The sequence below is a fragment of the Anopheles coustani genome, chromosome 2, assembly GCF_943734705.1.
Source record: "Anopheles coustani chromosome 2, idAnoCousDA_361_x.2, whole genome shotgun sequence".
NCBI classification, from domain to species: Eukaryota; Metazoa; Arthropoda; class Insecta; order Diptera; family Culicidae; genus Anopheles; species Anopheles coustani.
In genome coordinates, this window is record NC_071289.1 from 4,076,464 (window position 1) to 4,210,109 (window position 133,646).

A 133,646-nucleotide genomic window follows, 5' to 3' on the forward strand; every position below is an offset into this window, starting at 1 on the left:
CGTCCACCAGAACAGCTGGACAAGCTTCATGGTGGCAGCAAAACTAACAGTTCTATCACGTACCAGACTCCACCACTTGATGCTATATCGACGGATGCTGGCACGAGACTGTACGAGGCAAGCGCCACGCACACCGCAACCGAATGGATAAGGATAATCAATAAAAGCTGAGACAGTCCGGCGCCATCCGTTGTACGGCGAGACAATTGCATGCGCAAAAGATGTGCAGTCTTGTCTGTTCTCGCTGGATGCCAGACAAGCGTTGTGTATGTGGTCGTTTTGCTAAGATAAACTAAAATTTCATTGGGAAATTTCAACGAAATACCCTCAGCAACACAATTAATTGATTTCATCTTGTGTTGATGCTGTGTAGCCGATATTTCCTTACACAACTGTTATTTATTTATGTGGTAATGTGTTGCAACATTCATCACAAAAATGTGAATGATTGAACTCCCACTTTGAGAGAATGAGCACATTAGTAAAGAACAGTGATGTCAAATGCACTTCAACGATGTCACTGGTGCAAGCTCATGAACCAATTATCGCTAGATTCCATGAAAGCCTTACATGTTGGTGCAAACAGGTTTCCCGAGCATACTATTATTAAACCTGTAACGACATGTAGATGTAGATTTCGCTCACCTTACCTGACACGATCGTGGACCAGATCATCGAGCATCGAGCACAGCTGCCCTTTCGTTCTCAAAGTAGGTTTATCGAAACGGACCGGTAGACCGCAGAACCACTATAAACCGTCCCGTTTGGGTGCAATCGTCCTTAACCCAGTGTTTGCGTGTGTTGGGTGGAAAACCATAACCTACGATCCTAGTTGTGCGTCGCCAAGCACGATCACTTTTACGCACACTTTCCGGATTCCGATTCCGGACTGTCGTGTCTGGTCAACGGCCTGATTCTATCCACCCATGTCGCATGGGGCAGCTTGACCCTCAAGAAGGCAAATACCATACGTGTAGCTGGAAAAGCCCGCTTTACCAGCACGAACACGGTTGCGTCATGGCGAAGGTCGACTGGGAGACCCTCAAACCCTGCTACACCACAAAACGGACAAGCCCCGGCTCTCTAGGCGTGGAAATCAAAACAATCATCACCTCTCGCGGGGGCCTCTCGTATCTCGTATATCTATCCATCGGCAAAGAGGAGGGCCTACCTAGAGCCTGCTAGCCTCGAGTCAGGCCAACCAATTTAGGGGGGCGAAAATGAGCTGGACGCAGTTGCGCGTAACCGCGGCTCGAGAAATGGCGATCGAGAAAAAGGTTTCGTGACCGGTTTTCTGACGCCGAAAGGCACGCCGCCATTGCAAAAGGCCCCGCCAGCTTAGTGGCAGCTGTAGCCTCTTTCCGTTGCGGGCCACTCGGTAGGACCAGTGCAATTCTAGCGACCGTGCCGTGAAGAGCTCCGTAATATCGCTGAACCGCAACCGATGCGACTCTCGTGGAGCTTTCTGAGGCTGTGCCTGGCCACCGGCTTGGTGGTTGGCTTGGGCTGCCTACTGGAACAGGCCACCGGGGAGGATGCGGAGGACGTAGCCCGATCGCTCGGTGTCACCGATGTGCACGATTGGGACATACGATCACTGTACCGGGTACGGTTTCAGCACATCACCAAGCGTCCCCCGCCCGGACTGCGGCATGCGGAGCGGAAGTCCAACCTAGCTACCCGATGGGCCGCCCTGAAGGAGCGGATAGCGGACTTTTTCCCTTCGCGACACACCAATCCCCGTACCGTCGTAACGTTTGATAAGATCGCCACCGATTTCGTGAACGTTGGCATCGTGAAGCTGGCCAAGGCGCTGGATCCCCCAAAGCCTCTTCCGAAGCGGACATCGAGAAGGCCGAAGAAGGGAAAACTTTCCACTCCCGAGCCACCGAACGAGGTATCGGCCGATTCGGACTCGACCGACATTCCGCGGTCCTCCGAACCCACGCCATCGGATGTTCGTCCAAAGCGGAGGGTGACCCTTTTGGTGGACCTTCCAGACTTTGATGTGGAGGAGCTCGAAGTTACCCGTATCGCCCATCAACCAGAAGCATCCACAAAGTCCTCCGTTTCGGCGAGAACTCCAACGACGGTACATCCATTACTTCCTGAGGCGCTCATGCAGCTCTGCACAGATGGTCCCTGTGTTGGCAGCAGCGCCAACGTTGCGCAAGGCAATTCTTGGCAGCTCCTGATAACCGCGTCCAGCCTGATGTTTCTGCTATCGGTTCGGCGAATGTGATCGGTGCCTCTGCCATGACCTCCAAACAGTAATTGGCAATTTAAGTGATAAGACTCTGTGTTGTTATGGTTTGCTCCTGCTTGGACGTGCAGGCGATTTTGCACGCGAATTACCCCCCGAAAATCCGGGACCAACAGAGGACGTGCTCGCTAATTTATATCAACTGTCCACGATCGCTCGCCGGCAATCATTTCGTGACCAGCTGTGCAAGTGTAAAGTTAAAGGTTCTGTGCTGCATTAAAATGCGCCTCCTCGCGGTGCTCTACCTGGTGTTCCTCGTCCAGGCGACACTGGCCCACGAAGGAGCGGCCAAAGGTCGCGATGAGGAACCCTCCGGAGATGGTGGACCAGCGTTAACTCGTCGTAAGCGTGGCTGGGGCTGGAGCAGTAGTCCCTCGAACCGGGCAACGAAGAAACCGATCGGCTGGAGTTTGACCGAAACTCCAAAGAAGCCCAAGCGAAGGCCGTTGGTTCAAGCGCCTCCACCACCACCACCAGGACCGTCGGCCCCCGTCTATTATGCGCCGGTGAGTGGCCCCGTCTACAGCGTGCCAGCTCCAACGTTCACCTTCCAGATGGCACGTCCAACGAAAAGTCTCACCAGGGAGTTGGTCAAGGGTGCACTGGTCCTCGGCACGGGTGCAGCGCTTCATGCCATCTATTCGAAACCGGTTAAAAAGAAGACGGAGGCCGAGAAAGCGGCCGAGCGCGCCATGCGGGAACAGCGTCGTCATCGGCGCAAGAACAGGTCCACCACGGTCGCTCCGGCAACGAACGAAACCACCACCGCCGTCCCGCTCGCCCAGCCCGAACTGATCCCGGTGATGGTCCAGGATGCCAACAAACTGTTCCAGGTCGTCTACGTACCGCGCGACAAGATCCCCCCCGGTGGCATTCCCATTGCGACCACACCATCGTTCCCTACCGGGCCGGGTTCCGGCGTTCCGCAGGTAGCGTTACCGTTTGGTGGCGCTCCAATCCCGACCGCGGCCTTTCCGGGCGCTCCGGCTCTTAACACAACGGCACCTTCAACATAATCCTCTCCACCTCTGCGTGGCGTAAAGACTTCGTCGGCGTTGACTGCTGGGACATAACCTCATTTTACGCAAGCCCTATCTTCCACACCATTTAAAAGCGCGCAGGTTCAAATTAATTGGATACACACTTTCCCGCTAAACGCTCTGCCTCGTTTGACAGCCGGGCCCTTGCTCCACACGGTTTCGGTTTTCGGCACGCGAACGAACGTCTTTTCCTTCGTGCCAGGTGTGAAAGTCGTCAAACTGAGGCTTGGCCATGCATGCCAGTGTGCGTTGGGCAAAGAGCACGGGTTATGGTCGGGGAGGGGAGCTGTCTGTTATTAGTGCAACCTTGAAACGATTGCTTCGCCGGCGTAAACTCACCCCTCTAATCGTTGCCAAATGTGCTTATTTTCATAAGAAAAAGAATTGGTGGAGTCGGCGGTTACTACTCGCCAGGAATTTTGTTTACATCCGATATACACTAGGGATTAGCGGTCTCCAGCGCACCTGTAGATATTCGGGGGCTCCGATTTCGGTGACTCCTAGAGCTTGTCTCAACAATGAGCGTCCTTTCTAATCTGTGAGACTGTTTCGCATTTGCTTATTGTCGAATTTTAGGTCATTTAAAACTGCGTACTTTGATTCCATTCAAGCATAGGTCTTTATGTAGCAAGTCCTCCAGCTTAGACTTACGACAGTCTTTACAGCCAATAAATAATCTTCGTCCTAAGGCATCTTGTGTTTCATTTCATAATGGCTTTCTGCCTTTCGACGCTATTTCCTATCGCTTGTTCAGAAACTCTGTGAGATCAATCGAAGCGTGGCCAGCCACGTGATGGAAAATTATTTCAATTACTTGACTGACGGAATTGTAACCACATTTGTCATCCTAATCAAAGTTCGATTAGCCGTTGCGTGTTTGACGAATCACGATCGACAGATCCCTGCGTTGTCCGGTTCTGGGAAGAAAGAGACACCTTCCCACGTGTCGTCTTGCGCTTGCTCATGTAAATCCAATCTTTGCGGAGTACACTGATGATGACCCCGGAGGTCACCGCCAGCTCGTCGATTGATAACGGTGACCATCTAGGACGACCCTCAGGACCGAAAAGTCAATGAATTATAATTCAGTACCCAACGTTCACTGCCAGTGCGAGGAAGTGCCCGAGACTGTTTTCTTCCTCACTTCGACCGCTGTAATTATCTCACTCTGTAGCCCGAGCTTCTTGGCCGTCGTCGTCGCTCCGCTCTTCGGTTCCTTTACTTCCCGCGTCAACGAAGATGCGCCTAACCGTGTTAATTTGCCTCTATCTGACGTTTCTGGAGGCGTCGGTCGGCAGTTTAATCTATCCCGAAAGAGCTCTCACCCAGCTGCTGATGGGACAGGGCCGGGTGGTGACGGTGAACGAACTGATTGCTGCGGGGGAATCGATCGGGTTGCCGTCGTCCTCCGGAATCGCGAAACGGACGGCGGAATTTGACGTGCCTGGAAATGCTGACATCGAGGTGGAAACGGCTCAATTGCGGAAAGTGAAGAGGAAGCTGGCCACCAAGAAACCGGTGAAGAGGTTGGTCAATAATCGCGCTTCGTCGCGAGCGAAGCAAGCCAACTCTCCCACGTAAAATTGAAGTGAAGACGATACGACGCAAACTGGAATGCTGATACCTGAAATTTACCTTTTGAGTTAATACTTAGTTGTAAGCTTTAGTGTAAAAAAGAAATCAAATTCAAATTTAATAAACTTATAATCCATTCGTTTTCGAACAATATTACAATGCAAACAAATCAAATATTTCCCAATGTATTACATACCGAAACAAGTGCGTAATTAGTTACCAATTCATTCTAGACGTTTTCCTTTTTGCCCAGTGAAGGCTATAAAAGTAAAAAATTGGCGATAATCAGCTCCTTGCTTCATTATCGCCTTAATGTTTAAATATGCCTGAATGTGTCTATTTTTATATGGAACAAATTGTTAGTGATAAGTCAAGCGGCAATTATCATAAACTTGTTGATGCTGCAATTACTATGAGTCTCAGTTGTTGATGATAGACGCGTTCGAAACTCTAACCGGAAATAGTATTGTGTTTCGGATGCGAAACAATAATGCTGTCAAAAACGAAAGGCTTTGTTGTTCAATCAACATTCAAAAACAACTTAGTTTATTTCTTTTCGATTAAAACACAAATAACTTACATTCATACATTGCCCTGTTTTCGCTGCGCAAACCGTGAAAAAGAGGAAAAATCCAACGATAAAACTTAATTCGTCCTACAACAACACCACATATATAGTTTACCATACGCCATTAAACGTTTTTTTCTGGATGCTGGATGGGGATACTTATGCTTATTATTAGCAGGAACAACAATCTTTAATCGGAAAACAATACGCGAACGCTTAAACGAAGGTAGGAATGAGCGGGGAATGCATTTTGCGTGTGGATGGGTACACTTCCTGTCTTTAAAGTTTCACTAAAATACTTTCACACGTGTTTGACTCGCCGTTAACAATATAAGCTTCACACTGTATGTATAGTCGGTTTAACATTTCGGCAATCCAAAGCAAGGTTTGCTCAACAGACCGTTTTTCTAAATCGTCATTTATCAAATGCTGTAAAATACCTTTCCATTGGTTTTGATTTTCTTATGCTATCGAACGCTACATTACGATAAGATGTATCTTCTAATATCCGTAAATTATCCGCTGCCGCGCGAATTTGTTTTGTTTTGTTCACCACGACCCGTGATTATCTGCAGTTATTTGGTATGGGGTTTAATGTGTTCGTTCTAGTCCTGCACGCGCAAACACGCCAGATATACGCATTAATATTCTCGCGCTGTTTTCTGATGCTGCCGAGTTTGTTTTCCTGAAGGCACTGATTTTGTTTTGTTTATACAATCTTCTCTTATCCAGCGTGCTCTCTATTTGGTTCCTTTATTCTTGTTATGCATTGTAATTTAAACCTAGTCGTAGTATTAAGATGCAGTGCAATTGTGTGTTTGTTGGAAATCTTTTTATATATGCCATATTTGCATAACAAATCTTAAATCTTAGAACTTATAGCTTCACTAATGGGGTTCTCGGAAATCGTCTTAAACAGCAAACGTGTGATATTTAAAATTAATAATTTTCCAGAAATCGAGCTAAAATCATGTATCCTCTCTTTTGCAGACCGCATTTGCCCTTCGAGTGTTATGGAAATCATGCCAACTTACGAAAGTTTCAATGCAGGTGTCCTAAAGTTCAGGTGGGTGTAAATTATCTGTATACATTCCTTATAGATCCGGCTTCAAGTTTAGCAATTCGTTAAAATGGTTATTCGTTCAGCATTATTTTTCTTGATCACAAACTCAATCGACAACTTCCAAAAACATCAATGCCACAAAACACACACACACGCCAACGAAGATCGATGCACATGACTAGATCAGAAAATGTATGTTCCACTTTTTCGTAACACTGAACCTTTCCCGTACCATTCTCTTGTACTTGTAGTTGCAAAATGTTTGAACGTTTTACAGAATCGTACAAAAATTAAAATGTTCCAATTCAGGCGTGGTTTTTCTTCGAGCATTGAAATTGTCTGGGAAATGCAGTTGGAAGCTTCAGCTTTGGGTGAGAAAGCTTTGCATAACAAGAAGCTTCATCGCAACCGCTAACTTGAGGATGAAAAGCTCGCCAAACTCAAAAGCTCTCACTATGCGTAACACAGGTAACGCTTTCTGGCATAGTTTGATTTTTCGTAGCGTTACTTCGCGTAAGTACATGTAGGAAAATGAATCCTAGTGCATTGAATCTTAAATTTTAACACACATTAAGTTACTTCGCCGGTAGTAAGACACACGCACGTGGCTGCTTAAAACATCAAAGAGAAACAGAGTGTAGGGCGCAAGCTTCCCTAATCTCGTACACTTTGGAATGTTCCGTAAAATTGAAAATGAATCACCAAGGATTGTATAATGTTTCTAGCCTTATCGTTTTTAGTCGGCGTCAAGCTCATGCAACACACAAGACTACACAAACTCCAGTGAGAAGCGAATATTAACCTATTTTGCTTTGTTAGCTTCACGCGGCGAGTCGCAATAGACGCTACACTTGGTGTAAAGTCAGCCGCACGGGTTGGTTCTTCCAGCGACCTTGGGCAGCTCACTTCTGCTGACGGCGATAGCTTTCCGCGAGTTTTTCCACGTATTCGTTCCGTTCCAAGCGCACGTACGGCACCGGTGACAAGAGTGACGCGACCCTCGTTGAAGCCTTCGACACGGACGGTGGTGAGCGGGGGGAACGAAGGGGAGAACAGCAGCAACTCCGACGCCGCATTAGCGCAGACCGTCTCCGTTCCAGACCTTGCGAACGTCGGTCGGCTTCAGTAGAGATCGAGCTCACAAACGTCGGTTCGGTACTGATCGATGTGCGGCGCAGCGGAGGTTGCCTGTGGACGTCAGCACCTGGTTGTTCGATATAATCCTCGCCGGAAGAATCCTTTCGATGGCGACCGTTGTGTTCACCCATTAGAGGCTCGTCCATCGATTGGTCAAAGATCTTGTACGAAGGAATAAACAGCTTCCGTGGAATCTCACGCTTGTTGTCGACGTTCACGATGACGTTGGGGCGGGCTTGACTGTTGGCGGCAACCACCACCGCCCTGGGCACCACGGATGAGGACGACGGGCTGGAGGGCTTCCGGTACATTTGTTCGATGTTGAGCAGGCTCTCCTCGAAGGAAAGCTTCTTCTTGCGCTTGGCAATCGGTGGTGACACAATCACCGAACGCGGTCGCTCCGAGGCCGTGCGGTGTTCCACGAAACTACTACTAGGGCTTCGATTGCGATTACTACTGGTGCTGGCGGGACTGCTACTAGGAGAGCTCGTATTACTGGGGCTGCTTTCCTTACCGGTACTGCTGGTTCCACCGTCGTCGGTTCGATCCGGACTCTGGTCCACACACATCGGTGTTGGTTTGGCAATATCGGATTGAGATTCATCATACACTTCCGAGTTCCTCATCGTTTCCCGTGACGTAGTCATCTCCAATTCTAACTCCTCCGGTACAATTTGTACCTTATTGTTGTTCGTTTCAAACTGAACCGAACTTGTATGGGAGAGTTCTTCCGAAGCACTCTCGGGGGCCTGAGCAAGCTCCATCGTGTTCTCTTCCTCCACATCGCTTCCAGTTGAAGACGCACTGGAGGACGATGACGAACTGGACGATGAAGACGTTCCGTGAGAGGAGCTACTCGAGCTACTGCTGGAGCTTGAGCTACTGGAGCTACTAACGGAACAGTTTGTATCCTCGTCCTGTTGCACCGGAGATGGCTTAACCGTAGCTGCCAGTAAGTTCCGTTTGGTTATCAGCTGGCTCCACGAGACGGTACACCGTTGGAGTATTCCATGTTGGAGCTGTATGTAACGCTGGTAGATGAGGTACTTGCGAAGCAACCGCAACCGAAGTTTCATCTGATCGGACGGGCGAGAAATGTATTTCGAACGGAGCGAACTGATGACTCCATTTTCAACAGCCATCTTTTCACTATCCACCAAAGGGATCACTTCTTCATACTGTACACACTCAACATCCTCTGCAAACGCGAACAGTTCCGACTCGTCCGTTTGCAGTCCCTTGTCCTGCTCCAACGCCACCGGAACATCGGCTTCGTCCTCCGAAGAACTGGTGTGCATCATTTTCTCAATCTCCGCCTCCACCCGGGTGAATATATCGCTCTCACTGTCCGACAGCATCGAGCGTACACCCACCAACGGTTCCTCTGGGGCAAGGTTGGCCAAAAAGATCTCATGATCTTCGCACTCTTCGCCGGAGTCTGTTCGCATCACTACCAGATCCTCCTCCTGTAGCTGTATGCTCTCACGCAGCAGATCCGCGATGGATCCACGATCCTCCTCCACGATAAACACCCGACCACCGTCCTCCTCTCCCTCTTCCATCACCACTTCATCGGGCGTTTCGTCATCCTCGATGATGCACACCTCGTTTTCGGTGACATCGATGAAGATGTTCGTCTCGCTGAGAACCGCCTTGCACAGATCCTGTAACCTCGGTGGGTTCATTTCTTCGATGATGTAGAGGTGCTTGTTGACGCAAATGAGCTTTTCACAAATATCTTTCAACGAGGATGGTTGAAGGAATAATTCCGACGATAGTGCTCGCTCGTAGCAAAGATCCTTCAACGATGGAACGGTGTTAACAACGGTGTTTGTGGAAACTACGGGCTCCTCGAGTTCCATGTCTTGGGACGGCATCGGGGATTCTTCTTCCGTATCGGGATGATCGATTTCTTGCTGAAGCTCCACTTCATCGAACGACTGTTTCTCCTGCTTCTCTTGTGACTCCCTGGGTGTGGCTTCCACGCTCTCCTGCAGCACTTCCGGGCGCCTAAACCATTCCTCCTTGGCCCAGCGACGGAACGGCTTCGAGTTGATGGTGTCCAGCAGAAGTCGCTTCAGACTCTTCGGGTTCCGCTTGGATGTTTGTACTTTGAATTTCGATATATCACAATTGATAAATTCCTCGATGCTGGACCGGCGAGCTATTTTGGGAAACCGTGGCATGTCGTAATCGTAAAAGCGGCGCTTTCGATACTTTGGGAAACAGCGAGGCACTTTGAAGGCTTCCTCGTCTGCAGGTGGTGGTGGTGGTGGTGCGGGTTGTGGTTGGGGCGATGATGGTGGTGTCAACTCTTTCTCCAACTCTTTTTCTTCCGTCATTTCCATCGGTTCAATGGTTCGTTCTCCCGAAACAACTGGTTCTTCTGCCACTGGAATCTTATTATCCGATTCCTTCTCGGATGCCTGCTTGGAGAGATCTTGTGGCATTTCTTCTGGAGACATTTCACTGACAACCTCCGTAGGTGGACTTTCTACTGGCAATTCGCTAGCTGCCACGTTCGGTTGAATCACTTTTTCCTCTGCTTCGGATCGACCTTCTACAATGGTATCCTTGCTGTCATCCGGTTCCTCTTCTTTCGACTGCTTAATGACTGACGGCTTCTGCTCGTCCAATTCCAATTCCAACGGCTCTGGCTCTTCGTCTATCCGCTTCTCCTCTTTTATCTTTTCCTTTTCCTCATAAACTACCTCCGATTCCAGCTCCGTTTGGTAGTACTTCTCCCGGTTGGATTCGATCTCCTCGAGGAACTTCAGCGAGTCTGCACTATCGTTGATCGGAACTACGTTCTTCGGCAGCTCGTTAATTACGCTCAGATGTTTGTACTTGTTTAGTTCCGACTGTGGCACATCGTACGTTTCGAGAATGTACAGCTTCTCGCCATCTTTTCCCGTTTCTTCCGATTTTGCCGGTTTCTCGATGTCCGCCAGTATGTCCGGTAGGTTACCGGCACTCTGCGTATTTGCGACGATCACCCCCGTGTGAACTGGGGGTTGTACTTGCGGTGGCACGTCCGGTGTAGCTAGGGTGTCCATCGCGGCACTAACAATCTCACCGGTAGACTCCTGATGTACTACAGGGGCTGATGGTACAGGTGACGCCACAACGGGTTCACCCACTGTTTGTTGGTTCATGTACTTGCACGACTCGTAGTTCTGATGGTTCGTTTGATTGTTGTTCGCTTCCTTTGAGGCTTTAGCCGATCCCACCGCACCTTCCTCTTCCTCCATCTCGCTCCAACTGGTCAGATAGTCGCGTAAGCTTTTATCCTTCAGGTTTTCGTCCAATGCAAAACTCCTAGGACCTAGTCCGAGATCTTCCATCGTCGTGTAACCACCGTACGCCGTAACAGCTTCCGGATGGTGATGCTGATGGTGGGCAAGGTGACGAAGATGATGTTGGTCAGCAGCGACCATGGGCTGATGTCCGTTGCTGTACCCGTTGTTACCGGCCGGGACCAGTGGACCGAGGATCGGCTTCGAGTGCATGTAGCGATTCTTCAGGTACATCTGCTGACAGTCGTAGTTCAGTGCATGATTCGTATCGTATATCGGTGCTCCAACGCCCGCAGTTGGAGTGGCCGTACCCTTGGGGATCTTCACACTGTTGATCTGCTCCTCGAGATCCACCAACGGATGATTGATGTCAATCACCGGATTTGGTGTGTCATAGTAACAGCTTGACGATGGTTTGGCTACTTGCTGCTGGTGCTGTTGTGGTTGCTGTTGTCCCAAACCCGTGGCACCGGTCCCGAGTGGGTTAACCTTCTGGGATGGAACCATCTGCTGCGCCGAATATTTCACACCGTAGTGACCCATCGTTGCACCCGGTGGGACTTGCGTATAATGACCCTGCGTGGCTCCACTTGGAGTCATGTTTGGTGTATAGAAATCGTTCATGTTTTTACTGAAAGTTATCTTTGGATTCGGGTACCCTATGCCTGTCTGCATCTGGTGATGGTAGCTCCCGGGTGCGGATGGAGCAGCGTACGGAGGCACATTACCCGTTGTCTGCTGTTGGTGGTGCGGATCCGTTGGGTATGGATGCGGGAGCGGCACACGACCTCCCATTGCGCGCTGATGGTAAGGATCGTCATATGTCGTCGCAGAGCCATTTGAGCTTCCATATCCGTAACTTCCGACGACACCCTTATGGTGCGGATGAGGTACCGCATGATGGTGGCCAGGGTGTGGATGGTAGCTGGAACTCTGTTGTCCAGCGTACGCCATGCGGTTCGGTGGGACATAAGGATTTGGCGCTGCATGATGAGGATGATGGTTGGCCAGCTGCTTCACAAAGCTATTGCCATAGTAGTCCATTCCTGGCGTCATCATGCCTTTGCCAGGGCCCATCTGTGTGTAGTAGGTACCGTGTGTTCCCGCTGAACCGCCGGTTGAAGCTGTCGATCCCGTGGATGGCATATAGACTCCTCCGGTGGTGTAACTGTTGACGTAACGTTGAGATCGTTCGTTGTACATGAGATCAGGATGGGAAGCCATCGTTGACGGCCGGGATCCACTGGCCATGTGGGGTGGTTGTCCCCCACCGCTCGGGTACTTGTTGCGTACGATGTGACTGTACGGATCGTACCCGGGGTGAGTTCCACCAGAACTCGGAGGTTGTGACTGTGGTTGAATCGGAGAGGCTTGAACTCCATCGGGATGGTATAAGCCGTACCCAGCTCCAGAACTACCGGTAGGATAGTGCGCCGTCATACCGGCTGGTTGACCCTGCTGTGCTGGACCATACTCCGACGCATACCGATACCCTCCAGCTACCCGTCCTCCAACTCCGGTCGCTCCTGGCGTTGCATGATGATACTTGTTTGGGTTCTTCGCCTCAAAGTTCCCAATGACGGACGCTTCGTGGTGATGCTGGGTGTTCGTATAGTCCGTCCATCCTCCGCTACTTCCACCCGATCCGGCACTACTACTCGCCCCGCTCATTCCGGTATTATACTTCCCTAGCTCCTTGTACCCAGCTCCACCTCCTCCGCCGGCGGTCATTTTCGTCTGATACTGAGGTGGCCCGTGGTACGGATACGGAGGCGCCATAATGTTGTGATTGTTATTGCTAATGTTTATGATCGTTGGAGCGCTGACACCTTGCACCCCACCAGCACCACCACCACTCCCGCCGTTTGGGGCGATCGAGGCACCCGTGCCGTACTGCGTCGCCGTTACTCCACCGCCAAGAAAGTCGACCGTCCCGCCAGCACCATTCGAGATCGCTGCGATCGCCGGAGGAGCTCCCTGACCGCCGCTTATGTTGTTCACGATGTTCGTGTTGATGTTGTTGATGTTGTAGGTGATACTGTCACCGGTATTGGTTTCGAACTTGCGCGAACTGTTGGTGATGCTGGAGCTGTAGCTGCTGCTACTACTACTGCTGGTGGTGTTGCTGGTAGTGTTGCTGCTCCCGTTGTTGCTGCTCTGACCTCCGCTGGCCGGATCACCGAACAGTCCAACTGCGTGCGGGTCCGTAAACAGGGTGCTTCCACCGTTTATCGTCGAGTGTAATGATTCGAGGTGATGTTGTTGGTGTTGCGTTTGAGTTGTCGCTTGTTCCGACTGTTGTTGCTGCTGCTGCTGGACAACATGACTCTGGTGAATAATTCCTGGCGACTGCTGGTGCACGATCGTCTGCTGGCCGTACGATCCCACCACAACCGACTGTTGTGACTGCGATGAACCGGAGCTACTGTGCTGCGTATGATGCGCACTCAGCTGCTGATGCTGCTGCTGCTGCTGCTGGGGATGGGGATGGTGATACTGGTGGTACTGATGCCGGGTGGGCGTCCCTAAGGGTGGCCCCGGCGGCGGAGGGGGCTGCGGAGGGATCTGGGGTGGGTTGTGAAGGTGATATTTCACATTCGTGCTCGGCAGAGCGCTGGCGCCCGGGAAACTGTTTGAAATGTCCGTAAACAGCCCACCATGATGTTCCATTGTCGAAAGCGGCAGCTAGCGATTCATCTGAAGTAGTCGATTCTGCAGAAGATGTAGAGAAGAAAATCTCCATCAGATTTGAATTTACAGGAAAAGGAAAAGTCTGTCTTTTTTATAAAACACGATTCATTGTCAGGACGATTGCTTTCACTTTTCTTCACTTCGTCTACTACTTCGTCGTCACACGGGAAACCCCAATCGATAAAGTGTCGCTGACGTTCGCCCCTAATGGATGGCCATTTTGTGGCTAGCCATTACTATCAGCCTCGCTTTCCCGTTGTTTTGAGCGTGTCATTCCATCAACCGGTAGCCCATTTCCCCCCACTGGCTGGGTGGAAAAAAAATGTACAGAAAACAATTCTTGATAGCCCTTTCACTGCTCCACATATGCTCTATCGGAGGTACCGGTTATGCAGTCGGACAATAGGGAACCGGAAACCACCTACCGACATTCAGGCCCATCACTGTACGTTCCCCGTGCGGGGCGCGTACATTATTCATCGTAATTGATTTGACATATATTTGAATAATTACTCGACCTCGGGCCACCAACGAAAGGAAACTCAATGGAAAACTGGGTATTAGGGTGGGCTGCGTGCTCTGCGGTCGAGAGTTGTTGGTTGGGTGTTGGGGGAAAAGCGCTTACACACTCATTAGAATGGAACGTTTTAGACAATAGTGCTTTATGGCGCACGGCAAAACACAGATGCATTATCGCGGAAAGGAGATTGTTTCGATCGTTTTTCGAAAGAGTGAGTGATTATGGTGGTTTAAACGATGGATTTTAATCAATAAACCTCATAGGAAAATAAATACATTGTATGAAAAATGGGTTCATATCCCGAGATATTGTCAGTGCTTCTCAAAGTTGCATTTTATTTTTCCAATAGAAATTCTCATCAGTTCTTTCTTTCTTCTACGATTTGGAAGAAATTCAATTTATCGAAAATTATTTCGTACACAATAAAGTTTGAGAATAGCTGAATCTAGATCAATGTCAACGCTGTGTGTGTGAAAGAAAAGCGCAAGAAGCTGGTCGCATTTTAATGACCAGTAAACAGGTGCTTGGAATGTTTATGAGGCGTAGAAAATGAGGCAGTTCAAAACAAACACTCTCCTCACCTCCTCTCGAAAAACGGTCCCCGGTGGTTGCGGGGAAAATGGTAGGAAAAATCATACACTACAGCATACACACAAAGGGAATCACTTCGTTGTTGCGTGCTTGCTGCAAATGCTTTGCATATGACCAACCGGATGAACCTCTTTGACGGTACGGAGAGAGGGATGTGGAAACGTATGGGGAGATGGGTGGGATTTTCCGACCACTGCATGCCGCGTGCCGTATCGGTAAGATCGATCGCGGAAATGGCATATTAACATACATTTTCCACGGTTCCAGCAGACGGTGGAACATTGGGGTTGGAACTACGTAACCATCGAACATGACGGATTGTCGGTGAAAATTCTACCTTCTTCTAGCGCCGGCTTTACGTTACACACAGCACACCAAATGCATGGAAAGGCTTTTTTTTCGGTCTTCGAACACGAGGCAACGGGCAACGTTCTGGCGGCAGCGGAAGTGCTAATTTCCGATTTCGCTGAGAAATGTTCCGACATGGCCGCGCATCGCGTTCTACAGCGCGGGTGGAGGAAAAACGAGGGCAAGCCACGAGGGGGTGGATAGAAACGATGCAAGTAGGAGTAACTAAAACCGGCACACCATATCGACGAACGCGTTTGATGGCGGGCCAGCTGGAAATGTCATGCAAAAGTGATGACTTTCCCCTCGGCCGTTCGGCTGGTGGAAAACCCGATGCGGTGGAAAGTGGTGGTCCCGCATTGCTCGCGCAAGGGAAGGGAGGGAAGCCTTTCAAGCATGTGGCAGACATAAAAAAAGAAACCACACTCTCACACACGCACACAAAACGTACTAAAAGAATACCGCATGACAGAAGCTTCGGGACATTCTTCAGGAAAACAATGCGCACGTTAAAAAAAAGCAGATACCTATGCAGGGAAATTTTTAAAATATTCTTTGTTGGGAGTGGAGAAAAAGGAAAACAGATTTTTCGAAAACCTACAACCAGCCGAGGGGTTGGAACGTTGGAAGATTTTATGAAGCAGAGAAGGGCTTCAAGCAATCCTTTAATGGTTCATTTTCCAACTTCAACATTCAAGCGCACGTTTTCCCGTTGTTGGCCCAGGACCGAGACGGGACGCACATTCGATCAGTGACCTATATGTTAATGAAATTTATAAGGCCTCGATTTTTGGAACTCGGAAAAACTGGAACACCCATTCCCGCAAAACGTTTGTCGTTAAACGACAATGAAAACCCGGTGGCGAACGCTTGCCTTCCAGGTTTGTGTAGAAACGTACGAAGAGATTAAAAAGCTATTCCCACCGGCCCCAAATGAGGGGATACGGCAGTGCCGCACACATAAACTGCTACGAAATACTGCCACAGAACATCCGAAACCTTGGTCCTGCGAGGGCTGCGGAGGGAAAAACACAGTTTCGAAAGAGAAAATTCGATCAATCGGTATTGGTCGGAAGCACGACGCACCCCGAAAGGGAAAAGGATACGAGACGAAGGGTGGCGAAGAAAAAGACTTCCGTAGCTGTCTACCCCTCCACCCACCGACCAACCCACCCATTCGCTTCCCTGATGGCGGCAGGAAATCAATAATTTCTTTGAATTTAATAAATTGTACTGACAGCCGGCCCAGGTAACGGCGTTGGGCACGAAGGCGAGGCCGCACCATTGTACATCGCGGTCCCAAGGAGGGAACCGGAACACCGGTTGGTAGTCTGATGGGGTCTGATGCCCCCCCACGCGCGCCCTTTCTCCTTGTTTCTATCCTTCAAATGTCCTCCACACGGGACTGCTTGCAGCCCGAGTGCTAGTGAGCATGGATTATTCAGTGTTTTTCACCCTTACCAGCCACGCAACGAGTGATCCATTTGTCCGAGCAATAGTGAAAGGATAATAACCTCCCTTCGCTATCCTGGAAAAATACGGGATGACAGGGCAATACCTGGCGAAAATAGTTTATGGCTTGTTGGGCATTTGAAGAACCAGTCAAACCTAAACGAACAAATTGACAAGCGAACCAGAAAAATGTGTCTTGAAAAATAGACATGAATATCCAAAACTTTACGTCAAATGTGGATAGTTTCAAAACTTCGTTCTGCCCCATTTTTCCCTATCTCGGTCCTAGTAAAGCTCGTGCTGGAACGATGTTGTTTGTCACAATGCCGTGTGTTCAAACGATGCAACGGAGGGTTGGTTTCTATTGTAATTTTGTTTTTCACTTACGTTTTCCAACGTTGGAAAGCGACGTGGGAGGAGTGAAACAGATTGGAAGATGAATTTCTATTCCCTCTCAAAGGACGACCAGGGAATACCAAGCGCTGACTCTATGGAATTTCCGTACAAAGAAATAAGGGATTGGATAGAGGATTTTTTTTCTACTGATATACAAGACCAACGTTTTCTGTCTTGGTATTTTTTATATGGCTACCATTGAGTAATCTTGCGTTTTTCCACAAATGAAACAGGACTAAAAACATTTCAATGGTACAATAATAGGTACTTCAACAAAATTGTAACTCATCAAGTTCCACAATGATTTTTTTTCATGCTCTCCTGTAGTAATCTTTTTACAGTTGAACTTCATGCCAGTGGTGTTTATTCAATTGATCGTATATCAATCGGTGCAAACATTTACTTGATCTACATTCGTAGTAAATTTCCCATATGTGCGGCAGTTACAGTAATGTCGACCACATCAAGCACACCGTGAAGCAATGATGATAATGATTCTTACAAACATTGTGTCGAAAGGAGAAAAAGAACTGGGATTACAAGCACAGCACCGCAGTTTGGTGATCTAGTTTGTTTTTGTTTGCTGTGTCTCCGAGTACGGGAAAACGGAGTTGTTAATCTGCATTCGTTTGTGTACGGAGCAGAAAAAAGGAAACGGAAGCATAGAACATAAATGTGGTGGAAAAAGTAGCTAGTCATAGAGGCGAAGCGCCTCGGTACGGTACTTCTCTTCCCGCAAGTTAACCGTGACGATCGTGGCTAATTGTTAAGACACGCACTCACCGATTTACCAGTCGCTTCAAAGGCCAATGTTTACGCTATGTGACGCTTTTCGAGCCTCGTTCGTGCACAAACTGTCTTTGCCGGATGAGGAAGATGACGATCTGGTTGTTGGCAGCCTTAGAAACCACCAACAGAAGGAGCACATTTGGATACTACTGGATGCACGCCGGATTCTACTTAGCGGAGGTTTGATAATTAACCTAGAACTGGTTCCGTTATATTGAGAGCGAATGAATGTGTGTTATGTGGAGCATTGAATTTGAGTGGATTTTTTAAATTTGCGCGCGCTTTTAAAGATGACTATACAATAAATAATTACTTCAATTGCTCTACAGGCTTTTTCAAGGAAAAATAAACATAATAAAAATGAGCACAACATTAAATTGAAATCATTCGAAAAAAAGAGTTCATTTGTAACCTTCCAACAAAGGTCGCTGGGAAAACATAGGTCGTTGACGGAAACATGGCTCCATTTGTCAACCCTCGAGTTTCGTTGTGTGGGTTATCATCATCATTAAATTGATACGTTCGCTTGAGCAATCAACTATGCGTTGCCGGTCTGGACAATAACTCTCGATTTGTTCGACAAAGTCAACCCACCAGACAAGAATGAAGTTACATTGCTCTGAAGAAATCATATCGTGTAGCAGAGCTAGAAAGGGCAGAAGAAAAAGATTAAACAAAATGGGGCCACCTGCTTGAAACATGAAACTTGTCGTGAACCCTGTGGCAACACTTCCGCCAATCAAAACAATACTGAGCCAACATTTTGACAAGTGCCGATGTTAAGGGGCGGTTAGAAAAACTTTCACTGTATTACTCCATCGAACCAGAAAGTGGGGTGAAATTGTGACACTTTTGTAACAATTTTCCCAAGCTCCCTCATTTTGCCGCGTGCGCAAACTGATTAAATATTAAACGCTATCCATCGATTGTGTGTGTGTGTGTATGTCACACACCGGGTTGCGAAGTGATGGTTTGCCGTTTGACAGTTAGTTCCGTTCGCTCACGTGGCGAAAAACGAAAGAAAACAATCATTTAATTACCGTTACCTTGTGGGGCGTTGGGGGCGAGGGTGACCTTCCCGAAACCCACCCACCATCCTAGGGACGCCATCCTAGGACACCACACTAGGACTCGGTCACAGGTCAACTCCATCGGGAAATTTGTGTCCGGTTGATATCCGGTTGTAAATAAATGCCTTCACCGGCCGCAGAGGCTTGGCGTATGTATTGCGGGAGGGGGGAAGAGTAAACAATGGAACACTAGAAGGGAAGGCCATAGAAATGATCATTTTTTCTCATCGCCTGAAGTCACAATTTTTCAAGTACATATTTGACGTGTGCCGTTCTGTAATGTAATGTGTGCATTTGTTTTCGCTTCCCGTGACTTTTTCTTTTTTCGCAAAGGGGCGTTGCTGTAACACGTGTTTGTGTGTGATTGTGTGTAAGTTAAAATGCACCATGACTCTCCGTGGTGACCGATTGCAACCATGTTGCACCAAAGGTTTTCCATCTCGCGCTCAGTGCTGCTGGTGATAAAAGTTTCCAGATAACATTTTGGTTTCTGGTTTTCCTCTCTAGGAAATGGGAGTGGTAAGAGGGTGGGGCGAGTGGCAATTATTATTGGATGGGACACTTTTCACATAACTCATTTCGCACATCCTTTATCGCCCCATCCACGCACACTTCCGACGATTAAGGTGACAATGTTATTGGCTGGAAAATTGTTGCCTCCGCCTCCCGCATAAAACAAACGAAAAGACCCCCATTTCCCACCTCAAAATGAAAGGGCAGCGAAGGTGGGAAACGGGTAAAGGTACGCCAGTAAATAATTCATTTCTGCTGCCCCCGTCTTCTCGGAACGCACGGTCGTGCGATTCGGTTTTTCCGCGCTAATTGATTAAGCCGTTTAATTAATGAAAACCGATTGCTTTAAGTGACGGCCTGCGGAACAACCGAGGTGATATACGAGACTCTTTCCCTTATTTTCTCTCTTTCTCTCTCTCTCCTTCCCCCACTCAGGCGGGTGTGTGGGGTGGTCAAACTATATTTCCTACTGACACCATCAACGACGGCCTCTGGATGATTGGTGGAGTGTTGTTGCGTAAAACACCACCGCATGCCTAACGGCATCCAAACGGAAAGCGGCGTCCGACGACGACGAGGAACGGCTATTAATTTTCATTAGAGGTCGTCATCCTCCACCGCCAGGAGGCTCCCCGTTCCTTTCTTTTCCATCGATTACGTTTCGTCTGTTCCGCACCTGCAGGACGATTGAATTTTTGGTACCGGTGTAATCGATAAGGGTCGCTTTTTCCAGGACGCTACAACCCTACGTTCCGAAAAGAATCAAAACAATTTTATCCCCTTGTACAACTCCCAGGTGCGGGGTGGAACATAATCTTTGTATCGGTCGGTGAGTAGATTGAAATTTATTGGACAGAATACTTTCCTACGGTATGCGGACTACGATTTCCCACCGGAAGTCAATCCGAAAAACACATGTTCGAAAGTCGCACCGGAAAATGTTATCGAACGCATATGTTACGCCACATATTCCCTGGCGGCCAAATGTGGGTGACTTTCTGTAATACTTTCCCATTTTTATTAACATCCTTCCCTTTCTCCTCCAATCCTGGGACGCAAAAGACAAACGATTTCGGTAGAAACCGGCCAGGTGGAAGAAGCTGGAACACGCAAACTCCGTCGCGGGGGGGGGGGGGGGGGGGGGGGGTGGGGGGGGTTTCGGGTTTGTTAGCTGCATTGCGGGAACGTCTCTACTACCCCCGTTGAACATTTCCACCAGCCATCGAAAACAATAAATCCAATTGAATAATTTTCAAATTAATAATTCAATTGCCATCATCATCGCGATCGCCATCACCATCATCATCATCGTCATCGTCATTGGTAGCCGCTGGCCGTCCATTTTCGTCCAATGTTTTGCGGATCGCTGCCGGGGAGGACTTCTTTTCCCCATCGGGAATGAAATTGCTTTCATATTTTATTAGTTTTATTGTGCCGAGAGCTCCAGGAGGAGGCGACTTCCGACCGGGGTTGGACATATGAATGCAGTTTGGCCACCGGAATGTGGTGATTTGATGTTGGTGTGACAAGTCGTTGGAAAGTGTCATTGCTAAGAATCTTGCTTTAAGATTTTTGCTTCCTTTTTTTCCAGAAAAATTTGAATTTCTGGAACCGAAAATCCTCCGAATCGGAGAGAACCGAGTCGACATCGAGTTGAATTTTAAATTGGAGGATGGATGACGCATATCCGGAGTACAATTTCGATAAAGAAGATCCGCTGGTTTGATCCGGTCCTACGAGTCCTACGATCGGCTGCTTGGCTAATCGAACGTCGATGTGGCCACTAACCGTCGGTTGGTCGGTATTGATAAATCCAACGATCAACGATCGATGACCTTATTTCCCAACCAAACGACCGGACGGCTACCCTTAGGTCCCTTTCCCCTCTCCCGGTTAAGCTCCTCGTGCTTCATCAATATTCCTTACTTGCTTACGAATGCACGTGCGGTTCAGGGGTCACGGAAGGCAAAAGGAAAAACAAACGAAGACGGCGCGGTCGCTTCGCTTTCTTCCCTTCCCTTTTTTTCGTTCTAGAACCCCAGAAGGGAGTCAATTATTATGTAAAAGCGGAATTAATGTATAAGTCCCCCGACTGGAGACGCCGGCGCGCAACCGCGACGCCACGAACGCATAACGACCGACGACAATTGTGTGGCGATGATGGTCGCCTAGTTCGGTGCGTGTGTTTGTGTGACGGAATTCGGTCCCGAATGGCGTACCTTTTGCCCGAACCGCGGAAGCGTTTATCGTGCGGCTTCAATTTGCCAACAAATGTACCGCCGTCGCGACCTTTTTGTTCGGCCGAAGTTGCCTTCAAATCGACGTGTAAGGGAAAAAAGGGCCAGTTTCCAGGAAGTTAGTTCTAGATTGGGTGGGTAAGTGGGTGTGTGTGTTTTTTTCAAAGTCCTCCGACTTCCGTGATTGTCTTGGAGACCTGTGGATATCCCGGAGTAGTTCCCGAAGTGCGGTACAGCGCGAGTTTGAACCAACATGAATGATGGCCCATAGCGGTTGCGCTTCTGTGCGCGCAAAACTGTCTACGTGTTTGTCTCATGCCGCTTGGTGGGGCCACTAGTCCACTTACCTGCCGCGCACGAACACGAACTCGCCGTGGCCGTGTGGTAAATACTGGCGCATATCTCACTCCGCGGACTCGTGCCCTGCCCGCGGGGTACACAGGCCAGCAGGTTGAGGGAAAAATAATAACAAACAACGTCATCGCCATCATCATCATAATCATTACGCTTCCCCGGACAGCGCGCGCAACGGCCTGCCGCCGCGTAGCAGGTTCTAAACTGTGCTGGTGGATCTTCTATTACGGCCACTCGAGCCACGGCTACCATCCCCATCTATCCCTTCCTCTCACCCCGTAGAGCCCACTTGCCGCAGTGGCTATTTGTTCCAGCACCAGGCCGCAGCAGACGACAGTTTTTGCCATTAGAACACAACCCCGGCCAGAATCTTCCCTCCACAGTGGGCTGTGGATAAATTTGCACGGAGCCATTTTGGATTCAGCCATGTTTTTGAGGAGCGTGCGTGCGAGAGAGGCACCCTAGGCTGAGAAGGAGCTGCGAAGGGATTAGGGTCGTTAAAGATGACAGTTTTTGCTGTGGACAACTCACACTCTACTTCTGTGGATGGACAAATGTGCTTGTGATTTAAAGTTTTCCATCCCCGCGATGCAGCGACGCAAGAGGAAAGGAAAAGTCAGTCACTCACGGTAGTGAAAACTAATTTCCGACCCCCCCGGAACTGTCAACGTCGTGATCTTCGGCAACAAGGTGGTGGTGGTGATGGTGGTAAAGTGACAAACTAAATGGTAAATGGAAAGACAGATTACGTGTGGCCGTCGGATCACTCTCTGACGGTGACGTTTCTATCCGATTTCTCCAAAACAACAACAACGTCGACGATGACGAGAATTTGCACAGAAGGAGAAAAAAGGTTTAGCTCCTCGGTGTGGTCGACACATACTCTGCTGTCCCCTTTTCCAACCATTAGCTGACCATTCGTGACGAATGCCGGCGAGACGACGGTGCCGCGGAAGCCATAAATTAACGGCCTAGTGAGACGAGCTACAAACAGAGAAAGAGGAGACAAGTAGGCTTTGAAGATGGTACCTAAGATGGCGTACGTGGGTCGGCTACCCCTTGAGAGGTCGGGGTTCAATCGGGTATCGAGTGTGTCGGGTCCGGGTACCAACTTCCGTGTCAAAACGTATTCCCCTAGATTTTGAGGTTTCCCTAAGGACCTGGAAGTTTCGATTGCCTTGCACAGGGTAGAATGAACATCGTGCTAAATACTGCAAGAGGACGTGTTTTTATGAAGAAACAGTGTTTTTCTGTTGAACTGACACTTAAATGCCAGTTTTAGACTGCCTTTTATCGTTTAAATTCTTTCATCTAATTGTCATCATTATGCGCGTGTTCCATCAGATAGCATGATTGTGCGATCGTGGATAACCACACAGGGGACACAGAATTTATCTGGAAACCTTGCACGCATTCGCCGCGCCACGAACCACCGTAGCCTTCCCGCTATCCCTTACACCGGACCCCCGGGCCCTTTTCTGTGTCATCATTAGAGAGTGATGTGTCATTAGCGACCGCACCAACCATGCATGTAATGGACTAGGGCCTGCGGACGATTGCGTGATAATGGGCATGATTTGCTGCCGCGATACATCATTCACTTCCGGAGCCCTGAGTTGGATCCACAGTGGACCGGTGTGAGGCCACCGATGGCTTTTTCGGTAGAGATTAGCCTACTCCCCATGGGGCGCGTCATGCACATTAACATTGCTTAATTTGTTTCCCGTCGAGCAGGTGTTGTGGTTGGATTATCATAGTAGCCATGACTTCATGTGGGCAAGAAATGGAAGAGATCATATTCATGCGCCTATGCTAATCAGTAATGGGGCAAAAATTGCGCAACGCAACGTGGGAGGTTCATTCACGGATGCTTCAGGAACTATCAAGTAGCTCCAGATTGTATTTGTGACTCACCACAAGCAGTGATGATCAAAACAAGACTACCGTTAGGAATCTTTCGCTGTATCTCTCTCTCTCTCGTCGAGGACTTCTGTTAATTGACTGTGGAAATACACCAGAAGCAGCTTCCCGTGTCCTACATTTTCCCCTTTGCTGCAGGTCTTGGTCAAAAGGCTCGAGCAGGCGAGGATGTCTTCTCGTAACCCGTGTCAATGACCAACGAGTGAGGATCTAGAAAGTTCTGCCTCACGGCGAAACGAGTCAGCAACTCACTCAGCAAGGGTACTGACGGGCCAATTATCGTCCCGATGGTAATTGAGCCTGGAAGGGGAGAAGATTCTCGGGGCCATTGAATGATCTGGAGCAATGTTGCCCAGAACCTAGGAGGGCATGGATTTGCTCGCACCTGCAACCATTTCACCGCAATGTCCACTTGAGCGCCGTCATGCCAGTACCTTACCGGCACTTTAATCCTGGAAGATTCCACCCGCCCCCAGGATGTTGCCCCGACGGAATCGGTGGCGGATAGCAAAAAAAAAGTCATTACGCTCGGGTAAACATCAGGCTTCATCATCATCTTCATATCTGCACCGAAGGCATATGACGAGGGGGAAATTATTTTCTAGCCGACTGTAGTTGAAATGATTTTTTACTCTTTTCCTCATTCAAATGTCGGCCTGCCGGGCAACATCCAGTTTTTCCTTGATTTCCTCTGACCCGACATTAAACCTTACGCCGGTTGACCTTCGAGCAGAAGATTTTCCGGATGGTCTCCCACGAACGAGTATTTTGTCTTATGTCTGTCCAAAGCATCCCCGAGGAGTGCTGAAAAAATGGTGGGAATATCGCATAAGGCGGGAAAAGCTTTTCCATGGGCGGATATAATGTAACGCTCGTCTTCTCTGTATGTGTGCCTTTTGGCCCAATGATGGACCATTCCAGAGGTGGAAGGTGAAAGGTCGGGGCAATAAGAAGGCAGATTATCATCTGCAGTGACACGAGGCCAAGCAGAGAGAGAGACATGTTTTTCCAGAAGCAACAGCGAAGGCTACTTCATTTCGGCTTTGCTTTAATGGCCACGCTTTCGGGAGCTTGTCTTGGCTTGTTGCTTATCTGGTGTTTTCCTCTCGCGTTCGCATGGCTCACAGCGTGGGTAAATAAATCATTTTCAATTAATTTTACAAACGGCGATAATTAACACCAAAAGACAACGGAAGAGGAAGGCAAAGGCGGTACCCGGTTAATGGTCCGTTGAGTGTTAATCTGCAATTTACAGGTTTGTTGCGTCGGTGTCCAGGCGTAGGGCAGAGTTATTTTATGTATTTAATATTTTGTTCCGGCGCAAGAGAAATGGTGTCATGTTTATTTGAGGCGTTATTAGCACCTCGCGAGATGTATGACAAGTAGACATCAAGGCAAAGTTCGGGGTGGGATCTAAAGCTTGAATTATCAGACAGACCTCACACTGTGTATGCGTTATCCAATCGAACATAGATAAATTTAATAATGAAAATTGTCCTCCCACAGAAAGTATCGATTCCGTTTGGTTTCAAGGAATAGAAAACGGAAGTTCTTTTTTTCCTTTTTTGTTTGTCAGTACCGAGGACGAGTTGACTTCAACTGAGCGGTTCGAGTCGGGGTAAAAATAGGCATCCATTTTAGGCGTCACGACACATCATCAGGTGTCACATTTCACAAGGGTACAGCTCATCGATGAATGAAGACAGAGGATATTCGACTTTTCGGCATTTCTATCGGTTCCAAAAAATAAGAAAAAAAAGGTTATATTTGAATGTTCCCGGTTCGAATAAAGTTACGTATTTCTCTGCTTCTATTTGGGGTGATGATCTATTTTTCTAAGGAAGCACTTTTCTAGGTTTCCGATTGTCACGCTTCGGAGGATCTGTTGAATGCTTCGCATCAGAAAAGCCTTCGTTATCTTGGAAATGAACAAATGAAGGGATAATTGGACAGAAGGAGTCGAGAGGAAATGAATTAAATTAAATGTTCTAGGTATACATTTTCATCCCAATTCGTGTGGCTTCTCGGTTGGGTCGAAAATGCGTTTGCCCTGGGAGTAGCAGAAGAGCAATTTGTTTATCCTTAGGACTGGTAGACTCTTGTTCAGAGCAATTCATATTCAGGATATTAAGAGAATTCTTCTCAGGATTGTTCAAGCTCGAACTGTTTAAGCAACCGAATGCCCGATTCATTCGGTGTGATTGAACCTCAGCGGGAAGATGTGGGTGATTTTATTTCACCACGTCCAATCACGGTTCCATTTCCTGACACTTAAAGTCAAACAGACAAGACCCACGATGTGGCCCAACGTTGTGGCAGTAACAAGTGGCGCCTATCTATCGCCAGTTTCTTCACTCGCATCGGGCTATTTCCTATACCCCAAGGGAGATACCCGTGTGTATCGGGTGTGTAGCCATTGGAACGACTCCATACCAACTGGTGCTCGACGTGGGGAGCAGCCCTCCCGTTGCCCGCACCGAGTACCATAGCGTACCGTCTACGACCAGCTCGTTTCGCGGTGCAGTTGGCAAGAAGAGTTATCGCGACTTTGGCTGACATTTACATCGGCTTTGCGAGCAGACGGCTGTACTATTTTGCGCTGTAATGTAGATGTGTACACCGTTGTACCGCTAAGGTTTTTGCAAGTAACCCGCACATATACGAACTCGGCATCCTCACCGCTAAAGGGTTGTAGAGGAAATAAGACTCTAATTCAGATCCCATTAAATGCAGGTGATAACCGGCTTCAAACACACTTTTGCGGCTTTGAAAACCACCAGAAAATCATCATTTCATGTGGCACACCATGTGGATTTGTATGTGCTAGGAAAATGATCTAAAGGAAGAAATAAATCTTCGACAATAAATGTTAAACGTTCTGAAAAGCTGACATGAGTTGGTTTAAACTAGTGATGAGTCTTACGATTCTTTTCACGGATCGACCCGGAATCGAGTCCGTCCCTAGAAGAATCGATTCCGACCCGTAGGTGCAACGAGTTCGGGTCGATCCGAACCAACGGGTCGAACTCGCATATGGACAGCTGCACCTACTGGTCGACCCGGAGTCGTTGCACCTACGGGTCGACCCGAACTCGTTGCACCTACGGGTCGACCCGAACCAACGGGTCGAACTCGCATATGGGCAGCTGCACCTACCGGTCGACCCGGAGTCGTTGCACCTACGGGTCGACCCGAACTCGTTGCACCCACGGGTCGACCCGGAGTCGTTGGAATCGAGAGTTCGACCCGGAGCGCTCCGGGTCGGTTACGGATCGCTCCGACCCGATAGGTTCGGGCCGACCCGCTCATCACTAGTTTAAACACCTCACTGGTCTACGAATATTTAATTACCAACGAATGCCCAAAGTATGGCAATTTTCCCACCTGCTCTTGAAATTGATTTTTTTCATTTTTCCTGTTTCTAATACAACGGACAACCCATAACGAAGCCAACTGCGATGTCAAGTTACACACGCAACAGCAAACCTGTTTGCAACATTCGCGCATGTAAGCGGGCATCATGTTTGTGCTTCTCTGGTATCTCTTTCGCGTGCAGTTTCATAAATTGTTCGTAGATTAGAAGCGACCTTGTTTGTTTCTAGTTGTGTTTTATTTTCAATGTTTATCACAATCCCCGGATGTGGCCAGCAACAACAAGATGAGCTCCGCCAATGCCGCTGAGCGCTAATGGTGGCGTCGAAGCGTGTATAAGCTCGAAAAATTGCTTCCAAATTGTGGCAAAACATGACATAAATTCGCTTTCCGGACACGCTAACCTTGCGGACCATGTGTGTAACACAGGAAGAGAAAAAGAATGACATGAATCACGAGTATGAAGATACATTGTTTGATGAAAAATCACACCTAGAACGCGTCACGCAGCTTCCGCTTGGTCAATGATCCGTTCGTGGAGGATGTGAAATTAACTTGTTACGCCTGTTATATCCATTCCAGATAGGCAACAACCTGTGGCACACTACCAAAATTGGTGTCTGAAAACGTATCACAGTAGACGTTCTGAAATAGAACTTGTAAAAACTGGAACAAACAGTTACCTAGACCCACTTCGCTCGATTACACTTGAAAACGGACCAGTTCCGATCGGTATCTTATCAAAACCCGGGCACGATGTTATATGTTCCTTTTCGGAGTACGTACCGCCAAATATTGTCCCCGCGGTCAGCAGCCTGGTATGTCACCGGGGTGTGAGTGACGAGTGACACCAGTGCCGAGCGAGCGAACGTGAAAAAGGGTCAACTAAGAAAAGTGCTTATCTTATCGCGACGGAGAAAATCTACAAGCCACACAGTGTGTGTTCGGTCGGTATCGGTGGACGAGGCGAAGGTCTTTTTGTTTATGATTTTCTCGCCCACTGTTGATAACACTTGTTGCCAAACCTGTGAAGGGTTTTCGTAGAACTGTTTGCTCACCAAGGGCGGCAGTTGGTTGATCTTGTCCGGTTTTCGGTTAGAAATGTATCTTGGGATAGGTTTGTAATCAGAGAATAATTTCCAATCAACAGCGTTTAGCTTATTCTGGGAATTTCAGGAGAACCACATGCAATAAATAAAAAGGAGTTAGAGGCAACTCACGCGCTGCAACTTTGTTGCCTACCGTAGCAGAATGGATGTGCAATAATCCATGCTATTTTTAAAAGATGCCACATATTTTTAACATAATCCGTGCTGGAAAAAAAACATAAGGAAATCGCAGAAATGCGAACAAGTGAATATAAAATTTAATAAATTCTCCTTAACACCTGACTGGATGGTTTAATACCCTTCGATTGGGGGGGACCTTCACGAAGAAAGGATCGTCGTGGCAGATAAATTAAGCAAAGCCGTAAATCAAGCCCTCCCGCGACCAACGCATCGGATTCAAACCGCTAACGAACCGGAAAGAAGGAACGGCTAAAGAACCCTGGAATGAAGCGACGAATAATTCCTCCCTGCGAGATGGTTATTCCAAGAGCAGAAACTTGCTTTTCCTTTTTGTCGCGAAAGCAGTTGATTGCAAGAAAAAAAACCCTGTGACCTTACAAGTGGTCAGAGGGTTTGTACCGAAACACGAATCCTTGACCTGTCGTGTCCGTCGCGGGATCTGAGTGGCAGCTTCGTTTAATGCATTTGGTTAGGAACGAGTTTTAAAAACAAGACTCATTAGTTTGCAGACAGCGCCTGCAATAAAACCTTCAAAACGAATCGCTTCACTTGCCAAATGGATAACGGGTATAAAACGTCCTGCAACAGATGTTCAGGGTTGGGTATTTTTTCCATCCTTACTGACTTTTAAGCTACGAGCCTAAGCTTTGATGAGCCATATTATGCCTGGAACACCCATGAACGTGGGCACTCAAATAGCTCAAAAATGTTTAACATTTTTCAAACAGACCTGTGTCTGGTTGTTTTCGTTTTTTTTTCTGATATAGCAACCGGCTAAATTCTTCGCGTTTCGGTCTTTACGGGGAATCCCACAAACAGCAGCTTTTAGCCACACGCAGCAGGAGACAAAGTGTTTAACTACCCCGCGGAGGCCTAAACAAAAAATCCAGAAGAGTAAACAAAACTTACAATCTTGCATCATTCCATTCGGGCACTTTAACCGTTGGCAACCAACCACTTTTTTCCGTTCGCCAACATACAGGCTGACGTTTGCATAAAGCATAACTCGGAGGTAAAGAAATGTCTTACACATTTTCATTTCTGTTTTGTTATAGGTCTTCATTTCGGATCTCGCCGATAAGTGTTTGTTTTATTCAGAGAGATTTTTTGTTAGAACAATGTTGTTAGATAGATAGATTGTCGTGAACGAATGAAAGGGAAACATTTCTGCAAGTAATGTCGTCTCAAATTATGAAACAGACAAGTTTCACATATTTTTCGAATCACCCTATAATTACTATTTGTGTGACATTTCCTACCGATACCTAATTATTAAGGAAGTACAACATGATTTGTTGAGCTGATGGCCACCGTACAACGTGCAATGAAATGGCACAAAGTGGTAAATATTGATTTGTACCAGTAGTACTTTTCCATCAGTCAGAAGTTGTTCCAATTTTCGTTTTATGAGGAAATGATGGTGGAATGAAGTAATTATTCAAGTCAAAAATGGATCGTGTATTATACTGAAATTAAAAATGAATTTTTAGAAAATTGCCTAATAATCTTTATTATTGTTCAATTACATCGATTTGAATTTACGTACGTGTCGTAAAGGACTCATTTTAAATAACATTAGCCCAACATTATTATCGCACCATCCTTGACGAAAGATAATAGATTAAAAATCTAATGCTGCAACGATAATGGATGATGGATTTTAAATTGCTAACTCCAAAAGCGAATTTTAAACGGCCTGTAATAGTTTGTGCAAATTATCGCTAATCAACTCTCTACCATCAAGTAATCTCCTACAAAACGTTCAGTTTCGGTAGCTCGATCTTAAGCTAAGTATCGGTATTTTGGTTTAAATTACATTTGCTCCATTACCCAAACCTTCCATCGATCGCTCTTCCACCAACTCGCTTTTATATCTTTTGTAAAGTGGAACAAAGAACAGATCGTTTCGTATGCATTGAAACAGAAAGTCTCTGCTTTATCAGAAGAATTTATCTGTTTTCTTAAGAAATAAAGCGTATGTCTCCGTCGCCACAGGTCGGTCTGCATCCGTCTCTCAGTGGGAGCGTCGTTTCGAAATCTCTTAGTTGGACGACTTTATTTTATACGCAATCTGAACAGCGCGACACTTGAATCAACATGGGCAGGCACTTCTCGATACGAAGGTGGAAAATAGCGGTTAATAAACAAGAGGATAACATGTGATCGTCATATTATAAGACTCGACTTGACGAATGAACCAATTCATAGCCAATTCAGTCCATTCATTAAAGAAATAATTCCGGGTTACCTTGATATGGTTGAATTTACGGAATTCCTTTACAAATTTAACAAAAAACAATGATTTGCTGTAAACAGTGTGACAGGTCGATCAGAAAGTAGCTCCAAGGTATTTTTTCTATTTTTTTTTGCACCTTATCTTGGAGCAAGACCGTCGGACGATCGAATGCACTCTTGTTATCAGATAACTTGTGAGGCGGAAATGTCACAAGGGAGACATGAAGGAAATCTACTCCACTCTGACAGTCTGTCGTGTTCTACTAGCCCTCTTGAAATTTCATTAACCCGCGTTTTACTTTTCGAAATTTCTTGTCCCTTTTTTCTTTGAGAATGTTTTTAATGTTGTTTTGAGTTTGAAATAATATTTCTCATCGTTGAGTAACATTTAAAATGTGGCAAAAAATTGTTTGCGTTCCGTTCTTCGAAACCAAGTTTAATTTCCTTATCGTCGTTGAACGCTAGCAAATGGGCTGTGCCTATTAAAATAACAACTTATTTCCCTTGAGCCACTTGCCATAGGTTTTTGTGCGGTTTAGAAAATTATCGTCAAGCATAATTTCCTCCGATTGTTTTATTCGCTGGTGGGAGAATGTGTGGGTGGAGGGAGAGTGAAGGTGACGGATAAACGCAAGTAGAGCATATCGCCTCCGGGGGGCAGGTGGAATCACGACGGGTGGTCAGTTTGTCATGGTGATACGATCGTCACCGGGCGAAAGAAGCAACAGGTTGCCAGCGTGGAATATGGGAAAAATACGGACTTTCCTTCCGGTGGCTATTGAAGCATACATATCGTTGAGAGTGTTTTTGAAACCAACTGTTACAAGCAGAAGGTTAAGGTAAAGTAAGGAAATGGCCGTTTTTCACTTCGATAATTGAGTCATCGAAATTTAAATAAAAAAGAAAACGCATTTCAAATCAAACATGAACTCAACCATGGTAAAACAAAACAAACCATACGATAACAGCAAGACGTGGTGAATCGACACATTTAGATGATTATTTGCCAATACAAAAACGTATGACTTATTTTAACTTTTTTTCTATCGGAAATGCACACGTTTGCTGGGCGAGAAGAAAGCCTGAAAACCCGAAACAATCGCACCCGGTAGGCCTCCCCAAAAACCAACCGGTAAAAGGTATTAAGTAACCAACGTGGCGCAACGTTGCGCTGCCAAACCATCCGCAACCGACGCCGCCACGCACGCCAAATGATAAAAGTGAGTTTTTCACTTTCCTTCACCGTTGCGGACGTCTAAGGAGATAGGCCAAATCCGGCGCGTCTCGCGTGAAACCAGCAGTTTCTCCGGGCCTTAGCAATGGAATGCAAAAGTGCCAAGCGTATGAAAATGGTGGCAAAACAAGCGCAAAACAGAAGGAAAAAAAAACCCTAACCTACAACGGAACATGGCGGAACACACGGGCCCCCCGTACCCTCGACCTAATGAAACGTGCAAAGCGCGCGTTGTGTGTTTGTTTTGCCGTTTCACTCACACACAATATACGCCACAAGTTGGCCTCCTCTGGCGGCTGGGTAGGTTGAATTCATTAAAAAGGTTGCGCGCAGGCAGGATGGAAAACAAAGTTGATGGAAACCCAGCCGAAAACGCAACCCGAACAGAAGAAAAATATAAACCATACCAAACGCATTCTGCCACCTATTGTGGTGCGGGGGGTGGTGGAGGGGATGTGTTATGGGGGTTGATATGCATTTGACATGGGCGCGTGGTGAACGAATGATAGTTGGCGACGTTGACATCGTCTTGGCGACATTTTAATCCGACCGGCAAGGCAGCAGAAGCTGTCGTTCTGGAGTTACGCTTGGCGGTGCAAAAATCCGTGTCATATTCTCCGATGTAACCAGCGTTACCCTTGAGTGGCGCTCTCTAACGGGTAGGGGAGGGGAGTGGAAAACTTCGACTACTCTGGTATCGGGAAGTGGGCTGCGTTCGCGATCGAATGCGGGTTGCGGTTGATCGCGCGCGACATTGAGGTTATGATTCAGTTGGGTGCTTCGTGGGGAAAGAGAGGCCCGAACACTGTCGCCCTATGATGGGGAGGTGAGGAAGAAATTAGAACCTAGAAAAAAAAACACGAAAACAAAAAACAAACACTCCCCCAAGAAAGCGGAACGCAGGAATTGCGACGTGAGTCGGGAAAAGTGTAATGTACTCATGGAAAAAATGGCGAAAGCGGCCCTAACTGAACCAAAGTAGGCAAAGGAAAAAACCGCATCGTTGGCATGGGAGTCGAGAAAAAGTGTCTCCATGGTGTGGAAAAAGTATGACATGAAATCGAAACCGAATCCCGTGCCGAGGAAATGAAAACGCAACGAAATGGATAATGGTGGTTCGGTTTCGGGGTGTAAAAAAAAACAGGGTACGAAGAGTAAAGCAATGGAGACATTACATATAAGCTAGACGTTGCGGTGTGTCTCTGATTACTTTTTGTGTTTCCCTTTATTTTTTCTTTGCATGGAAAACACTGGGATTGGGTTGATTTTCACTTTCCCTGCTGAAATCAAATTCGTTTCTAATACACTCTTGTGTGGTTGACGAGCGCAAAACTGCCACTGGAGCGAAAAGAAAAGAGGAATATTCACATTTTATCCTCGCCAATCAACCAGAACGAAAGGCGAACAATGGAGCCCTTTCTTTTGGGTGGAGATTTTCTTTTTTCGGCTGTCACCAGTGTCGGTTCTAAGTGGGCATTATTCAACCATGAACTGTCATAGCAAGATACTACGCCGTTGGTCATATAACTTATGAAGATCATGCCGTTGGTCATACAACACAAGACACAGAGATCGCGGTAAAGCCACGATGTAAATATTACGATAAGTCAAGAGTTATATTTCATATGACGGGTAATTTGAGGAAGGAAGGATCACGAAATAGAATAGAACTCCACGCAGAAATGACCGGGCAATAGTTATCACAAGCCTTCAATCTCGATGATGAAATGCGGTCTAGCGTTCGCGAGATTGTGTAAACGAGTTCGAGGGTACTCCAGCTTCCGATCGTAGACAACTCTCAGTTCTCCTAAGCATCCCCTTCGCTCGTAAGGGTTTACTTAACCAAGCCCTCGGGTGCTATTTGCATAAGCAAACAGAGAGAGAGAGGGATGGACGCAAACAATTAATCGTGGCTCGTGGAAACGAACCCACGGCCAACAATGACTATCAACGGGAAGAATGAAGACGAATTCTGATAGACTCGGACTTCGATGCATGTCGTTGGTAAATTATACAGATTAAGGAGGAATCGAATCGAATTAACATGGTTCCGCTAAGCATAAGAACAGGTCTTGGGTTGGGAGTGCTCCAGTTTATGGTTAGAAACCGTATATAATTTATGGAATATAGACACGCTACTTTGGAGAGGGACGCTGCCGTGCACGAGTGATAGAAAAGAAGCGCTAATGCAGAAACTAACAACATCGTGTTTGCAATGCTGTAATTAACCGCTGGTCAGCGGACATTCTTGACTAGTGTCAACCTGTGCCGTGGTAATTAATCGGCCTACGACCCAGGTCTCCTCCTTATTACAACAACCGTGCCAAGTCTGTCCCGGGACAAGTTCGCGAACCACATTATTGAACCAGATGTCTGATCGATCGAATCAAGTAATCCAACTACAGCGTATTGATGTCGTATCGATCCTCCTCTTCAGCCAATGGCGGGTCTTATGGCAAACACACGTTAGAATTGCAATGGCTTCCCCGCAGCCCTGGCACACACACTGATTGTTGGTAGGTGAGGTAATGGCTACACTCCAAATGTCACTGCGGGGTTTGGAGCAAAACAGTCAATTAATAAAACATATAAATGTACTTCATTCGCACCACGACTAGTGTCGTGATTATTGGGTCGAATCCCAAAGGGTGGTCGATTTTTGACAACGGGGGGGCCGGGAAATCAGAGAAATATTGATAGGCAATGCTTGCTACTTACATCTTTCAAGCAGATTTTCTCTTGAACAGAAACTTCGATGATGTAGCCATCAATTTGGTTGGATTCGTTTACTCTCTACTTCAAAGACTAAAAGTATTTAATACTAAGAGAAGAAATCAAAAAGAATTTTTTTCCGCTTTTCTTTACGAGAGGAACAATTGAATGTTAAAACAACCAATGCGTTACATCTCATGCAACAAAACGTAATAATTTCTTCCAACATACACCAGCGTGACTAGATGCCGACAAGAAACCGACAACGCGAGCCATCATCAATTTGTTGATCATCAACGCAACCACCATCATCATCGTTGTCGGCGTTTTTGCGCTGTGTTCGCGTTGGCACGTGAGCGGTTAATCTATGCCGTACCCCGACGATTGACCATCCCCATCACTTCCTCGCTCCTATGCTTCTCGACGAGGAGGAGGTGGGTATAAAAAAAGGCCAATCAAAACGACATAAAAATCTTTCTCACACACAGCTTAGCGCAAACCGTGGAGTAATTGATTAATCACTTCGTTAAGTAACGATTTACTGCACTCTGCGGCGTGGGGAGCAAATTCTTTCAGCAGTTACTGGCGCAGTTCCAACACGAGAAGCTGATGTTTTATGGCACGTTTTGTCGAGGGACTTCATTGGTGAAATTTTACTATCTTTTGTTGCATTGTGCACAACTTTGCCTCGGAATGGACCTTGAAAAGATATCGTTTGCCCCTGGACCACCCTCACACGATCATCCCCATGTTTGTATAGATATATATATGTGTGTGTCCCCGAGGTTGTCAAGATCTTGGCCGTCAAGAAAAGATGCCGTTTGTGTCACACAATGTTTTTCCAGTTTTACTCTCTCGGTTTTCTCGTCGTTCGCTCGGCGTTTCAATGTCACGCCGACGTCGTCGGAGGCGTTAAGCAACGCGATGTGCATGTTTGCATGCTGTGACGTACTCGGTAGCATTAATTGAAGTCTTGTGTACATACACACATATTGCAGCGACCTCGTCAGGGAGTCTCGGTGAAGATCGTCGGGTTGTGCTGCGGGTGGAAGGGGCGTAAGTAACGACAATTGCTATGTTGCAGCTATTTTATTTGTGTACTTTATGCTGTACGATCGTGTACGGCTTTTCTTTGGTGGGAGGGGGGAGCGAGGCCACCCAACGAGGTGGGGGTCTCTATGCTCCGCTGGTGCACGTACGAGTGTAAGTATGCATGCCGTATTCGTGCTGGGACGTACCACCGTTTGACGGTTTCCGAGATTCATAATTGCTTTACGGATTGTTGGGTTTTGCTTTGGTTGTTTTGTACATTTCATTCATCACTTTGAGTGGCTCGTCTTTTTTTCCGTTCAGTTTCCCTAGCTTCTGTTTCGCTGCTGTGAAAGTTCTGCCCATAATTGTCATGTTCTGTTAACTATCTATGCTGGGACATCTGGTTTTCCCATTCCAACAAAACGACGCGCTCATTCGTTCTCGCTTTTTAGGCATCACTTTGCATGAAATTTAGAGCAGCTTCACTGTGTCGTGTCCGAAGCGAGAAATTCAATTGCCACAATTTGGGCACAACCACCACACCAAAACACTCACCAGGACAGAGCATAATATTAGCTGTAGCCCGAAGAAGGTAGACGACTCTGTTTTCGTCTTTTCTATTCAGAGCACAATTTGTGTCCTCCAGTTTCAATTTACCTTCGCCTTTCGGTCGCGCCAACGTCACTGTCAATCGCTCGTCCATGGTAACGACCGTGGCGCTGTTTTTCTCGGGGCGATTTTTGTTTAACGGAACGGAAGAGGATCCATATCAAAGAACACGTGGTTGACGTAACTGGGTCGCAGGGAAACCAAACCCAGAAAGGGGGTGGATGGCATCCATTCTTTCCCGGCAAATCGTTAAATGGCAAAGGATGCGCCTTCGATGCGGACACACGATTCCTAAGCGTGGTTCACTTTTGTGAAGATTTTGGGGGATAAATAGTGTAACGAATAAAGCAGATGTTGAATGTGTTCGTGGGTACAGAAGTAGTTATTCTTGCAATGGCGATAGATGTTTCTAAATAGTCGCATTACGGGAGTGTTTTCCGTATTTGATCAAATGGCACACCAAAAACCAGCAGGCAACTTACTACCTTTTGTTTGTGGATCGCTTTAAAACAAGTTCATCCAACTTTGATTTTCTGATTCGTGCACATCAATCGCACAGTGGGCCATAGAGGAGAGTTTAACTTTTGTGTGTGAATTAAACAAAAATTTGTCAAAGCGAAATCAATGGAAAGTTTGGTGGTTAAATTAACTAACAAGTCACTTTCTTTTTTTCTTTCAGTGTGAATAAAAAGATTCGACAGCATGACACACACCTTGGCCGTTGACCATCGTGGCAACAAACTTTGCTAACCAAACCCGAGCCCCAACCAACGACCAACGTGATAACAATAATGTGCCAAACTTCATCCGGCTCATGCTCATCATCAACAACAATTTGTCAACGTGTCAAAGTGTTCGCCACGCCCGGACGCAAGTGGTCTCGCGCGTTCGGATTAAGCCGGCCGATGGTGTGTGTGTTTTGGGATGGTTTTGCGGAAGACTTTGCATATCGCGTTCGGCGTACCTTTGCTTCTCCCTCGGGATGCTTCCTCCGTTGTGTGTCGAACCCCGTCGGAGCCGTAATTCACCGTCGATCGGTCGATTTGCTGCTGATCCGCCAGCACCAAAACTGGCTCTCGCTGAAACACACACACTTTGACCGCGTATTGATGCACCTCGGTTTGATGCGACCTAATGCATTTAAAGTAGCATCGACGGCACGCCGTTGTCGACCATTAGCATCATCATCATCATTGGTGGCGTCGTCGTCGTCATCATCACTATTGTGTGGCCCACTTCCGATCTTCTGGCCCCCCCTCCCCGTTTCACCAGCCGTGGCCACCGCCGCCAGCAACACCTGACACACTGCCGATGGGCACCACACCAGGGCGCATCGTATGCATGAACACTGAAAAACTAGCACACACTCTGCTTGCCGCCGCTTGATGGCTTCACACGCAAATATACAACACGGCGCACTCGGGACGGACGGACGTGCTCGGGAGGAGGGTCGGCGAGGGATGGTAACAATTTTCCTATTACACTCGGCTGCTACTGGGCTTTGGCTTTGGCTTCTGGCCCCGCTTTTGCACAAAGCACAATGTAGTGGCCGTTTCGGTATTGCGGCTCTCCTCGTGTGTGTTTTCACTGTTGTTTGTAACGCTCGCGTTTGTTTGTTTGTAGTTTAGTTCACGACGCGCGATCCAGCAGGGGTTGCGCCGCGGGGTTGTTCTAATCGCCTCGAATCGATTTAGACAAAAAACCAAAAAAACACACACACGCGGCTTTGGGGGGAGGCTTTCCCGTCAATATGTGGCCATCTCACTCTCACTTTCTTCGCTTCTCTTCTCTCTCTCCGTAGTGCACGAAAGGTTTTCTCCCAACACACAAGCGCACTGCCACGCCACCAACCACCACCACCACCCCCCTGAGGAAACACTTTGCACCCGATAAGTATCGCGTTTTTCGCTACCATATGTTATCGCGGAACCTACCGTAAGGTTCAGCCGAAGGGGGTGGCTTATCACTTATCTTGCACTGCACTTGATGGCGAACCGCTGGATGCACACACATACACGCACGTCGCAGAAAATCTTCCACAGGAGGTGCGTTGTGTTGGCAATCGTGATCCTTCGTTTTTTTCGCGTCGAACGTTAAAAGGTTATTATTCTCTCGTAAGGATGTTCGCCTAATTTTCTTTTAATTTAAGTTTTCGGTGTTCAACGGCTATCTTTTCTTGGCCACGGAAATAACGCCACCGACGCGGCAAACAAATGACGACGATCCGTATGACACTGGCTGCGCGCTGGAACTGTGTGTTATCCCAAGACGGGGCGGGCAGTTGACACGCACGCACGACGGAAAAACCACAACAGAGCGCCCCGAAGCGCAACAGGGTGGGAGAGGGCAGAAAACAACGTGCCTAAGTAGAAGAAGGAACCGACGGAACCGAACCGAAGCATACACACGCCCACGCACAAAAAAACCCGAAAAAACAACAACCACGTACCGACGCTCTTACACCGACGAATCCACCACAACGTCTTCGTTGCGTGAAAAGTGAAAACAAATCACCAACACGAGCGCACGAGGAGGACGAAGCTTCGGGAAAAACAGGACGAACCGCTTCGGGAAAAAGGCTCTCTCTCAAGGCTTCCACTGTCTGTGTTTATCCTGGTTTCTTTTTCGCAAACATCAAACGGGGAAAAACTTCCTTCCAAGGCACACGCGGCAAGGCTTTAAATTTACTGCACACCGCTATATCGGTCGTGTATTACCAAGAGCACGTGCTTCCGGGAGCATGCATATTTTTTTTTAGAGGAAAACCCGGTGGACCGGTTTTGGCATGCAAAGCTGGATGCTGGCTTTATCCTGTCATGGATTTCCGGACGCGCAACTTCGGGCAACACTTCATCTTCTCTGCTCAATGTCAGATTACAGTTCATTGATATCCTTAGCGGGCGGTTTCGGTGGTTTTCATTTTATCTTTCCATTCCCACTTGAGCACGTTTTGGGACGAGGGTTGCTACTCACTGATTGTACTGAAAGCTGTCGAAAATCCCAGCAAGAATTTTCTTGTTGAACCGTGAAAATGCCGACGCACAAAATGTTGCCTGATATCTCTGCACAACCAAGCAAATTATCACTTTGAAAATTTATTAGAACGAACGAATGAACGTGTCTGTAGATTAGATAATTCGCGAACGGCCACTACTATATTTCCGCACATCACCACCGGCTTGTTCGACGGCAAACATAAACGAAGCCTTAAGGATGGTCAAAACATGCCCAACGGGTCCATGCGTTGCTCACCGGCCGGCACAAGTGGTTGCTCGCGGTTTGGCGCGCACTTAAAAACGGAAACGGAAAACAGACGAGACACCGGAGCGCGACCTGCACACGTCCGCACACTACAACGCCATTTTCGAAACTCACGCGCTGCCATCGCGAGTTGGAAAACATAACCCGCGCGCGCCCGAGCTTCGTGGAGAGTGACGTCATCTTCGTGGAGTTGAGAGAGAAATTCAATTCGGAAGCACGAAAGAGAGCTTCTCACGCGTTCTAACTCTGTCCCGGAGGGTAAAATAGTACATAACAGGCTTTTACCAGCAAATCCATGCTTCCATCAACTTTTACATTCTCTGATCGCCTGTAAAAAGTTTTCTTGTTCTGTTTCATGTAATGTATCTTCAAATTATTTACTAAATTACGAGTGACGGTACAAACCGAAACATAACATGGACACATAAAGCATAAAGGCAAATCAAAGCGAACGAAATATACCGTGAATGATTGACATGAACACATTGTTGAATTGACCTACAAAAGACTGTAGTCATATTTACAATCTTTTATGTACAAATCTCCGGGTGTCTCGTGTGTTGTAGCTGCATTTTGGCGCGCTTCCATCAACTACGACTTGCCTGTCTTTAGGTACTTGCACACTTTCACGATTACCAGTTGAAAAAAGTATCCGTCATTGTTGTTTTTCTAAAACGAGGACATCGTCCTTCGCAACGTGTTTATGCTGCGTCGCATAGCACCGAGGTTTGATTGTTTAACTCTCTTTTCAGACACTCTTTTCTCACATTCACCTACTCTTTAGGCTTTCGCAATTTACCTGTTTCAATATATAAACCTATCTGTGTCAGTGTTGCTATCTGTACAACCTGTATAAATTTAATACCAGTAGAATCTCTTGGATATTTTTTCATCAAATTTAATTGAATTTAAATTTAATTTAAAAAACAAAACATCAAAGCACAAAGCTCTAAAGCGTACAACATCTTTACCTTGTAAGCTTTCAAGACAGGGCATCCGCAACGGAAAGCTTTAAAGCTAACAATATGTAAAGCTTTCGTACGCTTTTAAACAAGTTCGTATAGACAACATTTTCAGGTAGGTTAGAATTATTGCTTTTACAACAATTTTGAACAAAAAATCAAGAAGTTGTATAAATCATGAAAAGCGGCACCCACTTTTGTGGTAATTCACTGGCAGAGGTGGAAAAGGATTATATTTTATTTGATGCCTACTACCGTTTTACCAAACTCGAAGACCGGATTGACCACCACTAATTCATAATTTAAATTGTTTGAAATTCTTCGCCGAAATCTGTTTGATTAAGACATATTGGGTAATCGGTGCGGTGAAGTCACTGATCGGATCACCAACGCTGAACCAATCTTATCTCCGGTTTTCGGAACGAAGCCTTGAAACAAGCTATTCTGCACGCCTTACATGGCACGGCTGACCGATAACATTCGTTACAATAGCATAAGCCGATACCATAGTCCCATATAGATAACCAAACTCAATTACAGTCCGCCCGCTTAATGATTTATCGTGCCAGCGGGGTGGCAAACGTTCGATAGGTGTTTTTATTTCGGGGAAACTGTACACATGTCTGCTGGATGAGTAAAGGGCTTAAATAAGAAATAAGGGCGAAGACAAAGACTAACGCTAGGTGAACACACATGTGACCCACGCTGCCGTGGATCGTTAGCTGACGATACCAGCGTTCTTTGCCATGCTGTAGAATATGGTTTCCTTGTTGGCCAGTAGGTTCTGCGGTGAGTCACACTCGGCTACGAGACCCTTGTCGAGGACCAGGACACGATCGGAGTCCAGAATGGTGTTCAATCGATGGGCGATGGTGAGGATCGTACAGTCGGCGAACTCCGTGCGGATTGTTTTCTGTGCAAGAACACGCAAAAGATGTTAATGATAACCAACTTAAAGAGATCAATGGACAATGTAGCCATACCTGAATCAAATCATCCGTTTCCAGATCCACCGCGGCCGTTGCCTCATCCAGGATCAACACCTTCGTCTTACGAAGGATCGCTCTCGCTAAACAGACAAGTTGACGTTGGCCAACAGAAAGATTCTCGCCATTCTCTGCGATGTCATGTTCCAAACCAGCCGTAAGTCCTTTCACGAAGGCCTTCAGATGGGACAACTCCAGTGCTTTCCACACTTGATCATCGCTGTAGTTTTTGAATGGATCCACGTTCATCCGGAGCGTTCCGGAGAAGAGAACCGGATCTTGAGGAATGATAGTCAACCGGCTGCGCAGCTGATGGAGTCCCATGGAGGAAATGTCGAGTCCATCGATGATGATTTGTCCACCGGCCGCTTCGACAATTCTGCAAGTAAGAGGAAATCAATTGTTAGAGTCGAAATTGATAGAATTCGCAGTCGCAATATATACCTGAAGAGACCAAGTGTAAGACTGGACTTTCCTGCACCAGTACGACCAACGATACCAATCTTCTCGCCACCTCGAACGCTGAGGGAAATACCTCGAATAACGAGATCTAGTCCTTCACGGTATCGGATCTGATAGTCCTTGAACTCGACCTTGCCATCCGCAGGCCATGCCTTGTCGACCGTACCCTTTTTCCATTCTGCCTCCCGGGGAAGTACGGTGTATTCTTCCAATCGCTCAATAGCCACAATGTTGGTCTCGACTTCAGCCGTCATGCGCACGAGGAAGCTGAGTACGTTGGAAATCTGGAGTGCATAACTGATGGACAATCCAACCGTGGCTTGACCGATTGTGTCTCGAGCCAGGATGGCAAACATTGCCGCAAACAAGACCACCAAACTGCCTATCATTTCCAGCCGGACACCCAGCCAACGGTTGGCAAGGATCGTTGGATACGTCACTACCTGGTTGTAATCCACTCGGTACTCGGACTCCTTTATGAAGCGTTCCTGCTGCCCATACGCACGGATAGTCGACTGTCCTCCTATACTCTCGCCAAAGTGGGAGTAGATCGGACTGCGAGTGACCGACTCCAATCGCTTCAATTGGCGCGAGGTTTCGATGTAAAACCGCTGCACGAAGTAGTAGATGATGAGCAGTGGTGGAACGATGGCCAAGAAGATCGGGGTTGAAATACCGATCACCACAAACACACCGATCACACTGAACAACATCAGCAGCCAGGCGCGAATCGTCGCTGGGAGGATATTATCCACGACGTCCACGTCCTTAGAAAATCGATTGATGATTCGTCCCAGGGGTGTTGTGTCGAAGAACGACATAGGCATATGCATAGAGCTTTCCAGCAGCTTGTCGTGTGCTTCTGCGGCCGCCTTAAGACATCCCAAAGCCAACAGAACAGATCCGATGAACAAAGCGATGGACTGCACACCTCCAAGAGCACCGTAAACTCCGAGATACATATCTCGAACCGATGTATCCGTAATCGCTTCCGGATCCTCAGACCAATCGGTTAACCACATACTCGAATAGATTCCGGCACCCTGATTGATGGCACTGAACACAACCGACCAAAAGCCGAACTGGAAACCAATAGCGGACACATACTTCTTATACACCGCCCAAGTGACGGCCCCGGTTGCAGATTCTTCCTTTTCAATCAGTGTCGCAAGGTCCAGGTTTTGTATCACGGGTTCTTCCTTTTTAGCACTCTGTTTTGACTCCTGCCGACTGATACGTTTTCGCCTCTGACTACCATTACTTCCATCCGATCGATTCGACCGGACAGACATTGCGCGCTGTACGATCTTCTGTGCAGTTTCATCCTTCAGAGACTCTTGAATAAGCTTGATTTCTGGTGAGGAAATAGTAAGGTTAAACGTTTGTATAAGTTCTGTAGAGGGGAAAAGCGGAATTAAACGATAGCCAGAAATTTTGAGTGCATGCGAAGCACTTACCTTCCTCATCGACATCTTCCAGATCTTGGATGTGCTGTGTAAGGAATTCAGCAAACGCTCCCTTCTGGTCGAGGAGTTGCCTATGGAAGATATAATTTATTAGGCTACACAAATTCTGCGTCAAATTTGGGTACAACTTACTGATAAGATCCGCTCTCCGAGATCTCCCCTTCTTTTATGACGAAAATGTTTTCCACAAAAGGCAGATACGATATTCCGTGAGTGACGAGGAGTCGCGTTTTTCCTACCAGCATTCCCGATGGTCCGATCACTTTCTCGAAGATGTGCTTTCCTACGTGGGCATCCACGGCGCTAAGAGGATCATCGAACAGATAGACCTCAGAATCAGCATACACAGCTCGAGCCAAGGCGACACGCTGTTTCTGTCCTCCGGAAAGGTTGATACCCTTCTCACCAATCTCCGTAGAGTCTCCACCCGGGAGCATCGCCAAATCGGGCTTCAGAGCACAACACTCGATGACGTTGTCATACTTCTTCTGGTCGAAGGGTTTTCCGAAAAGAATGTTATCCCGAAGGGTGGCATTTTGGATCCACGCCTGTTGTGGCACGTACGCAATCGTTCCATCTGTATTGACTTCTCCACTTTTCTTTTCCATCTCTCCTAACAGAGCAGATATCAGGGAACTCTTTCCTGTACCGACAGTACCAACGATCGCCGACAACTGCCCCTTGCGCAAGGAGAGGTTAATATTCTTCAAAGTAGGCGTTTCGTCACCCCAAGAGAAGGTTCCATCCTTGATAGTGAGAGCTTCATCACTCTTTTTGTGGGTCACGTTGTTTGGATCGAGCTCGGCGCTGTTGAGGAACTTGTCGATACGCTTCACAGATACCCAGGCTTGCATGGAGAACGTCACCATCATAGGCAACATACCCAATGGGAAACGGAGAATGTTGAACAATGCCAGCGATACGAAGGCTGTCTGAGGATCGAGGATATTTTCTTCATCCATCAGGACATACACCGCAAACGACACTAAGGTGACGAGGAAAGGCGCGATCGTGAAGGTGAAATAGATTCCGGCACCGTAGTACGCCATGGCTTTGAGGATTCCTATTTCTTCTGCACGTACGGTCAAAATGTTATCCTGGAAGCTCGGTTCCCATGCGTATAGCTTCAGCACCTTAATGCCACCGAGGATCTCGTTCATCTTCTTGACACGATCATCTTTGATCTTCATCTGAGCAACCTGAGCGTCACGCATCTTGGTAGCAATTACACCCGATACAGGGGTGATCAAAATCATCACTCCGAGACCGGCGAACACGGCCGCACCGAGAATATCATAGAGAAGGTACACGCAAACTGCGATGATTAGAATACCCGACCAAAGGATGTGCAGGTACGAAGTCAGCTCGAAGAACCTCTGTGCATCGACGGCCATCAGGTTCACGATCTCGCCGACGGTGGTGTCCTTCTTGGCAGCACTCGATATGCGCAATGCCTTGCGGTAGATCGCACTGACCAGACCCGTACGAATGCGGAATCCGCTGAGGAAGGTGTTCAGATAATACTGTCCGTTCAGCAAAGCCAGCAGTAACGAGGCAATGAAGAGTGCAATAGTCAGCAACCAGCCTTTCCAAAGCGGACCATCGAGTGCAATAACGGCCATCATTTCTCTGTAGGTGGGAAATCGAGCAAAACAGAAAAAAACCCAACTGATTAGATTGACGTCACACTATCGTCTGAGCAGGTGGTGACTAAGCTTGTATGGGTACATACTGCATGAGATAAGGTGAGGCAAATTGAAGGCCCGATATCGCTAGCTGGAGCATTCCGGCGAACCAGAAGGGGGCTCCGTACGCGCGCACCATCGCGTAAAGAGATGATCCATCCGTTTCCGAGTGCGGTTTGTACTCGACGTTCTTTTTGCCCGCCTTCTTGTCCGCGGCGATCTGCTTCTGGCGCCCATTGACGACACTCATGTCCCAGTACTTGTCGAACGGTGGTACCAGTTCGGCTGCCGTGTCCTGCGGATTGATGTCGTACATATCCTCCATGGTAAGCGGCTTACGGAAGCCCTTCCAGGCGAACGAATCGAAGTATATGAACAGCAGTTTAGCGAAGAAGCTGGACTTCAGTTCCGGGTTGAGATTTTTCGTCTCCGGGTAGTAGCTGACCGTGGGCGCCTGATCAGGGAACAGTTCCATCACCAGCGCTAGGCAAATGAACGAGTATTGGATGATGTAACTGACGTATTGGTACTCCCAGAAGTCGACCGTATCCCCGGATCCGATGGAGTTTGGCCTTTTATCATTATTCATCACTTCCGTACGCAGCTGAATGATACCGAAGAACATCCGCAAGAACCAGAACATAAACATGGTTCCCGAGGTGCGGACTCCATATTTACGCATGAAGAACAGCAACACCAAGAGATCGATCTAGAGGAAAAACAGTTGAAATTGAAGTCATCAAACTGGAAACCACACAAACTTTTCGTCACACTCACATAAGCCAAGGCATTGAACACTGCCGTCAATATCTGCACATCATACAGTCCTTGTTCATCCTGGTAGCTGACAATCATTCCCAGATCGATCCACGACATGCACATCAGAAGAAATATCACAAGCATCTTGGAGAGGTTGTACCAGTTCCAAGGAATGTCCCTGTATCTGCTTTCGGTTATTTTGAAGATGTCGTACACCGAGAACACGAACAGAAACAAACACGGCACCCATTGTAGTATGACTCGTTGGAAGCAGAACGTAAGATCGGGATTGTTTTCGTCCCACACGAACTCTTCGTCCCAAAAGGGACTGCCACAGAAATCCTCGAAGGTCATCGTGGACCTTTGCAGGTGCGCTGGACCTTCACTCGTTCAACACGATATGTACTATCACTGGGCTCGTTCACTGCAGCGTCGAGACTGAAACCGTCCAGCCGGCCCTCGGTATCGTTTTATATGCCCATTACACCGATGGTGGTAGCCCTTATCGCCGTTTTTATTGTCCCGATACGAGCCTTCGTACGTAGCGTGCCTACAATTGCCATCGATAGTGGCCCCTACCGTCGCCGTTTGCCGCTTTAGACCAAGTCATTCGGCGATGAATGTTGGCGATTGGCGAATTGGTGTCCCTTTGCCATAATTCGTCTTCTCTATATGGCCATCATTGATAAGCGTCCGTTTTGCGCAGCGTCATGATGAGCTTTTCAAGAAGACCACGAGATCAGCACAATGCCGTGACGAAAAATCAAACCAAGTTCCACAATACCCGACACCTTGAGTGCCCACCATAAGAGGAAGTGGCGTTCGTTATCGAGATGATTTAACAGCATTGAAATTTGTCTTTCACGCCTGCAGGCCATTGAACTAATCAGCTTGTACATCACGAGTAGCTCATTCGCCGGGAACATATCCTATTAACCATATTTCACGCTATCAAGATCGTGGGGGTCTATTGGTTCTGCGATAGCTGCTGATAGCGATAGGTGCTGATAATATGTGTACAACTATAACTGGATATTTTTAAATATCGTCTGGAGTCCCCGACGCTTCTGAAAAGGGAAAGGCATGGTCGTGTGGCTGATGTAAGCACGTGACTGTTGTCATCAGTTCTTATCACCAGCTCAGATCGTGTACAGTAAGGGCTCGCCATATCGAGTGAAACACCCACAGGAATTTGTTACGATTACCTAATAAATTATGCTAGTGCAGTTAGAAAATTATTGATTATTCTAGAAATTACTTGCTTCGAATAATTCCTATGAATTTCTATTTTCGGTACGGTGATATTTTGTCAACTCATCGCTCCAACAAAAAGATATTGACCGGCTTCAATATGACTCAAACCATTTGAATCATTTGGCTATCTGATGAAACGGAACCGTCTGTTGACGTTGACTGATCAGTATCAGTTTTGAATGATAGCTTGAAAATCATTGCACAGATTTTTACTTTCTTTCATTTGCTTCGAAACTGGAACATAGTACTGTATTTCTTACAACATCAAGTATATTTGAAAAAACTGTGTTTTATCTCAACGTTTTCTATGTAACATCGCGTAACGAAATGGTCTTATTAATTTCTTAAATTTACTTCTTATAGTTACTTGTGATTGTGTAATCATAAGAAGCGTTTTAGGATCTAACTAAACATAATAAAGGATGGATTCATGAAGTCAGATTAGTGTCATTTAGAAGGTGAAACTGTGAGTTTAAATAGTTGAGAAGGACAAACGGATCGACCGCAATGAGTAGTAAGGGCCCGATTTCTTGCCTTCATATTTATTCTTTTCGCAATATTTACAAATCATACAACCACCTATAAACCTAATTATAATACGCAAATTGTGTAACGCCTTTAAATTTACGAACACTTTAAATGCTTCTAACTAACAATCCCCGCGTTCTTCGCCATACCGTAGAATATCGACTCTTTGTTCGCGAGCAGGTTCTGCGGTGAGTCACACTCGGCTACGAGACCCTTGTCGAGGACCAGGACACGATCGGAATCGAGGATGGTGTTCAATCGATGGGCGATGGTGAGGATCGTACAGTCGGCGAACTCCGTTCGGATTGTTTTCTGTTCAAGAATATGAAAAAGATGTTAATGATAACCAACTTAAAGAGATCAATGGACAATGTAGCCATACCTGAATCAAATCATCCGTTTCCAGATCCACCGCGGCCGTTGCCTCATCCAGGATCAACACCTTCGTCTTACGAAGGATCGCTCTCGCTAAACAGACAAGTTGACGTTGGCCGACGGAAAGATTCTCGCCATTCTCTGCGATCTCATGAGCCAAACCAGCTGCAAGACCCTTAACGAAGGCTTTCAGATGGGATAGCTCCAGTGCTTTCCACACTTGATCGTCGCTGAAGTTATTGAAGGGATCCACATTCATCCGGAGCGTTCCGGAGAAGAGAACCGGATCTTGAGGAATGATAGTCAACCGGCTGCGCAGTTGATGGAGTCCCATGGAGGAAATGTCGAGTCCATCGATGATGATTTGTCCACCGGCCGCTTCGACAATTCTGGAAGTAAGAGGAAATCAATTATGAGATAGAGTCTGACTTGATGGAATTCGTACTCGCAATATATACCTGAAGAGACCAAGTGTAAGACTGGACTTTCCTGCGCCAGTACGACCAACGATACCAATCTTTTCTCCTCCTTGAACGCTGAGGGAAATACCTCGAATAACGAGGTCTAGTCCATCGCGATACCGGATCTGATAGTCCTTGAATTCAACCTGTCCATTATCAGGCCAATTTTTAACCACAGTTCCTTTCTGCCATTCCGCCTCCCGAGGAAGATCGGTGTACTCTTCCAATCGTTCGACAGCCACAATGTTGGTCTCAACCTCAGATGTCATGCGCACGAGTAAACTGAGGACGTGCGAAATCTGGAGGGCATAACTGATGGACAATCCAACCGTAGCTTGCCCAATAGAATCCCGTGCCAATACAGCAAACAATGCAGCAAATAGGACCACCAAACTTCCCACAAGATCGAGACGAATGCCAAGCCATCGATTGGCGATTATCGTTGGATACGAAACGAGTTGATTGTAGTCCACACGCCTCTCTGATTCTTGGGTGAATCGTTCCTGCTGCCCATACGCACGGATAGTGGACTGGCCGCCGATGCTTTCCCCGAAGTGGGAATAGATCGGACTGCGGGTGACCGACTCCAAGCGCTTCAGTTGACGGGATGTGTCGATATAAAACCGCTGAACGAAATAATATACCACCATCAGAGGTGGCACCACGGCTAGGAAGATCGGGGTTGAAATACCGATCACCACAAACACACCGATCACACTGAACAGGAACAGCAACCACGCACGGATTGTCATAGGAAGCACATTGTCCACGACGTCGACATCTTTGGAGAAACGATTGATGATTCTTCCGAGGGGCGTTGTATCAAAGAAGGACATCGGCATACGCATGGAGCTTTCAAGCAGTTTATCATGGGATTCGCGGGCCGCCTTAAGACATCCAAGTGCAATCAAAACCGAGCCCAAGAATAGGGCAATCGATTGTACAGCTCCCATTGCGCCGTAAACACCGAGATATTTATCGCGCACCGATGTGTCCGTCGCCGCCTCCCGATCTTCGGACCAATCTGTGAGCCACAAGTTGGAGAAGATACCACTTCCTTGATTGATGGCGCTGAACAGTACGGACCAAAAGCCGAACTGAAATCCGATCGATTTGATGTACTTTCGGTAGACATCCCATGTAACGGCCCCAGTAGCTGATTCTTCAACACCAATCAAATTGGCACGGTTTGGTATGACGTCCTTTGATTTGCTCTGGACACTTTGCTTTGACTCCTGCCTACTGATGGGCTTCTTTCGTTGACTTCCGTTGCTGCCGTTCGATCGATTGGATCTCACGGAAAGTGCTCGTTTAATAACGCCATGAAGAGACTCATCATTCAATGTTTCTTGAATCAGTGTTATCTCTAGAGAAGGGATTGTGAAAACATTTACATTAGTTATGTAGAAATAATGTTTCGTTGACTAGCGAATGTTACCTTCGTCTTCGTCGTCAAGCTCATTAATGTGTTGATTTAAAAATTCAGCAAACGCTCCCTTCTGGTCGAGGAGTTGCCTGTGGAAGAAATAAGTGATTATTATAGAAATAATTAAACAAATTCTCGGGCTAGTTTGGGTACAACTTACTGGTAAGATCCGCTCTCCGAGATCTCCCCTTCTTTTATGACGAAAATGTTTTCCACAAAAGGCAGATACGATATTCCGTGAGTGACGAGCAGTCGCGATTTTCCTACCAGCATTCCCGATGGTCCGATCACTTTCTCAAAGATGTGCTTTCCTACGTGGGCATCCACGGCGCTAAGAGGATCATCGAACAGATAGACCTCAGAATCAGCATACACAGCTCGAGCCAACGCAACACGCTGTTTCTGTCCTCCGGAAAGGTTGATACCCTTCTCACCAATCTCCGTAGAGTCTCCACCAGGGAGCATCGCCAAATCGGGCTTCAGAGCACAACACTCGATGACGTTATCATACTTCTTCTGGTCGAAGGGTTTTCCGAATAGAATGTTATCCCGAAGGGTGGCATTTTGGATCCACGCCTGTTGAGGCACGTACGCAATCGTTCCATCTGTATTGACCTCTCCGCTCAATTTTTCCATCTCTCCTAACAGAGCAGACATCAGGGAACTTTTTCCTGTACCGACAGTACCAACGATCGCCGACAACTGCCCCTTGTGCAAGGAGAGGTTAATATTCTTCAAAGTAGGCGTTTCGTCACCCCAAGAGAAGGTTCCATCCTTGATAGTGAGAGCCTCATCACTCTTTTTGTGTGTGACGTTGTTTGGATCGAGCTCGGCGCTGTTGAGGAACTTGTCGATACGCTTCACAGATACCCAGGCTTGCATGGAGAACGTCACCACCATCGGGAACATGCCGAGAGGGAATCGCATGATGTTGAAGAGGGCGAGTGATACGAAGGCGGTCTGAGGATCGAGGATATTTTCTTCATCCATCAGGACATACACCGCAAACGACACTAAGGTGACGAGGAAAGGCGCGATCGTGAAGGTGAAATAGATTCCGGCACCGTAGTACGCCATCTTCTTGAGGATTCCTATTTCTTCTGAACGTACGCTCAGAATGGTTTCCTGGAAGCTAGGTTCCCATGCGTAAAGCTTCAGCACCTTAATGCCACCGAGGATCTCGTTCATCTTCTTGACACGATCATCTTTCAGCTTCATTTGGGCGACTTGACAGCTTCTCATCTTCGCTGCCACCACTCCAGATACCGGCATAATTAACACCATCACCGCCAGACCGGCGAACACGGCCGCACCGAGAATGTCGTACAGGAGGTACACACATAAACCGATAATGAGCAACGCGGACCACAGAATGTGCAGGTATGAGGTCAACTCAAAAAATTTCTGAGCATCGACGGCCATCAAGTTCACAATCTCTCCGACGGTGGTATCCTTCTTAGCGGCGCTAGATATCCGCAACGCCTTCCGATAGATGGCACTTATCAGTCCCGTACGAATGCGGAATCCAGCGAGAAAGGTATTGTACAAATACTGCCCGTTGAAGAGCCCCAGTAGCAACGACGCACCGAATAATCCGAACGTTAACAATAACCCTTTCCATACGGGTTCATCAAGTGCGATAACTGCCATCAGCTCCCTATGAATAGATACAATCGATTAGATAAAGCCGGGCGCACATTAATGGAAAGTGTTTTGCTCTGTTCGCCCCCTGCCTTCCTCTCCTTTCCACTTACTGCATGAGATAAGGTGACGCGAACTGAAGACCCGATATCGCCAGCTGGAGCATTCCGGCAAACCAGAACGGACCACCGTAGGCCCGAATCATGGTATAGAGCACGGAACCGTTCGAGGGTGCGTGCGGTTTCGACTCGACGGCGGGTTTTCCTGCCTTTCGATTGGCAACTATCTGCCGTTTGCGGCCGCTTTCAACGCTGGCCTTCCAATGCTTATCGAACGGTGGTACCAGCTCCCGCGAGGCATCCTGCGGGTTGATGTCATACATGTCGTCCATCGTGAGTGGCCTTCGAAAGCCTTTCCAAGCGAACGAATCAAAGTGAAGAAAGAGCAACTTGCCGAAAAAACTCGATCGTAGTTCAGGGCTAGGCTTGGGGCTCTTCGGGTAATCGCTGGCCGTGGGTGCCTTATCAGGAAGCAGCTCCAACACCAGCATCAAACAGATGAACGAGTACTGGATGATGTAACTGACGTATTGGTACTCCCAGAAGTCAACGGTGTCTCCGGATCCGATGGAGTTTGGCCTTTCATCATTCTTCATCACTTCCGTACGCAGTTGAATGATACCGAAGAACATCCGCAAGAACCAGAAGATGAACATGGTTCCCGAGGTGCGGACCCCATATTGGCGCATGAAGAACAGCAACACCAAGAGATCGATCTACAAAAAAAGGCGGTTGAAATTGAAAACATGAAACCACACAAACATTTCCTCACACTCACATAAGCCAAAGCATTGAACACTGCCGTCAATATCTGCACATCATACAGTCCTTGTTCATCCTGGTAGCTCACAATCATTCCCAGATCGATCCACGACATGCACATCAGAAGAAATATCACAAGCATCTTGGAGAGGTTGTACCAGTTCCAAGGAATGTCCCTGTATCTGCTTTCGGTTATTTTGAAGATGTCGTACACCGTGAACACGAACAGAAACAAGCACGGCACCCATTGTAGTATGACTCGTTGGAAGCAGAACGTAAGATCGGGATTGTTTTCGTCCCACACAAGCTCACTGTCCCAGAAGGGACTGCCACAAAACTTCTCGAAAGACATCACGACCCGTTTGCACCGTCCAACAACATCTGTAAGACTGAAACTTTGCCGCCTCCTTGAAAACTCATTTTATAGTCCGTCGTCGTCTCTCTCTCGATACGTTCGCGTTCAATCTCTGCCACAATTGCCCTCATTGTGATTGCAAGCATCGCATTTTTTTTATTCCCACTCCTCAGCATATGCTTCTTCAGGCCAACGACGGCCAGATAAGACTCAAGACCTACCGTAGCGTGGCGGTTCACCAATCGGTTAGGTTGCGTGGAATGAGAACCGGCGTGTGCCATCGTGCATGAGTAAATAGGCTGCATTCGGGCAGCTGATAAGATTATCAAAAAATCTTCCATATCGCAAAGGAAAAAAATCATCTTCAAAAGGGTTGTCGCGTGGAGAAATGACTTGGCAGAATTAGTGATATTTCGTGAATCGATAGCGACAGGAAACTGCGTCTCATTCAACCCTTCAATATAAATTAAATGAATTGCATTAACTTTGCGCCATCTTAGAATCTCACTTCTTATGTGTTTATGAAATTGTTGTCGTTGGTTGTTGAGAGTTGATCATACTACCATAACAATGTTGCACGTCAGGGTCAATGTTCTTGTTGTGGCAACTCCTTACTCAATGTGCATGTACGTTTACTAGTGTAGGAGTAGTTTTGTATACACTACCGTTTATCTTATCAGTTAAAACACTTCACATAAAAGTAACACGTGTTGTCGAGACGTCCTACACGAGGTCGATGTGGAGTGTCAACATGCTACTTTTGTCACAGCCTTTTTGATAGAGTGATAACACCAAGTCAACTTTGAATATGTTTTATGTTCTATTTTATTCAATATCATAGAAGTTTAGATAAAATAAATATTCTTGCGTGAATGCGTAATTATAATTTTGGCAGAGCGTCTGACTGCCTGTCATTCCATGTGCTACCAAAGTAACTGAACTTTCTCTTTAAATGAACACCTCGTCCTTTTTGACCGACGGTGGAAAAGAGCTACTCTCTTTCGGGAAAATTATATCGTGCAGTTTGCAGGTACCGGGATGGTTTCCTGCGTTCCCCTTGTGTGTTCGGTCGAAGCGAAAATCGGAACTAACGTTTGTCGCATCCTTCGTGCACGGTATCGATTCGAGATTCACCAGGTATCGATGAAGGTGCGTGATGGTTCTAGCTAACGATGCCCGCGTTCTTCGCCATACCGTAGAATATCGACTCTTTGTTCGCGAGCAGGTTCTGCGGTGAGTCACACTCGGCTACGAGACCCTTGTCGAGGACCAGGACACGATCGGAGTCCAGGATGGTGTTCAATCGATGGGCGATGGTGAGGATCGTACAGTCGGTGAACTCCGTGCGGATAGTTTTCTGTCGGATGAGAAAAGATGTGACACATCAGTAACCTAGTTGTGGTTAAAATTACTTTCCTTAATCCTACCTGAATCAAATCATCCGTTTCCAGATCCACCGCGGCCGTTGCCTCATCCAGGATCAACACCTTCGTTTTCCGCAGCACAGCACGTGCCAGACAGATCAGTTGTCTTTGACCGACGGAAAGATTCTCACCGTTCTCGGCCACTTCGTGGTCCAGACCAGCGGCAAGCCCTTTCACAAACGTCTTCAAATGGGACAGTTCCAGTGCTTTCCACACTTGATCGTCGCTGTAGCTCTTGAATGGATCCACGTTGGCTCGGAGCGTTCCGGAGAAGAGAACCGGATCCTGAGGAATGATAGTCAACCGGCTGCGCAGCTGATGGAGTCCCATGGAGGAAATGTCGAGTCCATCGATGATGATTTGTCCACCGGCCGCTTCGACAATTCTGCAAGTATGATGAAAACATTTGTTAGATGGAATGTCGGTTGCTCGAGTTAATATCTCAATGCTTACCTGAAGAGACCAAGTGTAAGACTGGACTTTCCTGCACCAGTACGACCAACGATACCGATCTTCTCTCCTCCTCGAACATTGAGAGAAATGCCACGAATAACCAGATCGAGTCCATCACGGTACCGGATCTGATAGTCCTTGAACTCGACCTTTCCTTCCGCGGGCCACGCCTTATCGACCGTACCCTTCTGCCAGTCAGCCTCCCGGGGAAGCACGGTGTACTCCTCCAACCGTTCGATGGCCACAATGTTGGTCTCGACTTCAGCCGTCATGCGCACGAGGAAGCTCAAGGTAGCCGAAATCTGGAGTGCATAACTGATGGACAATCCAACCGTCGCCTGCCCAATCGAGTCACGAGCTACCATGGCAAACAGGGCGGCAAAGAACACGACAAACGCCCCAATCACTTCAAGCCACACCGCAAGCCATCGGTTAGCGATGATGCTCGGGTAAGAAGTGAGCTGATTGTAGTCGACACGCTGTTCCGATTCGTTCATGAACCGGTCCTGTTGGTTGTACGCCCGGATAGTACTCTGTCCGGTGATACTCTCGCCGAAGTGCGAATAGATCGGACTGCGCGTGACCGATTCCAAACGTTTCAGCTGGCGGGACGTTGCGATGTAGAACTTCTGGATGAGATAGTAGAGGACGAGGAACGCTGGTACGATAGCCAAGAAGACCGGTGTAGAGATGCCAATGACAACGAACACGCCAACCACGTTAAAGAACATCAGCAACCAGGCACGAATCGACTGCGGGAGAATATTGTCAACCACATCGACATCCTTCGAGAAACGGTTCATGATACGACCAAGCGGCGTGGTGTCGAAGAAAGACATCGGCATGTGCAGGGAGCTTTCGAGCAGGCTGTTGTGCAATTCTCGCGCCGCTCGTACACATCCGAGCGCTAGAGCGATGGACGCGATTAACAGTGCGATCGACTGGGCACCGCCAAGTCCACCGTACACTCCGAGGTACATATCACGCACCGAATTATCCGTCGCCGCTTCCGGATCCTCGGACCAATCGGTGAGCCAGATGTTGGCGTAGATCGATGCACCCTGATTGATCGTACTGAAGAAGATCGACCAAAAGCCGAGCCACAAACCGATGCCCTTGAAGTACTTCAGGTACACGACGTACCCGACCGAACCGGTGGCGGATTCTTCCTTCTCGATCAGTGTGGCCGCCGATGGGAGTTGAGCCGGTGCTTCTACAGCTCGTGGTTTGTTGCTGTTACGGGATTCCGCCCGGCTAACGCGCTTCTTGCGAATACTTCCGTTACTGCTGCCAGAACGCTCCGAGCGGGTTGACATGGCACGCTGTACGATTTTCTTACCCTCACCATCCTTGAGTGCCTCCTGTATGAGCTTCAACTCATCTTCGTCTTCATCTTCCAGCTCCTGGATGTGTTGTGTGAGGAACTCGGCAAAGGCTCCTTTTTGATCAAGCAGCTCTCTGAGGGGAAAAAACAAAATTCATCATTAGTGACTACATCGCTTGGAGTGATTACTTTACACTTACTGGTAAGATCCGCTCTCCGAGACTTCACCATCCTTCATGACAAATATTTCTTCCACGTACGGAAGGAACGATATTCCGTGTGTGACGAGCAGTCGCGACTTTCCTACCAGCATTCCCGATGGTCCGACCACCTTCTCGAAGATGTGCTTTCCTACGTGGGCATCCACGGCGCTAAGAGGATCGTCAAACAGGTAGATGTCAGAATCGGCGTACACAGCTCGAGCCAAAGCGACACGCTGCTTCTGTCCTCCGGAAAGGTTGATACCTTTCTCACCGATTTCCGTCGTGTCTCCACCGGGAAGCATCGCCAAATCGGGCTTCAGAGCACAACACTCGATGACGTTGTCATACTTCCTCTGGTCGAAGGGTTTTCCAAATAGAATGTTATCCCGGAGTGTGGCATTTTGGATCCACGCCTGTTGAGGAACGTACGCAATCGTTCCGTCAGTGTTCACTGATCCTTTCATCTTCTCCATCTCTCCCAGGAGGGCCGAAATCAGGGAGCTTTTTCCCGTTCCCACACCACCGACAACAGCGGAAAGTTTTCCCCGGCGGAGCGCTATGTTGATGTTCTTCAACGTCGGTGCATCGTCACCCCAGGAGAAGGTACCATCCTTCACTTCCACTGCATTATCGCTCTTGTTATGGGTGACATTGTTGGGATCCAGTTCCTCGCTGTTCATGAACTTGTCGATACGCTTAATTGACACCCAGGCCTGCATTGCGAACGTAATCATCATCGGGAACATGGCCAGTGGGAAACGCAGAATGTTAAACAGAGCCAACGCCACGAACGCAGTCTGCGGATCGAGCACGTTCTCCTCGTCCGACATGACGAACACCGCAAACGAGGCCAGTGTAACCAGGAATGGGGCCATCGTCCAGACGAAGTACGTACCGGCACCGTAGTATGCGGCCCGCTTCAGCACGTCCAGCTCTTCGTTACGCACTGTCACGACCGTATCTTGGAAGCTCGGCTCCCAGGCGTACAGCTTCAGCACTTTGATGCCACCGAGGATCTCGTTCATCTTTTTCACTCGCTCGTCCTTGATCTCCATCTGTTCGACTTGCAAATCTCGCATACGTGTCGCAATAAATCCTGTGATCGGGATCATGATCACCATCACACCCAGCCCAGCGAACACCGCAGCTCCCAGCAGCTCGTAAAGCAGGTAGATACAGAGCGCAATGATCAACGGAGCAGACCACAGGACGTGCAGGTAGGACGTCAACTCAAAGAACCGCTGAGCATCGACGGCCATCAAGTTCACAATCTCTCCGACGGTGGTGTCCTTCTTCGCGAAGCTAGAAATACGCATTGCCTTCCGATAGATAGCGCTGATCAACCCCGTGCGAATGCGGAACCCAACCAGGAATGTTCGGTGGAAATACTGTCCGTTGAAGAGCGCAATCAGCAGCGATGTGAGGAACAACCCTAAGGTAATGATCATTCCCTTCCAGAACGGTCCATCCAGCGCAATGACGGCCATGAGCTCCTGCATCAGGTACGGTGACGCAAACTGGAGCCCCGAAATAGCGAACTGCAGCATACCGGCGAACCAGAACGGTCCACCATAGGCTTTAACCATTGCCGGGAGAACGGATCCGTTAGTGGCTGCGTTTGGTTTGTACACCAATCCCGCTTTGCCCGCTTTCTTGTCTGCCTTGATTTGCTTACGGCGGCCCTTTTCCACACTTTCGTACCAGTACTTATCGAACGGTGGACACAGCTCGCGCGACGTATCCTCCGGGTTGAGATCGTACATGTCGTCATCGGTAAGTGGCTTGCGGAATCCACGCCATGCGTACGAATTGAAGTACAAGTAGAACAGGCGCGAGAAGAAGCTACTCTTGAGCTCGGGATTGGGATTTTTCAACTTGGCGAACTCGCTGTAGCGTGGCTCGCGATCTGGGAAGAGCTCAAGCAGCAGCACGACACACGTAAACGTGTACTGGATTGTGAAGCTAACGAATTGGAACTCGGCAAAGTCACCCGTACCAGAGCCGCGTTTTTCGTGCAGTTGCGCTTCCGTGCGTATCTGTATGATACCGAAGAATGCCTTCAGGAACCAGAAGATGAACATTGTTCCGGTGCTTCGGATACCATACTTCCGGTAGAAGAAGTATAGCGCCAACGCAAGGATCTATTTATCAATTACAGAGTTGACGAATAATAAGGATGATGAGTATCGCGAGAATATCCACAGAAGAGAGTAAACATTAAATGAGTGACACTTACGTAAGCGAGCGCATTGAAAATGGCCACCAATATCTGCACATCGAACACTTCCGGCTCGTCAATATTCTGTACGACCACACCGAGATCCACCCAGGACATCACCATCAGCGCGAAGGTGAAGCCCATCCTGGAAAGGTTGAACCAGTTCCACGGTATGTCCCGGTATCGGCTGGTGATGATGCGGTACGCTTCGTAGACGGAGAAAACGTACAGGAAGAAGCATGGTGTCCATTGTAGGATGATGCGTTGAAAGCAAAAAGTAAGATCTGGGTTTTCTTCGCGCCATGTTAGCTCATCGTCCTGAAAAACAGACGAAGATCAAGTTGTTTAATCTTATTCTAAAGGTAGTATTGTCGGGTACAGTCATCAAAAGTTTGTAAAGTTTCATTTTTAAATTCCGAACGTCTAAATTTAGAAAAGAATTCTCTCGTAATTTTCCCATTCGCCTTTCGAAGGCCATTGCGTCAAACTTCGACACTCGATTTGTTCAACTCATCGTACACTAATCCCTTTTCGGTGGAACCACGCATTATCGATATCGACGTCAGGCTGGAGCCTGATTCATGCTCGTGGCAGTTGGGCCAACTCCCGATATGGATAAATCTTATCAAACTCCTCACCCACCACCAGTATCCTAATCATGATTTCAGCGAGTGATCAAATATTCGGGGTGTGTCGTTATTTTAAGGAATTTGTTTTTCACATTAAGTTTTTCAGAAATGGTTTTTTAAGTTGCACACAATCCAGCCCACTTACCCAAAAGGGACCCCCACAGAACTCTTCAAATGTCATCGGAATAGCACTGTATGAAACTGCTGGAACATTCACTATCTACTGGAAACGAAGATCGCCAAGATCTAGCCAGAGTGGATTGAGCAATTCGCCGATTGTCTCTAGGTCACTTGATTGCAATAATCTTTTCCAACTATTGAACCACTCCACTAGAGCCACAAATATTCCACTATTAGTCGATTCACTACTTATCGGTCTACTGGTTGCTCTCCACTCGCTACCGAATGCGTTCACCGTGTTCTTCCGAGACGTTTGAAGTACCGAAGGTTGGTACTTCGCTGTTCGATGTTTCTAGTCAACTGATTGGACCTGATCACCGAACGGGGGTTAAAATATAGTTGACACCGACTGTTTATCGTACGCGCATCGAACGATAAGGTGTCGGCGGAAAGTGGCCACCTATTGTCTGCGTGTGTTTGTGTATGTGTGCCTTGGAGGGATTTGCATCGAGTGTTTGTGTTTTGACCGCTAGCTCAATTGATCTAGAAATTGTGGAAAAAGGCATCGATGGACAAAAATTGGATGTTTTTAATGACATCTAACGACACTTCAACGTCCAAAAATGGCCTCAATACCAAATTGGCTAAATTAGTACAGTTGTTCCCGTTACTATATATAGAGTAAGTTTTTTTACATTTTGAGGATGTTTTTTCATTAAAGATATGGAGTATGTTATTTCATTTTCCAATTTTGATTTTAAACGAAACCCTTTCCCATAGTTTATCCTACACCAAACCGTCCCAAAAACATGCTGAGCTTTGGATGAGTTGATTTCCGATAAGCGTCCACGCGATTTACGACTAGCTCGAAGCCGATAAGATCTTTCCCTTTTTTGTCCATCTTTCCATGTCCGGGGTGCTCTAATCGCCGCCCCATGGTCGGTGCAAGTCATCCACCAGTCATCGGCCCGAAAAGGGCTCCAGTGACGATAACGAAGGAAACAGCACCTCAAAATAACGACATAAAAAGCAACTCATGTGCGAGCGACATACCGATCGTCGGAGCAGATTTTTTATAGACCCTAGGCATGCTGGCAGCATGCTGTACCATTTCTGCATAGTCCAATTGACCACGGAGGTCAGCGGTTGGTGTGTCGATCGTCTCAATTGTGTAACGCCCCGTGGCGGTAGCGATCGTCATTGTCCGACATTCCTAGTTCCAGTCAAACGACATACTTTTCGGGCACAGATTTAAAAACATACAAACACATAGCTGGTTAACAGTATCCGGTGCATTCTCGTTTGATCCATGTACGCGGCGTTATTTTGCTAGAAAACCCCTCCATCCTTACAATGACTTAAGTAAAAATTTCATACTGACTTGCAAAATAATGTGCAATTCCGGAACTGGAGCGCACGGGCAACAACATATAAAACAATCACACAATTGACGGAATAGACGCGCTCCATACCACGGTCACGGCCTTCGATAAGATAAGATACTCCGCATACCGCGCACCTTATAGATCGAACGTGAGTAGGCAGTTTTGTGTTCGCTAATGCTCCCACACTTGCAGTGCGTGGTGGTTTTAAGGTAAATTGCTTATTACTGAGCGAATATTGGTCTTGGTACGTTACACCATAAGCATTCTAGAAACGTGCGCATTGATTGCCCGTTGAAACGTTCGTTGTAACCATGATTTAAAAAAGAGTTGTATTCGTTTCCCCACAGAGGACGCTGTCATCGATCGAGCACGTGGTTGTCATGCGCAAAACGAATCACGCGCAAAACGGATCACGCACAATGTAAGTCCGCAAATAATGTAATATCTATAAAGTTTCCGCTATTTTATAGTTTTATTTGTTAGCAAAATAATACGGCATTATGTAAATATTCGTATCAAAATAGATCAATGGTATAAATATGTAAGTACATTTCAAATCACTCGCTGAAGCGGTTACACTCCATGCTTCAGAACATTCCAGTCTTCGGATGAAAAATCCGACGGTGGGGCCAGCTTGTGTATTCGTCCGTCTTGCAGCCACAGAATACGATCACAGGATTTTACCGTGTTGAGTCGATGCGCGATCATCAGCACCGTACGATCGTGGAAGTGCTCGCGTATCAACCTCAGTATTAGTCTCTCCATTCCATCATCCAATGCGGAGGTTGCCTCGTCCAGAACGATGATCGGACGGTTGTACAGAAGTCCCCTGACCATACAGAGCAGTTGACGTTGGCCAACGGACAGCTCCTCGAGAGCGGCATCCAGCGGAACGTTGCCCAGCTCGCAGAGACGCAGGGTCGAAGTCAACCGCTCGATCGGATGTGCATTGTGAGGGTCAACAAAGTCCTGAACCCGGCCACTCAACAGCGTCGTACTCTGCGGGACGAGGGCTATAGAGCGTCGGAGGCTTTTGAGTGAGATTTTCGCCACATCAACACCGTCGATCAGTATGTATCCGGATGTGTGCTTCGGGTAGAACCGAAACAACGCCCCAACGAAGCTAGACTTGCCGGCTCCGGTGCGACCGATGATGCCCACCTTTTCCCCTGCCCCGATCGTAAGGGTGAGATTGTGCAGGACGGTCGAGCCGTCGGCGTGAGCGAGGGAGAAATCACGAAACTCGATCGGCCCCCTTGATGGTTTGCCGTTGGCGTTGTTGGTCGGATAGGCAACACCGCCGTCGTCGAGGTATTCCCGGGGGAGATTCAAATACTGTGACACCCGCTCGAAGGATATGATATTTTCCTCGAGCAAACCGGAAGCCAAGAGCAATCCATTGAGGGACGGAATCAACCGCAAAACGTAGCTCACGATGATGGCAACAAACGTCATCCCAACCAGCGAGCGATAGGTTACGGTCAGCAGGGCAACGTAGTAGATGACGATCGCACCAATAAACTCCAGTCGAATGCCGATCCAACGCTGTGCAGCCAGGTTATGGTAGACGTAGTTCTGGTGCTGGTCGACGCGCTCGAGAAACTGCCGGAAGAATCGCTTTTCCGCCCCAAACGCTTTGATCGTGTCGATGCCTTGCACCGTTTCGTTGTACTGCAGCACAATCGGGGATCGTGAGCTCGATTCAAGGCGCTTCAGTGTTCGCGCCACACGCAAATGGTAGCTCAACAGGCGACTCAATCCGAACAGCAACGCACCTGCGCACACGACGGCCATTATTAACAGTAGGAGGACGCTGCTTAACTTGTAGGCGAAAAGGAACAACGTGCCGAGGACGGCGAAGCAGCTTGTCAGCACGTTTCGAACGGACGGGACGATCTTTGCATCGAGCACGTTGAGGTCGTTCGAAAAGCGGTTCACGACCACACCGGAATCGTTCTGATCGAAAAACGTCATCGGCTGCCGGAATATGGTGGCCAGCATGTTGATGTGAGTTTTTTTTGCGAGTGAAAGTCCCCGGAAGTGCAGCAATTCCGTTTTCAAAAACAGACAAATAGTCCAACCGATCACGATGGCGCCGGTGAGGAGCAGTCCGGTTTCTTTCTGCTGAGCCAACCGGATTGTGATGTAGATGTCGAGCCATGTGACGATCGTTTCCAGGGCGACTATTAGCGTGCAGTTGAACCATCCAAGCATGCGACCAAAATCAACGTAAAGCCTTATAGGAACACTTCCTTGGTGGCTTGGTTCGCTCTGGGATTTAGTAATCCTTTTACGATTCCGCATTGGAAGCGGATTGCCGTTTTTGGTTAGCTTTTTTTCTTGTGGACTTTTCTCTTCGTCCACTTCCAAATCTCCTGGGAATATCACCGAGCCATACCGTTCGATCGTTTGCGATGGGTTCAGAATGTCCTCGATGGTTCCTTCCCGCATAATAACAACGCTGTCGGCAACCTGTAGATGCTCCGGATTGTGCGACACGAACAAACACGTGCAGTCAGCCAACAGTCCACTCGATCGATTGAACACTTCCTCTAAGACCTTCCGGCTCACGTTGAGGTCAAGCGACTTGAGTGGATCGTCGAAAAGATAAAGTTGGGCTTTCTTGTAGACGGCACGAGCCAGTGAAACACGAGACGCCTGTCCGCCGGACAGTGAATGACCTCCGTCACCAACCATACGCTGATCACCACCGGTGAACGACGTGAAGTCCTCCTCCAGACAGCAGGCACGGATCACTTGCGCGTACCGAGCTGGGTCGAACACTTCCCCGAACAGGATGTTGCTCCTCACCGTCCCACTGTGGATCCAGGGTGTTTGCTGACAGTAGGACATGGTTTCCACTGGGACATTCATCGTGCCGGATGTCTTGCGGATCGATCCGATGATTGCACGCAACAGGGACGTCTTTCCGGACGCATGTGTACCATAAAGGGCAGTGAATGTTCCCCGGCGAAGCTTTAGACTGATGTCGTGCAGTACCATCTTATCCTTGATGGAGAACTGGCCTCGATCAATCTGTACCACTTCCGGTTGCCGGTGATTCTGATCGACTAGAATGTTGCTCAGCTCTTCCGACACCTGCCGGATACGCTTCTGTGCCCCGCCGTTCAACCCGGATGAGGAACTCGGCGGTTGTGTTGGAAGAGCTGGTTGCTCCAGCTCCTTGTTTCCACTCTGAATGAACACGTTGATCCGCTGTAGGCTTAGTTTTGTGTCGTTCCAGCTGGTGAAAAGGGTTGGCATGACCGACATAGGGTAACGTGTGATGTTGAACAACGAAATGGCCACAAACATCGACTGAACCGTCAGCAACGACCCACTGCCGATGATCTCCATGAAGAGAAACGTACCGTACGCCACCACCATCGGTGTCGCGATCCCGACCAAGTGCTTGGTCGCTTCGTACCATATGCTTGCGCGCATATGCCCCAACTCCTGACCTCGGTGTGCTCCGATCCGACGCTCCATCACCTCCTCCAGCTGGTCGGATTTGATCTGCTGTATCTGCTCGATCGAGTCGGTGGTCAGCTTCACCCGTGCGTCCATGGCACGTTTGATGGCGATCTGCTGTACGTTCAGTTTCCTCGCCAGGACCATCGTCCCCCAGATGGTGAGGCCCATGATGAGGAAACCGACGACGGCACTTGTCCAACCGATGATCCACCAAAGGGCACCGAACGTTACGAGGATGATGAGCGGACCGGACCACATCATGTGCAGGTTTTGCATGAGCGACACAAACGTACCGGTGTCGGTGGTAAGCGTGGCACTGGACGCTAGTGGTGGAACCTCCTGGAGCATGTTTTCGTAGACCGTTCCCATCAGGAGCGACTGCAGGCGAAGACCGATGTCACGCGTAGCGTGCTGGTATTGCGTGTTGAGAACGGCAATCGTTATCGAAGTGGCAAACAACCCCGTTACGATCCACTTCTGCACCATCTGTGATTGGTTTTCCTCAAGTAGAACTCTACAAGAAACCGGAGAAACAAAGCAGACCCAGCCATTAGATCATCCGCTGAATGAATGGCGTCAATGGTGTCATCGATAACCAAGAGTGTGTTTGAAGAAATCACTTTGATTGAGGTAATCCCGTGAAGTGTTTTCTCAACGTTGACTCAACGTAAGATAACACCGTCAAGCGAGTATCAAGAGTGGCTTCGTTTACTCACCTCAAGAGATACGAGCAGAGAAAGTAGAATGAAACCGACACAAAACGGTTCAATCCGGTGCAAACGATATCCCAGCGGAATGGAGCGAGTAGTTTCCCGATCGTTACCACTCGATCTTCGGCTTTTCCGACTGCGGCGTATGCTCCCCCGTTTCTGGGGTTTCGGAACCACTCCAACAGTGCGTCACAGCGGCGATCGTCCTGAAGTTGGTCGAAGATCTTTCCATCGTAGAACGAGGCACTTCCACTGTGCGCTTCCCGATAGAGTGGATCCAACCACGAGAAGTAAAGCTGCCGAATGAGATTGGGCTCGGTGTGGGACGGTGGCGCTGGGGTTCGCAGTGACTTGATGGAACACAGCACTAACCACACGACGGCAAAGAAGGTGTGAAGGAGATCGTAGCTTTCCCAATACTCCAGCACGTCCATGGAGAGGGCGAGCAGCCGGAGTGTCCAGAAGGAGAACAGATAAACGTGGTCCACATTACGACCGACGGTGTAAATCTGTATCAAACACACCAGCATCTGGGGTGGGAAGAGAGTAAGAGGACGGTGAGTGCTCTTATCGTACCACTGCTATCCACGTTGAGACGTTGCGAGGCTGCGCGTGCTGATAAGAATTTGTTGGATCAACCGCTTGGTAATGATGTCGACGATGACTACAATGTCTCGGCTGAAGGTCGTCAGCATCCACTACTTACCATAGATATCGTTTCGATCACCTTCGCTACCGTCCCATCCGATTCACTGACCTCCCGGAAGACGGCCAGGGCTGTGCTAGCCAGGGTGAGGAAAATGAGACCGATGGAAAGCAACCGACCGGAAGTACCCCGGGAGGAGTGCCCTAGCGATGCACTCTGTCCATCCAGCGTCGCCGTGGGTGAACCGCAACGAAACGCACTATGATGGGCGATGTAGAACAACTCAGACCAACCGAGTATCCACAGCAGGAGATACTGTAGCCCGTACACCACCCCATGGTCCAACTGATGAAAGGGAAAAACAAACAAACCCGTTCGGAAAAACGAAAACAACACCTAACGACTTAACTCTCACACACTCACCAAATCGATTCCTACTTCGATCATCGCTTTTCTTGCCGGCGACACTCTGCGGACGTTGCTCCGTCGGTGTACGGAATGGAAATGTACTCAACATCGATCCGCGAGCCGGCCGATTCCGCGGTAGCTGTTTTTCTCGCGGTGGTCAAGCGCAAACTGTTCTCAGGAAACCTGGCGACCATTCGGGCATCCTTCACCACAAGCTGAGAGGATGATGTCTCGAGAGGTATTTATTCGTTGCTCAGAAAATAGCTGCTAACGTCTTGGCGATTCGAAGGAAAACAGTGAGAGAGGAAGATAGCAACGGAGATGGTCATATCGAAGGCGAGGAAAAAAGAGTCAGAGAAACACAAAAATACAAACGGTGGAGGTTACTGATTACTCGCGGGACACAAAAAAGGGCAGTGTTGGTGAGTAAAACAAAAGGTAAATAAAAAAGTATTTGATAGCGCCACCATTGCAGTCGTGTCACCCTTCGCCTGCCAAACTGCACTTCCTCCCACATCTGTATAAGTGCATGTACTCGCACAAAGGTTGCATCGAGAGTACAGTGTGGCGCAAAACTATACCTCGTTTGAGTGCATTTGTCGGCAGATTTAAGATTTAAACAAGGAAACCCACGATGTTCGAGAAGAACTGTCATTTATTTGATGTAAAGGTTTACAAGAAAAATAATTAGAGGGCAAGTTTACTTTCAAATAAATTAGATATTTATTAGAGTTCGCTTTTACGTCTTTGATTGGATTTGTGACATACCATCCCCATAGTCGACCTCACCTTCACTTCCGGCCCCTACCTAATTCCGCTTAAACCACTTATACTCCTAGTCGGTCTAAAGTCTTTCCTCTTCCAGTTTTACGTAGGACTCTCGAAAGAGTACGAGGGCTAAAACTCAACAGCATCCATTATATCATCCATCCCATGACACCCCTCCTAACAACTCCTCTCCAACACCCTAACATCATTCCCTACAACCATTCGGGGACCGTGTTGTTATCTACATTCGTTACTTCGGACTACAATTCTGCTCCGTATCGTATGCATTGGTTTCGGCTAAGCTGGACCCCGTTGGCCCACCATTGTGTCGGTTAATATTGTATATATTTCTTTTCTTTCTTTTCTAAACATGTGTTTCGTTCTTAAGGATTATTGTTTCTACTACTGTTAATATGAACGCTCATTGTCGCCCCACTCCTCATCCATACTGCTACGGTTAATAATAGTTTTATAAACTAACGAAACTTGACTTTACCCAATAACGAATCAATTGTTGTGGTGCACTATCATAATGGTTTTATTTTCCTGTCTACTTTTCACCTTTTAGGGCTATTTTGGTTGGTTGTTTCACCTTCGTCGACCTTTACCGATCGAAAAGGGGTTGACTTAACTTAGTGTAAGTTAATTTATGTTCTTGTTTCTTTTTTCCTTTACTTTATCATATATTTTTCTGTTACATTTTACTATAAGGCCTCCTTTTTACTTCTTGTGTTAAGTGGTTTTTTTTTTAAATTTATAGTTACGTGTGTCTTATTCGGTTAGAGTGAAGTAACGTTTTCTAATCACTAAAACGTTCGTGACAAGTTTTTAACCGACACGTTTATCGCATCGTTTTACCCTTCGTGAACGGCGTTCGTGATTCATCTGCTCATAATTCAACCCGTTTTTTCTGTTTGGTTTTTTGTTCGTCTAGTGCGTTGTTGGTGAGTCACAAGTGCTAAACCGTTGGAGGGTTCATAGACCCATCGAACATTGTAGTTGATTTATGTTTTGATATAACATACTCTACGTGGGGAGCGTACTTTGCGTACTTTGGGTGTACACATGACCGCACCTCCAATTTTATTTACTACACTGTTGTTTTACACTAGTGAACGATTAAAAGAGTACGCACAAGAATGCAAGTTCGATTTTCCAGTTGGTTCGTGTGTATTTTTCCTTCTTTTTTATCGCTTATCGCGCTTTTCGCGTGGACCAATGGAGTTACGTTGGAGAGTGATATTTAGACCGATCTTGCCGTAGTTTGCATTTATGTTTTTTTTTTAACCTGTACGATTCCCAGTAGCATTAACAACGCAAATGTTTAACACCTACATTCTATCATCACTACTACACATACGCCACTGCCTTATTTTCGGAGACCCTTGGTCCCTTTATTGTAACCGTTTGTGATAGAGGTTATTTAAAAGATTGCAGATCGTCTGGTCCTGGATCTGGTGATCGTGTGTTAGTTCTCCTTGCGTCGCCCAAAGAGTACGAGACCGCGCCCTTCCGCAGGGAGAACGCGACAGGATCGCGCTTCGAAGATCACCCTGCACCATGCGAAAAAACCCAACTTTAAATGTGGGGTCAAAACAAAATGGGGGACTCGTAGAAATCCTTATTTCTTTTTCTCATCGCACTTACTGATTCGTTTAGAATTGATGCTTTTGACTAGTTTACACACTCACTCTTTCTCACTGAATCGCTCACAGTTACCTCGTTTCACACTAGGCCAGAATGTGTTCCGGAGCGAGGTTTCTGGCTTACTACAAAGTATTTATTTACACAAAAAGTCTAACGAGTGCCAGCTCACAGCGACCGTACGGGACTGCCTTCTCCTATAACCAACCCTGCGAGTGCAGGTGACCGCGGAGTGGAGTGACGCCCGGTATCTTCGGCACCGAGCGTAACGCCGAGGCAGCCGAGGAATGTCCCCCACTAGTGCCCAGCCCACCGCCCGGGTCGGCCATACCGTTTCCGCTCAGCCCGACGTCGGAAGCTCCACCACCTTCGCCACCGTCCGCACTGTCCCGGTGTTCCTGGAGGCGAAGAAGCGGCTCGTTGCAGTTATTCCGGCCCCGGATGATCTTCTGGTGCTTGTGGACGGCCAGTGGAGCGACGGGGGGAAGCACCGTCGACGGCTGCTGGTCGACGCTTTCCTCGGTGGTGGAGGGCGTCAGCGGGGCCGGCCCTTCCAGCTGCTGCTCGATCGAGTGCTGTTGGCTTTGGGTGGCCTCGTGCCGTGCCGGTCGCACATTTTCAACTACTTCCGGCTCATCGCTGGCCCCACGTGCCGGCACGCTGGAAGCACGTCGCAATACCTGCGATGCGAGAAGGGGAGAGAACGAATAAGCAAACCGAGTTGAAACAAGCGGCCCGTTGGGTTGGTGCTTCAGAAAGGGTGGGGCGCGATTCATATAATTTACAAGAAGGTACGTGTCTTAATGCATCCATTCCACACCCGCTTGACAAATGCATCTTAGGTGAGTCGAGTGTTGAACCAACACTCGTCTTCATGAATGGCTGCAACTTGCGCATGGTCTAACCGGCATCAAAACCGGGTTAATGATGGGTAGAAGACGTGCGTTGGGTTTTAAATTGTCAACTAAGGCGTCAGCTGAGCAGCGAACCATCAATCGTGCAGTTCAGGCGCTGACATCTATCGTAAGCTAGATTTACGCAATGAATCACAATTCACTAAAAAAAGCCTGTAAAAATCGCGACGGTTACACGATAGCAACTTTCCCACAACCCTAACAACTCTCAAACAACTTCTGGACCCCAAACCAGCACTTGTAAACTGAAATTACCATGGCAACGTGAAACGTTTCATTCTTTGTCAAGGAAAATAGAATTTACAAATATTAGTGTAAGCTTGAAGAAGCGTTTAAAATTAGCTTATTAGCCGAGAATAAAGGATTGCTCCCGTTTAAATCGACTTTCCATACAACCTTTTTCTTGTGGCGGTTCTACTTTTATCACAAGAAAGTTCCAATCTAAACTGGATCGAACCGATGAAGGCTTCCTAGGAGATACTCCACTTTTCTGCTCCAATCAATATCTTGCGACATTGAAATAGGCATAACCAGAACCGATGAGATGGAGGTGGCAAGATCCCTCACCTTACTGCTCGCATTCGCTGCCGTCGAGTTAACCACGTTCGTCACCGTAGGTACCTCGCAGGGTGGTTCCAGCACCGGACTCGAGTTGCGGCTGTTGGAGAACTTTTTCCGCTTACGCTTCAGAGCCGCCAGCGCTCCGAAGTGCAGATGATAATGGTGCGAATGTTCCTTCGCTTCGCCTCGTCCACTCTTCCCCGTGCCGCTGTGCTGCTGCGTCCGGTCACTTCCGCCGTGCTGCCGCCTCTGGTCTTGATGCCGCTGCTGGCGATTGTGGTGTTTGTGTGGATCCGGACACTGTTCCACGTCCGGCCGATCGAGGCTAGGGTTCGAATCGGATGGCGACTCCGTGATGGCTTCGTCCGACGCCGGACTATTGCTGTGGCTGGCCGATTCGCCACGTCCCGGGCCGTGATTGCACACCGAGTCCTCCGACCGGGAGCGCCCTATAAACTTTGACACACTGCCATGCTTGGCCGCTTCGATGAGGGTGCCTAGGAAGGAAGGAAAAGTCGCGTAAATATTGTGGTGAATTTGATGTAAAATCAATTTCGTACCCCATCGCTTTTTGTGAGACCCTGGACGACCCTTGGAGTTAAACTTCGGGGCCAGCTTTGCCAGCTTGTGGATCGGGTTGTTGTTCTCGCCGAACGAGCTCTGCGACTGGGAAGAGTACTGGTGCATCGGGTTCACTTGGTGCAGCGCCTTCTTCGGGGTCAAGCCCGGCCCGAACACTCCCGCGAACAGCTCGTGCGGCGAATGGTCCGGCAGCTGCGCCATAAACTCCGACACCGGAGTCAAATGCTGCGGGGCGTCGGGGGCCGGCGGGGGCGCTATGTTGAAGCCCTTCATCAGCCGGCGCTCCTTCTGGCGATTCTTCTTCCCTCCCACGCCACTTCCCTGGCCGGTCGCGATCGCCGTGTTCATGCCGCTGTTCTTCAGTATCTCGACCAGCTCGCACCGAAACGCCGAGATGTCCTGCTTGATTTCGTTCACGTCATCCTCCGTCACACCCTGCGATTCCGCCTTGCGCTGCTCCACCGTCACGTACCGCCGGACCAGGTTGCGCATGATGCTCTGGTACCGGAAGTCCCGCTCGCTCGCCTGCTTGACCTTCCGCTGAAACGAATGTAACCAGAAACCACCAGAGCAAATAGCCGCAAAGGAAACCCCACCCCGAATGGCATCCGTACCAAAACACACACACACATACACGCGCAAAAAACACACACGGTCACACACACACACGCGCGCAGGAAGAATTAAAGATAGCGATAGAGCACAGAGAGGAAATGGAAAAGAGGGGGAAAAGAAATGGTAAAACCACACATTAACAAAACTGGAAGGATCCCGTGGTGTGCCATCTAGCGGTGGTTAGCTGGCAAAAAGCTTGATGTGGGGGGGTCAAAAGGTGAGTGTGTGTGAGTGCGGCTAACGAACCAATAGTGCCAGGCCAATAAGTGACTGTGGGACGTGAAAGCGTGCCGATCGTGATCAGGGATCTTTTCCATCATTCGATCATCAACTGGACTGTGTGACTTTGTGTGACCTCCAAAATCCGCTGACAGTAGAAATCTCCCGGAGATTCTTCTTGTATGTTTGTGTTTTCGGTTTCTTTTTGGATTTGGAAAGGGTACCATCACCTCCGGGTTGTCGACATCCCTTGGTTGGGACATTCTCTAGGGGTGACTTACTCGAATCGTTTTCATGTGTTCCTTTTTCACAGCCTTCGAGTGTCCGCAGAATTTCCGCTTGATCCACTGGAACACGTAGAACAGAGACTTCGGCGTCGGTATGATGTTGAACGGCGGTGGACACGTTCCACCCTCTTCGAAGTAGCTGATCCATAGCTTCGACCGGGCGAACTTCCACTCTACGTCCGCTCGTTCCTGTGGAAGGGAATCGAAAGAGGATAGTACTGAAGGCAGTGAATCCCAGGCAGGTTGACGACACCTACCGATATTAGTTGATATGAGTGATTCATCATGGCAATCAGCAGGTTCAGCAGCACGACGATGTTGATCACCGAGTACGTGCCGAACATCAGCATCCCCCAGAAGCGGGTGAAGATTTTGATCCCGTCCAGCTCGAAGTTTTCCAGATCCACCAACCCAAACACTGCCCAAAACAGTGTCTGAATGGTTTCGAAGAGGCTGCCCAAAAAACGGGAGGTTAGAACACGAGTTCCTCAACAAGGTATGTGGATTCATACTTGGCAAATCGTCGCCACACGACACACGCATTCGGGTCTTGCGCCGTCATGTTGACTCCAGAAAAGTTCGACACGTCCGGACAGCGTTTTTTCTCCAAATCCGCATAGTACCTGTGTGGGGTAATACACATAGTCAAGAGTAGTTAGATGAGAACTATTTAAGTCTGGTCTGGAGTATGATTCTTCTCTTAAGTACTTAATGTGTAGACTCTCAAATTCAGTGGAAATGTTGCCATTGGATTAATTTGCAAAATCTTTTATTTTCAACTAGAATAAAAACTGAAGATGATACTCTCAAAACGGCAATTATTATTATGACCAACCTTACAGTTTACCCATAGAAATACTAAAAGGTGGAACATGGTTTTAAACACCCTACATTACCACAAGAGTTGGTTGAGACCGCTGCTGAACGCGAACAGCACCAGCACGTAGAGGAAGAAGAACTTCATGATGTCCATCACCATGCGGGACAGCGACACCTGCAGCGGCCCCAGGTGCGGGTTCACCGAGAAGATGTACACCAGCTTGAGCGAGCTGAAGATGTTGGCCGCCGAGAAGAGGCCCTCCGAGATGAGCATCGGGTCCCAGGTGTCCCACTTTTCGCGCGGCAAATCGGCGGCGAACTTGTTGTACGTCATCTCCTTCTGAACCTGCAATTCCATTAGAACGGTGGAGTGAGCTTCGGAACTTGCGGTGTGGCAGCTAGTGGTAAGACATTTAATTGCACTCCAACGAGCTCCACGAGAAACTCGTGTCAAATGAGCGAAACATTCAGTTGCTATGGGGATACTTCGGCCGGTTACTGCGACCGGTGCAGACTTTTAACGAAGGCAACTTTCCTAAGCAAACGTTGACGTACGGTACACGGTACTTCAGGCGACACTCCAAACGGTGCGGAGGACCTTCGCGAACGTTTGGCAAACTCGGCCGGGGCCATTTGGACGGTAAGTAGATGCCTGTTCATTTAGTTGAACATTTCGGTAAACAACTTCCTCCGGCAGAAATCCAATTAACTTTCCCACGAATATCGATGAGCGGCCCCGGGGAAAAGGAAATTGACGAAAAGTTTGCCTATCGGTGGACCTACCTCGAAGTAGGAGACTACCCGGAGGGCCACCGTGGCCACGTACAGCGAGTTGGTCACAAAGTCTATCACATTCCACATATCGTTCACGTACTCCTGCAGCCCGACGTCCCACAGCTGCTTCACTTCGCTCCAGATTAATCCTACCGAAAACGGGAAAAGAAAAATTAGGCCGTTGCAAAAAAAAGGGGGGGGACGAAATGAAGTCGAGAATTTTTAAATGAACTTAGAAACCCACCCCCAGAAGGGTGGTTACATGGGAATCGGTCATTGGACCGTGGAAAAGTTTTAATTAGATTTTTCATTTTTAATTCCCTCATTCATTCCTTTATTCTTCTTCACTATTTAAAGGATGAACCGGGATCTAAGATTAGATCGAAGAACCGGAAGACTTACCGCTGACCCAGGCCAAAATGAGCCACTCGATCAGGGTCGGGCTGGCCCCGCGCTTCGTAGGCACTTCGTCATGCTGCTGGCTCACCTCCGCCCCCCACACCCCACCCATCACCGTTTCGATGCGTTGCGAGGCCAGCATAAGAAGAACTGTCCGGAGGAAACACGAGGATGAACGAGGAGAAAAAAAAAGAAACGATAAGCATTACAAGATTGTTTTTCTCGTCAACTTCAACATTTCGATGTTCGGGGATACTTTCACCGGAGGACACTCACGGCGTCGCCCCCCCGGGGGTAGGACCTCAACATACATATACTTACATAAAAAGGTGAAATACGACGCACTGTGGCAGATGAACTTGATGAACGGTTTCCGCATCGTTTGGCCGAGCGACGAGTGCGGGGCGATGATGTACGAGAACGAGAACAGTGGAAACATGATGCCTGCGAAAGGAGAAGACCACCCCACCCGCCCCGCCCCCCGGGCCGGACGGAGATGATTTCCGATTAATTATTACCGCGCAAAGGGAATTACTGCGAGGAAGAACTGAAACGAGAAATTCCTTGATGTCGTTCCTGACTTTTTCCGTTCCTTAGACAAACCGGACGCCGGGAGACCCTAATGAGTGGTTGGTTTGATGATTCCCGGTTTCCCTGGGCATATTTGCGCCGTGCCCTGCTGGGATGTGCTTTGCGGGAATGTGTTTCTTAATGAGTCAATTACATGATTGTTCCAGGGAAAACCGCACTCGCCGTTCCATTGATGCCAGATTTCATTAGATTCGCAATGGAGATTAGGATGAAACGATGTTAACTTTGTGCATTTTGCTTTGCCTTAATCAAAAGAAAACAACGTAGGTCTCATTTGTTTTTTGACGTAACAACGCATCCAAAGCTGTTAACATTTTTCTATCCATCCTGAGCGACGGTTTGTCTATTTGCTTCTGCATTTTATTAAATGGTTTATTCTGAACAATATAGATTACTCCCTGCGTATTTTTGGTTTGGTTGGGGGAAACATGTTCGGCACCATAGCATACCTATTCGTACGATTTCTAATGCCTGCAGTGCCATGTTTTTCCTCCGGAAGCCCGGCAACCCCTCGTACCAGATGCTGGCCAGCAGCTGCTGCACGTTTGGATGTGACACGAACTGGAAAAATAGAACAATGAAAACAACATACTGATTTTAAAGCACACACGAAAATTAAGAAAAACAAAATGGAAATTTTTATCATGTGGGTTTAACGCTTTTGGAAGCCGGTTGAATTTTACGATTATTGTGCGAATCGGTTCAACCATGAACAGCACACAAGCAAGTGAAAAATCCCTTCAACCGAACGTTCGTTCCAGTTGCCTTGTGGGTTCGAATTTCAGGTAAATTTAACCCCGCGTAAAGAACAACTACATGCAGGGAAGAGGAAGCGCCATGCTGAACACGACGACAGCCGGAAACGCCGGCGTTCGAGCACAAGATTAGCAGATTTTCATGACTCCTTATGTGATGGCAAAGGGTAACGAAGCAGCGCGGCGGATTTGCTTATGTTGTGCACGAGACCACAATCGTTGGATTTCTCGATTCAACGTGGAAAGGACCGCCAGCGAACACAAAACACCACACATCAGGCAAACCGGTCGTAACGGTTTCAATAAAACCATGTAGGGACACAAAACACACGTCCGGGGGCTGGTGTTGGTCTCAGCTCGGTATTTAAGCTTTCTTTCGCGATTCTTTCAATAAGAACAAATTGTCCCTAACGGTGAAATAATTTCGCTTGGCGACAGCGAGGATTTTTGCTTTTTCCTCCACCGGTGGCAATCATATCGTTCATCGTGCGGCAACGATCCCACACGGTGGTGTATAACAAGCCCCGTCTCACACACAAAAAGCAGAACGGAATGCAATCGCTTCTGTGACAAAACACCGGGCGCCTCCATTTGCGCCCCGAGTGCGACGGAACGATTTTATATCGCACTCGCAACCTTTCCGCAACCTTGGCGTCGATGGTGCCCTTCGAAGCTCCCTCGGTCGTTTAGTATTAAATTAAACACTCACACACCCACCCTTCCCCCAGCAAGCACTCGGTTCGGTACATTCGGGCCGAATAATGTCCCCCCCAAAAAATATCATTTATACACACTCGGCGCAAATCACGGCCCTGCGTGGCGAATGGGAGAACAATTACTATAACAATAAACATGTGTGCCATTACATTCCCAGCTCGGTGCTCAAACTGGGTTCGGTTGCAGGCTTTCAGCTTCCACTTCGGGCTGGAGCGAGGCATTTTATGCAAATATTGTGTCAGCTGTAAATCCAGTCACTTTCATTCCCTCTCCGCTGGCTCGTTTATTTTCGCTCTCTCTCCCTCTCGCGCTGTCAAAGTTTCACCAACCAAAGCCATTAAGCCAGCCGAACTCTCCGAGTGGCCGAAGTTTACTTCCAATTAGCGAGTGGCAAACCGCGACCCCGTGCTCGAGAGCCGTACGGATGCGACGACGCCAATTGCATGCTAATTAACGGTCATGAATATTGATGTACTGATGCGTTTTGGGAGTTTTGGGGGCAAGCTCAGCTCATCCTTTACCTTCTTTTGGCGCAGTTTGACGGCGAGCTTCAGTCGGTTTAGGTGCATCCGATCGCCGTGCTCGAAGGCGGGTCCGGTGGGATCGTGATTCAGTAGCACCTCCAGCTCGTGCGAGGATCGCGTGTGGTCTAGCAGGGCCGTAGCGAAGTCCTGACATTGACGTCGAAGCTCCTGGTACTCGTTCTATAAAGAGAGAGGGAAGTAAGTATTAGCCATGACTTTTGGTGAACTTCGAACGTTCAGCTTACCTTGAACTCGTGCTCGAGAAAGCTCAGCCTACGCAGCTCCCAGCTCAGCTCGAACGCCGTCAGGATGGGATCCTTGGAGGAAAGGGCCACGAGCGAAGGGCTCGCCAGCGCCCGGTAAGCGTTGATGCGGGATCGGGAGTGACGGAGGGAGTCCTCCTGCCGGGAGGTGACGCAATCATCACACCCACATCTGTCAACGGAATAAGAATCAAAGAACAGAATATCATTAAAGAAGTTGTCTCTATCCGTAAGGTGGAAAAAAGAGACTTCAGAGCTAAGACTCTTGATGTAGATCCTAAGGACCCTGAACTCGGCCTAAAGCTGTAGGTTGAAGTCAGTTAAATCTCTGGAACTGAATTCCAAAGTATCAGAATCTGGATCCCCAAAAATCTGCATCAAGAATTCTGAATCTGGATCTCAATACTGTAGCCAGATCCTGAAGATCCTAAGGATTGTTCGAACCAAGCCGGGTCCTGAACATCCTGAGGATCGTTCGAACCAGTGTTTGGGAACCAGAATTCTATTCTGATCCTATGATTATCTAAGATCTTCTAAATAATAAACTTCAATTAGATGTAATTCCAAGACTATATAAAATTGCCTTTTAAATAAATGTCCTTCACCAAAATTGTATCACAACATATCTGATTCATTCCTTTTGCGTTAATTTCCAGACCCAATCAATTCCTTACCGTACATCGTGGGGCATTGGCAGTGTGGCGCCTCGGTCCAGTAGAATCTTGATGATTTCATAGTTATCACGATGTGCGGCCAGTATGAGCGGCGTGATGTCGGGCGTGAAGGTGGCGGTATCCGGTGGCAGTGCTTCCCAGCTCTACTGAGCCAAAAGAAAAAGAAAAAGGGCCAAAAAAGGGGGACAGGAAATGGATGATAAATTCACGGTCAATCGATTTCACACCGGCCTCGGCTACCCGGCTACTAACGTGCGGATCGCCGGTCTTGTGGCAGCTGTCCTCGTGGTCCAGCAGCACCTCGACCGCCTCGACGAACTCCTCCGAGATGGCGTGCAGCAGCGCGTCCTTCGTGTCCACCCGGTGATTGATGAGCAGCTCGACCATCTCCAGGTTCTCGTTGTCGATCGCCATCAGCAGGGCGGACCGTCCCAGCGGATCGACGCAGTTGATGTTGATGTGCGACTCCGCCTCCGCCTTCTCCAGTATCCTGGCCACAGAAGGGAGACACGGTAGGGTTTGGGGTTTTCGGTAAGATTGATCTGCTGATTCAGAGCCCCGATTGCGGTTCGAGCCATACCTTCTCGTCGTGGCGACATCGCCCCGCTCCACGGCGAGCAAGTACTTTTTCTCCTCCAGCGACAGGGCGGCGATTTCCTGGTGCGGTCGGACCACGTTCTCCTCCTCCATCATGCCGTGTATACTATGGCGCTGTTTTTGGTGAGTGTGTAAAAAAAACAAAACCTCTGTTAATCGCACATGGTCAATGTTAATTGCAGCCTAGAGACAACGGCACAGACAACCGAAGCTTCATCGTCTCCGACCCGGACATCAAGACACGGTTACAGCACGCGCAAGGTTCAATACTACCACGGAAGACGGAAGAAAAAACAAAACTCCCCCCCAAGAGACGAACAATCCTACAGTCCTACACAAGGTTGCACGTTGGACGAGACGTTCCAAAAACGGACATTCGTAAGATTTCTACCACGCCACAGATACGGCCTATCTCTCTACACGGAAGGATCATAAAAATCCCCCCGCTAGCGACGAATCCTGTTGACGATGCCGACCCGTCGTCGCCGTCGTCGATGGCAGCCGAAGGTGAGTCGTAAAAGGAAACAAAACAACAACAAAAAACCATCTTAAGCTACTGGCGTAGGCCACAGCTGGCTCGGCGGAATCGACGACGTTGAGTGCAATCATTTAAAGAGCTATAAACAAAAAAGAAGATCCGTCAGAAAAGTCAGCGTTTCCCCTTGGAAACTGGTGCCCCCGTGTGCGACCTTTATGTGGGTTGTTTTTCTTTTGGTCACGTGCTGTGAGAGTTGACAGTCGGGGGAACCAGCTCGATGGTCGTCATTTCTTCCAAGTAGCCACACTTTACAGAGGCATCTCGTTTAAGGATCAGTTTTACAAGCCCGCTTTTAAAGATATGTACGCAACATCATGTTCGCGATATCACTTTTATTCCAGTTCCAAATTAAATTCCTCAAGCCAGATGGGTTCCCTGAAACAATCGACAAACGAAGGAAAAAAGGGAAAAGGAAAGATTATTTGATTACTAGCAACGGCTAATTTGAATCTGGGTGCAATCTAACTACGCTTAAATTAAAAATAAACCGTTCCTCAGGTCGGATGGAAACCATAAAATTGTTAACATCATGTTCATCACAAGTTGGCTCTGAATAATGGATCACTTTGCCGTTATCACCGATCGCTTTCCCGCCATCCGATCGGCAAGGCCCTCCTAGATTGAGATAAATGGACGTTTTTACCGCACATTCCCGGGCTTTGTAATGGTGGTGCCACGGAACACACAACCCCGGGTTCGCACCCGAGCTGCTGGCCATCTTCATTAGCGGATCTCGGCGTCCGTCCATCCCGGACAGCGGAAGCGAGTGTTTGCAATGATCCAACTATAATGATGTGTACCATCGTCGCGAACAATGGCACACGGCGCGTGGGAAGTTTGCACGGAACCGAGCCCTACGGGAAGACGCTCCGCGGACGGGTGAAGGAATATAATCCTTTCTTCATCCTTCGTCACCGACGATGGCACGCGCACCGGCGCGATGGGCCGCGCGGGAAAACGACCATCTGGTGCCGTGTTTTCCTTCGTCCGTTCGGGTTCGGGTTCGAGCGTGCAGAAGTAGGATTACGCCGTCGTATGGTCGTGGTAAGCGCTTGCACACCCACACACAGTGGGAATCGAGTTTGCAAATGCACCAGGAATACTCCCACCCCCCTTTCACTCCACTGCTCTCGGTGACACTCGAATGCATTATAAATGAACGGCCGGTGACATTTTCCTCATGTCCTCGCGAAGGTGAGCTAAAGTTTCCGACGACGAGTTCTAGCCTTTTCCCCTCGGTGCGCGCGAAATTTGATAGCGAACACTAAGCCAACGATGACTTTCACACACCGGCCGGATTCGTTGGCATCTCCCACCACGACACCTGGCACTTCTGGGGCGATCTTCAGCTTGTGACGTGGCGTGTCCTCGTCGTACGTCAGGGCGAACTTACCTTAACTCGTTTATCGGCGAACTTCTCCACCGCGGGCGTCATATACTGGGGCAGCGGGATGTCTATCTTGGTGTCCCGCCGGTCCCCGCCCGCCCCGCCGCTTGGTCCGCCACCGCCCGACACCAGGTCCGCCGTCGAGTCCGCATCGCCCCCCGGTCCACCGGCCCGTTGGGTCGCCGCCCGCTGGGTCATGGATTCCGGGGTCGACGTACGCCGAGCAGCCGATTTTTCATTCTTCACAAATAGTTTACTCTTTAGTGTTGTGCTTTCCATCGAGTCGTTTTGCCCCACATTTTCTTCACCACTTTCTGGTGGGGCGCGAGAAAAATGGGAAGAAAATTGCGAAAAAGGGTTAGAAAAGTTTTTATTATGTCATTTTAATATTCCTACAAGAATGAAATTAATTCAGCAAAAAGAATCGAAATATGTTCTACAACGATAAGGATGAGAAGTTCACTATAGGTTCCGTTAGAAACAGACACATACTATAATCTCTAGCATTCCAATTTTATCAAAAACCTAATTAAAACAAATTTAAGTTGATTAAGAGCAGAGTACAAAAAAAATGTTATAAAAATAAATCAATTTTGACAATCATTCCGTAAAGAGAGGATAAAAAACACTCTACCGAGACTCAAAGACACAAAGAAACTGCAATTTAAACTAGCACGAGAGCAAACAGATTGTTTAAAGAAGGTTAAAGTGGAAGTACACACAAGTAGATCTATGAGAAAGAAACATCCAAAAACTAGTGTAAGAGCAAAGTTAGAAGGTATTAGATGGTGTTAATTCGAGCGAGAGCGAGGAATGAATGGAAAACTTGTTCTGTACAAGCGCCGATGGGGAAGGAGAAAAATACATACATAGCGTGTTGGTTCCCTCTATGAACTTGGGTGAAGAGGGAACTACAGTAAGTAGGAAACATGCTCAGTACAAATGCACTTTCACATCGTTGGGGCAAACACTCCACAAACAGGCAAGGAAGAAAATAGTTTTTCCCAAAGAGAATAGAAAAAAAAACGTGCAGGACGAAAGAGGGTGTTCTATGGGAAATATGAAGCGATGAGGATAATGTACTCCAAATGGGAGAAGTTTGTACGCGGTATTAAAAGATTTGCCGATACCCGGAAAACTTTAATGCCATTTTTAATTGGATTCGGAACGATCGTGTGAAATATGGGTTTCGGGGCACGATGAAAGATATCGATCGGCTGCAGAAGAGTCAGCAATCACGAGGAAAAATGGTACGAATCGAAAGAGAACAGGGCTGTTACACGCTCGTTATTCATTGTGGTTATCATATGTGGTCGAGAAACGATCCGGTAAGATAAACGAATTTGAGCAATTAGTTTTGCTAGAGGGAACTTCCTCCTATATTTATCTTCCATGTAGAGTGAGGAGAAAAAGTTGTTTTAAATTAAATCTGTTCAGAATATTAATTTTCACTCGTCATTAATGAGCTTGACTCGAACCACGTTGGACAGGTTGGTCTTCAAAATAAACAACCAGAAAAAAATATCGCATCGGGTGCAATTAAAGCTTCATTTTGATATTCATGTTTATCACTTTCTTGCTCGATTTTCTCTAACAACATACAATTAATCAACCTCCAAATACAACTCTATCGCCCTCAAGGCTTAGGCGTATCAATCAATGGTCGAAAAACAGATACACAGATCCGAGTTAAACATTAATCATGCAAATCGATCGAACCGACGGGGTTGAACCGGAAGCCACCACAGTGGTTTCCCAATTACCGAACGCAAAGCGGCTTTCTTCCGATCGAGAGAACGCACGAACGCATACACACACACACATCGATTTCGCGACGTGATTGCCAATTTATGTTTCCAATCGGATTTATCTGCTCCTCCGGTCCCCCCGTGTCGGGTTTCACGAAGCAAAACTAATTCATCAAACAGCTGTTTTTGTCCCACCGAACCCGAACGACGGCTGCGTGATGCATTTATTGAATGCAGCTTCTGGTTCCGCTGAAAAGGATCTCTCTATCTGTGACGATGCGACCCCCGGTTCTGCGGGGGGTCAGCTGATGGTTTATTGCACTTTTTTCCCGCTATCGGTCGGAAAAACCCCTCCCACAAACAGCTGCCCGCGAAGTGCTTTGGGTCGGTTTTGTGATCGGATTTCCACTCACAGAGAAAAATTTATACGCTAACTGAAAGCGTATCGCTGTGAACGAGCAAAGAAAGAAGCAAAATTGGATCAAATACATTGCCTGAAATGGGATGTGCATCAATTTTCCGTATCGTACAATGTGCTCTCCACCGAAGGGATTGACAGTAGTTACATTTATGCTGACATTAGACGAAGACCACACCACGAGCACGCCAACGTCTCTCCGCTTCCTATTGCTTTTCAAAACAGAACACACGTTTCGGTGCACACAGCGCTATTGCAGATTCGCCTAACGATCGTTTGCAGCACGGAAGCACGACAAAGAAAGCGTAATCCGACGACGAAAATACATAAAAGAAGAACGAAGGGCACGTCCCCGGTGCATGTTGCACACGTTCGGAGCGAAACAAGACATGCTTTTAAATATCACTTTGCACCTTCCGAGTGGCGAAACCAATGGAATTTGCCGTGTCGTAGGGCGTGAGAAATCTGAAGCACCTTTCTTAAAATGCCGATACATGCATCTACAATAACACTAGAAAATGGGTCGAGCTAAGAGAGGGAAAGTACATCTAACAACCACCAACAAGTGGTCTATTATTTCGATCCAGATTATGGTAAAATGAATTAAAAACAGACGAACACGAATACCAATATGAGTACAAGTTAGTTGGATCAGAATGAAATTAAACAACATGTAAAAGACAACGGTAAAATAAAGGGATAGGGTTTAAGCCGTAATGTGAAGAACAGGATTAAAAGGAGAAAAACCACATACAAGCAGCAGGCAGGACACAATGGCAAACACACTCGGTAATGCGGGAAAATAATGCCTTCAAGTACCATTTATAATTTAATCCAACATCATTCTCGCATCCTTGGAAAGGGGAGGAACATACGGAGGATGAATGCTGGGCTCTTTGGCTTTTGGGGGGGAAAACCCGGACGCCGGAGCGAACGAAAGCAAACCGGGTGAACTAGTGTTTCCTCTCCGACCTGGCTTGGCTCGTCTTTTGGAGCTGCTCCGGTGCCGTTACCGACGTCGAACCCGAATGAATTGTGAATGATGGAATGGATCGAAAAATGGAGTTCCACCCCCGGTTCGTCCACTTATCGCTGCCGGTTGATGGACCGTGGACGAGTGCTATGTACACGATGGAATGCCATAAGCTGCTGTTGGCGGATGGCGGTGGCGAGCATCAGGCCCCGGGATGATGCATGCTGATGTTTTGCTAGCGAGATGCCGGCGGATGCTGCCACGCCGCCTTCTTCGCGAACAAAGCAACTGAGCAGCCTTCAAAAAGCTAGATGTTGTTAATTTTTCCTCGCTATCGCACACGCGTCTGCTCTAATGCGGCCAATTGGTTTTTGGATGGTGGGGGGGGGGCTTATGAAACGGTTTCGCTGTGTGATTTTATCAACTGTCAAACACTCAAGCCTGAAAAGTGAACAGAAACAGAAAAAGAAAACAAAGTTTATATACACACACACACACTCACACACGCACGCACGTGGACCATGATATTCGCTAATTTAAAACCATAAATCGAACACACTGAAGAAAATTAATCGCTTGAAGGGGTAAACGTCATGATAACACTACGAGATGAGGTACGAGAAGACCAGCGAAAATCGATCACAACATTTCACAAACAACCATGCGCCTCCATCGGGTTGCCTCACGTGAAATAAGGCTACAAATCATACTTCGAACGTAATCGGATACCCAAAAAAGGAAAGGGGAAATGGAAACCAACGAAAATATGAGTGAAAAATTCCGACAAGAGGTAGGTGTTAAAGGAATTACTGGCCAAAGATGGAAACGATCGATCCGATGGCAAGGGTGGCGAATAAATTTCAAATTTATTACCCACCCTCGTTGTCATGGTTGGGTGCACAAATCACGTGTGAGCTCTCCGTTTTTTCTCCCTTCGAGCTTTTAAATCGATCGACACCAGAAAAAACGCGGGTTGGGAAACGAGAAATTACAAAATATGGCGAAACTGGCAAACGGAGCCGATAAACGTGATCGACATGATTGACAGCGTTCAGGGGGTAAGGGGGGGGCGTTTGCTTTCATCGCGGATCGACAAGCGAACGGGGGGGAGGGGTGAAAAAAGTTAATGGATGATGAACTTTTGCTGCCCCTGCCGTAACGGTCGTTGGAGAACGTGAGAACGTTTCGAACGGGTGAGTCCAGCACATTCCAGGACGCTTAGTTTGTGATAAATGATGCGGCGCGTGGAGTGTGGAAAAGTGTCGTGCCATTTTTCCCATCTGCCAATCGGAAAGTGAAGATCTATTGCCTGTTAGAAAACGCTTGAACCTCCAACCGTCCAGTTCGTGTGTTACAAAACGAGATTTAAAATTTGCAGCAAAGCGTTACACGCGTTATCCACAAAATGCCAGTGATTTGACGGAGGTCGAAGGATCTTTTCTAGATTCTGTTATCAAGTACGTATCATATTTTACACCCCCACCAACATGTGGGAGTCTCTACGCACACATAAATCCGTTTTCCACCATCCTGTCGGTGAATGCAGAAGTAAATCAATTTCTCAGCTGTCATCTACAGGCAATCAAACATTTACAATCATACATTCAATTGGCCCAAGGGCCGCCGGAATCAACATCCACACCACACACACACACGCGCTGGCCCTGCTTTGAGAGGGTGGATCCTGTTCCGTACATCTGGTACATCTTGTACTTGTTCTGCAATAAACACCATTTTCAATCAAGCTAACCAACAGCCTTCTTATCGTCGAGCGTCGTTTTACGACCGAGCATCGCCAAGCCTGACCCTATCTCCCTCTCTGTTCCTTGTCTACCGCTCCTTCTAGGAAAGGAACTCCTCTCGGGGCCCTAAAGCAACGGCAAACAGCACAACACTCGAAAAGTAAAAGTGTACACAAACGCGTCGTGTTGCGAGATGCGTTCTGGTGTGACTCCACGGAGGGGCTTTTCATAATGGAAAGCGAACGGCACGGCACGGCACGAAGCGTCCTAGCGTATGTCCTTCCACAATGATTCGATTACCGAACGGAGCCCGCCGGATGAGCGGAAGCTAACCGACGCGAATAAAACTGTCTCCTCAAGACGGGGGTTTTCTCCACCAGTGCGCGCCTCAATATTTTCATTCTGGACGTTGGATATCAAATTGCAATTTGCTCCGATTTCCTTTGTCTCGCCGAGGCGGAGTGCTCTGCCGGGAATGCCGGAAGAAGTCAGCATGGGCAAGCAAAAACGCGTCCCCTCTCTCAGGATTCCGGGCGCCTAAAGGCAAACATGTTTCATCGGTTGCAGCAGGCAGCAAATGTGGTTTTATTTTTGTTGCTCGGCACCCGGGTTTTTCCTCCGTAATGCGCCGTCTCCGATGGCCATTCTTCACCGCTTGATTTCAAGTCAATCGAAACGGAAACGATAATGGAAAATAAATAACCATACCACCGACCATCCGGGGTTTTTTTTTTTTGTTCTTCTCGAACTTGGAAGTGATGATTCGGTTGGAATCGAGTCGGTCAGACGGTTTATTGGCTGTTTATTTCATATTTTTCAACGATCACACTGCTTATTTGTGAAAACAAGTAACTCAAGGACTATAATAGCAACGGATATTCTTTTATTTCCTTCCACAGGTTTTGTGTTTCAAATTTGTTATTTTCTCTTTAATATTTCATCCTACCGACTTTCAATTACTCAATTTCAAGCAATCTTATGCAATTCCAATTTAATATCACAAGAGGAGACATAAAAGTTTCCTAATAAATTCATCCCTTAAGGCTCACAGCATGACTATTTACTTTTTTTTTTAAATACAGTTCGTCTCATCTTAAAAGCGCAGACCGTAACGAAAAAGGGACAGGGGACGCAAATTTAAGGTTCATTTCATCACAAAAGGCCATGGAATAAACCAATCTGTAACAAAATCACCAACACGAAAAACAAAATGCACATAGAATAATCCAGGGATACAAACAAACGCAAGAAGAATGCAGGGAGTGGAATTTTGGAGAGAAAAAAAATGTAAAGTTAAAAAGTTTCACCACCGTTCGCATTGTGTTGGAGTTCTCGAATGGAAATGATGGAATATTCTGTTTTCGATATTGTTTCGTTTCTGTCTTTCTCTCTTCTTTTCTCATTCGCCTTTTTTATACTCTTCTGTTTACAAATGCCAAACAATAGGATAAATGCGGGTAAAGAATTGAAACTAAAAAACACCTTACCTTCATCCGGTGCATCATTATCATGATGATCTGTCCATTCAGAAAACTGCGAAAGATAAAGTAAAAAAGAAAAGAAAAGAGGGTTCAAGGGTTAGCAAATCACAGTTCCAATGCCTTTTGTCCAATTTATATTATTTTTTCATCATCTCCGAACGGAAAGAATGGAACGGATTCGTTTTCCACTTCCAAACAGATTCGCCTTAAAATCCCGACCCGGATCGGAAAGTCAATTTTTGAATGAAGCTCAAGAATGAGATTAAGGACGCACCCTGGTCGTTCTCGATTGGTGGAATAGGATCAAACGATCCTGCTGGTAAGGGCCTGATTGAGTTTTTCCAACTACTCCACCCGAGGAAAGCGGTGCCTAACGTCGGAAAAGGTTTACGAAATTCATTTAGATCCTCTTTTTAAAGCAGCTTAGTTCGTTGTTAGCACGCGAATCGGAAGAAGAGATTGATGAAAATCGTGAAAAAAGAAACCACACCGTGAGAAACCACGCGAATTTTCCCCGCCTACAAGGGGTCAACAGACGGAGAAAGCCTTGCGAACGAGTTCGACGACTTTTCCCGCAGCGATGCAAATCGATGCACCGTCCGGGGGTTCGTTGACTTTTTGGCACAGTTTTGCATAACGGAAAGGGGCTGATGTGGCGTGGTGTGGTGGTTGGAAAATGCTTTCCACGTAACGCCCGTGCGCCACGAAACGAAACCCCACACCATGCAATTCCGGTATCAATTCCGCGACAGAAGACATGCAACAGACCATGCACGCCATTAAAACCCTCGCAAACCAAAAACCACCCCTCAACTTAACTCTGGCCCCTTCAGTTTTGCAACGCCGACCGAAACGCAACGCCCACAGTTACAAAAGTGCGCCAAAACAAACGACCGGCCCGAAGGTGCATATTAAAGTAGGCCAAATAAAGTATTTGCCTGCCAACGTTTTCGATCGAAAGCACAAACTGCAGCAAACGAGCGAACGTGGTCGGCTGGCCGAATGGGAAAACTCCGGGAAATGGTACTTTGGCACGCAACAAATTTTAATGAAAGAAACTACAAACCTTCCTCGGCATGCCCCCCCCCCCCCACGCCACGTGTGCGTCCTTTCCTGGAAAAAGGGGAAGAGAACGGTGGCCGTTTGTGCAATCAACCTCGTTACACCGCACGTTTCTCTGCAAGGAACCCTCTTCGACACAGGAAGACAGAGTTGGCAAACGCTACCAACCTATTCCTCCAGAGCTTCTTGACTCGAGGAACAATTTTATCGGCGCGCCGTTCTGGTTTATGGTCTCGTTTTTTTTATATTCTTTCGCGCTTTGTGTGTTGACGTTTCGCTGCTGTCCTTTGGTCGAGGAGCATGGTTTAAGTAGCTTGAGAACACACAGTTGCGCCTTACGACACAGTAGGCGATTTTAATGTTCGATGCTCAATTATTTATGTTCTCTGGCAAGCTAAAGGCCGACGTGGAATAATAAAATCTGACTGACCATGAACAAATACGGCAAATCTACACGTGTATTTGATAAACATTGCATAAGCTCCAGTTTGTGTGGATGAGATTGAATTGAAACGTTATATTTTTCGAATTGATTTAAATTGTCCATGTTTCAATTTCGAATTTAGTCAATTGGGGCAATTTTCCTTCATCGAACGATTTCTGTTTTTTTCGAAGGTTTTCCATTCAGTTTCAATAAACAATATCGACTTCGAAAAGAGGGTTATCATGATAATAGAGGTGTTCCAATTACTTCAGCTTTTTCATTGTTTCTTCCTCACACCAACAATACACCTCAGCAGGGGGAAAAAAGGGGCTATAATTGCTCGTCGTTTAATTTTCTCTCGCTCTTCGCGATTCATTGTGCCACAATTAAAGCCAGTGAAGTTCACTTCCGGCACGGCACGCCACGGCGCCAGCGGTTCATTGCCTTTTTGTTCCACGAGCTTGCTTTTAATGCGAGCACAACATAATGCTTAATTCCCATTCACCGGGCGGAATCCCGGAATCCCTCGTTGTGGGGAAGTGCACGTAAAATTGCGCCAAAGTGGCGGTTTTACCTTTCACTTTTCCTCTTTTTTCAGTCATTCACGCCACCAACCAATGTACTCTCTCGGGGGTGAGTGATGAAAAATTGTTGGTGACACACCTTCCATCGTTCGCGTTGGGTTCGAACGGGGGAAACACACACACACATACACACCGGGACGCACAAATGTGCTTCCTCCTGCGCTGGAATAAAATGCCCGGAAACGCATATCTCGGCCAGGACTGCCGAAACGAAACCGGCTGTCGGTGGTGTTCCCGGTCGGCCTCTTTAACTAATGTCCAGGCAAACCGACACCCACACACACACTCACACAGAACCGATCCATTCCATTGTCAGACGCGTTCAGATTTGTCCTCTATCATCAGCCGGCGGCGAAAAATCGAGGGGAGGAAAACGAAAAAGAAATCCAATAATCGTAACCACCATCATTATCACCTTCCCTATTAACGGGGGTTTTCCTGCAGGAACTTGGCGCTTGTTCGGGTGCCTGATGGTGGGAAACACGGGGAAAAAGGCTGGTCCGCGCGAAAGTAGGTCGAGTCGGGTCTCGATTCCGTTGCTTATTTACTCTGCACTGTAGTTTTCCCGGGCGGGTTCGTGCCATAAGAGGGGTTCCTTCTGGTTTTCCAGCAAGCACACACGAAACTAGAAGTGACCGATAGATAAACCAGGATCTCCTTTGCATACAATTCTCGTTTCGCCATCGGAGCTGGCTCGTTTCACACTTGCTCAAATTGGAGCTGCTTGAAAGCGGATTCTTTTCTTGTGGTTCAACTACTTGGTGTTCCGAGATGTTGAATCATACCATTCGTTTGTCGAATCGTTATCGTGTGCTTTTCTAGTGACACTTTGAAACGGAAATTCCATCACAACATTCAAATTCTCTCCATGTGCTGATGAATGTCACTCTTTTATACAATTCATACCACTTCAATCATTTCTATCATCCATATCATTCCAACCAACATGGGTGGTCGTTATTTTCGATTGCAGATTTATTGGAATAACTCCAATGCGCTTGAATTTCATGTTGAGTTTGGTTACGCTACGATAAATGAAACGTTTATCTAGGACTGAGTTGAGTTATTTTCCGCGTTTTCTACCAAACAACTGCTGTCGAACAAAAGGAACTCACATAACGTCCCATCCAATTATTGTGGTTTCTTCTGTAAAACATTACCCAGGTTTCAGGTGAAAAGCCAAGCAAAAACTCGACCATGAAAAGCGTGACAGTGGAAAAAATCGAGAGCCATTTCCTCGCGTCAATGGCAGTGTCAATACATATTAAAATCGCCAACGAGGGAAGACCACCTCGACCACCTCTTGTTTTGGGCAGGAATCGTACGTTTCCGATTTTTTTTTTCAGTGGTTTTCCAATTTTCCTATCTGTTTTCCCCGACCCCCCAGCACCGGTGGAGAAGATCAAACGCAATCTATTCTCGTGTGATTTACCAGAGTTAGTGCCCGGCGATCACTGGGAACGATTTTTTTTTCTTTTCTTTTCGCTTTCCAATTTTTCCGTCTGCAGGATTGCTTTTCCATTTCCAATCACAATCGCGGACAAAATCCGGGGGAAACTGAGTGTCGAGGAAGGGAAACGAATACTTCATCGTTACGGTATGTAAATGGACCTGTCGTTTTTTCCGTTTTTTCCCCCAATGCCGGAGGGTCAAACGGGAAAGTTTCATCTCGTGTAAAACAGCCTATCGGAAGACTGATTTGTGTTCCGGAAGCTCTGTTCTTGATTTGACATATTTGTCATACCGTGCAAATGGGCATGATTTGAAATAGCCGCCCATTGTTATCTTTATGATGGGTGAAATATTGAGCCCTCGACTTTCTCTTCATCTTTAATACGATGGCAATGAAATAAAAATCCCATATTTTAAAGGTTTCATGTTTTTTTCACGAAATCCCATTGAAGCTTTCACTTCAAAAATCATCCCATCATTACGTCAATAGGCACGTCCAATCGGAACCATTTATTTTCATCATCTGGTGACTTTCTATTTTGCAAATTTCCGGAGAGATTTCCTTAATCCAGATCTCGCAATGGCCCCTGACTAATGCCATCAATAAATTAGCTACCGATTAAATGCCTAACCTTGCCTCTTCCCGTCGATCGCTGGGAGCACATAATTCAAATTAATGGTCATTCAAACGAGGGTTGTGCGTTTTACGTTTTAACTGATGTGTAATGTACGGGAAAATTAACTTAAATGAGATTTAGAATCAGCATGAGACGGGAGCCAGGTACACGTATACGATGCATTGGAAACTAGCATGAATGATAGAGGATCCATTGAATGGTACATTTAAAACTAGATTTCTCGTAATTTATTTACGAACGAACTTCATGGATGCTTCCCCCTGTTCCTGGTTTCCTCACGATAAAATTACGCTATCGTACAGGACGACTTCCTAAAATTCACTGGATACGATGACATCGAGCGGATCAATTTGTCCAACCTCATCCAACACTCCCTCCCACCCACCACCCTGTGGTTGTTCCAGCATCCGAAACACCGTTCCGCTATGGCAGATTAAACGACAGCGATAAATGGTGAAAATGAAATAAAATTCTCCCATCTGACTCTTTGGCTAGGGATGCCCCTGTCCACTCTATCTCTGGCCAAGTGTTGTCAATATTTGTGTTCCCTTTCGGTCGGAGAGACAGAAAGGGACATAAATAGGAATCCCAAACCAACCCCATCCGATGGACCGCGCTCGTTTCGTTTTCCCCCGCCCGAAAAGCTAAATAGAGAGCCATTTGTTCGGAGAGTGATCGCGATTTTTTATTTGATTACAACATCCCCACATCCCGCGGTCACCACCACCATCCCCCAGCTCCTGGAACTCATTCGGGCCGGCGTGTCATCGGTCGCATAAAGGATGAGGTGAAATTCGACCCCGGGTGTCGCTCGTTTTCCGAGCGTTTGGAAAATTGGTAGCAATGGTACCATCGTGGACCGTAATCCTAGGGCAATAATGGCGTTCCTTTACCGTTCGAGCTCGCTGCAGCGTCACCCTTTCCAGTCCTTCCTTCCCGGGCTCCAAAAAATAAAGAAGGAAAAACCCCCCCCTCTCGGAAAACGACTGCCGTTTGGCAATTTAACATTACACACCGGCACTGTAATTACCGTAACGACGGTGCGCGGGAAATGCTACCTACCGACGGAGGAACAAAAACGAAAAAGTACAGCAAACCAAGAGAAACATTGAAACCGACCTCCGATGGAAAAATCATCTCCCCGCGGGGGCCTTTATTCCCGGCCCTCCGCTGACGACTTGAATGGTGGCGTTGGTGACATTTTCCTTTTGCCAGCGCAAGATAAACACTGCATGCCAAGTTTACTTTTCATTCGTTACGCTCCGGTGGCGAACCGTGCAAATCGTAGCAGCATTTTCAACCCGCCGCCGCTTTCCGTGAAGGACCGGGCGTCTCCATTTCGGTGGAGTTTTTTTCCTTTCGGGCTTAGGGAAACATTCGGGCAAATGGAGACATCCGTTGAAGCCACCGGGTTGGGGGAACATGTTGTAACTTTAGCAATGTCAAGCGAGAACGGAGTAATGTTTTCCCCGGAATTTCCGATTGACGAACCGGCCCCGTGCAGGTGACATAACGAAACGGGTTGTTTATATTTTAACTCCGCGAACGAAACGGTACTGACTTCCAAAACTTTACCGAATCATTTTTACCGGCAAGGGTCTACAAAACAACGGAAACAAAATCTGCGATGAACCACCTTTTTCGCTCGCACCCTTCAGGCGAAATGGAAGGTAAAGCGAAAGTAATTAACTCGAAAGTACCCAATTTTCACCCGAAACGAAAGGTTCGGTTCGTTCTCGGTAAATTTTGATTGTTTTCAGCCACTCAGTCGGGTTCCGGGGCCCCGGGGGTTTTTTTCCGGGGCACTTTCCCGGGACTGTCCATTATCGCAGGCTCCTTTGCATCTTTTTCGCGCCGGTGACCAAAAAGGAACTGAAACTTTTCCCATATTATCCGTTGTGTGTTTGGTCGGTTTGAAGGATAATCCTGTCGAAATTTTATTCCGCGAAAGAACGCTGACCAACGAAGTTCGGGAAATCGACAAACTAAAGCAAATACATTTATATGTTGAAGATTAGATAAGTTTCTTGCTTAGTTTACACGAGGCGCAAAACTTTGAAAACACAGGCGAAAATATATTTTTTTCTGTCACTTTTTTTCGCTTCGTGCAGACGTTCCTATTCGTGAGCCGATGCAGATGTAAGCGCATTCAATGTTGATTTGATTGTTTAACTATAAAAAATAACAGCTCAGAGGTATTGTGTACACCGAAATCTTATCAACAACCACTGTACATCATCACCAACAACTATTTTCCATCCACCGGCACTCTATACCAGGTGCGCAAATGTTTTTGCAAATCTATTTTACACTCGCCGACCGAAAAACAGATTTTCGCTTACTTTGACAGTTGACTGCCCGTCTGACAGCATTTTACCGTTAACTCACAGCATTTTACCGTTTGCAAAGGTTGCTTTGCGCTTCGTGTAGGCTAAGCATTTGATTTGTTTTGTCAAAGCTTTTACCATATTAAACTGTGTCTTAAATAGTTTTCATTTAATGTTCCACCCCAAAAAATATTGTATGTTCTTTGTTTACTACATGATAAACAATTGGTTTAATAAAGTTGCTCTACCTCCTATTGCTTCTTCATCGAGTCTATTGACGATAAATATGAAACTACGGTGAAACGTTCAAGCTTCTCGTCGAGGAAAAACCGACGCATGAGCTAACCGAGGAAAAAATCATCGCCATTTCTGCACCACGGGACACAAATGTTTCGACATGTAGGAGAACGTGGCAGCGTTGGATCTACTTGCTCCAATGTCCCACTGATTAGCTCGCTGCAATTGAGACCAAGCCCTGCGGTCTCGGCTGGAGCCATATCGTATTCCAACACCGTGCTGTGAACATGATGAACATGTCCGATTGTCCTCGCGTGGTGAACTCCCTGCGTCGTTTCGATTGAACACCCATCAATTATCACACGTCCCGGCGCGAACACCGAGGACACCCCCCGGCGAGCTTTTGGGGTGTAGCAATCATCCCTCGGTCGGCATTACCGACCGACATTCGATCCGCTGACGCTGAACCACCGGAAAACGGACGAATCATTTTTCACAATTAGCGCTAATGCGCCGGGGGATGGGACTCGCCTACCGTAGAAGAATATTATTTGCTCTTATTGATTCCAATTAAGCCGGCTCCGTTTATCAAATAAACAGACGGGGAAAATTTAATTCAATTTTGTTGAAACAAAAAGCCCTCGTCCCTCTATGTAAACCAAATGAGACGGGGTGGAAAATCCCAACCGACCGCTGGAAAAACGCGAATTCCAACCTACAAAGTTCGGTCATATGCAGCTTTTTTTTCTTGATCCCAACACAATAGAATACATAAAACGCGCTATCTTAAGTCTTTGCCGTAGTGTGTGTTCCTACAAGCGATCTCATCGCCCCCTCTTCAACGACACGCCGGGGCTTACACTATCATAAACGATGTCTTGGATTGTGGGAGTCAGTAAAAATGGGCGCAAAAAACCGTAGTACAAGTGACATGTGTTCTTGCCTCCATCCTCAACAACCCGGGAGTTCCGGAGTTGGATGATAATCTTCGGCCCAGGCGTGAGGGTGAGCGTCACGTCCTCCGGAAGGATAAAGGCCTGGCGCATGTTCAGGGGCGTACATGGCACCCATTACTTACATGTCTACCCTTGCAGCTCCAAACAACCAAAACCCACACGCAAAAAAAATAAATACGCAAGTAAATCCGTTTCAGGACGCTTGCAGTACGCGGCGCGTAATCTCGCAATGTAGCGAAGCGGCAACACTTTTCCGCCTTCTCGCTAGTTTCTCTCTGTTTTCCGTTCGTCGAAGACCAGTATGACGCCTTTTGTGTCGTTCTTTGGTGTGTGTGTGTATATGTGTCGCCAAAGTACCGCAAACCGGGAAAACTTATTAGACTGTGACATACTTTCGCTGACAATTTGTTTCTCCACGACGCTTTCGCTCTCTCTCTTTCTCTCTGCTTCATGCTGAGGAGTAAATTGGGGACCTTTTTGTTTGTGCGAGTATCTGTATTCTTTTCTTCTTCCTTTTTAGAGGAATTAGAACAAAAAATAAAACGACACGACACGACAGCAGACACACAGTTTCGAGTACTTGGCGCTTATTTATTCTATCAGTAGAGAGAAAATAAACATTCGCGCGGCCGGGAGTGCGCTCCGGGTGTTTGGGGTGGCTACAATGGCCGTTATAAATGGCCTACCATTACGGAATGCTGGTTGCCGGTGTCGCGAACTTATCTGAATCCCCTACAGTGACGCACAAGAAAAACGGGGGAGGGTCGAAGATGTCTTACTTCTTCTGCTCGGAAGGATCGCTCGCTTAGGATCGCTTACAACCGAGCGAGGGTTTTCCTGAAACTTCCGAGCCAGAAATCATTTCCTACAACCCGTACAAATTACGTTCATTTTTCGAAACATTTTTCATTCGCTCCCCAAGCCGCTCGGTAACTCTTTGGGAAACACTCGGGAGCGGGGGAAAAACCATCCACGTGCGCCATAACGACGACGTTCTTTCGCGTACGGCCGGCCACCATTTTTCGTACGCAGGCAAAATTTCATTACTTCATTATGGCGCGTACGAAATCGATGGTTAATGCGTCGCAAGCCTTTTTCCATGCCCCGGGAAGGAATGCACTAAGCGAATTTGTTTTGCTAATGGTCAGCAACGTGAAGAAGAAAAGAAAATCACAAGTGCTTTCACCGTTCTGTCTTCTTTTAACCTATGTATGCACTTTTTTTCTCCCGCACACACACACGCAACAATGTTGGAGAGAGTCGCAAGGTCACGAAAGTACGTTAAATATTACTTTGAGAGCATACGTGACCGTAATTTCGATTTCCGTTCGGTGGAACGTAAACCAATTCGGCACAAACGTTACATTGGAGGAGCTGAAGGCTCGTTTTTCCACTTCGCCATTTTTCCACCAGGTGGATCGGTACAGATCGCACACTCCTTAGGCAGAGATCTAGCAAACGTTGGCTCAACCGGAAATTGATTAACAACCTCCGTTTTCACGTCTTTCTTTCGTCGTCTCCCTCGCTCCCTCGCAGGTGAGCGACCCTTTTCCTCGTGGTTTGCACTTTGAACCAATAAAATGTAGCCACTTGTTCGGAATGGGGTGAAACGAAAGCTCACCACCACGCATAAACTAGCAGGCATCATTACTGCGAGGGCACGAAGCAACGGAAAAACCCTTCTCAATAAAAAGTGGTTGATAATATCGATCTGCTGCCTTTGCCCGAACCCAACTCCGGGGGCCAACGTGACCTGCGTCGGTAAGGAGTGGCATCTTCGTGCCGTTGGAATAAGAAAAGCATAAATCCACGCAGCAGATGCTTATTAAAAGCACCTACAGCAAATTGGGACTCGTGCAATAAAAGCCCAATTTGCTTATCGGCCGGCGAGATATATTGGAAAATTGCTGGTTTTTGCTGATTGAGGCCGAGGTTTCCTCTTTTCTTTGGGCTCTCATAAAACACACCCACAACGCATTAGCCAGCGGTTTATGCATCGAAGTAAGCTGTGGTTTTTTGGGCAAGACACAACGCGAATCGAAGATGGCCGACTCGACGGGACTGAATGCGGTGGAGAAAATCACGCTCTTCAGCGCTTGGGCACTGATTCGGAAGGATCTGGATATTCACGGCCGAAACATGCTGTTGCTGTGAGTAGCTTCACGTTTTTCCACACTCTCCAACTGTTTCAAATTGTTTTTTGTGCCACTCCACTTTTATTTCAGACTTTTTCAAAAGCATCCGCACTACGTGGGATATTTCGACTTCACGGACGATACGGCGGCCCACACGCTGGTGGACAACAAGTCGCTGTTCGGGCAGGCGATCCACGTGATCAAAACCTTCGGCTCGCTGATCGAGTACGGCTTGAAGGACCCGGCGCTGTTCGATGAGACGCTGAAGAAAATCACCCGCCTCCACGAGGGTCGGAACGTTTTCGGCGGCGACGTTCTCGTCATCGGCGACGTGCTGCTCGACTATCTCGGCCAGGTGCTCGGCACTCAGGCATCCGGTTTACTTCCCGCCGCCGTCCGGAAGCTGTTCGGAACCATCGCGGCACGGTTTCCGGTGCCGCCACAATAGGAGGAAGCGTTTGTTGGATGTTTGATAATTTGCACTAAGTGCCATCCCCCATCGACATGAATCCGGCCTTTCCCGGTATTTTGATTCTAATTTATAAAATAAGTAGCGCTGGGAAGTTCTTCGAAGTCGCCACTCAAATCACGCCTTGGGGGTGGCCCCTTTGCGGGGTCAACAAACAACATTCCGCCACTGATTCCACGAACGTCGCGAATTGATTAGCTTCTTTACAGGATCGCCCTTCACCCTGCAGGCGTTGAGATTGCTGAAGTGATTTGAAGAGCGCAGTTTTTACGACGAATCCACCTCCAACGTTGCTAACGAGCCAATTTACAGAGCCGGTGGCACCTGTTGTTACCAGCAGCGTTTTAGGCGTTTCGTCGAATTTGAAGAACTTCGCTCGAGCTGTTCAAACGTTGCGATTCTAGCTGCTTCTTGAGTTATTTCGCTATTATGACTTCATTACTTGTCTGCTCGTCGTGAAATCATCGTTCGTACCTGAAGATACCATTTTAATATATTCATTCCAACGAACCGATCTCATCACAATGTTCTCTCGCAACTATATTTTATCTTTTTTCCAAGCGAAAAACGAAAACTTTCAGTTACCAGATGCAAAAAAAAATGGCACTGTTATTTCTCATGATGGATGGGGGGGGTGGAAAATTACCACTTGGGCGAGCCAATTAAAGTTTGAAACAAGAATCACCACCTACTTCCAGCGTGGAATGTGGTGCATCTTCGCCGACTGACCCATTACGAAACGGACAAACTGGTGCGCAAACCGAGGTAGAGAACGAGGTTCTCACCTCAAGAAACTAGAAGAAAAACAAACACTTGGCGAAAGAACTTGCTTCTCTATTATCCTTTCCCACAGAAAGTGTTTTGTCTCTGTGAAGTTGAGGAAAGAAAAGAAGAATGGAAAGGATCGTTTGTTTTTTTCCTTTTTACTACACCATGCGTAAGAAGATCCTTGTAATAAGGAATGGAGGCACTTTTCTCGTCGCATTTCTTCCGTCGCTTCAACAAACGCGCAACGATGCTGGGAACGATGATTTATGCTTTAATTGGGGTCTTTGCGCGGTGAAAAGCAATTTATCAACCGATTTCGAGCCTCGACGGTGGCTTATTATGTCAACGATCACGCACGCACGCAGGCACACAAGCACGTACGAAAACCGACACACGAATCGTGGTGATGTGTGTGCGGTTTCCGCGAATCGTAAGATGACACCGAACGTGGGTTAATGAACTCAAGCGGGTTGGGGGAAAGTCGTCAGTTTCTCAATCGGATGTCGGGGAGTGATTGGAATTTCAATTAGGAGATTTTCGGAAGCGGAAACATAACAATATCTCACACGGAATCGTTTCCTTTTCTCTTATCTTATTAACTGCGCTATCAATCAAAAAATAAACTACGGTTATGAAACATTTCCAAGTGTTTAATCGATAATATTTAGAAGATGTTTCCCCCTTCAAACCTCGAAACAATTAATTCCGAAAGCAAACAACCTTCCGGTGTTATGGTAATCTTATAAAACATGAAAATTTATTACGTCTACATTTTCACCACATCCAAAGCGATCTGATAAAACTCCTCCGAACCGCTTGTCACCAGACTTTTCTAAGAAAGGGTTTAATACCGTCCCTCCAGAACCCATCATCCCCCGTGGAAAGAACCGCCCCCTGGGCTTGGTGGAGGGAAAATGTCGGAAAACTTTCCATCTACGGTAACATATCGCCGATGCTCGGGACATCTATTTTCACCCTGGTGTCAGTTTGTGGCTTTGAGCTTTAGAAAATTTGCCAACTCGACCATCGGTGGTTAAGGCTTTTTCCATTTCTTTTTTTTCTCGAACAACTTAAACGCTGATGGTTATCACACTCATCGGCGAGGGAGAAAGAGAGGGAGGGAGAGTTAGCCAAACCACCGTTTATGTTAATGTCGGCCCGGAAATTGTGCTCAAAATGTGGATGATAGAAGTTGACTGTTTTTGTTTCCCGCTGGAAAAACTCCCGCCCGTACTTTGTCGACGCAGAAATCGCGTCTGATGTCCAACTCTTGCCGGTGAAGCCGTCATCCGTCTCGACGTCAAATATGTTGATGAACGTCCGCACGTTTTTCTGCTTGACCCGGGTGAGTTTGGACAAAACGAAAGGAAAACAACATAGACACAAGCCTCAGCTTTTCACTCATCGTTGTGTCGTCTGCCAAATACGTCATTAGGGACGTTTTGTACGGTGGAATAAAATAAGAGACAACTTTCCTCTCCCTAGCCGTACACTTTTGCATCCATTTTCTGTCACTTGCAGCGGCCGGCTAATTACTTCTGCCAACAGAATCTACGCTTCCAGCGCCAGCGCCAGCTTTCATCTTCCTTTCACCTCCCACCGGACCGTTTGTCGGTGCAAATGGGGAAAGTTTTCCGGGGGAATGCCGCTCCAAACTGCTGGCTACATCTTGACCCAGTTCACGTGGGTTGTTCCTAACTCTTCTTCCGCAGGTCGGGTCGGATGAGTTGGGAAGAACAACTTTTCAACGCCCGAACGCCTTGCCGAAATTTGCCTAAAGCTACAAAATATACCCACTTCCATTTTGCCAGCGGAATGTTTCCCAACGTTGGGGATGGCACTGCTTGTGACAATTTGGTTACGCAAGCAGGCTCTAGGTTTGGTTACAGTTCTTTCAAAGAATTTTGCTTGCGGGACGAAGCGTAGGATTATAAACCTGGTACTAACCTTCGCAATGTGTATCTTTGAGATTCCCCCGCTATCTGTTTGATTGCGTTCGAAGCGGAACTGTTGGAAGTGGGAGTTTATAAACAATTCGGTTAAAATGCTCACTAATCCTTTGTGTTACATATTTTTTTTCGTTTCGAGTTTAATTTAAATTTTGATACTTCATACACTACCTCCATTCCTCTGTGGGTTGTTATTTTCGATTGGTATTAGTGTTTAGTTTGTCCCATCGGGAGTTCAGCTCCCCACTTGCCTGAATTGCGCCCAAACGATTGAAATACCGCTTCACGAAGGAACCGTTCTACTAACGATTGCACCATTTTCTCTAACGACGCATCGAAAGAGGCGTTCTCCATTCGATCCCATACGTCAATCAAACCATCCCCTAAGGGCTTTACACCCGCTACCGTACCTCGTTGCGTGTTCGTGGGGGGAGGGGGAAAGGGCTGCCCTTATTTATGGCCTACAACATACGACGATATCGACGAGCACGAGACACGAGAAGCTCCAGACGACGACGATGCGTGAAGCGGCGCGCGCGGTGACGCGTAATCAGTCCGGAATTGATAATCAACCGTACCGCCCTATGTTAGTGTGAGTATATGTGTGTGTGTGTGAGGGTGTATCCGAGCGAAGTGCACCCTGTGTACGTGGGCCCACGCCAAACAGACGGCCGGGAGAGAAAAAAAAAACCAACCCCGGACGGCAGCTTTGGCAAACTCGGCCGGAAAACGCGCGCGCAAACAAGATAATTAATCTTATTTCCAATTTTCGCAAACGTTGCCCCGGCAGCGTCACTCCGAGCGGTGGATAATGGTGCACTGGCACAAACAAAAAACAACACCGCCATGGATGAATTAGGATAAGGAACGGAATGTACATTTTATGAAACGCAAATGGCGTCGGCGGAATCAGATATTCTAGCTTCGTGGAGTCTTTGTTTGGCGTCCAGTCGCGAATTCGCGATCGTAAATCTTAATTGTCGTAATGACGGCTAACAGAACTCCCGCCTCAAGCTCCCCTTTGGCCGAGTCGATCTTTGTTTTCCCTGCTCCAAATGTCTCCGCAACTACCGAACAATTCAAGGGAAGCGCGAAAAATATTTATGAAGCCACGCTCATTTCGTTACTTACGAAATATAAGAGAAGCTCGATTCTATCTGGCGTGGCACACCTCAAGCAGGCTTGTTTTTCCTGCGAATGCCCACTCATCCCACGCTGATAAGCACCGTGAGCCAGCAAGATTTCGCGATTCCATCACGAACGCTAATGGTTTCATTTGGGGGGGTTGGAATAAAGACGCTGATGACTTCTTGATATTCCACCCTCCCAGCAGAATCGTGATTCGGTTTTTGCCTTCCGCATATCGTTGAATGGCCCCCGAAATCTTGGCCGGAAAATCATACGAGTCGAAACGAAGTGAGGCGAAAAAATCACATTTCTCTTTGACCGATGCGATGAGACTGGAAAAGTCTAATTCGATTTCCGTGCAGAGATGACTGCGGAGGCGAGTGCAGGGAAGCTTAATTCAATTTCGAAAGAAACTGCTCAGTAATCCGAAGCCAAACGAAAGGAATTAAATCTCTTTACAACGAGAATTCCACAGATTTTCACAACTATTTCTCGTACGATAGGGAATGACCGGGCAAAAAGTAATCGCGCAACGTTCTATAGTTCGCGCCCGAAAATAACATTGCAATGGTTCTTTGTTGTCTCAATCGTCGCACCGACTGCTCCTGACAGATAGGTCAGGTTCGCGAACCCTCGGAGATGATATTTTACGTGTCTCGGGCACATCCTTAGCATAAGTTTTTTTACCACCCTCTTCACGTCCAGCAGACGCGAAGAAGACAAGCGAAAAACACTGCAGGAAACGAAGATATCAAAAATGAATTGTCACAAAACCTCCCCGACGGCACGTCACAACATTGCTGATTGCATTGCGCGACCAAACTGCATAGAGTTGGAGCACTTTTTTTCGTGTTTTTCATTCCAACACAGCGTAAACACAAGGGGGGGAAAAAATACAAATCATACCAACAAACGACGATTGGAGGACGGCTCGGAATCGCTGGCGAAAGGAGCAAAAACTCAAAACCTTACCCAAACCCAAGGGAGGAGGGTACGAGCGATGCACACTAATGGCGTACCGTTATTCCGTCTTCCCGCTCCCGATTTTCCACCAAATCGAACCGAATGGTGGGTTCATTCATGTGCGGAGTGGGTTTTATTTTTCACGTTTTAAAGATTCGTTTCGCTCTCGACATGGTTATTCCGTGGGTTGAATATTTGCTCGAAATTCATTTGGCAAATTGCAACCCCCGGACGATGTGCTCGGGAAACAAATGAACCATTGAAAGATAAGTGCATCTGTGGTGCGTTGTGTATCAAGTGCATCGCATTTTGGCATGAGTTTCACAAAAGATTTTGATTTCTTATCTTTGAGCAATGCTTTACTTGCCAATACTTTTGAGTTAAATATGATGTTGTATTCATATTTTAATACTTCAAATACTTTACCAAATTTTAATGACGATTTTATACGTTACACCTACCAAAGCCTACTTATACTAATGGTGTGAATCATAGAGACCTCCTTCTGTTCGCAATTCACTCATCGGAAGGCAAACTTGGTCGTGTTGCCGAAACTTTAAATTGATGTTACGTCACTCCGGTGCGGCGTGAACCTTGTTCAACCGGGCCAAGCCCAGTGCACCGAACACACGTCGTGTCAAAAAACCTGACTTTTCCCAAAAAGGGAGTTGGTTGGTTGGAAAACATTTTCCTCTGCGCACCATCGGTTGGACGGTGCGAACATTACGTCCCCGGGACGAAAGCATGCTCGGTTCAAGTAGCACACAATTCATTACGTAACTCTCATGAAGGTGGTGGTGTTACCCTCTATGAAGAGGCGGCCACATGTGCCATCTTGCATCAGCGTTGCAGCGTTGCAGATACTGGGAAAGTGTAGAGTATGTAAAACCTCGGTATCGGTATCGAGCCTCGAAACGACCGGAAACTGGAAGACAGAGCTGTAGAAGGGTAAGCTGACAGGTATTATATGAATTTAAACACTTAAACACTGCCACAGGTCTCACAAACGGTTGCACATCCGGTTTCCCGGCGAACCTACGGAGGGAGGCTACGGAGAGGATGCCAAGAGGTACCTTTCTGGCTGTTGTTCACTTCCATATCGCCATGTTCATTACCATTCAACCCTGTCGGAACAGCAGCATCGTGTGTGTGCATGTGTGTTGGGATGAGAAAGGAGAACCGAATCGGGGGCATATCCTTTGCCGCTTTTCTCGCAGTCTGTCAAAATTGATCCCTTCCTGTGATTCTGCCTGTAAGCATCGAGCTTGTTTGTTTTCTACAGTGTTGTTCTAACACTAGTCGGACCATCAGAGTTCATTTTAACCTTTACTTTATTGACAAAAGTACTTAATATTGGAGCAATTATGGATTTATTTAAAACTTTGAAGCTCATCGAAACAATTCGATAAATTATGTGAAAAGGTCGATTTGACCCTAAATTTGGATCGAACCAGAATAAATGGCCTGTGTATGTTAATGCCATTCTTCCAGAATGAAAAGGGGATGTATCGAAACGGGAAGAAATCTTGTTCTAGATTGTTGACGTAGGTGCGGCTTGTGCTGTACATGCGAAAAGGAAGGGTCAGGTTCAGAATATTTTACCGAGAACACACCTGTCCGTTATTGCAATAGTGTTACGTGCCATGTTGTTCAGTTCTGGGTTTTGTTCGCTTTGTGTTCGCTTTGTGTTCGCATCACACAACGATGGACGAACGGGTTAACAATTGAATTACCTTTTCTCTACACTGTCTCCGCATAAAATGGGTGGCAAACAGGGAAGGATTTAAAATGTCCTCCTTGGCTTGCCAAAAAAAAAAAAAGTGAAACAGGAGCACTTTGAGACAAGGTTTAACAACGTTAGTTACTTACCTTAACCTTACGTCCACGGCGTGCCGCAATGGACCGAGACTGGCGCCGTATCGCCTCCAGTAGTGCGCCTGCAATGACCCTCGTTCAGTACACGAAAAACAACATTCACACACACACGCACGGACGTCTCGATTTCCTCGAATTTTCCAGCAGCCTTCGACGTGCCGTGCCGTGGCTGGCAGCCGTCCAAACAGGTCTCACTTTCAAACGCAACCTGCAATGTACGGGCTAATAGAATGACTTCGATCCGGATGAGCCTGTTTTTGTTTGGCCCGGCTCCAACACCCCATCCAGAGGGTTGATGCTGAACACGAGGGTAGGCCACCGGAGACTAAACGAGTAATATTCCCCGCAATAAAAGCTTCAAAGCCGATGACAATCTGCTCACAATTCACACCTGTGGCAAACCTGGCATGACCTTGTCCTCCAATATCCAACCCTGAATTTTGATCTGATCGGTTTGATCTTCTTACGACAACCAAAGAAGGCCGCAACCTTTCCCAGCCGAAGGCGGAGGCTTAATGTCTTACCGAAAAAGGAAGATTTTACGCTTAGGAGGCTAACAAAAAGGTATTGCTCTCGAAGCCAAACACAGATCTGCTTCGAACGTGCAATCAATTGCTGTACGTTATTGGAACGAACGGTTCTTGACACTTGCGAGGAATATTTTACAATTTAGGGAACGCGAGGAAAAGCCAACAATTTCCCTCCCTAGCAAATACATTCACACATCGCTCTATTTACCGACTGTGCGTGACAGAATTGCTTCCCTTTCGCCGTTCGCACACAAGCAGCATTTTTCAAGGTCATCATGTGCAGAATTATAATATCCGGATTACGGTTTTCGACACGCTCACGCCAGTTTTTCCTCCTTTTTTTTCAGAAGACATTATCGAATCCTGTATCGGCGCCATTGAAATATTTAATCCCTGAAGCCGCGCGGTGAATGTGTGATGCTTGATTGCATTTCATTTTCACGGGAAAATAAAACCATATAAATTGAAACACCGGAAAGGGGAGGGAGAGAAGTCAATGGAAGAATGGGAAAAGCTACATCATCTTCGGTACATGGCCTTCTGCCTCGGGTTTTCTTCTTGTCTCGCAGGAATGGCCAATTTTTCCAATTCAATTGAAACCATTTACGGTTAAAGTTAAACTCAAATCCATTTCAGTAAATGGCAGTTGGATAAATGCAATTTTCTTTAAGTCTCAAACATCGGGCTTCCTCCCGAGTGTGGAATTCGTACCCGGGGAAAACTCACCACCTCGTCGAACGAACTTGTGCGTGAAAGTTTCACTTTGATTTGTGCTGAAATCACTTTCAGTTTTTCTCTCCTCGCGTCCCCTTTGATTCTCCTCGTTTTTTATCGTGCGTTTTCTCGTCGTGAATTCAATTTGTTGAAAAATTTAGAAACATTCCTCCCACAAGCCAATCTTCCCGGCCAGTGACCCACTTTTCCCATTATTCCATCATAAGCTCATTTTCATCGTTCCTTCTCGATGTCGCCGCTGTCCTTCCTTTTTTCTTTGACGACTTTCTTCCATTCCTTCCAACGAGTATTCATTTTTCATCAGCGTGATAATGAATTCCTCGTCACCGATAAGTGGAAGACTGGAGACACAGAGAATTTGCTAGAACGCATAAGAAGGTTTCCGGAAAGGGACACAGCACGTTCGAAAGCAATATTTAAGGTTTTGTCCACCTTCGTCAAAAAGGCCTTTAGAACGAAAAAAAAGAGCCCCACGTGGGTTCACTTAAAATGCCACACTCGCGCACACATGTCACTTCCTCCCCAAGTTCACACGATTTCCACACGCTTGTTTTTCCCGCGAAGGAAGTTCCTGGCAGGCGGAAGTCCAGCACGGGAGCACGGTTGACCTGGAATGAAAGGAATGGAAAGAAACGTACGGAAAAACGTGGGGTTAGAAAAACAGACATCCGAACAACAATTAGAACAAAAACATGCACACACAACAAATGCTCGCATTAAACTCCCTCTTGGAAACTCCCGAAAAACAAAAAAAAACCCACCGGAGGTTCTAGCCCAACAATGGCGAAATAATGTGCCAAACCGTTTGCAACAAAACACACATCCGTCGCTTTCCTTCCCTTTGCCCATTGTTCTACCCCTAGTCGCTCGTTAACGTTGCTTGTGTTAGCGGAGCGTTTGTTTTGGCAAGTTATGCCATTTTTGTGCCTTTGTTTGGAAAACTCCCCGTCCCAGGGTTTATTTCTCATCGCTCAAGAATGTAACCGACGTGCTGCGATAATATCCATATATACACATCCATCTGGCCACCAGATGATACAAGTGTGCAAATAAGTGTGCCCCGCTTAAATTGTAGCTCGCCACTGGGGAAAAACTTTTCCTTCCCCCCGGAACGTGATGTTATGTTTTTGATTGCTGCCTTTGTTTCGTGCACTTCGCTCACTTTGCGACGTAACTTGTGACAGCTTTTTTAAAACAAAACCCGATTGCATCTGAAAGGCGCCTCCATTGTGCTTTGGCACACAGGAACCAAAAAAAAACAGGAGAACTAATTTCGAACGATCCTCCAAACGAACGCAAATCCGATCCTTCAACTCTCCGGCGAGACGCTTTTCTTTTTGCCTGGCGAATTAAGATGAAGATGTTTTCGTTGGCACGACGTGGAACGTAAGGAAAAAGAAAAGTTTTGACAGCTCCGTCAAGCTTTGGATGCTGCAGCACGTGCTAACAATTTTATCAAACGCTCCTTGTTCTGTTCCACTTCCGACCGTTAAACCACCGATCCCACCGAGCATAACGGCCCCATTAGTCCACTAAGGCGCATGATGAGGCGCCGTAGGAAAGAAACGAGCCGTAGAAAACCGCGACGAAACGAGGAGATTATCTCGTAGCCAATGTTCACTGGCGAGGTGCCCTCCATCACGGTCTTATCATCCGGCCAGCTCGCCAAATTGGCCCGGTGAGTGACGTTAGCCGGGCCAAAAACCCCGGCCAAACCCATCATCATTATTAGCCCCACCCCCCGTCCAACCCGAAAACCCCACGACCCGCAACGTGGGGTGTACATTTTAAAGCCACAAACGACGCCCCTTCGCGCGGCTTATCGCCTGCCTTGAGTGTGGCTTGCTTTATAGCCTAGTTACCGCGCGAAAGCTGGCCGCAAAATTACCGAACCAATGCTCGAGCGATGGCGTTGTTTTCCTTTTTGGTCGCTGGTGGTCGTTTCCGGCGCGAGCGTAACTTCCAACGTCGGAACCGTTTGTGGCCAGAGTCACACACAATCTTCGGGCCGGAAAACACACCATATTCCTTCTTAAAACAATCCCACCATCCTTCTCGGAACTGGTGGAAATACGCCTTCAAGAAGCCTTAGCAAGAGGGAAGCTGAATATTTTTTAAGCTGCCAAAAGCGCGGGATGTCACTGGACAGCGATGGTGTTCTGCTCCGTCGACCGAATGTTTGACACTTCTATTGGGAAAGTTTTTCAGAACCTTTCCAAGAACACATCCAAGGGCTACGAAAAAAAATATATCTTTAACTGCCACTTCATACCCTCCAATAAAAACATGTTTACTCTGTTTTCCATCTGTCGGAAAACAAATACACTTTTCTTCATCGTCACACGGTGGCTTTCGGACGTAATTCTCTTTGAAGAAAACCCCAACCCCAGCCCAATGTCCAACCCGTGCACCGACACCTGGATCAAACCCACATCAAAACCATTTATCGGGAGGAAACGCGGGTGGAAAATCTGCTTCTAAAAATAAAAGCCACAGCGTTGTTCCTTGGACTTGTTCCGTTTACGCAAACTTTCATCCAAGCCGGCGGAATCGAGAGATAAATTAATCATCGCACACTTTGCAATATGCAATCGGTAGAAATGTAAGCCATGCGCCGGCCCGGCGGTAATGGTAATTATGGCACAAACAGATTGCGGGTGGATGGAAAGCGGTTTGGATTTGAAATGCTAAACAATTCTATTTGCAGAATGCAATCGATGAGCGTCGTTTTGAAAATTCCATCAACTTCAACTGTGCAAAGAGAGCGGCTCCATTAAAAATGCGTCTTGCTGTTAAGCTGTTCTAATGTACATTTTAAAGATAGAACAGGATGATACTCCCATCATGTAAAATGTCTTATGAAAGCCACTTCGAACGCTTCCGTTGATGTGGTTTTAATGCCGCAAAGCCCTAAACTATTCTCCAAAAACCTCGAAACCACCCCATCCCGTGGCTTTCCGGTAGCGGGAAAATTGTTTCCTTTAAAATATTCCCTAAGCTTCTACTGAAAGGCACGTTCTACCTGAACTGAAAATGGCTCAAGGTTCGCAGCGAGACCTTGTGGCTAGAGAGCTTTCCCTTTCCGGCCACCTTGCATATAAAATATTTGGACCTTAAACGCACTCCCACACACACACATACTTCCCACTCCCTCATGACCTGACCCCTAATTACACGACTAATCCAATAAAAGCTTCCAGTCCCGGGTGGCATGCATAATTCCGCCAGGATTCCGGTCCCGTCTGGGGAGTTGCGGAACAAAACGTTACTTCGCCATCCGCCAGCCGAAGCATCCAAATAATTTGTTATGCAGGACATATTCTCCTACGTCTCCTTCCTTCGTATCTGTTTCGTTCTTTTTTGGGAGCGTTTCATTCTTTTACTGCTACCTAGCGAAGAACTTTTACCTAACCGCCCGAAGCTACCTGAGAAGCGTTCTTACACAACTTCCCTGGACACCTCTAGGGACGCGATGGTCGACGTATCAGTAGCTCTCAGAGGCTCCATAAACTAGTTACTTCATGGTTGGGAACTAGTGGAAGAAAAGAAGACCTACTAGGGAAAGATCGCGAGACAGCTGAGCATTTGAACTTTGCCTCAAATTTATGCCGTCAAGAAATGAATATCAAACGTATGGAAGGTTCCCTTCTGGCACGGGACAAAGGTTATGAAACATGTATGATTATTGTATCAGTGAACTTTTGAAATATTGTACACCCTTCAGAAAGAGGAAAAACGTATTATAAGTACATTTTCCGAAACACTCGTACCCTCCATTAATCTCTCAATCCTCTCCCGCTTGCCTGCAGTATGAAGTTTTAGTGCTTTTCGCTAACACAACGTGCCAAAATGGATCGGAATGCATACAACTTTCCCTCAAATTCCTCTACCATTTCACGTGGGAGAGAATTCTACCCTCACAATTCAATGAAAAAGCAAGTCAAACAATATCAGCAGGAACGATAGTTTCAACGATCTTTTACCGAAACAACCGTACCTCCCGACTGAAATATTCGACATCGAAACTTGTTATCCGCTTAACGGATGAATGGATAAGAGGAAGGATCAGCTGAGGTGCACTTTCTCTCCGAAAGGAAAAGGAATCGTTATCGGCTTACGGAAAACATACGAAAGCATAAAGTTTCGTTTTTCTCGTTAGATGCTACGAAGAAAGATAGCTGGATCGTGTTGAAATCATTTCAGAAACTTGCACCCCATTTTGCGAAGTTCGAAACTAAGAGCTCATCGAATGGGAAATTGAAAATTAATACTATACTTATTGTTATCTACTGTGCTGTTAAAGTTCCCCTCCATTTCTTCCCATCACAAACATGAAGAAACCAATAATCTCATAAGAAGAGGACAACAATGGCGAAAGCTGCCAGACAGGATTCGAAAGAATGTGTTAATTAATATTTTAGTCGAAAATTGAATTTATGAAACGGCATTTCGCTCGCCCTCTTCTCCGGCGAGGCTTTTGTATTCTATTTTCGTTTTTCCCTCAAACGGCCCCAGATTTGCCTCTCTATACACAGATTGAAGCGTTCCCTCTCTTCCTTCCCCGTGCCTGTCTCCGATGTCGCGAAGAAGAGGCCGCCACTTTTTCCTCTTCCAAACCAGACGGTTCATTTTCCATTACTAACCCAATGCTGTCTGGGGAGGGAAACTACTATCGCAGGAAAGGCAGGGACGATGGAAGGCGAATGGAACTGTCGGAAAATCGAATGGAAATTGTTTTCCGAGTGTTTTACGAGAAGGGTCGCCCAGGCAAAGCCCCGGCAGTGGGTTTGTTCAATTTCATGTTAATTTAATGACACTGCCGGTTTTCATTCCATTCCGGTGGGAGATTATCACTTTGGTTTATTTTAATTCACTTATGCACGGGAGGAACGGCCAGAAGTGCCGAGATGATATTTAACGACTTTTCGAAACGATCGTTATAATCGGAGACCTCCTTCCTATCCTATGGGAAGCTTTGCGCGCCAAGAATCGAGTGTCAATCGATCCTGAAGAATTTGCAACCGAGACTACATCCAATTACTTCGAGCGAAAAACGGCCGCGTTCCGGGGACAGTTACAAATACGATGGCATTTTTCTTCATCCACCAAACTCACCCAACCACTTCCGCTAAGTCGTGGCATAAAAATGATAATGTATTAGGGCTTTCTGCTGAACTCGAGTAAAAGTTTATAGGCTCGTAAACGTGGCCTGGCCTCATCCGGTGCGCACACTTTACTTCAAACCGGGGCCGGCCATATCGTAATTTATGCTGTTTGCGGTTTTTTTCGACTGATCAGCTGGAAGCGATGAAGAAAAATGGCGCACAGGAAGCCGCACTTCCCTATCAGGTTGCAAAAAAAAAATATCGTACGGAGGAGAGTTGATAAAAAAAGAGATCGAGCCGAGAGACCACATTGAGAGGAGAGTCTGGCTGAAAAATGGTTCCATTATGCTATTTATACATTCCAGTTTCTTTTCTGCCGGTTCGCACATTCCCATCGACTTCACACCTCGTGCTCGGCGTGAAAGTGTCCCTGAAACGCCGGTTGTAACGAGCTCATGATCATCCGCCCGAGCAGAAGGTTGCGCTCGTGCAGAGAATGGGGCAACCTATTCCGGTTAATTTATTGACAAACAAATGGTTCACCTTAACCTGCCTCAATGTTGGTCTGGGAAAAAACCGCTGGCCAAGGAAAAGTTTTTCGGTATCGTTTACCACAAGGGGTAATGTTAGTACTATCCATTCCAAGCCAGCCTCTGTCCGGAATGGGAAGACTAAGACTGGACAAACAAAACAGGGAGCTTTCCACAGATTTATGTCCCTCTCGATGAACCTGGCAGTAAAGTGAATCCCACCGTATGGTGATGGAGGATGATGAGAAATTTATTTTACGCTCCGTTGACCTATCAAATTAAGTCCATTGTGTGCCGGGGAGGTGAATAACCAGAGCAGATTTCATTGTTTTACGAATTAGTGCAATGAAATTTCGTTTCAATACCAATTGTATTGTTAGCAGACTTGTTAGTAAATTACGTTTTTTTTTTATGCCGGTTAGTAGATCTATGATTTTAATTACATTAGTAAGTGTATGCTCTCCATTGTGTTCGGTGAGGAAAAATAAATCACTGCCTTTTCCATCGAGAAAAATAACGGCCAATTACGACACGTTCAGTCAACCGTCATGATCAGAACATTACGGTTTCTTTTGATTTTATTGGAAAAAAAACCCTCCCCTAGCATAAGGGATGATATTTTCCCCAACAAAACAAATGTTTCCTTCTCATCAGGCCAAATTTTTTGTTTTTGGATTTTGGCAACAAAAACGTTTTCCCTCAACATCCCAAAACGGTCAGCGTGATGGTCAGAGATTTTTCCCCTTCGCCGGAAAAAAACTAAATGGTTGTAAGCCGCACGAAGGCAATTGTCGGTTGGTTTTTCATCCTTTCGTTGTTATTACTGTGTGAAAGTTTTTTCCTCACTCCATCGCCCGGCACAGTTGGGAACGTTTTTCCTCTCGAGATCATCGCTGACCCACGCAATCGGAAATCTCCACAGGGCTCACACTTCAATTCGCCACCCTTGGAAAAAAGGAAAACCACACACACACATACACACGCACACTTAACCAAAGGCCCCGAGGGGCCTATTGTGAAAGTTGGTTTCGAGAAATGAAATATTTATCTCACCCGATTTCCACTTGCGCACATATCTGCGAGAGGGCCCCATTTACGGGAGATGGTTATCCGCCTTTTTCCAGCCTTTTCCGTTCCCTCGCTGATTGCGCACGAACCGTTGTTTATCTTGCTAAAAGTCGTCAAATCATGGGCCACAACTTAAGCCCCACGTGGAGAATCCCTTTCCCCCGCGGGGGAAAGAGGAAAGAAAGGAAACGAAACGATTGGAAAAAAAACGAAACGCTGTTGCACCGGGGGAAAAGCGAGGGCTTGAAGCTTTCACAGCTAATGTTTCACACAACAGAACCGTGCCGTCTTTAAGGGGCCTCCCCCGTGCGTTTCCGGTGAGCCTGGGAAAGCTTCTTTAATGCTTTTATTCAACCGACCGTGGCCCGCATCTTTGGATTCCGCTAGAGAAAAACGGTGGCGAAGGAAGGTGAAAAACCTCAACTCGTGAACGCCAGCGGAGAAAAACACGGATTGAATGAAGCACAACTGGCCGTTCGTACACATCCGGTTTGGGGGGGGCAAAGTGAAAGCCTCCGTGGGCAAAAGTGAAAAGCAAATAACATCCTCCGGTGGCAAAACCATTCCGCTTCCGTTCCGAAACCGGATTGTTTCACGGCGTTTTCCCCGAACCAGCTGACCAACGGATAAAAAACCCCCCCTAAGCAGGCCGTAAGTCAACCGCACACGACCAGAGGCAAGTTTTAAATTGGAAAAGTTGACCAACACGCACACACACACAATGCTTGAAGCCACTTTTGCTGCCGACGGGGGTGAAAAATAGCATCATCGACGTCGTTACTTTCCCACCCGCCGTAGGACGCAAAAGGAGGCGTTTAAATATGTCGCTTTGCTTCTTTATCTTCCCACTGTCCCTTTCCCATCCCAGCTTCACTTTCTTGTCACCAAACGAACGAACGAACGGACGGTGACGGATCGCTGTTCAAAACCGCAAAGAGAGTAGTGAGAAGCTAAAAGAATCAATTAGAAGCGGCGGTTAGTTCGTTCAGCCATCCGTGGAAGCCCTCCATGGTTGTACGACCGGGAGAAGTGCGAGCTGAAAGCCTACGGGGTAAACGGAGCCGACATGAGAGAAGTTATTTTTACTTGTCTTTCCCCTCGCCGAAAGCTCACAGGCTTTTCCGTCTGGTTGAAAAGTGTCTCAAGCCCACGGAGTGGCGTCTCCTGCGGTTCTCTTTACATTTACGGTTACTGAAATTGGAGCAAAACGGGCAAGTGGTGGTGTCTGAATGCTACAAAACCCGAGACCCGCACCGGGCCCCCGGGAGCGAACCCTTGAAAGCGAGAGTACAGGATAATAGAGCCGCTGACAATGGCACCTCCTCAGCATCCCCCCGAAGCACTCACCACCCCCGTTAGACGGGGAGCAGAAGGGAAAGTATCAACGTAGGCTAGCCGGAGGCAACGGAAACCGACCGTTCTGACAGCTGCGGTTCGTATTGCGACATGAGGACACCAAAGTTGAAGCCCCACGTCATCGTCGTCGTCGGTGGGAAGTTAGAAAGCAAACCATTGTACGACCAGAAGGGCCCGAAGGGCGTTGAAGCTTACCACATGGAGAAAAACAACGGTGAAAACTGCATCGAGAGCTGCGCGTAGTAGCCTGAGGGTTTCGCCTAACGTTGACTACTAGATGGTTTCTTCTCGTAGAATGATGTTCAATACGTTCGATTACGGGAAAGCCTACCCTTGGCGAGAGGCTTTGGATTTTGTGGCATTGAGACTGCAGTTGACTTTAATTAGAGCGTCGATAAGGTGCAAAACCTGTGTTTAGTTGTTGCATCTCACGAATGATGTGCATTTAAGCTATTTAAGAATATTAAAGCTTAGTAATTTCTTTAATTTTGACAAATACAGGGTTTCGATCCATATAATGGAATGTTTCAATAGGTAAAGAGGACATTTTATATGCACAGGGGATATTTTCAACCGGTTGGGAGAACTTTGCAATCATATAGAGGAATGTGTCAGACAGCTAGGGGAATCGTGTAAATCCACCGGGGAGCTTTGCAACAGGTTAGGGGAGCGAGCTGCTAACTTCACAAAACTCATCGTTTTTATGCCAAGGGATGATATAACTTTGAATAATTAAATATTTGAAAATCGTGCAAGTTGTTCTCAACTAAAATACAACAATATTCTCAGCTGATTTTTCAGCAATTTTCCGACTAGTTACGAACGGTTCGGTCGAGCAATCGATCTGCTCAGGTAAACACAAAATGACAAGCCAATGTGTGATATTCGATGTGAGGTGCTCCACGTTTATCGTACCAAATTCGTTGCTTAACAAACGGGTGTAAACTAGTGGATGCAAAAATCGAAGAAACAAATTTTAATTAAATTAATAGACGGCTAAAACTACATAGTAATTAATTTACTTTTCTTGCGTAAACGTACAGGGGTAGATCAAAGTAAACAAACAAATAACAACAAACGAGGACTTTTGTGAGGTTGACAACTTGCTCCCCTAACCGGTTGCAAAGCTCCCCCGGTGAGTTTGTACTGTTCCCCTAGCTGTCTGACACATTCCCCTATATGATTGCAAAGTTCTCTCAACCGGTTGAAAATATCCCCTGTACATATAAAATATTCTCTATGCCTCTTGAAAGATTCCATTATATGGATCAAAACCCTGTAAGGGTTTTAAGTTTCAGGAAACCTCCTTTTAGGTCTTAAGAAAACTCCTTTTCACTATTACCACTCTCAACAAATTATCCTTCATGTTTTCGCAAAATGTTAGCATGCACTTGTCGGGAAATCGGCCGAAACACTTTCAACGCCTCTACGCTGAACAAGCAAATTAATGTCCGCCGGGTTTATTTGTCTTTGAATTGAAGACCACTTCACTGCACCCTCGTTTCTCCAAACCAACCAAATCGGCGCGAACGTCGAAAGACACACTATCAACACACTAGTAAACGACGGTTTGGTGCTATACAACTGCAAACACCTTGGACACCACCTTCGCTTCCCCATCCGAGACGACTGGAATGTTTATTTTAATTTGCTTTCTGCACTCCGCTTTTTTGCCTGTGCCCCCCTGTTTTCCTCTCCGAACCCTTCGCTGATTGATGGCCCGTAATCGCTTTCCATCATCGCCAATCGTCGATCCGGATCGGGTCGCGCACGAATCTTAGCGTACACACGAGAATGGAAGCGCCATCGTGTGGGGGAAATTGTTTACTCATTCGTGAAAATTGCTTCCATTTTCTCCTTGCGATGCAATTCCCGTCACCCCCGACGGGGAACACAAATACCAACATACACTACGATTCGTTTCGTTCTTTTTCGCTTCTTAAAAGAATTTTCCATCACGCGAAATACAGACCTTTACTTCGCGCGGACGTTTCATCTTTGAGCTCACGAGAGGCATCATCTTCGGTCGGTTATTTGCAATCCATTTCCCACTCCTTCCCCTCTTGTCTGCTTGAAGGTCACAACACACAGCGCCGACACTCGCACCCTCGCAAACAGGTTCTTTCGTTCATCGATAATGTTTACTTTCACCCCATTCTCGCCATCCCTCTCCCCCAGCTCGTCGTCGTTGCCGTAAAAATAACAATAACCATCATAAAAGTAAACAAATTGCGTTCACTTTTGCTTCGCCTCGTGACGCTCGCTGCACTCCATCAGCACACGGTAGAGGTTCTCTCTAGAAACGGGTTTATTCCGTCACACATTTTGATGTCCGACGCGCAGATAAGTTGTTTATGGCTGTTTTCAGCGTCTGTTTAGTCAACACACGTCTCACGTCCACGTCGCACGGCCCGCTCCTTCGTCTCCTTTTCAAGATGATTGTCGTCCCGGCGCGTAATCATTTTTATCAGCTCCTGTTTACGTAATTCCGGTGTGTCCCTGGACCTGGTTCTCGACGCCCTGGCGCGGCCATAAGCTATGCGGAAGCAGCGCAGGCGGCCGGCGCGTTCGGAAAAAGACGAAAACCCGACCGAACACTTCCACGACGCCATAATAATTCGAATGACGTTTTCACGAGCCACGTATGTTTTATATCTCAATCGTGGCACTTTTCCGTTTCGGTTTCTGTTGTCTGTTTTTCTCACCCGGCAGAAGTTTCCACGGGAATGGGAAGGGTGTGATGGTGGAAACCGAAAGCTTCCGGATGGTGTGGTTTTGGCTTCCATTCGCTTCACGGTTATGGCCACCCTTGACGGAATTTATTCAGCTCAGCCTCATTCCTTTCATTCCCCTCTATTTACCATGTTCTCATGTCGGTTGACGAACGACTCTAATGTTCTTATTTTTACATTCATATTCGACCAGGGTTTTTCTTTTTCCTGCTCAGTCCAATAACGAATTCTATGTCGGTTTTCCTATCCCAAATCGAGAGGCAAGTTAAATATTAGCAGACAGCCTTGCGTAGGCTCTTTCAGATGAAGGATCCCGCGATGGCGTCATGGTAAACGAAGCTTGACCGCGCGATGTGCGAGTGACTGGGCGGACAAAAATGGAACACAATATGTTCCCACGAGCCGATGGAAAAGACAAGAGGAGGAACGAAAACCAACATTTACCGAAGATCAACGGCAAGTCAGCCGGAGGAAAGCTTTTAACCATCGACAATAATGGGCTTAAAGTAAGGCTACTTCACATCGGTAAACAATCGTGACAAGTTTGCGTCCGCGGTGCCGAGGCGTGCTTTCCCTAGTCGCCATTGTGCGTTCGGGAAAAAGAGAAAATACACCCGGGTCCTTTGCAACCATGCAAACCGTTTGCAATTCCTTCGCTTTTTATTCAGGAATTTCAAAGGAATACTATCGAATGTCGTTGAAGACAAATATTTTCGGACTGTCGAACTTCAAAACCACCAGGCGTCTCCATCGGAAAGGCGTCGTTCGGAAAGTCGAACCTCAAAAATAACTCAGTTGTCAAATTTTAAATTGAATTTCATCATCACGAGCAGAAGTTTAATTCATGACTTCTGTTTTGCCCCGTTTTGCTCGCCCGTTCGCGCGCCATAATTTCACAGACAAACTGTCGAATGAAATTGGAAAACTTTGCCCGCGCGGAAAGGCGCAACCAAATCCCGCAATCAAAGGTGCATCGGGGTGGAACCGACCACTCCGACCGGTTTGTGCTTCACGTGTTCGGTCGGTGTTAAAAGAACGGGGAACGGGGGGCAAGTGTACGTGTGTTTTTGTACGCCGAGTGTTATTGCTTGTACTTGAAATGTTTCCACCATCGAAATGGTGCCACTCGAAGATTTCACGAGACGCGTGCTGGTATGTAGGTTCCACTTGGTGGTTTCACTTGCAAATTCAAAACGAATTGCCTTCGCGAGAGCTACTCAAAACACATACTGAAAATCGTCGTGAACGGATCCGCGCTCGGGACGGACGACGTAAAACCGAAAACGCATGCCTTATTTGTTGAAAACCCGGGCACTCAATCCATCCACAACGGGTTTAAAAGCCAATCATTTGGTGAAGAAAATATGAGAGAAAATTGCGACCATGTATTTAAGAGGAAGGCTAGCCATCGTTTCAGTGGAAATACACTAACATTGAAGGGTTTCTTCAGCCACCAGCAGAAGACTCCGAGCAGCTCGACTCAAGAAGCCGTGCAGCCGAACTAGTAATGTGCCATATTCATGATACCAAAGAAGCGCTTCAACATAAAGTGATAACCTTTCCCGTAACAAACTTTATCCTATTACGTGCGGGGGAAGATGAAAAACCTCTCTAGAACTCTTCCAAAGCTCATCATTCGACTAGTCTTGTGCCTTTCTCGCCATGTGGGCTCTCAGAGGAAGCTGCACAGGTAGTAATTAATTTCGCTGAAAATTACAAACACTCCACACACTCTCCAATACCAACGCACGTACGCCTCACAAGCTCAACCATGATTGCATGTAATTAAAGTTTTCGATTCGATTTTTCATCTTCATCTCCGTCAAGGATGGTTTTCTTCACGAACGCGCTACAGCGCACACTGGTCCACCTGCAGTCGTTTGACGGACAAATTTGGTTCCTTTTTACATCATTTAATTATTTGAAATTGTATGTAGTTGTGCACGATTAGCGCTCTGGTTAATAAGTTTTCCTGTGCTTTTTTTAAATGGAAACTCAAATAATGTTTAGGTTACAATCTTAAAAAGATAAAGTATGTAAACTACGAAAAATTTTAAAATCAAATGATTGTTTTCATAAAAAAAACCGTTGAAATGTTTTGCCCAAAAACATCCTACACTCTGCACCAATGTGTCACGTTCACGAACATCTAGCACCTTGCGTACCGAAGAAAACTTATAAATGAGTGTAATTAGGCGAGGATTTGACGATTTATCTTCCAACAATCTCAAGACATTATGGCGTGCTTAATTTAAAAAAAACCGTCGATTCGAATTGATGCCTTCTGAAGCATTTGTCTTCTTGATTAAGTGCTTCATGCGTGTTTCCTTCTATACACTGCAATTTCCAACACGGTCTCACTGTCAAAGTAATGCTCCAGACAAACGCATTACCGGCACACAACATCTTCGTCCTCTTGAGCTGATGAGCTCCGGCGCGCGGCAAAACTAACAAACTGAGCAAACAAGTTTGTCTTCTGGCTCGATTACGACCCGGTCACTGCACAGGAAATAACCCTCATCATTGTCACTCCCAGCTGGCGCAGATGGCGTTCCCCGTCGACGGAATGTAGAGGACATGGTAAAGCGCCTGTCAAAATCACAGCTTTCCGAAGAGGTCGTTCCATAAAAAACGGGGACGGAGGGACGACGACGACGACGAGAGATGCTCTCGAAGGTATGGAAAACAACCGCACCGACACCGAGTTGTGTAATCATCCACTACTTCGTCTCTGGGGGAAAACCCTCGTCCCCACCGATTCACACGTTCGGGGACAGAAATATGCTCCAGCGAGTGACATCTGTTATCCGGTGTGGATTTGTTCCTTCTTTTATGTTCCAGTTCTGATCCGGGATCTGATCGGATCATTGTTTTGTATTCTTTCCATCATCATCCTCTTGTATGATGGTGATGGTTCTAATGTCAAGTTCATGTCCCTCGTTGGCACCAAGCGGTGTAAGGAACGACCGGTCAACGGCCGATGGGAAATTTTTCATCTTTCAACCCTTCTTTTCGCACCTCCGGGAGATGCATTTGGAACCAGATGACAGTGATGGAAACATCCTTTCCATGAGTCATTAGTTTAATGATGGAGGTAATTGATGCCAAAAATGTACAACCTTTCCTTCCCCGGCAGGTAGATGAAGTGAACTTGCACGTTCTACGTCCAATTCAAACTGCTATAAATAACCCATTTTCATAAGGTCTTGATGGTTGCTTCCCGTGCGCTTGCTCGTCATCGTCGGACGAGGTGAATGGAGATCGTTAGCGGCTTTCCGTAAGGAAGAGTGTGACTTTCTTCTACGATGGTTGCAAAAAAAACTGTTGGTTTTTCGGTGCAAAATCACATCCTCTCCTACGGAAGCACGATTCGATGCGTTCACCCCATCGCCACGTGTTTTAGATCTGCCTTCCGAATACTTCTAAAGCACACACATACACATACGTAGCAAACCAAGCTAACGTGAATCGGTGACAAACGGTTGTAGCCGAACGGGAAAGGGAAAACATATTATTGACGATTATTGAGATGAGCGATCATTTATCTTGCAGGCTTCGCTATCTCTTCCTGCTTCCTTGCGGATCTCTTGCTGCAAGGAACAACGCCCCAGCTTAGCGCATCCCGGATAGGGATACACGGTTCCACGACACAAAGCAGCTCGAACGTTGGATGATGCCGTTGACTCCACAGAAGGGAACGAATTATTTTCCATCCTTCCAGAACAACGCGCCAGCCAATTTTCTCCTCCTCGAAACCATCGGAGGGCTTCACCGACCGAACGTAGAACCACCGTTACAAAAGTTACCCGACGGTTCCGGAAGTTCGATCGATTCTAGCCAGCTTTTCTCAACTCGTAGAAGAACTAGATTACTCACCACCATCCAAAGGGGGTTTATTTAGACGAAAACACGGACGACAGAAGCGATTTTGGGGAGGACATTTTCTTTGAAATACGAGGGACGGAAGCACACGTGTCCTAGACCGCTTTTCCGGCTGGATGGACGGATGGAACCGGGTAGAGGATGCTGGCGGCAACTTCAAAAGTGAGTATCGGCAAACAAATTGGCCCGGTTCGTTTGGAGCTGGAACATTAAAAAGGTATGATGAACATCCTTATTGCATGTCAAAAGTTGTAGGAAAAATCCCCTTATTTGAACGTCCTTCGTAGTGGAAAAAATTTTCCTTTCAAACGACTTCGCTTAGATAGCAACAAACTAACATTTGCGTTCGTTGTGCTGGAAAAACAAGCCCTTTTTACAATCAACACCGCAATCAGTCTAATTTGATTACTTTCCTCGGTGATATCAGCTCATCAAAAACCGTTCATTTGCCCTTTTTCAACATTCTTTTAATTTGTTTTCCGCCCCTTTCCCCAGGCCAAATGGAAACCTGCCAACCAAACAACAAACCCTCATTCGATATTAATTAATTCTCTAATTTACCACTCGAATGAGTTTCACACATGCTAATGAGCGTTTTGGTTGCAAACACTCCAGGCTTCGTCTTCGGTTTGCAAGAAAGTCGGGATTAAATGGCGCACGCTTCTCGGCAGCACACTGGGAAAAGCAACATGTCGAATGTATCGCTTCGGAAAAACGACGACACGATGGTGACAAGTTATCAGGGCGTGGGCAAATATTTTCCGAGCGGTGAAAGCGGCGGGTGTTGAACCGAAGACTCAATCACATTTTCCAATTTCACGTCCACACATGACTAACGTACCAGGGTGTTTTTCCCCCCGGGTGGGAGGAAAACGACCCGAATGTATGTGTGTTGCCCTCGAGCTTCAAGCTTTAACCCTTGGTTTTCCCTTTCGCCAGCTTTAAACGACACATCCTCATATGCGTGCCCCGAACTTGGTCGACCTTCCAAATATCGAGTGTAGCACGGACGAAAGCCCGCACCGGAAACGGAAATGAATCGGGAATCGGGCAAGCAAAAGAAAACCGAAACGCAAAATTGATAGTGTCGAAGCAGGAAGAAACGGTTCTCCCTAGCAAACAACGAATGAGGGACTGGGAAGCCGGCTGTCCGGGGGGCCCCTGGAGAGACTGTTTTGCTATTCCACCAGCCTTCCCTTCCCCTCGTCCACCACCCTTAGGTCTTTAAGCTTCGGGAGATATTCCGCTCCGTTTCGAATGAGCCTCGTTTCACGGGCAGAGGCCAAAAAGGGCCCTTGCTGGCGTCACCCGAAAACCCACCCCAGAAACGGAAAAGTAATGGGAAGTAATGGAGGTTCTAGAAGACCGGAGAATGAATCAGAGGAAAATTGGGTGAAAGAGGCACTCGGTTGGGCTTCTCAATGGTGGAAAGAAACCGAGCGGCTCAAGGATGCGGCCTGTGTTTATCAATAATCTGCGTAATCAGCTCTTGGGTTGGGGCGTCGGATATAACCCGGGCGATAAGATACGCTGCCTGGTCGGGTGGCTGTATAGAGATTCGTATCAGATGGAGAAGAAAAATATGGCGATTTACTTCGTAATAATCGTATGGAAGTTTTCAGTTCCGTGTTTCCACCATTCCACCACACCGTGATAATGGAACGACATAAATTCTGTTTAAATAAAAACCACTCGAGTGTAAAGGCAGCGGAAAGCATAATTTGGACATAATTCACCATAAAACGGACTAAACAGAACAGATGTACGTACGAAGTGTTTACAAGAGAGGAAAACTTTTGTACAACAGCAATAAGAATAAAGCGGATTTTCTCTTAAATGATATGAACTTGGTCAAAATATCAATCGAAATAATAAAATACGAAAACCAAATCAATCTGGTGACAAGAAGCAACTCTTTCCACTCATTGATTATCTACACACACCATAAAATATTAGGGCGTTTGAGCAAGAATAATGTAAGAAATGTTGTGGCTATGACTTAACAAACTGACCAATCAAAAATATTTATAAATCGACAAAGATTTCTGCGTTATAAATTAATAACGAACGAAATAATCCAATCTGACCATAAAATTCATTTTTCTCCAGTCCTAAACCTTTTGTCCTTTGTAAAGCCATCAAGCCAAGTCAAATGAAGGCAAATTATGTTGCGGTTACTTCCTCTCTGCCGGAGACAGAATTTATTAAAACAGAACTGCAGCCAGTGCCTAGGGTCGGCCTACCGCAATGAATGCTCTTTCTTCCCCCCTTTGGAAAGGATCATTTGAAAGACAAATTCCGTTCCTGAATCCTGAAGCCGCCACGGGGAGTGGAAAATTGGCCCCAACAAACCACTCGCAGCTGTTTTCCATCCTTCGGGCTTCCGAATAAAACCCAGCAGCAAAACCACGCGCGCAGGAAGTGTGCGATTTAATTTGAAACTCACCGGAAACGAAAACCCACCGACGAACCGACAAATGACAGTGAAACGAGAGCGTCCCGCCTCTTTTCCATCGCCCACAACCCAAGGCAAGGAATGCAAAATTCCATTCTGATAACATTTGCATACCTCGCTTGGGGAACGACGGGTACGCACATACGTGGTCCGGGGGTCGAAGGAAGTAAAGTCGACCATTCCACCCGACCGCTTTCCCGGGTCGGATGGCGTGGGAGGTTGATGGCGTCGTCTTGTTTCGGGCGGAAAGCCCTTTCCGGCAGGTCGCATTGAAGCGAATGTAAAATAAATATTAATGTGAATTGTGTTACGGCTCGCCTCTTCGTCATGCCAGAACGGATCGGGGAACTGTTTGAACTTGATGTTGATTCAGCCAAACCTTGGTTATGATGTTACATTCCATTCCATCAGTCAGTCAATTGTCGAACTTTCTTCGGGATGTAAATCCGCCCGAAAAGACCAAAGTAAGTTGCCCTAAGGAAGGAAAGACGGTACCGAGGAAAAGCGTGTGTTCACATACGTACACCGCATACCAGTAGCCTTTCGGAGAACTCCTCAAGCGTTATGTGTTACGCTCCTTTTTTTCCTCTGTATCAAAGAAAAAATCATCACAGGCAACAAAAAACCCGCTGTCGACTCCATTCCGTTTTCCCCCGAAAAACTGCTCGGTATGTTAAGGGTACGTCACAGGGAATAGAATTAAAAAAATATCATACCACAGATGAAACAATGTTTTCCATTGTACCCTGTTTTTTATGTTTCAGCTATGTTTACCTTGGCGAACGAAATACCGTGGAGCAGAACGTTATTTTCTTAACTTTTCCGGCAGAATCTTTACCACCCCCGTTTCCGACCCGGAGGCTTCGTTGAAGGAAAAATCCAGCGCTTTTCCATCCGTTGTGGAGGAAAGGGTCACAATCAAATAAAATTCCATCCAAATCCAAATCCTCGCGGAACGTATTGCGTTTGGGGGATTTTTAATTCCATTCCCTTCCTACCAACGAGTCAACAGAAGTCAAGTTTTGTAATATTTGAAAATTTAATGCATTCTACTTGGGGTAGGAAAAAAGCACTAACATTTAGTATACATTGTGGGAGGGAAAGTATGGTTATTGTGAAATTGATTCAACCAGCATGATTAAAAAAGTTACAATCACCAACCGAACACATTATCCAGTCACGAAGCGGATTGCGGTTTAAAAGAATAGTAAAAAAAACCTTTTGCTATGCTAAGCGCCAGGAATCCCGTGCCAAAGCTTGCACTGTAACGGTTTCTTTTCAGGGCGAAATTAATTATTCCATTCTAAGTGGTTTGCTCTTCCATTAGCGGAGAGCAGCAGAAATAAAAAAAAGCAGGCGGAGAAAAATGAATCATAATTTAAAAGAAATATGCTCCACTTTATGAATCCGATAGCGGTTTTTCTTCTTTACGAGTGTGTGCAGAATAAAGCACGTCCCTCTTTAACGTACTCCCTGAACCCTTTCCCGGTCAAATAACCCCTACCACACCCTCTCTTCAGGGCGCTGGTTGTGTAAACTGCACTACAAAACCCCCTTCTCGCCCGGCACACAGACACAACTTTCTCCGGAGTGTCCGGCGTCGACGAGATTAACTGCAGCGTGACGAGACCCTGCAGCAAAAGCGTGGCCACAAGAGTTTTTCACCACTTTTTTCGGGGGAAAAATCTCGACCCAGCTTACAGTAAAGAGAGCCCTTCGAAGTGGCCAAAGTGGTCAGCGAGTTTTATCACGGCATTCAAGCTACGAAAGAGAAACTGGGAACAGGATAAATGATGGAGTTCACAAGTAGGTTAGTTTTTCAATCCGTAAATTTGGAGTGACCTTTCCACGGGTGACCGCATCCACACCGCAACAAAATACGTGCGAAGTAGTTTGGCTAATTTTCCGGACACTTCGGGTCTTTCTGCGTTTTGTAACGTCATTCGCAAATCGGAAACAGAGCTTTACTTTGTTTCGTTTCTCGTTTCGTAACATTCGTTGATTGAGGAACACTGTCAGAAGTCAGTAGCATAACAACATTACCAACATTGGGTCAACATGTTCCAAATGTCACATTTCTTCCACCCCGGACGTTTTCGCTTCCGGCGATTGAGAAAGCGACAAAGGGAAAACAACAATCCATCCACCGCGCGCAGCTCGGTGTTCCGATTCCACTGGTTCTGGGCACCTCCCAGCATGGACGCATCCCCCTTTTAGGTTCTCCCGAGTCAGCAGTTTCCAGAAGTTTGTCCCGAACAAACTCGTTCCTCGCCCTGGCAGGCGTCCAAGCCGGCCGACAGCGTAGCGAGGCCTAATTTTTCCCATGGCCATGGTTTTCCCCCTCCCCAGCGGAGCTGAACTTGGCTCTGGTTTCGTTTCGACTGCACCAAAACCCGGGGAGTAATCGGGCAAACTGCGACCGTCATGTTACCCGGCGTCGCCGTTGACGTCAGGCAACTTGCTCAAGGTGCGCAAAGGGGAAGGGAGCGGGTGCGGGTGCGGGACCACCAGCGAAAAGGGGATGTAAATGAAAGTTCAAGTGCACTCATCTCGGCCCATCTAGCGGATGGGAAAGCCGTGGCCACGAGCGTGGAAAACCGGAAGCAGCTCGGCCGGGAATGGGTTAGAAATCGATATCTCGCTCTCTCTCTCTCTTTTTGCCCGTGTTATCCCCGGGAAAATGGGAAGCCAACGACGTGCCCCGCTGCCTTCTAACAAAGTGCTTGTGGTTCTCTCTCTTTTTTCTGTTTTCACTCGAACAATAGCACACCGCATTCGTTACACGTTTTATTAAAACCACGTGCTCGCGAAACGTCAAAGCTTTTAACGGACGGAGCACGAACTTAAATATAATTAATGGAATATGGAGTGTGGTGTAAAATCATTAGTTCCGACGGTGTGGCATAATTAGAGCACTTTCCGTTGTTTGTTAGTAGAATATTTTCCCCTTTTAGCTGCCTTCTGTTGAAGTTGAAAATCATTTCATTAAGTATAATATTAAATGTACTGTACAAACATCCCTCCAACGCTGAAATTACCCTTAACCGTTCAAATTTATCTCTATTGCACGCCGCATTTATCTCCAAGGTTCATTTCCGCATCCCCACCCCTTCCAGCTGCGCCCAAAAAGGATCCCTCTCTCCATCATCCGGAGGCGCAACCAAACGATCAATAAAACTGTCGTTCGGGACATTTTTCATCTTCGACACCCCCAAAAAAGGCCCCATAAAGCACCCAACCGCTCTCCGGTCCTTTCTCTATCGACACGTTTTCCCACGCTCAAGAAATTTTCCCAAAGCTTAAGGGCTTTCACTTGAAAAAGGAAGGAAAACAAATGTTGTCTACCCACAAAATCAAGGTTCGCAGATTGGTCGTTTTTCCAACACCCCCCACCATCGAGGCGTGATCTCCGAAAGACTCTCTAAAGTATTGTGTAATTGACAAACACATAAGACACGCTTGGGAAAAAGGTTCCGGGGAGGGCTTTTGGAAACGATGCAATTACGTGCCGGGACAAAATGAGGGGTGCAGAAATAAAAGATTTCTTTTACCATTTCTTAATGTCCCGAAGGGTAGAGGGCTCTAATTTCCACGCACCATTTTCCGCTCGGCTGTTTGCGTTTCTCTGTGATATAATGTCACTAGTTGAGACTTTTACAAAAATATTGCTCTTTTCTTCACCCCCGAGCGCATCGATAACATCTTTATGGTGGGATTAAAACTGACCTATTTCGGCACGTTTTCGGTGAGCAAATGTTTTGAACGCTTCGGAAAAACAATGTTTTCATTGCCTCAAAGTTTGCAACCACCCTCCATTTTATGGCAACTCCAACGGTTGAGGGTGTGAGTTATTTCACCCCATTCCAACTGAGTACAATGTAGAGAAATAATAGTCCCTGGACGGAAAAAAAATCCCCACTCAAGTGCAAGTCAAGTTTTCGTCTCGGTTGACCTCCGATGACCTTTTCGTCCACACATTGGCTGGCTTCAGTTTCACCATTATTATTACTATTCCCAAACTTATGTCATTAGCGAACGGTAAACAGCAATCAACTACCATTGACCTGCTTTTCCTCCCGATTTCCATGCCCTCCTGGAGGGGGGTGGAAACTTTAGAGCGCAGGCAGCATCGACCTTAAATTCCATCACACACACATAAATGTTCGAAACCAAGGGAGAGTTGCATCGGGTGTGGCTGAGCTTCCCGATAGCTACTATCAGGCGGGATTTTCGATTTTCATAAAACCCAAGCAGGAACGCAAAAAAAACCTCCCACATTTTTCCAACCCCTCCCCCATCGAGACCTCCCCAGAGGAAGGGGGATTGATTTTTTCTGAGCGAACGGCAAGATAAATTATAATAGATATACAACCTTGCCCTGCTTTTTCTCTCCTATTTCGACGGGCTTTTCCTAACCCCCCTCCCTTCTGATTTCCCCAAACGGATTAGGGGAAAAAGCGGGTCGCACACCGGGGGGATTTAATGAAATGAGATTATCACTTCGTGGGTTGATTTCGAGCGTGGGATAAAGTAATTGCGGAAGGAATCACAATAAAAGAACGGCCGGTGTAAGTTAATCACATTCTAATTAGTTTCACATAAACAAAAACCAAAAGAGGGAGCAAAACCCAAGCCGAAAATGTTTAAAAGTTTTCATTCGACATGGTTTATAACATGAGATTTAATTGTCGAAAAACAGCTCAATGAAAACGCATTATCCTTTACCGAACGATTTAAAATTGGACCGCATGGGATTTGTTTCGATTGGGAAAGCGGGAGATATTTATCTCTGTTTGATCTTTTTAATTAAGTTACCCGCTCGATATACCAGCGATGGGAAATAAATCATTTTTTCCACCGCCTTTCGCTATCCAATGAACCTTAAATTGGTTGCTAATAGAAAGGCAAACTTGCGTTGGTCGATGCTTTCAGTGTTATCTTTTTCAATTTGCAATTTGGCATACGCAAAAACAGATGCTAACGTTCCGAATAAGAATGGCAGATATTTTATACGATGGTTTCCGGGTGGAAATTATGAGTGGTTATTGGCGAGCGTCGAATGATTTATCATCTTCTATTTCCCGTTTTCGTGACCGAGGGCGCGTGATGCGATTGTTTAATTTATCCAACACAAAACCCGAATGGCACGGAGAAGCAGGTGGCTCTGCCGTCTTGTTTTCCTCCACAGGCGACGACAGGTGGCCATAAATGAAACCCAACGCCGTCCCATCTTTCCGCACCGTGGATCCACGCGAAAAGGTAATAAGATTGTGTCGGGCTCGACTTTCGCCGAGTCTTATCAATTTACTTCGCGAGGGACCGGCGCGACTCTAGAGGAATCGCGCTTTCGCTGCATCGAGCTGCGCCGGAAAAATGGCCCCCGAGGCACCACAGGAAGGTGCAGAAATGATCTACCTTCAGCCGCACTCGACGATGGAAAACTTTATTATTTTCATCTTTTTTAATGAAGCCATTCGCCGAAACCACCCCTTAAGGTGGAGCTAATATTACCGACCGTGCCGAGTTGTGCCCTGCCGGTCGGAAAAGCGAACGTGCGGTCGTGCAGGCACCGATCCGGAACACCAAACATGCCTCCCAGCCCCGGTGGCGGAAAGGTGGCGAGATTGCGACCATCGCGAACCCCGGACTCGCACACTCGAAACCTCGCGAGACGACTCGAGGTTCTCGAGGACGGAAAATGTTGTTTTTGGTGAAAATTAATTTCTGCCCTCTTGGAGCAAATAATGATCTTCGAGTTGGTTCGTGCTTTCGTGGACGGCGCATGGTCGGCCTAGCGGAAAAACCGCCCGCCTCCCTGCCCGTGGGCAATTTATCGTCAATTAATTAAGCGAATGATTTATTCAACTCGGAAATGCCCGCTGGTTTGGTATTTTAGCGTAGACTAAAGAAGGTGTTTCGCTACTGTTTTTCCGCCCGCGAAGCGAAGAGGAATAAAGAAGCAATTGAAACACAAACGCAAGACACACACGTGCAGTTCAAAGCGCAGGGAACACACTTGAACCACCATTTGGTGGATCTTTGATCTAACCAACGTCGCACAAAGGGGCAACGGAATAAAACAACACACACACACACTTTACAGCTTCCCTTGAAGAACAACATGGCGAGCGAAAATATTGGTCGTTCGAAGATGGCAAAACCCGGTCGAACATGTGTGTGATTTCACAAAACTGAAATAGATTTTTGTAGTTCAATGGAACTGCACTGGCGATAATGGAACTCTTAGAACGGTTTCCACATAGATTATAATAATTTACATACATTTCGTTTGCATTCGGGAGGGAAAATAGCGAAACACTTCAAAGCGTTTTGCAGACTTGCAAGCCACCGACGATGGATGGAATCTGTCGCACAACCAGAGTTCGAATGGCTAGCTCGAGCACCTCGTGGTTTGTAGTTTCCCACTACCAACAAAACACACCCTCCCTCGCTGGGGAAAGTGTGCCGTGGTAGAAACCTCACGGAAAAGGGTTTGAAAACGCGACGGTGAGACGATTACTGGCACCTTCTGTCTCGCTAATCCGTCTGTGCAAACATCGCCCCGGGGGTGGAGGGCAAGCGTCAGCCTGGAACAACGCGCCCCGGGTGCATTTCCACCAGCGTTTTCCTCCGATTGAAGCAGGGGTGCAGTAAACCACCATTACGAGGAAGCTAATATTTTATCAGTAATTATCATCGAACGGCCCGAGAGCTGGTGGTGGCCGCTCGTATGTGTATGTGTAAGTGTGTGTGTTCGCTTTGTGGCGGCAGATGTGCTCATAAAATACGGACCGGAGTCGGGAACTGGCAATAAAAGCGTTGAACCGACCCAACACCCAACCGGGGGCGCCACGCGTACTTTCCTCCGGAGAAGGCCTTACAATTCGGAAAAGCGACCAAGAAGGAAAAAATAAACCGTTAGCATGTGGTAAAAAAAAACGAGATGCCCCACGGAGATTGGGAAGGAAAATTAATCACGCATCCTTACAACCTACCCACTTACAATGTTACTAAAAGAAACCCAAGAGTTTCCTTCAAAACCCGTGAAGAAAAACTTGCTACAGCTAAGAACAAATAATTACCTTATTTTCTCCCATTATCGGCAGAGGAAGCACTTTGCCGGGAAATCATCCGACTCGTGGAAAGGGTTAGAAGATGCTGAAAATTTGCGTACGATTTGTGGATATTTTGTCTGCAAAACGTAAACGTTGTCCTCGTTCTCGTTTCACGGCTCCGGCATCGACGTCCGTTTCCTGCTGCACCCCGCGGGTTTTCCACGAACGTTCGCCGTGGGAGGTTGTGCGTGCTCGGTGAAGCCAAATATCCGTTTCCGGGCGCGAACACTCCAAAGGCACGCACTCTAAAAACAAACTCACCCGAAAGGGCACACGTCTTCATCGTCACTTACGCCGGCACACTGATCCGTTATTTCGTGTGGAAAATTGTTCCACCCCCCCCTAACCCCACGCACTGTTTCCATTAGATGGTCATTTCGGTATGAATTCGTCGAGTTTTGCTGCCACCGTTTTTTTTTTCTATGATTTGTCGTTTTTTCCCTTTCTCGCGACAATTAATTCCAACCGCTTGTTTCACACCCACTTAATGAGATAATCATCGGTCTATTTAACTGCTAGGTGAAACACGCTTTTCGTCCCTTTTCGTGAACATGAAAGTAATGCGATTTCTTTCGCTTTGTTGTGTCTGGATGATTTATTTTTGAATGGACCCAAAGTACTTTACACGCTTTTTGTTTACTTCGTTAATAGATTAGTTTAGTTTACACTACTGAAACTATTCATTTTAATCATTTTGTTTACTTGTTTTTGTAAAAACTAATGGTTATTTTCGATAGTTTGTAAACACTTAGTGATAAAAGATATGTAACTACACGTACTGCACTTTCGAGATAAACAGGTCCTCACTGACAACGTTATCGTCAGGCGGCATCGTTCTTCACACACACGAGATAAACATTTGGCATGCTTTGACTTGCTCAACGAAATTAATCTTTGGCTACTTTTCTCTCATTCTTCCCCGTCTCGTCTTTCCGGGAAAAGATCTTCAGAAGTCGAAACGTCAATCAAAATCACTTCTTACAGGGTTGATTAGGTTGCTTCGCTCTCTCTCTCTCCCTCTCTTTAACCCACAATTTTGGCACAAACGACACCGTTTGCATCTTCTGCTTTCCATCCGGCTTCGGAAACTGCTGGTTTCGCTCCAACGAACCATTTTCTTCCCGAATCCGTTCCGTGGGTACCGACGAAGCTTCGCTCACGCACATCCTTCACGAGCTACATTTATGGCTTCGAGAACGTTTTTACGGACGGCTGGTGAAATATCCACTCACTGAAAGCTGATTTATGGCGCCATACCGGAGGGGGAGGTGCCCGTCGAGGTGAAGATGAAACAACGCCCGGGCGATGCGCTTCTTCGCTTCCGTAGGCTTATTTTTATCGCAACGTCGAGGTGAACGCTGGAAGAGTTGCCAACATCTTCGATCTCGAGCGCTGAGAACACGCGTTGTTTATCCGGCGCGTGGAGGAACCGAGATCCCTCCAACCGAAAGGAACGACGTAAGTAAGCCATCGGTGATGGGAGAAAGTCGAAACGATTCGCAAAACAAATACTACACACAAATCCACACACACACGTACATGTAACACAGGATAAAACACGTCAACTTCGACATGAGTGAGACATTTTTCCCCGAAAACAAAAAACTAATTGCTTGAAACGAAGGTAACTAATGCTACAGCTTCTTGGAGAACTTCCTAATTTACACAAAGCGAAGGTAAACAAACCAGTATCAACCGTAATTTTACTCAAAGGTGGCGATCTTGATGTCACTTGAACTGGAGACACTGCAAATTCACTCTATGCCATTTGGGAAACCCACTTCACTTCCATCGTAACTACAAGACTACTATCGAAGGGTTTCTATCGGGTTTCGAACGTTCTGCATAAAATAATTATTCTTTTCACAATTTTAACACATTCAATTTCACTTGGTTTTCCTTTACTAACCCTTCGGCTAAACACTTCGTTCAAATTCGAGACACGTAAAGGCCCGGACTCATACGCTGTGGTGTTTGCTGCTCACCAAACAGCAATGATGGTGAGCGATCTTAACCCAGCCCCGAACGGAAACTCAATTCCCCAAACGCGTTCGCGACACGTTAAGACGTTGACCAAGACGTCGCTAGCGCAGCTTCACGTCCAGCTTCATTCGCGAATGCTCCAAGACTGACGCGAACTCACGATCCGACACGGTGCTCCGGATCGGTGCATCCAATCGGCGACGGTGATGTTGGTGGTAGTGGCCGATGTAACGGTCGAACACGCAAACACTCAAACCGACGCAAACAACGCCTTCCCGCCGTTTTCCCTTCCCGTTGGAAAAGCGCATGGTTGTGAATGGATGGACGAGTGGTTTACTAACAGTACCGTCCTAGTGTTCCAGTGAAACGTACCAACACACCCACCCCCGGGGTAGGACATACACAAGCACGCGCGCAAACGCAACTGAACCGGCGGGAAAAATCCGTCCAACCCGTGCACGTGGTTTCACGCTAACCGACCAACGTCCGAACCACAGCCGAACGAAACCCGAACACGAACGAACTCGGCGCTTATCAACCAACTCGCGGTCATGTTGGAAAAAAGGTGGTGGAGGCGCCTGGTGTTTGGTGCGAAGGGCAAGACATTAGGGCGGAGGAAGGGGAGGAGGGGGAAATCTCAAACGGCAAAAACAAAAGGAACACAAATGAACCAATATTCGAGAATAGCTCCAGACATGCATCCCGTTGGGACATGAATCCCGATGTTCGAAGGGTTGTTACATGCCATACCCTCGCGTTTTTCTGCCTAGTCCTGCCTTCCCCCCCCCCCCCCCCCCCACCCCTCCCCTCCTCGTGGGTCCTGCTCCATGATGACCGTGATTTTTGCCGAAAGAGGAAAAACACGAGCACGATGTGTGCATACACGATCGGTGCATGCAAGCGTAGTGATTTATTTACACCGCGCACCACAAACGGATCTTTTGCGCGGACCTGCTTTTTGTAACGATCGAAAAATGATTTACCTTTCGGGCCGGAAAATGGCCCCCGGCGGCCTTTTGCTTAGGGTTTCGTGTGCTCCCTCCTCGAATGCAAATGTGCAACCGAGAGCCGATCAATGTGTTCGATTGAGTCGCATGTTTCCCCCCCGAAGAATCAACAGATACACAACGCCACGCTGGCGACCGACGGACCGAAGCGGTTGAAATCGAACGACCCACGTTCGGTCGGTCATCAATAATTGCTCAATCGCTTAATGCGCTGCAGTAACATTGTTTCGTTTTGCCGGTGCGACGGAAAATGTGGAAAGGTTTCTCGGCCGGTCCTATTTTTGCTTTAAATTACCTTTTCCACAAATTGCACTCCGTCCGTGCTCGTAGGGGCAGGGTTTGTGCGAGAGGGGCGAGCACGCCGCGCAGTAAGTGAAACCACTTATGGATTCTATTTTAAGAGCTAGAAAATCAATCAATATCGAGTGTTCGGTCGGACGCGATTAAAAATCTTGCGGTGAAATCAATGGCCGAACGATTAGCGAAACCGATTTCAGCGACCGTCGTCGAATGGTGGAAATCCATTTTCCACTCCATCGACTCCACTCGAATAGCCGGCCCGATGAATCATAATTTTGTAGTGATTGATGCCCATTTGTGTGCAAATGAGAAACCCCACCAACCCAATCGGGTGCTGAGCAGCGTCGGGGAAAATCACTTAACTTTCCGTGTCGTTTTAAGGCAGCTTTTTCCAGACTCAGAGGGCCACTCTTAGAGTTCACTGTAAGATCTTTTACATCCATCGAATAAAGGGCCGTCCGAGGAACGTCTCAAGAAATCGATCCATTTCAAACGAGAATGTGTTCTTCTCCCCCTCGATAGTATCAAACTACCTCGTGTGGCCATCTTACACTTTAATGCTGCGAGACAAGTCTTTCCAGTCACTCTGCTGATCCTTTATCGGCTGCATAAACATTTATGCTAATTTATGTTTGATTTATTAACAGAAGGAAGCGCATTTGAAAGCAACTCCTATATCTATTCTATCGTCAAGTAAAGATTGAAAGGAGAAGGGGTTTCCTCCAAACCAAAGCTACTAAACAAAGGAAATCTTCGTTAACTTCTAAACTAATGGTTCATTCGAATAAATGTTTCAACTCGTGTAGCTTTGCTTGTGATTTTTCCATTCTTCTACATGTTAAACGAAAGCCTCTTTAAGGAATCGTGTTAAACAATCTGACTTAAATGCCATACAGATTCCGCTTAGCTTTCCCTACAGTTTGAAGCTATCATATGAAACTTTTACTTCCCCCTATTGCCCGGTCGGTTTTCCCAACAGCTCCCCTGGGCAGTGATGATTAATTGCTGTAACGTCTACCGTGTACCCTCGCTTACGAAAAAGTTTACCGCTAGAGCCGAGCGATATGAACGACTGAATAGAGCGCTGACAGGCCGCGAAAAACTGCCTGCTCGCCTATGATAATTATCCCCATCCCCCTCGGCTCTCGGAAACTGTTCCTCCTATTGTTTTTCGTTTCAGATTTCTTCTCTCTCGAAATCTCGTGATCCTAGCCTTCGACCTCGATCACATCCATACCGTTTCGCCGGCGAGCCGGATTACGGATGTAAGCATATTTGCGATTAATGTGTGCGTAACGAGTTGGATTGATTTGATTAATTCAATGCGCTAAACGTGACATAATGGTTTCCTGGTAAAGGTTTGACATCGGCCAGCCAGTCGATCGGCAGCCTTCGATGATGTGAGAATTTTCTCCCGACGAAGTGGAAGGATGTGGGAAGGCTAGTGTGATTGATGATCTTGCTCGAGGAAAAGATGAATTGCGGGGTTAAAACGTTTCGACCACTCGTGTGAAGAACGTACGGTCGAAGGAAACGCACGAAAGTTCGGACGGTTTTATTGATTTTGACGGTTCCCCGGAAAACGTAGTGAGACAAAAACCGAACCCAGCAAAGGAAACGGTTACGGGTGAGCCTGTTTGAACGGCTTTGGACTCCACACACCATGGTGTGATCGGTTTGCAAGCATAAAATCTTGTCCAAGCAGAGTTTTTCATATCTGATACACGTCAGTTTTTCGGTTAAGAGGATGATGAACTGACAGCTCAAAAACTCATCCATTCTTCGATAAACATGAACTCCATCCTTTTCGGAGTGGTCGAAGAGGAAGCTGATTATCATTATAAATGTATGAAAAACCTGAGTGTTGAAAATTTCGATACACAGGTGCTGATAAAAACCTTCTATTATGATTAGCTTTGGGTGAAAGGCATCTCAAATAGGATGATGTAGCGCGATCGATACTTCAAGTAATTTAAATATTTAAATCCTCTTTTTTCGATACTTCCGATACTAACAAGTCACCGTTCTAAGCGGATGTTTTGTATCCACCCCGGATGGGAAAATAAAAGTACCGGCATCTTCAAGAAGATCATCGTAATATACCCTCTCGGCAACTAGAAGTAATGTACATTTTCTCGGAAATCTCACT

General features: G+C 47.1%; 6 protein-coding genes across 6 annotated transcripts; 1 reads left to right on the top strand and 5 right to left on the bottom strand.

The window, feature by feature from the left end:
* Positions 1-4,461: 4,461 nt before the first annotated feature.
* LOC131267544 (uncharacterized) lies at positions 4,462-13,612 on the bottom strand. The gene is made up of 2 exons (XM_058270449.1): positions 7,422-13,612; positions 4,462-4,510 (listed from the first exon to the last, which is right to left on the bottom strand). The coding sequence occupies exons 1-2, from the start codon at positions 13,610-13,612 to the stop codon at positions 4,462-4,464; spliced, it is 6,240 nt and encodes a 2,079-aa protein (XP_058126432.1).
* Positions 13,613-41,247: 27,635 nt separating this feature from the next.
* On the bottom strand, positions 41,248-52,745 carry LOC131267547 (uncharacterized). The gene is given in 14 exon segments (XM_058270453.1): positions 41,248-41,442; positions 41,513-41,894; positions 41,960-43,370; positions 43,435-43,514; positions 43,576-45,072; positions 45,176-45,837; positions 45,906-46,267; positions 46,373-46,481; positions 47,796-47,981; positions 48,052-48,433; positions 48,503-50,020; positions 50,092-51,588; positions 51,686-52,347; positions 52,410-52,745. Coding segments are annotated over 14 exon segments (9,279 nt in total).
* A 1,165-nt stretch (positions 52,746-53,910) lies between these two features.
* LOC131265646 (multidrug resistance-associated protein 1-like) lies at positions 53,911-59,180 on the bottom strand. Its single transcript, XM_058267929.1, has 6 exons — positions 59,145-59,180; positions 58,389-58,688; positions 56,150-58,293; positions 54,626-56,083; positions 54,176-54,557; positions 53,911-54,105 (listed from the first exon to the last, which is right to left on the bottom strand). Exons 1-6 carry the CDS (start codon positions 59,178-59,180, stop codon positions 53,911-53,913), a joined length of 4,515 nt encoding a protein of 1,504 aa, XP_058123912.1.
* Positions 59,181-60,958: 1,778 nt separating this feature from the next.
* Positions 60,959-65,781, bottom strand: LOC131267556 (multidrug resistance-associated protein 1-like). Its single transcript, XM_058270463.1, has 5 exons — positions 65,758-65,781; positions 65,601-65,679; positions 65,395-65,552; positions 64,695-65,218; positions 60,959-64,492 (listed from the first exon to the last, which is right to left on the bottom strand). The coding sequence occupies exons 1-5, from the start codon at positions 65,779-65,781 to the stop codon at positions 61,078-61,080; spliced, it is 4,200 nt and encodes a 1,399-aa protein (XP_058126446.1). The 3' UTR covers positions 60,959-61,077.
* Positions 65,782-68,158: 2,377 nt separating this feature from the next.
* On the bottom strand, positions 68,159-77,556 carry LOC131267189 (transient receptor potential-gamma protein). Its single transcript, XM_058269983.1, has 16 exons — positions 77,429-77,556; positions 77,101-77,338; positions 76,849-76,991; positions 76,157-76,346; positions 75,909-76,091; positions 74,365-74,476; positions 73,646-73,768; positions 73,328-73,474; positions 72,935-73,074; positions 72,229-72,497; positions 71,845-71,955; positions 71,590-71,785; positions 71,327-71,521; positions 70,190-70,751; positions 69,636-70,126; positions 68,159-68,834 (listed from the first exon to the last, which is right to left on the bottom strand). Exons 1-16 carry the CDS (start codon positions 77,539-77,541, stop codon positions 68,352-68,354), a joined length of 3,696 nt encoding a protein of 1,231 aa, XP_058125966.1. The 5' UTR covers positions 77,542-77,556; the 3' UTR covers positions 68,159-68,351.
* A 17,899-nt stretch (positions 77,557-95,455) lies between these two features.
* On the top strand, positions 95,456-95,995 carry LOC131267560 (uncharacterized). The gene is made up of 2 exons (XM_058270467.1): positions 95,456-95,562; positions 95,638-95,995. The coding sequence occupies exons 1-2, from the start codon at positions 95,456-95,458 to the stop codon at positions 95,993-95,995; spliced, it is 465 nt and encodes a 154-aa protein (XP_058126450.1).
* Positions 95,996-133,646: the final 37,651 nt, after the last annotated feature.

Bases quoted from the DNA above. Each gene is read 5' to 3' on its own strand.
- LOC131265646 (XM_058267929.1), bottom strand. From the start codon at position 59,180: ATGACATTTGAAGAGTTCTGTGGGGGTCCCTTTTGG. The intron at 58,294-58,388 runs GTAAGTGTCACT...ATTGATAAATAG, and splicing joins TTTTCAATGCGCTCGCTTAC to ATCCTTGCGTTGGCGCTATA. The intron at 54,558-54,625 runs GTAAGCATTGAG...TCATACTTGCAG, and splicing joins CTTACACTTGGTCTCTTCAG to AATTGTCGAAGCGGCCGGTG.
- LOC131267189 (XM_058269983.1), bottom strand. From the start codon at position 77,541: ATGATGGAGGAGGAGAACGTGGTCCGACCGCACCAGGAAATCGCCGCC. The intron at 76,347-76,848 runs GTAAGGAATTGA...TTCCGTTGACAG, and splicing joins CCAATGCCCCACGATGTACG to ATGTGGGTGTGATGATTGCG. The intron at 74,477-75,908 runs GTAAAGGATGAG...CTATTTTTCCAG, and splicing joins TCAAACTGCGCCAAAAGAAG to TTCGTGTCACATCCAAACGT.
- LOC131267560 (XM_058270467.1), top strand. From the start codon at position 95,456: ATGGCCGACTCGACGGGACTGAATGCGGTGGAGAAAATCACGCTCTTC. The intron at 95,563-95,637 runs GTGAGTAGCTTC...CTTTTATTTCAG, and splicing joins GGCCGAAACATGCTGTTGCT to ACTTTTTCAAAAGCATCCGC.
- LOC131267556 (XM_058270463.1), bottom strand. From the start codon at position 65,781: ATGATCGAAGTAGGAATCGATTTG. The intron at 65,553-65,600 runs ATCATAGTGCGT...CGCTGGATGGAC, and splicing joins TGAGTTGTTCTACATCGCCC to AGAGTGCATCGCTAGGGCAC. The intron at 64,493-64,694 runs GTGAGTAAACGA...GGTTTCTTGTAG, and splicing joins CTCTGCTCGTATCTCTTGAG to AGTTCTACTTGAGGAAAACC.
- LOC131267544 (XM_058270449.1), bottom strand. From the start codon at position 13,612: ATGGAACATCATGGTGGGCTGTTTACGGACATTTCAAACAGTTTCCCG. The intron at 4,511-7,421 runs GCAGAAGTGAGC...AAGGAACCGAAG, and splicing joins GCGGAAAGCTATCGCCGTCA to AGCGGAGCGACGACGACGGC.